This window comes from Triturus cristatus, chromosome 12, assembly GCF_964204655.1.
Source record: "Triturus cristatus chromosome 12, aTriCri1.1, whole genome shotgun sequence".
NCBI lineage: Eukaryota > Metazoa > Chordata > Amphibia > Caudata > Salamandridae > Triturus > Triturus cristatus.
This window is the reverse complement of record NC_140595.1, coordinates 754033099-754176069: the sequence shown is the minus strand read 5'-3', so window position 1 is coordinate 754176069 and position 142971 is coordinate 754033099. Positions and strand designations below refer to the sequence as shown.

The window sequence follows — 142971 nt, the reverse complement described above, 5'->3', positions numbered from 1 at the left end:
CCCCTCTTAATCTCAAAGCCTCTTCCAACCATCCCTAACAACTATCCCTTCCTTTCAACTCTCCTCTATCTTGTTGGCTTCTATAACTGGCATTCCCCTCTTACTTTCCTATCCCTCACTTAGCCTCCCTATGTATTGCTGCCATGCCTAAACTACCCATTCTTGCTTGTGCAGTAGTTAGGCCTGTTTGATGCAGTTCCGAGAACAGATTGAACTGGTATTTTCCTCATAGCACATTTTTATTGGGTTAATAATACATCTCTGCTTTCTCCATGATTTTACTGAACTGATTGTATTTAGTAGGGATGGGGATAACATACATTAAAAAATGCTAAACTGCCCTGCAGAGGACCTCCTCTACATTTGACGACAAGGAACAGAAATATTAATATATATTCTGGCATTATTCACTAAAGTTATATACATTTGTGATTATAAAACATTTTGATTGAAGCAAGATACACCATCTAGACAGCAGGAAACATCATATAAATATATAATCACAGATATCCAATTGTCAGGCATTTTGGGAAAAGTCATCAAAGCAACCCTATACTTTTGAGGTATAGTTACAGGGCCCAGGTCCCCAAGGAAGAGAGAGGTGGGGACAGGGAGAAAGAACTTAGGACATTGAAAACATTCTACACACTAGAACTACATAGTAAGGAGTGAAATGGCTTCAAGATTGATGAGGAATTATACACATGCCTATACTAGCCCCATCCTGATAAACTCTTCTAACACGAAGACGACCATAATCTTGTTTTCTGTAATTGTAGGTTATTTTTGAGAGGGCAGCATTAGTCATTCTGAACACAATAAGACATAAGAAGCCTTACTGAATCCCTTTTATACTGTTATCCGCTTTTTTATCTCTACTCTTTTTGAGTGGATTATCCATGCAATTGGATAACCAAATAGATTATCTGATCTATTATTAGAGGAAATATAGTTTGAATATAGGCAAACAGCCTGACCAATCTAGACCCTCGGGCCACAGTGTTCTTTTAAATAGAATGCTTTAGAGATGCATGTAATTGAACACTTGTAAGCATCCATTAAGGTCACTACTCACAACATAGATAGGTCATGTTAGAGATTTTATTGAGCATGATATTCCTCTATAGATCACTGGAGGAATGTAGAGTATATTTTAAGCCCCACAGTAATAGGTATATTTGGGCAAGGCTGAATATGTATTTTTTAAATAGCATGGAGCACTTTAAATGATGTTTTTTCGTTTCTTTTCTTATTATTGGCACTTGCTAAATGACATTTGTGCACAACACCTTTATTAGAGCACTTTAGACTGTATGACTATATGTAATGTCTCTCCTTATGGAGAATATTTATACATGTATTCCTTGTGTAAGTTGGTCAAATGTAGTGTGATAAGGCATTTAGTATTATTTTTCTAAACTTTTTAGACAAATATTGTCTTTTCTTGTTTGCCATTGGCTGTGAATTACATTTAAATTATTGCTGCATTTGCATGTTTAAAGATGGCGCAAAACGTTACTGTCTCTTTGGTATGCGCTTCCACCTGCTGCTTTTCCCCTTTCTATATCTGTTCTAAATGAAATGTATATAAATAATCTAATTAATGGCACATGTCATCATGAACAAGGCTGTGAAAGGCAGCCAGAATGCGTGGATGATCTATTTATTTCCGTGAAATGTGAAATAAACAAAGGCTTGGTGAAATCTTACCTCAAGTGCCGTCTACGTCCACTCCTCGCGAGGAATTGAGTTGTGAAATATATATATAAATATTCACAACACATGTGCTGTTGTACAAAACTATACGTCAAATCATTCTTTTCATAGACATATAATCTCATTGTAACCATGCTCTATATTTATTTATTGAAACACAGAAACTCAAACAATTTAATTGCAGTTTACTGTCAAATGATCTGATCTTCCTGTAAAAATAAAAGTGAAATGTAATAAGAGCGATCAGGAAGTTTGTTGGAGAACATGGCGGCTGCTAGTCATGCCGGTCGCTAGGTCCATCTGAGCGTACCACCACAGTGGTGAATTAACAACCCCCTCCCCAACTCTCATGTGTCTTCCCGAGTTGTTCTTGGTTGTCCTTGCAGTACCAGAGGCTCTGAGGAGGGGCAGATTGCTGTGGGAAGAGCACGGGGGAAGCTGCTGGTCTTGTGCCACCCTGGAGCTGAGGAAGAGACGTAGGGCGGCAGCGCAAGGTCTTCTCTCCAGGAGCAGTGGGAGCAGCGTCAGCACAAGCAGACAGTTATTTCTGTTTTTATGTTGTAACAAATAAACATAAATGTAGAAACCCAAAGGTTTTCTTAGGAGTCCTCAAGCCAGGCTACCGATTACGCAAGTTGCCGAATGCCAAGGTGTCATAACTTTGATTCCACCTCATCACTCTTTCTTCCATCACCGTGTACTCCATTTTTTTTATTTCACCTTTGTAGGATATTTTCCAGCTGTGCTTTCGCACTTTTGTCACTATTATCCCAACTTTCACATCTTTCTTCCATTTCTGCATTCCTCTTTCTTGCTCTTAGTGAATTTCTGATGAAGCACTGGTTGCTTCCACAATGATTAAAAAAAGAAAGTCAAAATATAATGAGCCAGAGGCCACCATGGCTCTAGCATGGCTTCAGGAGAAAAGTGAACATGGAGCCAGTAAGTCATTGACAGTTAAAAGAAATATTAGAAATATTTAAAAATAGCAAAACATACCAGATGTTCAAGCATTTCATCAATGGTCTATGAAGTTGTATTTACCCTTACACATTATCTAACATATCTGACATCTATCCACAAGCTGCATTTTGTAGTATGTTTAGCAGTACTACAATAATACTCGTAAAGCACTATAAAATGCTACTCACAAATCTATGATTGCAAGTTTCCATCTCCACCTCACGCATCTTTTCTATGGGAGGTCCTCACACGTACGTTTACTACGTAGTACTAAGGGCCAGATGCATTTAGGTTTGGCTTAGCAATTACCAAATAGCGATTTGTTCGCCATTCGCTATTTGGTAATCGCAAATACACATGTACTGATGTGTCTTTGATACATTTTGTGATTCCCACTGTGTCATAAATAGACCTACCTCATTAATATTCATGAGGTAGGTCTTGATTGTGACCCATTGTGAACCACTAAAATCACAGTGATGGTGGCCTCTTGGGGTCAGCTGACCACCATGTCTGTGATTGCTTTTAAATAAAGCATTTTTTGTGTTCTTTTAAATGCAGCCATTTTGCCTAAAGTAAAATGGGACGCGTTCCAAAACGAAAAATGAAAAGCTTTCTTTTAATTTTTTAAGAGTAGGCAGTGGTTCATGGGGAAATTGCCTCCTCTTAAAAACAAGTTTTTACGAACATTCTCAAAGGGGAAGGGGTCCATTGGGGACCCATTCCCATTTGTAAATGGGTTACCACCTACTTGAGGTAGGTGGTAAATCGCCAAATGTTTTGCGACCGCATTTCAGTCTCAAAATACTCACACATACCATTGCAATTCAGTATTAGAAAAGAACGCCCTTAACTCGCCCCTTCCTAATACCGAATTGAAACCCATTTTGTGAATCTGTAATAAGTTACCAAATCGCAAAATAGGACTATTTACATGAAAAAAAGTTTTTTTCTGTCGCAAATGTCCTGAGTCTGTGAATTGGGCCATTTGCGACCTAAAAAAAGCTTCGTACATCTAGCTCCAAATGTGTGAAGGACCAGGGGAGTTGTTAACAAGTGGGGCCTACCTACTACAAAATGGGTAGGATTTGAGGAGAACTAAGGAGAAGTTAAGAAGGTTAAGGAGGGTTTTAAGGTGGCACGGACTCCCACCTGCAAAAGGATTGGCCCATTCCTATTTACAGACTGCACTTTAGACGTTACCACAGCCAAAAAGGACCCTAAACAGTATTAAAGGTACTTCAGCTCATACATGGAGTAAGTCGAGAACCACACATGGCCAAATACTGCAATAGCCTCATATAGAAAATAATGGCAGGAGGGTCCTAAAATAAAACCTCATAGTTAATAACTATTTTATAATTTTATTTGTATTTTTTATTTTAAATAATTAAGGTATTTAGAATAGTTGATAATACTAATACACGTAATTTAACGATAATAACCTTTTATTTAATATATGTTTAATATATCTGTGATCCATTATTGTCTATGGGAGGATGGTGAAGTATCAGTGGTTGACCATGGCACACCATTTGTAAAATATACCTCTGTCAACCAGAAACCTCTCCACCTCTTTAGATGTCAACTGCACTCCAGTATACACCTAGAATTTACCTCTCTAGAAAATACATCAGTCAAAAAATTAATCACCGTTGATGAGGTAATATCCAGAGAAACCCCCACTTCCAGCCATCTAGAGAGCATATCCATCAGTACTAGTGAATACCTTGTTGAGCTCCTCACACCAACAGGTCCCACAATATCAAAGCCTACCTCTTCCCAAACCTCCTCTGTTAGCTTCTTACTAACCATAGGGGATGTCCTTACTTTCAACAATGTATAACTCATCCTATACTCACAAGAGTGACTTGCCATTTTCTCAACTATCACATCCATGCCTGCCCACCAATAATAGCAAAGTAACCTTTCCTTAGTTTTTCAACTTCTTTGGTGACCTTGGTGAGCAAGATTTACTAATCGCTCTCTTACCCCAACAGGAGGAACGAGTCTTCCACCTCAAGAAGCAAATTATTGTTGACAAAAAGTTCATTTGACAATTTCACTTATTCTGCCACTTTCTCATCAGCACTCAACACTTTCTTCCGGTCCCGTATGGCTTTGCTTTCAAAGCAACATATTTCTCAATTTTCAAGGAACCGTTCCTCTCGGACACTCAGCCCAAGGTGACATTACAAACTGTGACTTCATACTTCAACCATTAAGTGTCACTATCTCCATCATTCTCCAGGGCATCCACCACTAATCTTGACAATAACCCCAAGGACCTAATTAAAGGAGGCCGAAGCGCAACCCCATTGAACAGATCCCAGACCCAGCTGCATCGCTCTGCTTTCTCCGTGTTTCTTTGAGTGCTTTCTCCTCCTTTTGCCTAATTTTGTACAGTTTTCTCCTTCATTTCCCCCATTTTCTGAGTGCTTTCTCTTGCTTTTTTCAGTTTTTTACTGCTTTCTCCTTCTTTTCCCCTGTTTTTCTGAGTGCTTTCTCCTGCTTGAGCCTCCTTTGTGACTGCTTTCTCCTTCATTTCCACTCACTTTTGAGTGCTTTCTCCTGTTTTTGCCTTGTTTTTGACTGTTCTCTCCTTCCTTTTCCCCCAATTTTCTGAGTGCTTTTTCCTGCTTTTGTCTCATTTTTTTAACGCTTTCTCCTTCTTCCCCCCATTTTTCTGAGTGCTTGCTCCTGATTTTGTCTCACATTTTTTACTGTTTCTCCTTTCTTTCCCCATGTTTGTGAATGCTTTCTTCTGCCTATTTTTATTACTGCTTTCTCCTTCCGTTACTCCCGTTTTTCTGAGTGCTTTCTACTGCTCTTACCTCGTTTTTCACTACTTCTCCTTGCTTTTTCCTTATTTCTGAGGGACCCAAGACATGGTTGTTCAAATTAAACAGAGCACCGTTAAGCAGTTAGCAATTCCAGTACCTTCAGACCAACACAGGTGATTTGCCACGCTTCATGAATTCCGATTGATTGATTGATTGTAGCTCAGAACAGGAGGTCAATCAGCTGACCCTTGGAGTCACCTCAGCTCAGCCTGAGATGAAGGGTACAGGTCCAGTCTTCCTTCTGAGCAGGCAGAGAAGGCGTCAAGCAGCAGGGCAGCAGGGCATCGTTCTTCTCTAGTATCCACCGATCCAGGAGTGTCTTGAAGAGCTTGGTATGAGGTTGTAATATTTATACTTGTGCCAGCTTTGAAGTAGGAGATGTTTCTAGAGGTTTCCACCCCCAAAGATGATTGTGGTGAAGCAAAACCTTTGTCTCACTATCTGGGAGTAATACACAAAGTCCAACTGCCAGCTACACCTAGTCATATGACCCAGGATACAGTAGGCATCAAATGGTTAGGACAAGAAAATGCCAACTTTCTAAAAAGTGGCATTTTCAGAATTGTGACTTAAAATCAGACTTTATCACTAAAGAGGGTTTTAAATTACAATTCTTTAAACACCAAACTCAACCCCCTCCCTGCTCCCAATAGAATATTAATGCTTAATAAATGTATTAGGGTAACCCAATGTTATCCAATGGGAGAGCTAGGCCTTACAGCGTGAAAAAGATTTTAGAAGTTTGTCACTACCAGGATCTGTAAAACCTAAACATTTAAATACACAGCACTTTTTACACTGCCTTTTATAAATACACTAAATTAGCCCTTTAAAACATCTCAGGTCTGCTACTGCAGCCAGTTTGTGCAGTTTTAAACTGTCATTTCGACCCAACAAAATAAATCTTTTCCCGGGTTGAATTCTTCCTTTTTAATACTTATAGGTCACCTCAATCTTCAAAATTCACAGCAACACGTATTAACAAAAGATGAAACGAAACAGAGTAGGCTTGTCGCTTTTTCTGCCCAATGCATTTCGAGCCTAAAAGGCTCTTCGTTAGGGGTTTCTAGAACAAATGAAAAAACAACTCAGCTAGTTGTTGCCTCTGAACTTCAATACTAAATGATAATCACAAGTGACACACCATCTACCCCAATCTGCTGTAGATGGTGCTGCTGTGAAAAAGCCTTGGGCACTCAGCAAGCATTTGAAGAAGTCATAATAACAATAAAAATGGAAAGTGAAAAGTCGCTGTCTCCGCAGTGTTCTAATAAGTATGGACAAGTGTTGTCAAAATACTGCGCAGCTATTTGTATCCCATGATGACACTGGATAAAACTTGGAAGAACTGGTTCAAAGGTGGGATGTTTTTCCCACATCGCAGTGCGACAGGTGGGGCGCGTCCAAGTGCCCTAAGGTATACTAACTTTCAAAAAGTGGCATTCATAATTATAATTAAAAATCTGACTTTACCATTAGAAGATTTATAATTATGATTCCATAGGTACCAAGCATGATATATCCACCAACTCTTAATTAGGAATTACAGCTTATTACATGTAATATTGAGTCCCCAATGTTATCCAATGGCAGGGGTAGGACTCAGAGTAGTGAAGAACAAATGCAAGTGTTTTTCACTAACATGACATGTAAAAGTTAAAAGTAAATGCCCAACCTTTTAATTACTAAGCACCCTGCCCTTTCAGCTACCTAGGGCCTATCTTAGGGGTGACTTGTATGTAATAAGGGTTGAGTGTAATTCATGGCAAAGGGGTTTACATGCCAAGACAAATTGGCAAGGAAACACTACTTTCAGGCTGCAATGGCCACCCTGGGTCATGTTTAAGAGTGCAACTTAAGTGGGGGCACAATAAGTGCTGTAGGCCCACTGGTAGCATTTAATTTACAGACCCTGGGTATATAGTGTACCACTCTACAAGCGACTTACAAGTAAATTAAAGATGTCAATTAGGTATATGCCAGTCAAATCATTTTAGGGGACTGAGCACAAGCACTTTAGCACTGGTTAGCAGTGGTAAAGTGCACAGAGTCCTAAGGCCAACAAAAATGAATTTAGCAGGAATAGGAGGAGGAAATGCAAAAAGTTTGGGGATGACATTGCAGAGACAACCAGGTGCAGCACATCCCCCCTCCAGCCTAAAGCAAGGAAAAACTAATCAATACCTTGATGGGACTTCCCTGTTCAGATGATAGAACATGGACACAAGCCCTCTACTGCAGTGGCATGTGCCAGTTCTATGCCCCTCTGAATTCAGTTGGATCCCTCAGTCTATTCTCTCCTGAGCCACTGAAATGACCCATGGGGAACCCCCATATATGCAGTATTTAACCTTAATTTGCTCACAGATGCATCCCACTAGGCACACAGTACCACTGTGGCCAAAACGTGATTCCAAACTCCCAGGATTGGTGTGTTGCTCAAATGGGTCCACCTCTCAATCACTCCACCCTCTGATGCTATAACAGCGCATAGGGTAGGAATGATTAAGCGAGAAAGGAAAGGATGGGGACAGTGGGGAAGGAGACATACAACACAAAAAACACAATTAAAGGCCTGTTTCACTTCCTGTAGCAAATGTCTAAAATCACTAAACATATACTAAGCGGTAACTACCTGTAAAGAAAAAAGAACTTGCATTCTTGCGGATCAATCTTTGATGTAGGTATCGTATCAGAGGAAGGCTCTTTATATGCAAAAGGAGGAAAGATACCATTTCATTATACGTTACCCACCACAATGATTGTTCGAACTTGCGTCACAGGGAGAGTTGAAACTTAACTCACACCATATTCCCCTACTAGGAAGAAAGATCACAAGAGCCACATGAAGTCTTCAGTTATACACATCACCATAAACAAAATAAACAGTACCAGCATTAACCTCTCATGCCTTGCACTCTTTGGCTGTTTAATCACAACAAATGTAATGAATGAAGATTCCAATAATGAATCACTTCTTCTGCTTAATCACCATGAACTGGTATTCCGCATACTGTACACGTTGGAGGTATTTAGCTTCCCCGCCCCACCTGATTGTCATAGGCAAAAATAGTAAGCAAAGTGTTCCAAGATCACTTCCACGTGAAGTAATAATACATGTCCATGAGTGGTGACGTCACCCTTACCCCCTACAAGCGAGCGTCCGAATACTAAGGATTACTTATAGCGTGGTTCTCACTCTCTCCAGCATCTTGAAAAGTCAGAATTCGCAGCACCGCATCACTGCCGCCGCATTGAGGCTTCTGGGTAGGCGCGTCATCATTGAACGCGCGCGCCTACCCGGAAGCAGGACTCATGGGAATTGTAGTCTTTGAGGCGCGAACGAGACGCTTCCACTGCGCTCGCCTCGTGCCCGGGAATCAAATGGCGGTTTAGTGTCCGGTAGGTGTGACACACACCTTGGATTAGACTTCTGTCCCAGCCCAAGGAATCTTCTGCCCATAAGAACAGCAACCAACAGAGGCCACTGGCAGCTGTCAGTGTCAAGAGTCAGGTCTCAGTCCACCTCATTATCTCTCAACTCGGAGGTTTCTCAGATTGGGGGCAACAGCCCCCAGTGTTAGGCACCCTATTTCCATGTTCCCTCCCACCAGTCCAGGGGTAGTAGCTTGAGACTGGTCACTCAGCCCAGGATCTGCATCTTGAGGCTGCACAGGAGTCAGGGATGAGTCCTTCCTCCCCCTGCTCCTCCATCTGAGCCTCTCTACCCTCTGTTTGGGAGTGGAATGCCCAGATACCTGAGCTTTTAGGTTGCCCTAGGTGACCACACCTCCTACCTCTTCTCTCACTGGTGGCAACTCCTTCCACATAATACAGTCAATGTGTGTCCAAGGACTAACTATGACCCTTCTCTGGGTCACCTCCCAACCCACTCCATGGATAGCAGGGCCATAGGTGAACAAACACCTGCCCCTGGGCATGAGTTACCCTACATACCTGATCTGTGTATTGTTCTGGACAAACCAGCCTCTCCACTACCATGGTCTGGCTTGCCTCTGTGTCCTTCAGAGCAGTGACAGGGACCCCATTCACCTTGACCTGGTGGAATTGCCGATTTCCACTCTCAAGGATCTCCAGTCTAATCTCTGAGTTCACCCCCAAGTTAGGGAGATTAGGGGATGATCTAACACCTAGCCATAAGGCCATATTGCCCACCCCTGTTTCTTTGGACAGACAGAGTCCCCCTGCTTGTGCTTGGAACAATCAAAGCAGCAATGTTGGAAATGGGAAACCCTGGGCAAAGCCCAATATAACCTCCTTCCTTCTTTTTATAAGGGCCATGGGAACCCTTTCCTTTCCCCTTACCATGAGACCTTTCTACCTCACTCTATTGGGGAGAACCAGATTCACCCTCCTTGTGGGTCACGCACAGGTACCTTTATGGGCACTTTGTTGCTGATCCAGAGGTCCGCGTCCTCAGCAAGCTTCCTGGGGTGAGCAAGCTTCCTATCTACCAGGTGTTGGAGTAGCTACAGGTACTGAGCTTGTGCTCCCTCAAGATTAAATTGTACACCCAGTGAAATGATCTACCCTGCTGTCCCTCACCAAGCCCTTTAGTGCCTTGCTTCAATAGTCAAGGAAGTCCACCCAGGACTGGTTTTGAGTTTGTGGGTGCCCCAAAACTTCTGTTTATGCTTCTCAGGGGTCAGGCCAAATTTGGTAAGAAGAATAGCCTTAATGGGGGTATACTTGGTCTAGTACTCCACCTCTAATTTTAGGACTGTGTCCATCTCTGCCATGGGCATGTACCTCCATAAGCTGCCAACCTTGTTACTCAAGTGCGACCTTTTGTACCATCAGAACTACCTCATACGCTCAGAACCATTTATCTGTATCATCTCCCAGCACATAACTGGGCATCTGGTCTTTGGATAGGCAGACCCTCACCTGCCATGGGGGCACTGCTGGTATGCTGCCACCATTAATTTTAGACTCCACTTGTTTGGCTTTTATGTCCAGCTCCTTGAGTTTGGGTTAATGTGCCATCCTTTTCTCCTCCATCCTTGGCAAGCTCCAGCTCAAGCTTCATCTCTTCCCTCCTGTACTCCAGTTCCTCTGGGGTCAGGCCCCTGTCAAAAACACTGCTCCTAGCTCCAACCTGTGCACTCAGGGCATCATGGTCATCTGCTGGGGCTAATTTTGTCTCTCCTGGCAAGTCAAGACCCTGAGTTTTGTCCTCTCTCTTCTCATCCTCTGTTTGGGCTCCCTCCTCCTCATTGCCATCCACCTCATCCTCCTCTGAAGTGGCCTGCCATCTGTATACCTCCTTGATGGCCTTGAGGGTTTCCTTGATACCCAGCTTAGTAGCCTCCTTGTCTGCGTTCTGTCCCATCTGTTTGCAGAGTTTCAGCAGATCAGCCCTGCTGAGGGTGTAAATGTTTCAAGAATCCATCTCAATGGTGCAAAAGGAAGGTAGGGCACATACATTTAGAAAAGCGATCACTCTGAAATTATTTATATGGGATTTTTTTGTAACACAAATCACAGTGTGCCTCTGCACAAACACAAGTCCTGATCAAGACCACTGAATTCCAATGCGAGAAATTGGGTAGTTGGTTGCCTGGGGTGCAAGCCCTTGTCAAGCAACAGCCACAATTCTTTGTGAATGAATAAGGTAGCTTGGCAGAAAAAGCAGTCAGGCTTAACTTAGAGGCAATTTGTCAAGTATTCATGCAGCTCACAAACGGTAATAACGTGAAAACACATGAAACATCAAATACCAATTCAGAAGAATAGAGTACATTATAATAAATTATTTGACATCAAAACCAAAATAATCAAATCAGTAGAGCCAGAGTAAGAGTTATGAATTTTAAAAGTTTTTGGTGAAATCTAGTGCCGAAAAGATCAAAGTGTCAACTGCAGACAACTGTTTGTGCAAGCCCAGGTCAAAGTCGAAAGTTGAGGTTGACCACGATTGAGCATGGCTCGGATACAAGAAGTGGATTGGGCCCAGTCAGTGCTATCGGACTTAGAAAGTTTTCTGAAGAAAAATGTCTGTGAAGGTAGAATTTCAGTGGATCAAGGCTGCAGGAGGGCCAGAGGAGGGAGCGCCGTTTTTGGATGGCCATGGAGCAAGCCAGGGTGAATATTTATACCTTTGGACTTAGTCGTCAAAATGGAAGTCAAAGCTCTCCAGCAGGGTGAGGCAGAAGGCCCTAGCCAAGCACAGTTCCATGAGGTCAGATACCCCTTTGGGGATGGACCTCTGAAATGGATTTGATGATTTAGAGAAGAACGTAGCGGGAGAAGCCACAAAGCCAATCTGATAGGCGATGCAAATTGGGCAGTTAGATGAGCAGGTTGGTCGCAGTCTTCTCCTGGTTCTCAAAGCACTTTTAGGCCTAATTTTGTCTAAGTCCCCAGTTTTGGAAATTGGCCATCTGAGCACCTCTAGCACCATAACTAAAGCTCCAGGAGAGGAGTGGTGCAGGTTCAAGATGGTGGAGCCTGTTACGTCCCCGTGGCTCTAAACAGGAGATCCTTAAACAGGAACTTGGAGTCACTTCTGGCAATCTTCGGTGCAGGTGAAGAATCAGGGCTCAAAAGCAGGGCTGTTCTCTGAGCAATCAAGTCAGGCTCCAGGCAACATAGCAGTCCTTCTAATTACAGAAGCAGTCTGGCAGAGTGCACAGCAGGTCACAGCAACAAACAGCCCTCTGAGAGCCCTTCCACTTGTCCAATAGTGAACTGAAGAGTGGGTCTGACGGTCCTATTTTATACTCTGGTGCTCTTCTTCTGGAAGGCAGGAGAAATTCCGGGAAAGGTTCTCTGAAGTTCTTAGAGTTTGTGACTCCCCTACCCTGGCTCCAAGCTGGCTGCAGTGACAATACAGGGTTGTTAGGCATATTGTGAGTAGATAGGGACACCGCCTCCTCAGGTGCAAGTGAGGCTGTGCTCCGCTCCGTCCTCCATCCTGCCAGTTATGGCCCATTACGGCACACCTAATCCCCCTATTGTGTGACTCTGGGAGGAATTCACAACGTCTAACTGTCAGCTACACCCAGTCACGTGACCCAAGACAGGCTGCAGGCACAAAGAGATAAGGGAAGGAAAATTACATCTTTCTAAAAGTGGTATTTTCAAAATATTTACCATTATCAAGGGTTTATCATTACAATTCCATAGGTACCAAACGTGACATGTCCACCTCCTCTAAATCAGGAACTACAGCTTAATAAATGTGTTGGACTTGGCCCTTTTTACAAGGTCATCCCTAAACTTTTTGCCTTTCTACTAGACTTTTTTCTGACATGGTGTTGGTGGTTCTAGGACTCTGGGCACTTTAGCACTGCTGTCCAGTGTAAAGTGTGTGTTCTCTCCATGTTAATATGATAAGGATTGGTCTACACTGCTTTTGGGAGTATTGGAAGGCGGGTGCCCACCCTGCATAACCACATCAAAGAAGGAGTCACTGCTGGGCCCGGTTCGGTCCAGGAAGTCAGGCGGCCTTGCCTGACTGTGGGCGGGGCCTCTGAGGCCGGTGGAGCAGAGAGAGGAAGTCCCACCCCGCCCACCGGGGAAGCTGCCCGGAGCCTCGCGGGCTCCCCTGCAAAGTCCCCTGTCCCCGGAGAGGGACCAGGTGAAGGTAAAGTGCAGGGGGAGCCTCGCGGGCCCCTCATTTGAGTGGAGAGAAGCTTGCAAAATCCCGGTGAGTGGGGACTGAACTGGGCAGCACAGTTGGTGCCGAAGATGGCACTGGAGGAGCCCCAGCAAAGGAGGCTCTGAGGGCACGGCGGGTGTCTGTGCTGAAATTCTTCCAGCTGCACCGCGAGAGTGTGGGCAGCTGCAACGGTGGGGGTAATTCCCTCGGCAGCCTCTTTCTTTGGTGTCGGATCATGGCACCCAACCAGTCCCGGTGAAAGGGGGGATCAGGAGGCACAGAGCATGCCAGCGCTTATTTCCTTTTTGGGCACGATCATCTCGAGTCCCAGTGGGGGCTCAGAGGGCACAGTAGTGCCAAAGCATCTCCCCCAGCTGCCCCACCTGACAGTGGGCAGCTGCAACGGTTGGGCGCAATTGTAGGAACCGAGTGAGGGTTCCCAGGTCACCATAGTGCCAAGGCATTTCCCCCAGCTGTCCCACCTGACAGTGGGCAGCTGCAACAATGCGCATAATCATGTAGAGAATCCCAGTGGGGGACCCAGAGGGTGCCGGAGGGCACACTGAGTGCCCGTACCCATTACTTTGCCTGCACAGCTGCACCGCAGTTAGCTGTAGCTGCCACGTTTAGGCCTGCGCAATTGCGCACTTTGGGGATTCTGCTGCATTGGCAGCCAGCCCTGACACTTTGGGAGAGAGGGCATTTGAGCCCCAGCGAAAGGCCAGTTGGCCTGGGGTTCAGTTGTAGGTTGGTAGGGTGCAGGGCCCTACTGTGATTTATGTATGGTGTGCCAAATGTGAATTATGCACCCTGATTTATGCATCTAATGATGTTTATGCTCATGGGGTTATTGTATAATGTGTTTATGCTGGTGAGGCCTTATGTGTAATGTGTTTATGCTTAGGAGGGTGTCTAATGCTAATATGATAATGCTTAGGTCATTATGGTACCAGTAGTTACTGGTTGTGTTTTGCATTTGCTTACCTGAGCTGATGGTTCTGACCATGGCCTGATTGGCCTGGTCCTGTATATAATCCCCTATGAATATTGCCTAGTGCTAGTTGGCACAGTGTAAATGTGTGATTAGGTTTCTAATGTGTTTATGATAATACAAAGGCTATTTTTTTATATAACCTTGTGTGAAGTTTCTTTTGTAGTGTGCCTAGTTTGTTGCTTCTGTGTGTGTGTGTTGCGCAAACGCTTTACACATTGCCTCTGAGATAAGCCTGACTGCTTGTGCCAAGCTACCAAGGGGGTGAGCAGGGGTTATCTTCATCGTGTAACTCCCTTGCCCTGACTAGTGGTGGTTTCTGCCTGGCTTTGGCGCAAGCCGTAGCCAACAAGAAATCCCATTTCTAACAAAATGTAATAAGGAGTCGCAGTTTTCTGGTACCAAGACATGCATAACTTATAGGCACATGTCCAACCTTTTAATTGCACACCACCCTGCCACATTGACTACTTGGGGCCTACCTTAGGGATGACTTAAAAGGAATAAAAGGAGATGTAAGGCTTGGCAAGGGTACTTAAATGCAAAGTCAACATGGCAGTGTGACTCTGCATTCAGGCTGCAATGCCAGGTCTGGGAAATGTTTTAAAGTGCTTTAATACAAAAATGGTATGCAGTTCCTCATAAAAATATATGCAGGTGGAAAGGTATTACAATGCGAAGGTTAGTCGCACATGTTTGGGAGAAGAGACTTCTCCTCTTGGAAAAAGACCCTCACACACCCAGCCAGCTAGGTGTCTTGCTTCATCATCGGGTCTGCTCCTTATCGGGGCGGCGCTGCAATCCCCGATCGGCACCCGAGAAGGGGCCTTCCTGGCGGAGATCTTTATTCCATATGCCGTTGGGTGAAGTGCGTGAGAGGGCCCTAAGACAGTGTAGGTGATAGTGATGTGTAGGAAAACAAAAAGTAAAATAGGGAAGAAGGTCCACTCAAGAAATTTTAATGAACGTGGCCCCTACCCTAATTAAAACTAATAAGACAAAACGCGTATCTCCACTCTAAAGATGTGAAGTCTATGTGTTTGTCAGTAGGTCAACATGTTTCTTGCTCAAAATCAATTAGATGGCAATTCATCAGGACCGGAGGGATCTACCTACACTTTAATGGTGGTGGTCAATAATTGAATAAAGTGGATCAATAACCACCCTTACAGCACCCAAGAAAAGTGTGGTACCTGTAATAAGAAAAATACACAACCCTATTGGGGTCAAGGAAGTATGTCATCAGTACCGGCTGGTGTAGACACTAAGGTTTAGTGTCGGTTCCAAGAGGTCATGGATGGCGGCAATCCTAACCACACGAAGCCGGTCCGGGCAGTACCTACTTAAGTGAGTGGCACAATAATTGCTCCAGGACCACTGGCAGCATTTAATTTACAGGCCCTGGTTATATGGTATACCACCCTACAAGGGACTTACAAGTAGATTAATTATGCCAATTATGTATATGTCAATCAATCCATGTTTAGGGGAGTGAGCACAAGCACTTTAGCACTGGTTAGCAGCGGTAAAGTCCACAGAGTTCTAAGGCAAAAGAAACAAATTGAGCTAAAATATGAGTAGGGAAGGCAAACATTTTTGGGTATGAACCTACAGAGATGGACAGGTCCAACACTTACCCTCAAACTGGCAGTTTGTAGTGGGCTTTGGCATCGTTAGAAGGCTTCTGCATGAACAATCCAAGAGCCAGCATCTTCCAGCAGGCCTCCACACCACCAAAATGGGAGCCATCATCGCTGCATTGCAAGAGTTGATTTTAATTCCTTAACATTTTCATATGTTTTAGAGTAGTGTTGTACACTATAGTAAGTAGATTTTTTAGCATCACTATATTAGTCCATAACTAGGCCTCAGCTCCATCTTGGATTTCAACATATGACTGTGGTTTATTTCTCCTTGTCCTCACACATTCAAAATCTATGCAAGTGAAACAGCTTTTTGTAGCAAAATCGCATTCTCAGTGATATCATCTTTCTATTAAACTGCAACATTCAAGGACATTTCTGGTTACTCAAACTGTGGCTATGTAAACCTAGTCATGAATGAGTCTTCATTGTTTTGTGCTTAGCAAAATTTGTACTGTCACATCTGTTGACCTGATGTCAAAAGTGCATTTAGTACTATATTATTTAGAGAGATGGCGCTGAGCAATGTTACATTTTTTCTGCATTTTGATTGGCTAGTTTTCTAAAACATGTTGCTCCTTTGTGCAGACAATTTGTTTTTTGCTATGAATTTTCCTATAAAAGATGGTACATTTTGGGGGGCGTGGCTGAGCCGGCAGCGAAGATGGCCGCCTGCGAGTGAAGCTCCAGTAATCGGCCGGTCTCATCTGCAATTTCCCCATGGCAATGCAAGAATTCCAGCGTTGAAAGCGGCGTACCTGATGGCGACAGCGATGCGGCGCGGGATGAACTGATTGCCGGGCTCCAGTTTCCTTCCGGAGCGGAGAGTCGTCGTGCTGGAGGAGGTGGGGGGCAGGCTGGCGTGGCCACGTCTGGCGTCCCTGTGAAGTACGAAGAGCGCCCATCCATCGGCAGGAGGAGGGCTCCGCCGGATCGCTGCAGTGACGTACCGGGTAAGTCGAGCCCGTGCGGGGTGCGCTCCCCCCTCCCTTACCGTTTGATCTCACTGCGGCCGCTGGGCCGGCTGCTCCGACCCGCTGCCCTGCCACGCTTTGCTGGGCGTGCGAGGGGTCAGGGTCCTCTGACTTTCACAGCTGGGGGTTGGGCGCTGGCTTGGCGCTGCGGTGGCTGCAGGGGAGGTGGGTGCGCGCTCGGCAGCACCCAATGTGAATAACTGCTCTATTTGCTTGCTGTGACTCCCTGAGGCGCCCCGGGGTTCTTCATGATGCCGCATGATGACTGGAGCCACTTTTCCCACAGTTTTCAGATGCTGCAAGTATGACTATGATTCACAAACAGTGAATGGTTGCACTGCGCGGCCTGCCCATTAAGAACCTGTGCATAGTGCATGCACACCACGTCTGCACTGGTGCCCACAAGTTTGCCACAATATCGCTCATGATACCCTGAAGTTTAGCTGCCATCTTGTTTGCCCTGGCCGACAGGACACAGTCCTTGCTACAATCGCACGTTTGCGCCAGCCTGCTTCCCTCCGTGTCTGGAGAGTCTGGGGCCTATACAAAGCTGACACCTGACCCATTGACTGTGCACAATACGTTGCTGTCCGGACCCCCCTTCTTCTGTTGCCCTACATTCGCGGAATGGGACGCAAGGATCCCAGGCAAAGAACCCGGCCTTTTGAGAAAGTGGCTGAAGGTACACCATCTCACAACACAGTCATGGCTGAAAATGATCCGGCCACGGCGCAACCTGAACCCTTGGGTGCCTCCGTCGCCTCCCTGCTGCTGGAAATGAAGGCAGAATTCAAGGTGCTGGATTCCCGCTTTGACTCCCTGGACCAGACAATTGCATCCTTGGGCACCAAAGTGCAAGGCCACGACAGGCGTCTCGACGTGGCAGAGGCTCGTGTCTCTGATCTGGAGGATGGGACAGCTCAGTCTCTGAAGCGGCTGGAACGGGCGGAATGCCTACTCAAGGAAGTAGCCATAAAAAATGAGGACTTGGAAGTGCGCAGACGACGCAACAACGTCCACATTATGGGGGTCCCGGAGACAACATCTACAGGCCGAATGGACCTCTTCGTGGAGAAATTACTTACAGATCTGTTTGGCAGTGAGGCCTTTAGACATGGCTTTGTGGTAGAGAGAGCCCACAGGTCACTGGGCCCTAGACCTAACCCAGGCCTCCCCCCTAGAGCCATCATAGCGCGCCTCCTGAATTTTAGGGACCGAGACACTACCCTCTGTCTGGCAAGAGAACGCGGCACGGTGGAATGGCAGGGGTCCAAGTTGGCATTCTATCCGGACTTTACTCCAATGGACCAGGAAGCATGCCGCAAATTTCCCAGGGGTTAAGGCTACATTACGCAATCTTGGACTCAAATATGGCATGCTATACCCCGCAAGACTTAAGGTCGATGTGGGCGGCAGATCTCGAATATTTGATACCCCAACAGAGGCCCAGGAATTCTGCCGCACGCACAAGATGCGGAATTCACAGACCTCGTCACAGGGTGCGCTTGCTTCCCCGCCTCACAGCGGCTCTGACGTGAGTGCGGACCTATTTTCGAACACTGGTGCTGGATGAGGGTGTCTTACATGACCTTGTGCGATCTACAGTTTGTATATGGGAAATTGCATTGTTTGTTTTGATTTTTTCTATACAGATACGGCACTAGGCCGGCTCGATTCTGGGTTGCCACCCCCCCTCTGGTGTATCCGCTAAGTTGGTTTATCCCATCTTGGGGCCCACTTATTGGACCACAACTGTCTGCCCGGCGATCCCTATGATTACTGAGTGTGTTAACTTGCTAGGGGTTGGCTACCTAAGGGTTAGTAGGAGGCTGGGTGGGGGAGGGGGGATGGGGGTAAGCTCACAAATTGCGAATGTTGTTGTTTGCACTTTCATTTAGCATTGCTTGCCAAGTTTTCATCACTTTACAGTCCTGACAGGAGTATGTCTCCATTGAGTTTAAAAGTCATGGTTAGGTAACGTGCAGGGGCCCTCAGCCATCACCCTAATGACCTGCAATGTCCGAGGCCTCAACAACACTCGTAAGAGGCGCCAGGTGATTCATTACCTTCTCCGACACAAGGTTGATATAGTTTATTTACAAGAGACACACCTCCCCCCTACTGATTCAGCCTGTTTTGGCGCCAGCTGGGGCACACAAAGATACTTTGCCAACTACGCCAGAGGCACAGCGATACTGATACACAAGAGAGTCCCCTTTACACTTACTGACGTGACCCGTGATCCATTGGGCAGGTACGTGATAGTCGCGGGCACTCTGTACAGCCATAAAGTCGCTCTGATAAATGTGTATGCTCCCAATGTTGATGCCCCTGAGTTTTTCCACGACCTGAATGGCCGAATTGCGAAACATGATCCTCATGCGCTACTGCTAGGGGGGGACCTCAATCTGTTAATGAACACCGCACTGGACAGCACATCTCATGCACCAGACGCTAAACCACGGGCGAGGCATGCCCTGAAAGATCTCTGTGCTCAATATACGCTGATAGACATTTGGTGGCAGCGTAATCCCACCCCCACCAACTACACTCACTATTCTGGCCCACACGGCACCTGGTCAAGGATAGATTATTGGCTGCTCTCCCCCAGCGTAACGGATTGGTTTGGCTCCCTCACTACACTCCCCAGCACATATTCTGACCACTCCCCGGTGGTCTTACATTTGCTGCTTCCACGCCCGGAAGGGTATGAAAGGCAATGGAGGTTCCCAAGTAAGGCCCTCCAGGATGATGTGTTCAAGGCAGAAGTGCGCAAGGCAATAGAGGACTATTTCGAACACAACATGGGCTCAGTAGACACGGCGGCGGTTCTATGGGAAGGGTTCAAGGCAGTCATAAGGGGGGTATGCATCTCCAAGCAGGCTGGTGTGCTCAGGGATCTTCGTCGATTGCTAACCCGCATCGAACAAGATATAGCTAAGCTAGACTCCCAGCTCGCATCCCTCCCGGATCCAAGAGCTCAGGCAGAGAGACTCACCCTTCTGGTGGAGTACAGAGAGACAGCAGATAGGGAGTTATTATATCTGGGGAAATATCAGACGATACGGAGAGGGGGAGCAGCCTGGCAGGGTACTTGCACAAATGCTGAGACCACCTTACAGCAAATCCTACATTACTGAGTTACACTCAGCTTCCGGCACCGTGCTCACCACCACATCGGCTATTAGAGATGAGTTCCTGGAAAATTATACCACATTGTACTTCTCCAGGGCAGACCCTGATGGCGCTGCCCAGACTGCTTATTTGGATGAGATCGCGTTGGTGTTTCTGGAAAAAGATATGCTGGACTTTATGGCGGTGCCCATATCCGTTACTGATGTCACACTGGCTATAGACACCCTGCGACGTTCCTCCGCTCCGGGGCTGGACGGCTTCACGGGGGATTTTCATAAACAATTCAAGGACATCCTGACCCCACAGTTGATTGAGGGTTATGCGGAAGCATTGAAGAAACTAATTCTCCCCCCCACGCTACGGGAAGCTGTAATTATACTTCTTCCGAAACCCAGCAAAAACCACAAGCAATGTGGTTCATACCGACTGCTGTCTTTATTGAATCTAGACTATAAAATCCTAGCAAAAGTGCTTGCAAATAGGCTATCACAGCTGATGGAGTATATCATTTCCCCAATGCAATCCGGCTTCGTACCCCGACGCTCCACATCCCTGAATCTCCTCACGCTGTTTGCTGTGCTGTATAGAATAAAGCTCGACGTCCCAGCGGCTGCGGTATTATTAGACGCAGAGAAAGCGTTAGATTCTTTAGAATGGCCTTTCCTAGTGGAGGTGATGCAACGCATGGGATTGCCCTATGGCTTCATTTCCACGGTCTCCCTGTTGTATAGTTAGCCATCAGCACTCTGTTTGAACGGCACCCTGTCCAGGCCATTTCGGCTATATCGAGGGACCAGGCAGGGCTGACCCTTATCCCCACTCCTATTCATCCTATCCATGGACCCTTTGGTCAGACATTTCCATGAACGGCATTTGCATAGAGGACTGCAGTTCAACACTGGTCCACTTCTAGCTTCTCATTACGCCGACGATACCATCCTTTACGTCCGGGAACCCCACATTAATCTGTCTCCCCTTATCCGGGAAATCGTCCGCTTTGGTAGATTTTCAGGGCTAGGTATAAACTGGCACAAATCGATCATATTCCCGCTTACGGCATGCACAACCCAATGGGAATGCTAATTTCCTCTCGAATGGTGCCATGACTCGGTAAAATATCTGGGTATACATATTCATCTGGACACCACGCAAATCATTCACTTAAATTACGGACAGACTTTTCAAAAGTTGGAGGAACAAGTCGGCAGATGGCTGAGATTGCCGCTGTCTCTGGCTGGCTGGGTGGCTATATAGAAAATGGTGGTCCTTCCTAAATTCTTATACCTCTTTAATAACATCCCGATCCCCCTTTCTGATGGCTTCTTCTGCACTTTGCAAACACTCATGACTCAAATGATATGGGGCGGGAGGAGATCGCGTGTCCGCAGGTCTATAATGACTCTACCGTATGACAGGGGCGGGTTCAATGTGCCGGACTTCCAACTATATTATTTTGTAGCGCAATGCCACCATGCGTTTGCTTGGTTCCATCCCGATGCACGCATACCCTTTCTAAGGCTGGAGGCAGACCTGGTTCTCCCTGACAAATTGTGCGAGGTGCTGCCGGGGGGGTTTCCAAAAGACAGACATGACATACAAACAGTGTCCACAACTGCCTGGGCGTGGGGTAAGTTGAAAAAGCGCACAGGCGCCACACAACTATATTCCTCCTCCCTGCCCATACCCAATGCCAGATGGTTCCCAATCACTGGAGAGAGGCTGGTACAGAACACGCTGTCCACACTAGATTTTACAAAAGTGGTTGATCTCTTCCCGGGGGGCCATATTTTCTCGATAGATGAGGACGCCAGGTTCACCAATTGTAACTTCATGACGAGATTCCTCCTGAGCCGCATGAAATCCTCACTGCGTGCTGCTCTCCCCACTTACCCTGTTGAGCCTGACTCTTTCCCTCCACTCACACTGGTGTTGGAGACCCCTGGCGGCAAAGACCTCATTTCTAAAATGTACAAAGCCTCCGCTGGGATGCTGCCCGTGGATGACTCTAGCCTCAGACAGGCCTGGGAGGCGAACACGGGTTGCACCATCACGGATGAACAATGGGCCAAATTCTGTAAGGCCACCAAGGACATTTCACTTAACAGCCGTCATAAGTTGCTGCGCTTACTTTACACCAGCCTTGGCACATAGGATAGACGCCGAAAGACCACACACCTGTTTGAAATGCACTGCACCACATGCCGATTTTATACATGGCATGGTCCTGTCCCCGCTTGCAGTCCTATTGGTCTGCGGTACATGTGACTCTGGGGAAGATAATCGGCCTTCCAATGGTCCCCATTCCTGAAATAGCTCTTTTAGGGTACACTGTACAGATTCCTAAGAAAGTCAGGAAACTAGCATAATTGGGGCTGCTGTTAGCTAAAAGAGAGGTTGCCATTCACTGGGGCAGGAAGTCCACTCCTAAGCAACAAGATTGGCTGGGGAGTCTAGCACACTGCAACACCAATGCTGAGATATATGCCAGTCTTATGCCACCGACATCACGCCCAAGGGATATTTGGGGACCACTGAGGACCTACTATGATGCCACCAAGCGAGCCTCTACTACACAGACAAATGATGGGATAGTGCCTGAGGGAGTGGGCTAAGAGGATGCTCTCTGAGCCCCGGTTCTCCTTTTCAGCATGGCATGTTTTGCCTGTGTCATGCTCCACTAGCTACACATGGGTGGCACTGCTGATCGGGAAGACCAATCCCTGGGACTGGGAGTGTGGGATGAGGCGGGGGGGTTTTGCTGTGCGGACCTGGGTACTGGGCTGGACCTCCGTGTAGATCGCTTTAATAACTACCGCTGTGTATGTATCCGTCAGGTGCGACTTGATTGGCTTGTAAAGTGACTATCTGCAATGCAATGTGACTATTATTCTTTATCTGAAAAATAAAGTGTGTAAAAAAAAAAGATGGTACATTTTGAAGGTGATCCAGCCGCTACTTTCACAGACTCTAAAGATTGAACATCTGTTGGTTCCAATAATTTTGAGATTTTCCTTAGAGGCTGATCTCATGTCAGACCTCCTGCTGTATTTGACTGAGCTTTATGCTAATTCCCTATTGTACTATTGCCTTCAGTGAAGCTAACTTTAATTTTGCCTTCTGTAATGTCTTCTTAGTATTTTAATAAAGCGTCATGGTCTGCAATTTGCTGCTGACATCAGCGAGCTAATTTTTTTAAAATGTTGATTATTTCTTATTAGTTTGGGTGTTATTTAGGGGCATATTGCCTCATGTACTATTGAGGCTAACACTGCCCTCGATGATGGTAGACACTTCGGGACAGATTATGAAGGGTTTGGAATGAAGTTAAGTCACGTTTGCATTTACTAAGCCATTTGTTTAGGAACAAACACTTCCTGCAGAAAAACGGTCCTTAGAGGTGTATTCCTCTTTTTATGTGTGCTGCAGAATTCAGTATGCTAAGAAAGAGTTATTAACAAGAAAAAATAATCATATTTTTCCTTGCTGCGCCTGCTCCAGCGAGGGGTAGCTTTTTGGCCTAATCTCAAATTTACTGACCTTAGTAAAACTGTCATCAGTTACAAGCTCAAATCAATCAGTTGAGTAACTAATCAATAATCATCTGACTTCAGCATGAACTATTATAATGTAGAGAGCTCAAACAGCAAATGTGAAGTTAAGTTATGACAAAAGATTTTGTTCCACTGAAGGAAAACTCCCTCATGCTAAAGTTTTTGGGTAAATTCAGGGAATGTTTGTGTGCAGCAGGTGTCAGCCAATATAGCCCCTAAGGCAGACCTAAGTGAAAGTTCTAATCAGGAAAAAAAGAAATGTGCTTGCTTGATAAACAAACTTCATGAGCTGACATAAAAGAAGAATAGGATCTCAATAATGTGAGTAGGTTATTCAAGTACAAGGGTGGACAGAAGCAAGTAAACTAAAGTCATTGGTACACACTTAAAACATGAAATTCAACAAATTAGATACTGGGCAAGTTCCAAGAAAGAACAAACCAATCAAAATTACACATTAACAAAGCGCTTGGTGTTTGCCCTCCTCTCATGACTCATATAATATTAGATTTCAGTCCAATGTCCTTCATAGATGTCATACAAGGCAGGATTTTGTTCTCCACAGGCTCCTCTGATGTGCTGAGATTTACTGTTCTAAAGTATACAAAAGTGATGGAAGGAATGCTTGAATCAATCTCAGCCACTGGTAAACTTGGGCTACATCCCAATCCATTGTTATTTTGCACAACACGGGCTGTATTATAAGAAGCGCCGAGGAGACGCAACAGGCATTTGTGTCAGCTTTGTGTGACACCGGGGCTCTTTGGTATTACAGAAGGGGCCACAGACGCTTGTGCGGGCCCTTCTGTAATACAGAATACATTGGTGCACATATAGTACCGGTGCGCTCATCAGAGGTAGTTCCTCATTTGCACGGGGAATCTCTTTGCCTTTGCACCAGGGCCATATTATAGACATGGACACAAAGGTAAAGAAGCTGTCAGGAGGCGTGCTAACAGCGTACCACCTAAAAGGTGGCACAATGTCAGTGCGCCCCCTGATGGCAGCCCACTGGAGGAGGTGACCTAGACACCCCCTTGCAAGTGGGTGCAATTAATCACTGCACCGCCTGCAAAAGGATCTCTCACCACTCTTAAAAGTGAAGGCGGGTTGCCACCTGCCCAGAGAAACACGGAGTGACTGCTTCAAAGCCGTTCTGTATTTCACTTGAATGCACTGACCCCACGGAAGTACAAGTTCATGGCTGCCCTAGGAGCAGTGCAATCAACTAATACAGCGCACTCTCCTTGTTATCACCAAGTGCACCCTTTGAAAGGTGTGGCAGGCGCTAACAAGGAAAATGTGATGTATTGTATAACATGGCCTGTGTCACCTCAGTTTGGATCAAGCAAAATACAAATCGTTCTTGACCCTGCTCCAATCAGAACAGTCCTGCCGAACTGCCAAAACAGGGCCTCCCTGACCCGAAAATCAAGCAACCCTGGTCTGGTTTCGCCCTAGTTATGGGCTCATCAGCCAGGTACAGCTTGGTTCCAGTGACACAGTGTGTGTGGGACCCACGTCTGGGAGAACTTAGGATGGCCTTCATGCAAAACTTAAAAACAAGAATTACCTTTAATAAGTATGGGACTGAAACCTGGCTCCTGAAATGAGAGGATTGTGCACAGCAAGCAAAACCACAGCATTTCATTTAATATCAAGCTTTTGAATTGAGGCCAACAGCGACTATGGCTAACATAATGAGAACATGTTCTGGCTATGTGTAACTATTAGTGTAAAAATCACTCATTGTGGTCAATACATATATGAAATATATGTGAATACGCGTGACATTAAGGCAAATAAAAACTAGTGACCCTGCATCACCAAAGGTTGATGAGGAGGGTGATGTGTTCTGCCTTGATTTACACCGCTTAGTGCTGTTCTCGATTCCTGGAATCCGCCCACCAGTTGCATACAGTTACTGTTCATTTGTTGTGTAGATGCTATGCCTGTTTGACATTTGAAGAAAAAAAACAATTTAAACCTGGAGCACAACTCTGGCAGTAACAGTTGCATCCCCTAGCCCCACCCTCCACCGCTGGGCAGCTGCTGAGGTGGAAGTCGAATGCCCTCCACTCCTCCCCCCCACCTTCTTAACACATCCATCTCAGGAGATACTGCAACCCCTGTGCTTTTAATAAGAGCCTCCCAAAGGGACAATTAGTCTAACTTCTGCACCTCCCCACTGGCCTGCAGCACCCAGGCAGGAGGCCTATAAAGCCACAGCTCTCTGAGCACCAGTGACTGACGTCAAATTGTGATCCATGTGGTAGTTTCACTATCGTGTAAGAGGAGGCAGCTGGTTTTGAATTGTCAGGAGCTCTGCTAGATGTGGGTGAAGAAAGCAGACGGTGTGATCTTTGCACTTTAGTGCAACTCCTTCCATCCAAGCAACTGACGTCGATTCTGAGCTTCTCAATGTGTTTTCTCCTCCACGTGGACCTTTGACGGACTCTCTGAAGCCTGGCTGTCCCCTTTGACAGACCTCTGAAGCCTGGCTGTCCCATTTGACAGACCTTCTGAAGCCTGGCAGTCCCCTTTGACAGACCTCTGAAGCCTGGCTGTTCCATTTGACAGACCCTCTGAAGCCTGGCAGTCCCCTTTGACAGACCCTCTGAAGCCTGGCAGTCCCCTTTGACAGACCTCTGAAGCCTGGCTGTCCCCTATGACAGACCTCTGAAGCCTGGCTGTCCCCTTTGACAGACCTCTGAAGCCTGGCTGTCCCATTTGACAGACCTCTGAAGCCTGGCTATCCCCTTTGACGGACTCTCTGAAGCCTGGCTGTCCCCTTTGACAGACCTCTGAAGCCTGGCTGTCCCCTTTGACAGACCTCTGAAGCCTGGCTGTCCCCTTTGACAGACCTCTGAAGCCTTGCAGTCCCCTTTGACAGACCTCTGAAGCCTGGCTGTCCCCTTTGACAGACCTCTGAAGCCTGGCTGTCCATTTGACAGACCCTCTGAAGCCTGGCAGTCCCCTTTGACAGACCCTCTGAAGCCTGGCAGTCCCCTTTGACAGACCTCTGAAGCCTGGCTGTCCCCTATGACAGACCTCTGAAGCCTGGCAATCCCCTTTGACAGACCTCTGAAGCCTGGCTGTCCCATTTGACAGACCTCTGAAGCCTGGCTGTCCCCTTTGACAGACCTCTGAAGCCTGGCTGTCCCATTTGACAGACCTCTGAAGCCTGGCTGTCCCATTTGACAGACCTCTGAAGCCTGGCTGTCCCCTTTGACAGACCTCTGAAGCCTGGCTGTCCCATTTGACAGACCTCTGAAGCCTGGCAGTCCCCTTTGACAGACCTCTGAAGCCTGGCTGTCCCATTTGACGGGCTCTCTGAAGCCTGGCTATCCCGTTTGACGGGCTCTCTGAAGCCTGGCTGTCCCCTTTGACAGACCTCTGAAGCCTGGCTGTCCCCTTTGACGGACTCTCTGAAGCCTGGCTGTCCCCTTTGACAGACCTCTGAAGCCTGGCTGTCCCCTTTGACAGAACTCTGAAGCCTGGCTGTCCCCTTTGACAGACCTCTGAAGCCTGGCTGTCCCCTTTGACAGACCTCTGAAGTCTTGCAGTCCCCTTTGACAGACCTCTGAAGCCTGGCTGTCCCATTTGACAGACCTCTGAAGCCTGGCTGTCCCCTTTGACAGACCTCTGAAGCCTGGCTGTCCCATTTGACAGACCTCTGAAGCCTGGCTGTCCCATTTGACAGACCTCTGAAGCCTGGCTGTCCCCTTTGACAGACCTCTGAAGCCTGGCTGTCCCATTTGACAGACCTCTGAAGCCTGGCTGTCCCCTTTGACAGACCTCTGAAGCCTTGTCAATCTAATGCTGCTGCGATGCGGTCTTACTCTCTGCTGCCTGGCAGTGTGCGCTGCGCTCACCATGCCGCCGCCGCGCGGCTGCCACCTTCATGCTCCTAAGGCGGCAGGGTACTCAAGGTCAGGGGATCTCCTGATAGGAGCCACCTTCCCTGTCCATGTGCAGAAGGTGTATCCTGAAACCACCTTCCGGGAGCGCCCTGCTGCCATCGCCTGCCACACGTGAGGATAACTTTATTCAAAATATCAGTGTCTGACCCTGGATCTTGCAAACAAACTGCTGTTTTCCAGCAACTCTAGTAAATTAGTATATCTTAGTTTATAAATTGCTCTCTCGTCTTAATTCAATGTTTTGCAAATGATTAAAATGTAATATAAATGAAACTTTTATGAACCCCTAAACAAAGATATATTTCTGGAGGTCAGGGACACTATAATATGGCGCTAGGTTTTCAATGAGAGTAGTATGTGACACTACGTACGCCTTGCTGATTGGACATGTGTTGGGCAATGGCAGCACGGCTAATGCTGGGGAGACATTGGTAGCAGGAGGAACACATCTCAACATATCCCCTCCGCTAAGAGCACAGCAGGCTATGGCGAAGTGTGCAAACGTGCCCACGTTGTGAATTTCACAAACATTTACAAATGAAAATCGCTGAAAACAAACCAAGCAAAACAACAACAAAAACTGTTTTGCTTTGTAATAGAAGTACCTGAAAAACAAAGGTATGCTACAAATTATGTATTTACACGATTTTTTTGTCCGGATATTCATTTTTTTGAGGCCTTTAAATGTGCAGTTTTGCGATCTTGTGTAGTTGATCAGCTCCGCAAAATGTGGTAAAGAAAAAATAATTGTGCACACGTCAACATAATAGACAATCCTAGCAAAAGTGTGTGCATGAACATATCTCTTCTATGTTGGCGTCCAAGCCACCTGTGTATGTGTTATACATGTGTAATTATTTGTGTGTAGCTTATGTGTTTGTTACATGGGTATGTATTTGCATGTGCACGTGTGTTTATGTGCCTTTGTCCGACTGAATGTAAGAGCCTCTGGTACACAGCGGGATTTCACACAGTAACTGAGGACAGACACAAGCCACGTCACTGGTGTTCACTGCACGTGATTGGACGGTGCGTGTGGACAGTGGATGACAATACACCGACAGCCAAGCCTGCTGTGACGTGGCTGACAGAGGTACTTCACCGTTCTCTTATTCAGTACGGGAGCTCTAATGTAAGGCTGCCCGGGGGGGGGGTTGCGCAGCGGCCCGCCCCCTTGAGGGCGGCCGCCTTAGTGCCACAGGAAGGCACAGGGGTGGGAGGTCGTGTCCCTGGGCTTGACCTAGGGAGACCCCAGTCAGGTAGCTGCTTCCGGCGGGGAGGAGCCAAGGGGGGGGGTACTTATTCGGTCCCCGCCCCCTCCTCGCCCTCTTGTCCGCTCGTTTGCCTTTGGAGTCGGTCGTCGCGGATCCGCGTAGTCGTGCTCCCTCCTTCATCTCCTGGTGAGTCCAGCCGGCTACCTTCCTCTCGCCCCGGCCCTGTCCCTGGGGAGCTCCAGGAAACGGGGCCCTGTGGTCGGTGTACCACGGGCGGGGGGGAGGGCCGTGCGCGGAGGGCTGGCTGTGTCCTGCGTTATGGGGGCAGCAGGGGAACTGCGTGGTGGAGACTTGACCCGGTCTCACACGGTTTGGGTGCGTTACTATGTTGCTGGTGGCTTGCCTCATCGTTCGATCGGCATCGGCCCTGTCTCGGGAGGTAGGCATGGTGACCTTTCTATATTAGGCCTCTGGCCGGTTAAAGTCCCTGCCCTCCCATTCCCTTTGGTTCGTCGCGGGCAACGCGCCAGTAGAGAGCATACGGTCACTGTCCGGAGCTCCTAGTATCACGGCCAGGCCTTGCTGGTGGCAGCGGGAGCCAGAGATACCTGCTCCTCCCGCGGATCTGGCCGAAATTTGGCGGTAGGGTTTTAATTATTGTGCGGGTCGCGGTGCACTGGGGAGGAGGGGCCTCGGGGTCGCGTCCACAGTCTGTGATTCTTTGCCTACTCCTTATTCCCCGTGTATGTATGTGCAATGTAATTACGGTGCTCGCAAAGTGCTACAATACCTTAGGGTATCATGTGACCCTCAGGCTGTTACCATGGCCAACTTTGGTGCGCGCAGGACCACGGACAACGCGCGCTGGCCTGCCTCCTCCACGGGCTGTTGTGAGGGGGAGCTTGGGTCGGCGGGGAAGATATGGGTGCGGGCGGAATTCCGGCGTGAGCGGCGGGGGCCTCCCGTGTATGCGGGGCCCGTGCCAGTAGAGAATTGCTTTCGGGAAAACAAATGTCACCTTGTCGATTGTCAGACTGGTATAGGGATCCAAACTTTCTCCAGGGCAGGGAAGCATTTATCACTTTCCAAAGTGGTTAGCCTAACGGAGCTTGGTTTGTGGTCGAAAACTGAAGTTGGAAGTGGCACCGGCCCTGGGACGGGGGCATCCCATCGGGTAGCTTTGTTAGCGAAAGTGCATGGGCGTAATTTTGAAGCTTGCCAACGTATTGGCCAGGTATTTCGGGCAGCTGGGGGGAGAGAACGGGGTCCTCCAGGTGTCCAGCCCTCATTGGCAGAGGGCAGGTTAGAGTCTCACACGCGCTTGACGCTATGCGCGGGCAACATTGATCTGTTGCGGTGGCTGGGTGTGGCAGTGCCCGAGGCATAGGCACTCGGCAACGGGGCTGGCCTGCCCTGGGATCGCCCATAAGATAACCCACCGTGTTTGCATATTTATTATGCTAATAAACCTGCAGCAATATTTCTCCACTTACATTCAGTGTCATGTGTTTTATTATGGTTATGTACTGATGTGTGCTATGATAACGGTTGCCGATATTGGCACTATGTAAGGCTGCCCGGGGGGGGGGTTGCGCAGCGGCCCGCCCCCTTGAGGGCGGCCGCCTTAGTGCCACAGGAAGGCACAGGGGTGGGAGGTCGTGTCCCTGGGCTTGACCTAGGGAGACCCCAGTCAGGTAGCTGCTTCCGGCGGGGAGGAGCCAAGGGGGGGGGTACTTATTCGGTCCCCGCCCCCTCCTCGCCCTCTTGTCCGCTCGTTTGCCTTTCCCGCCCATCCGCTTACCCGGCATCTGGAGGGACAAGAAGGGGGGGAGGTTTTTTCTAACAATTTTCACTTTGTGTTGCAGGAGGAGTTACAGGGCGATCCAGGGTCTGCACATACCAAGGGGTATAGCATGCAGCAGCACCGTGTGGTGCGAAGCCAGGATACCCAGGGATCTTTTAGCGTGTCCACTGGAAGACCTACGGCGCCCCGCTAACCGACAGGCGGTTGTGGGTCTGAGCAACCGGGGGCTGCCATGTATGCTCCGCCCACCCATCACGGGGGGGCGTGGTGAAGCATGTGGACTGGAGGTCCACGGATGGGAGGGGGGGACCCTCCCAACATTTGGTAGACACCAATTGGCGTTGCCATGGTGACTCTAGGCTTATCAGACGGGCAGGCGGCATGGGGCTGGCCTGCCCTGGGATCGCCCGTAAGATAACCCACCGTGTTTGCATATTTATTATGCTAATAAACCTGCAGCAATATTTCTCCACTTACATTCAGTGTCATGTGTTTTATTATGGTTATGTACTGATGTGTGCTATGATAACGGTTGCCGATATTGGCACTATGACTAATGGTGACATTGGTGAAACACGATTGTGCACAGAAGAAGGGCTTGGTTACCAGTGGCCACCCTCAGCCTGCATAGCACACTTTTTCTGTTTTGGCCGTACTCACGCCCTGCTCTTGGTGCCTCGGACCGCTGAATGAACTGATTCTTTATTGCCTGATTAACAAAAATCACTGCGATCACAACTTTAAAAATAAATCAGTATATAAAAGGCACTGGCCCATTTCTTTTAGACAGTAAACACCTATACAAAAGAACATGTCTATGATTGGATGCCATATCGAAACTTTGAAGCCTCTTGTAAACCTCTGATTAGTACAGCAGCGATAATATCCGTAATAAATGACAGTGACATTCAGAAACATACATTAAAACAAGCTACCTTATAAAACATTGTGCAATTAGACTGTAGAATCCATAAAACATAAGCTAGATCATTACATTTCAAAGTGCAAATGTGTGGTAAGGTATCGCAATATATTTGTAAAACCTCTTATCTAGGGCTGAATCACAATTCATGAAATCGACACATAATGCGTTCCATTGTAAAGACAGGCTAGCAGGGTGCATCAGTGTTATCATAGTTTCTATTTCTATTAAATTACCATAGCAGCACAGACAATAAACCTTTCTTAGTGACCGCAATCTGTAAATAAACTGAGTGCATGTATCAGTATTTGCATAATTCCTCTCGGGACCCATTGACATTGCTGTGTACGCACTAAATCGTGTAAATGTCAGCTACCGTAGCTCAACCTTGTGGAATCATGGGGGCATATTATCAAGAAACGGCGTTAAAATTTTCGCCGCTTTAGCGGCAGTTTTCTGCCGCTAAAGCGTCGATAATGGGCTTGATAATATGCCCGTGAGAATTCCCATAGATCCCATGTTCTGGTGTGAACATGGGCTTCTATGGGAATTCTCTGCGGCATATTATCAAGCCCATTATCGACGCTTTAGCAGCAGTTTTCTGCCGCTAAAGCGGCGATAATTTTAACGCCGTGCTTGATAATATGCCCCATGGTTATTTAAAGTAACCATTAATCAGCCGATATCGAGAGCTTTTCCACAATAGCTAGAAACACTGTCAGTTGACACAGCCGTGGAATGGACTTGCCTGCTAAACATAGAATAAGAGCGCGACAAGTCGATCTTAACCCAGCATTAAGAAATAAGGGTTTCAACAGAATGCAGTGTATATTAAGCAGTTTAGGACACACACATACTAGTTGTAATAATGGTGCCTGACATGAATGAACAATTGTTTTTTCGCCATAAACATATATTTCATAGAGATATGTCAATCTCTCTCCAGTCATTCATAGGATTGGGGCAGCGCCACTGCACCAAGCTAGCTCTCTTTTGTACCCCAAGACCAGCGTTTAGTGTGTTCTTGTGAAAAAATAATATTCACATTATTCTTTCAGGCTAACTCATTTCAATGATCAGTTCAAGTTAGGTCAGAAGGCCCAGGTCAGAGGATCCCCATTACAAGTACGAAAGCTTAGGGAACTGTCAAAGCAATTTCTGATGAAAGCGATAAGCTCCCTCTCATCTCTCAGAAACTGTTAATTCCCTTTGACGTAAAGAGAAGGGTCACCTTTAAGACTCAACACACACACAATTGATGGATGGAATGCAGAACAAATCAAAAAATTCACCCCCAGTCAAGAGATCTGGGTTAAATCCATCATTCTTTTGTTCACCATACCACCCCAGTTTAGACCTGGCCATATGCAAATCAGTCCAGCCCGAACTGCCAAACCAGGTCCTCCTTGGACTGGAAACTAGCATCCTAGGACCGGTTTCGGAGTTTCACTCCTCTTCAGCCAGGATAGCTTGATTCCAGTGGCACAGTGAGCCCAGGACCCACGTCTGGGCATACCTGGCGCACTGAGGGCGAGAAAGCAAAAGACACACAATTGATGGACGGAATGCAGAACAAATCAAAACATTCACCCCCAGTCAAGAGGTCTGGGTTAAATCCATAATGTTTTGCTCACCATGCCACCCCAGTTAAGACTCAGGCAGCAGCCTAGCTATCCCCCTTCAGAGAGAAGCTGATGGATTCCCCTTAAAGGGACTCCTCATCCACAAGGTCTTGCTTTTTGATCTGGCACTTTAACCCCTATTTCCGGGAATAGAGGACAATCCAGACAGTTAACGTGAACGATAACTTATTTACATTTTCAGAAATTGTGAGTGATCTCATCCTCATTTTGACCTATCTGTTACTCTCAGTATCAGCTCTAGTTCTGGGCTACATCGGTGTCATGCTGTCTCAGGCTTTAGAATAATTTAACAAAATCAGTAGGTGTTAATGATAATGGCAACATGCATGTTCTTAGAGCACATTACATTTTTGTGGGTGGAGGGAAAGAAAGAGTACTTCGAACTAGTTACTGCTAGAACTTTACCTGAGGCACTAAACAAAAATCTAGGAAGACTGAGCCATTCAGCTAAAATGGGCCTATGTAGCTGGTAGAACCATCAAAAATTGGAGATGGGGGAAGGTTACGGTCCTGAGGATGGTGAATATAAATGGGTTTCCTTTTTGGACTTGATGATAATTCAAGATTGAATACTTATCATCATTCTAATATATTACAAATTGCAATATAATCTATAAATCTAAAAACTAAATGCATTCACCTTCTCCTCCCATGGCGTGTTGCCCATTCAGGGCCAGCAGGACCCCTCTCCTTTGCGTGAGACAAGTGTAACAAGCATTGGAAATGCAATAGGTCTCGCATTTGTTGGAGCTGGAGCTATTGGTATTGTAAATGGCAATGTTTTGTACTTTGAAAAAGGTCTTGTGTTTGTTGGAGCTATTCACATTGTGAATGGCAATGTTTTTTATTTATCCTTAGGGTTCTATATAGCACGAACTTAACAGCCTCAGTTGTGAATTTCGATTCATCAAAGTTTTGTGAGCCATGAAATTTGCACAAGTAAAGTGCTAACAGTTTAAATATGGGCACTGTTTAATAAACGAAGCCACTGCAATACAAGAGCAAAGGTGACCGAGTGACTGCTTCTGGGTTTACGGAGTTGCTTAAACTCACTGCCCGTTAAAGCTAGCTAGCCCGCTACTATGAGTTTATCAAACTTAATGCTATGTTTTCTTATGTTATGTTATGCTATGCTATGCTATGTTTTGTTATGCTATGCTATGTTTTGTGTATGCTATGCTATGTTTTGTTATGCTATGCTTTGTTTTGTTATGCTATGCTATGTTTTGTTATGCTATGTTTTGTTTTGTTATGCTATGTTTTGTTGTGTTTTGCTATGCTATGTGTTGTTTTGTTAGGCTATGCTATGTTTTGTTAGGCTATGCTATGTTTTGTTATGCTATGCTGGGTTTTGTTGTGTTTTGTTATGCTATGCTTTGTTTTGTTTTGCTATGCTATGCTTTGCTATGTTTTGTTATGTTCTGTTATGCTATGCTATGTTGTGTTTTGTTATGCTATGCTTTGTTTTGCTATGCTATGCTTTGCTATGTTTTGTTATGTTCTGTTATGCTATGCTATGTTTTGTTGTGTTTTGTTATGCTATGTTTTGTTATGCTATGTTTTGTTTAGCTATGCTTTGTTATGCTATGCTATGTTTTGTTATGCTATGCTATGTTTTGTTGTGTTTTGTTATGCTATGTTTTGTTATGCTATGTTTTGTTATGCTATGCGTCGTTATGCTATGTTTTGTTATGCTATGCTATGGTTTGTTTTGTTATGCTATGCTATGTTTTGTTTAGTTATGCTACGTTTTGTTGTGTTTTGTTATGCTATGCTTTGTTACGCTATGTTTTATTTTGTTATGTTATTTCTTGTTATGCTATGCTATGTTGTGTTTTGTTATGCTATGCTATGTTTTGTGATGCTATGCTATGTTTTGTTGTGTTTTCTTATGCTATGCTTTGTTTTGTTATACTATGTTTTGTTTTGCTATGCTATGTTTTGTTGTGTTTTGTTATGCTATGCTTTGTTATGCTATGCTGTGATTTGTTGTGTTGTGTTAAGCTATGCTATGTTGTGTTGTGTTTTGCTATGCTATGCTATGTTTTGTTATGCTATGCTATGTTTTGTTATGCTATGCTATGCTTGTTTATGCTATGTTTTGTTTTGATATGCTATGCTATTCCATGTTTTTTATGCTATGCTATGTTTTGCTTAGTTATGCTATGCTATGTTTTGTTGTGTTTTGTTATGCTATGCTATGTTTTGTTGTGTTTTGTTATGCTATGCTATGTTTTGCTATGCTATGCTATGTTTTGTTATGCTATGGTATGTTTTGCGATGCTATGTTTTGTTGTTTTTTGTTATGCTATGCTTTGTTTTGTTATGCTATGTTTTGTTTTGCCAAGCTATGTTTTGTTATGCTATGCTTTGTTATGCTATGCCGTGATTTGTTGTGTTGTCTTATGCTATGCTATGTTTTGTTTTGTTTTGCTATGCTATGCTATGTTTTGTTATGCTATGCTATGCTTTTTTATGCTATGTTTTGTTTGATATGCTATGCTATTCTATGTTTTGTTATGCTATGCTGTGCTTTGTTTTGTTATGCTATGCTTTGTTATGCTATGCTATGTTTTGATATTTTTTGTTATGCTATGCTATTTTTTGTTGTGTTTTTTATGCTATACTATTTTTTGCTATGCTATGTTTTGTTGTGTTTTGCTATGCTAGGCTTTGTTTTGTTATGCTATGCTTTGTGATGCTATGCTATGTTTTGTTATGCTATGCTTTGTTTTGTTATGCTATACTATGTTATGTTATGCTATCAGTGGAAGCAAAGCGTGAAGGCGATACACTGAGGACAAATGAGTGTGTGGCAAAGGAGCAGAGAGTGATGTAAAGTTAACTAAGGACAACATAGGAGGAAGGGAGAGATGGAGAAACATGATGCAAGCGTCGATGTATAGTCATGAGCGAGGAAACATGAAAATCTGCTGCGCGCTGACAAACACACGTGCTGAAGACAAAGTTGAATGGAAGCACAAGCGATTATCCTTACCGTTTGTCTGATCGTGCCTTTACATTTATTTACATGCGTTAGAGGACACGCGCTGTAGATGATATGAAATGAAAGTACAAGCGATAATCCTTCACGCTTGGCTGCATGCTGTTAGTTGAAGATGGGTAAGACTTCCCTTGAAATCGGAACAAGCGCGTATGAATCAAGGCTAAGCAAAATAAAAGAAAATCAAAGGCGGTAAAAGGCTTGAAAAGTTTGTAGCGGCGAAAGTGAAAGTAATCGAGCAGAGCATCAAAGGGCTGGGTGAGAAGGGAGGGGGGAATGCAAGGGTCAAAGCGGCTAAAGTGAAAGAAAGCTATAGAGAAGGGAGGGGGGAGTGGAAAGTTTGTAACGGCGAAAATGAAAGTATGTTGTGTTGTGTTTTGCTATGCTATGCTATGTTTTGTTATGCTATGCTATGTTTTGTTATGCTATGCTATGCTTTTTTTATGCTATGTTTTGTTTTGATATGCTATGCTATTCCATGTTTTTTATGCTATGCTATGTTTTGTTTAGTTATGCTATGCTATGTTTTGTTGTGTTTTGTTATGCTATGCTATGTTTTGCTATGCTATGCTTTGTTATGCTATGCTATGTTTTGCGATGCTATGCTATGTTTTGTTGTTTTTTGTTATGCTATGCTTTGTTTTGTTATGCTATGTTTTGTTTTGCTATGCTATGTTTTGTTATGCTATGCTTTGTTATGCTATGCTGTGATTTGTTGTGTTGTCTTATGCTATGCTATGTTTTGTTGTGTTTTGCTATGCTATGCTATGTTTTGTTATGCTATGCTATGCTTTTTTATGCTATGTTTTGTTTTGATATGCTATGCTATTCTATGTTTTTTATGCTAAGCTATGTTTTGTTTAGCTATGCTATGCTATGTTTTGTTGTGTTTTGTTATGCTATGCTATGTGTTGTTGTGTTATGTTATGCTATGCTATGTTTTGCTATGCTATGTTTTGCTATGCTATGTTTTGTTATGCTATGCTATGTTTTGTTGTGTTTTGCTATGCTATGCTTTGTTTTGTTATGCTATGCTATGTTTTGCGATGCTATGCTATGTTTTGTTGTGTTTTGTTATACTATGCTTTGTTTTGTTATGCTATGTTTTGTTTTGCTATGCTATGTTTTGTTTTGCTATGCTGTGATTTGGTGTGTTGTGTTATGCTATGCTTTGTTGTGTTTTGCTATGCTATGCTTTGTTATGCTATGCTATGTTTGTTATGCTATGCTATGCTTTGTTATGTTATGTTTTGTTTTGATATGCAATGCTATTCTATGTTTTTTTATGCTATGCTGTGTTTAGTTTAGTTATGCTATGCTATGTTTTGTTGTGTTTTGTTGTTTTTTGTTATGCTATGCTATGTTTTGTTATGCTATGTTATGTTTTGTTATGCTATGCTTTGTAATGCTATGCTATGTATTGTTTTGTTATGTCATTTTTTGTTATGCTATGCTGTTTTGTTGTGTTTTATTATGCTATGCTATTTTGTGTTTAGTTATGCTACGTTTTGTTTTGTTATGTTATGCTATGTTTCGTTATGCTATATTTTGTTATGCTATATTTTGTTATGCTATGCTATGTTGTGTTTTGTTATGCTATGCTATGTTTTGTTATGCTATGCTGTTTTGTTGTGTTTTGTTATGCTATGCTTTGTTTTGTTATGCTATGTTTTGTTTTGCTATGCTATGTTTTGTTATGCTATGCTTTGTTATGCTATGCCATGATTTGTTGTGTTGTCTTATGCTATGCTATGTTTTGTTGTGTTTTGCTATGCTATGCTATGTTTTGTTATGCTATGCTATGGTATGCTTTTTTATGCTATGTTTTGTTTTGATATGCTATGCTATTCTATGTTTTGTTATGCTATGCTATGCTTTGTTTTGTTATGCTATGCTTTGTTATGCTATGCTATGTTTTGATATTTTTTTTGTTATGCTATGCTATTTTTTGTTGTGTTTTTTATGCTATACTATTTTTTGCTATGCTATGTTTTGTTGTGTTTTGCTATGCTAGGCTTTGTTTTGTTATGCTATGCTTTGTGATGCTATGCTATGTTTTGTTATGCTATGCTTTGTTTTGTTATGCTATACTATGTTATGTTATGCTATCAGTGGAAGCAAAGCGTGAAGGCGATACACTGAGGACAAATGAGTGTGTGGCAAAGGAGCAGAGAGTGATGTAAAGTTAACTAAGGACAACATAGGAGGAAGGGAGAGATGGAGAAACATGATGCAAGCGTCGATGTATAGTCATGAGCGAGGAAACATGAAAATCTGCTGCGCGCTGACAAACACACGTGTCGAAGACAAAGTTGAATGGAAGCACAAGCGATTATCCTTACCGTTTGTCTGATCGTGCCTTTACATTTATTTACATGCGTTAGAGGACACGCGCTGTAGATGATATGAAATGAAAGTACAAGCGATAATCCTTCACACTTGGCTGCATGCTGTTAGTTGAAGATGGGTAAGACTTCCCTTGAAATCGGAACAAGCGCGTATGAATCAAGGCTAAGCAAAATAAAAGAAAATCAAAGGCGGTAAAAGGCTTGAAAAGTTTGTAGCGGCGAAAGTGAAAGTAATCGAGCAGAGCATCAAAGGGCTGGGTGAGAAGGGAGGGGGGAATGCAAGGGTCAAAGCGGCTAAAGTGAAAGAAAGCTATAGAGAAGGGAGGGGGGAGTGGAAAGTTTGTAGCGGCGAAAATGAAAGTATGTTGTGTTGTGTTTTGCTATGCTATGCTATGTTTTGTTATGCTATGCTATGTTTTGTTGTGCTATGCTATGCTTTTTTTATGCTATGTTTGGTTTGATATGCTATGCTATTCCATGTTTTTTATGCTATGCTATGTTTTGTTTAGTTATGCTATGCTATGTTTTGTTGTGTTTTGTTATGCTATGCTATGCTATGTTTTGTTGTGTTTTGTTATGCTATGCTATGTTTTGCTATGCTATGCTTTGTTATGCTATGCTATGTTTTGCGATGCTATGCTATGTTTTGTTGTTTTTTGTTATGCTATGCTTTGTTTTGTTATGCTATGTTTTGTTTTGCTATGCTATGTTTTGTTATGCTATGCTTTGTTATGCTATGCTGTGATTTGTTGTGTTGTCTTATGCTATGCTATGTTTTGTTGTGTTTTGCTATGCTATGCTATGTTTTGTTATGCTATGCTATGCTTTTTTATGCTATGTTTTGTTTTGATATGCTATGCTATTCTATGTTTTTTATGCTAAGCTATGTTTTGTTTAGCTATGCTATGCTATGTTTTGTTGTGTTTTGTTATGCTATGCTATGTTTTGCTATGCTATGTTTTGCTATGCTATGTTTTGTTATGCTATGCTATGTTTTGTTGTGTTTTGCTATGCTATGCTTTGTTTTGTTATGCTATGCTATGTTTTGTGATGCTATGCTATGTTTTTTTGTGTTTTGTTATACTATGCTTTGTTTTGTTATGCTATGTTTTGTTTTGCTATGCTATGTTTTGTTTTGCTATGCTGTGATTTGTTGTGTTGTGTTATGCTATGCTTTGTTGTGTTTTGCTATGCTATGCTTTGTTATGCTATGCTATGTTTGTTATGCTATGCTATGCTTTGTTATGTTATGTTTTGTTTTGATATGCAATGCTATTCTAAGTTTTTTTTATGCTATGCTGTGTTTTGTTTAGTTATGCTATGCTATGTTTTGTTGTTTTTTGTTATGCTATGCTATGTTTTGTTATGCTATGTTATGTTTTGTTATGCTATGCTTTGTAATGCTATGCTATGAATTGTTTTGTTATGCCATTTTTTGTTATGCTATGCTGTTTTGTTGTGTTTTGTTATGCTATGCTATTTTGTGTTTAGTTATGCTACGTTTTGTTTTGTTATGTTATGCTATGTTTCGTTATGCTATATTTTGTTATGCTATATTTTGTTATGCTATGCTATGTTGTGTTTTGTTATGCTATGCTATGTTTTGTTATGCTATGCTGTTTTGTTGTGTTTTGTTATGCTATGCTTTGTTTTGTTATGCTATGCTATGTTTTGTGATGCTATGCGTTGTTATGCTATGCTTTGTTTTGTTATGCTATGCTATGTTTTGTGATGCTATGCTATGTTTTGTTATGTTTTGTTATGCTATGTTTTGTTTTGCTATGCTATGCTATGTTTTGTTATGCTATGCGTTGTTATGCTATGTTTTGTTTTGTTATGCTATGTTTTATGCTCTGCTATGTTTTGTTTAGTTATGCTATGCTATGTTTTGTTGTATTTTGTTATGCTATGTTTTGTTATGCTATGTTATGTTTTGTTTTGTTATGCTATGCTATGCTTTGTTATGCTATGCTATGTTCTGTTTTGTTATGCCATTTTTTGTTATGCAATGCTGTTTTGTTCTGTTTTGTTATGCTATGCTATTTTGTGTTTAGTTATGCTACGTTTTGTTGTATTTTGTTATGTTATGCTATGTTTTGTTATGCTATATTTTGTTATGCTATGCTATGTTGTGTTTTGTTATGCTATGCTATGTTTTATGCTATGCTGTTTTGTTGTGTTTTGTTATGCTATGCTTTGTTTTGTTATGGTATGTTTTGTTATGCTATGTTTTGTGATGCTATGCTATGTTTTGTTGTGTTTTGTTATACTATGTTTTGTTTTTCTATGCTATGCTATGTTTTGTTATGCTATGCTATGTTTTGTTATGCTACGCTACGTTTTGTTGTGTTTTGTTATGCAATACTTTGCTTTGTTTTGCTATGTTTTGTTATGCTATGTGTTGTTGAGTTTTGTTATGCTATGCTATTTTTTCTTATGCAATGCTATGTTTTGTTATGCTATGCTATGTTTTGTTATGTTATGCTATGCTTTGTTTTGTTATGCTATGCTTTGTTATGCTATGCTATGTTTTGTTTTGATACTTTTGGTATGTTATGCTATTTTTTGTTGTGTTTTTTATGCTATACTGTTTTGTTATGCTATGCTATGTTTTGTTGTGTTTTGCTATGCTAGGCTTTGTTTTGTTATGCTATGCTATGTTTTGTGATGCTATGCTATGTTTTGTTATTTTTTTTTATGCTATACTATGGTATGTTATGCTATACTATGTTATGTTTTGTTATGCTATGTTATGATTTGTTATGTTATGTTATGTTAGGCGAGGCTATTTTTTTATGTTATGTTATGTTTTGTTAAGTTATGATATGCTATGCAATGGTTGTGTTTTGCTCTGCTAGGCTTTGTTTTGTTATGCTATGCTATGTTTTGTGATGCTATGCTATGTTTTGTTATGTTTTATTATGCTATACTATGTTATGTTATGCTATACTATGTTATGTTATGCTATACTATGTTAGGTTTTGTTATGCTATGTTATGATTTGTTATGTTATGTTATGTTATGTTAAGCGAGGCTGTGTTTTTTTATGTTATGTTATGTTTTGTTAAGTTATGGTATGCTATGCAATGGTTGTGTTTTGCTATGCTAGGCTTTGTTTTGTTATGCTATACTATGTTATGTTATGCTATACTATGTTATGGTTTGTTATGCTATGTTATGATTTGATATGTTATGTTATGTTAGGCGAGGCTATGTTTTGTTATGTTATGTTATGTTTTGTTAAGTTATGGTATGCTATGCAATGGTATGCAACGCTAGGCTATGTTTTATTATGTTATGTAATGGTATGTTTTGTTATGTTAGGCTATGTTCTGTTATGTTATGCTGTTATTTTATGTTAGGCTAGGCTATGTTTTGTTATGTTATGCTATGTTATGGTGTATTAAACTACTGTGGATTTTATAACATCCAAAAGCTGATGAATGGAGCGGGCTTGCACGTCTTTGGGCTTGTGCGCGCTCCCCTCCCTCCCCCACCACAGTACTTTGCATTTTGCCCTGTGTCTGTGTTTAGTTATGCTACGTTTTGTTGTGTTTTGTTATGTTATGCTATGTTTTGTTATGCTATATTTTGTTATGCTATGCTATGTTGTGTTATGCTATGCTATGTTTTATGCTATGCTGTTATGTTGTGTTTTGTTATGCTATGCTTTGTTTTGTTATGCTATGTTTTGTTATGCTATGTTTTGTGATGCTATGCTATGTTTTGTTTTTTGTTATGCTATGTTTTGTTTTGCTATGCTATGTTTTGTTATACTATGCTATGTTTTGTTATGCTATGCTACGTTTTGTTGTGTTTTGGTATGCAATGCTTTGCTTTGTTTTGCTATGTTTTGTTATGCTATGTGTTGTTGAGTTTTGTAATGCTGTGTTATTTTTTCTTATGCTATGCTATGTTTTGTTATGCTATGCTATGTTTTGTTATGCTATGCTTTGTTATGCTATGCTATGTTTTGTTTTGATATTTTTTGTTATGCTATGCTATTTTTTGGTGTGTTTTTATGCTATACTATTTTTTGTTATGCTATGCTATGTTTTGTTGTGTTTTGCTATGCTAGGCTTTGTTTTGTTATGCTATGTTTTGTGATGCTATGCTATGTTTTGTTATGCTATGCTTTGTTTTGTTATGCTATACCATGTTATGTTATGCTTTCAGTGGAAGCAAAGCGTGAAGGCGATACACTGAGGACAAATGAGTGTGTGGCAAAGAAGCAGAGACTGATGTAAAGTTAACTAAGGACAACATAGGAGGAAGGGAGAGATGGAGAAACATGATGCAAGCGTCGATGTATAGTCATGAGCGAGGAAACATGAAAATCTGCTGCGCGCTGACAAACACACGTGCTGAAGACAAAGTTGAATGGAAGCACAAGCGATTATCCTTACCGTTTGTCTGATCGTGCCTTTACATTTATTTACATGCGTTAGAGGACACGCGCTGTAGATGATATGAAATGAAAGTACAAGCGATAATCCTTCACGCTTGGCTGCATGCTGTTAGTTGAAGATGGGTAAGACTTCCCTTGAAATCACAAGCTGTATGAATCAAGGCTCAGCAAAATAAAAGAAAATCAAAGGCGGTAAAAGGCTTGAAAAGTTTGTAGCGGCGAAAGTGAAAGTAATCGAGCAGAGCATCAAAGGGCTGGGTGAGAAGGGAGGGGGAAATGCAAGGGTCAAAGCAGCTAAAGTGAAAGAAAGCTATAGAGAAGGGAGGGGGGAGCGGAAAGTTTGTAACGGCGAAAGTGAAAGTAATCGAGCAGAGCATCAAAGGGCTGGGTGAGAAGGGAGGGGGGAATGCAAGGGTCAAAGCGGCTAAAGTGAAAGAAAGCTATAGAGAAGGGAGGGGGGAGGGGGAGCAGCTGTGCACGTGCATGTGATCGTGCACTCAAGGTTTAGGCCAGCCAAAACTGTGGGTAGCACTTTGAAAATCCCACATACAAAATGTCTCTTCGAGCCTTTGGCTCGCGAGACCTAAAAATATCAAAAAAGAAGTCTAAGCAAAAAAACGAAAAAAAACACAGCAACAATGAACCGGACATTAAGTAAAACAAGCATTTGCAATGCAATAGGTCTCTCATTTACGCTAGTTTGAGCTATTGGCATTGTAAATGACATTGCCTTTTATTTTTGTTTTACTTTTTAGAACATAAATAAAATGCACTGTTATTTACAATGCCAATAGGTAAAACTCACGGAAATGCGAGACCTATTGCAATGCAAGTGCTTTTTTATTCTGCAAAGCTTTTCCACATCTTGGCAAGTGTGTAATGGTAGACGCTGCACACTTATTTGTGTAGACGTGAAGCTTCGTTATAGAATATATACACTGAACTCCATTGTGCCTTTCTAATCTCTATAAACTTTGAAACGTTCCAAGGTGATAAACTGCTTCCATGCACATGGGGTGATTGTCCCAGCAACAGTATTAAAAACAGTTGTGTTACAAAAAGTCACACACTGTTGGTTTTTTAGGTCTCGCTGAGCCCAGCACATGCGCTGGCTCGGAGAGACATTTTGTAAGGGACTTTTCAAAGTGCTACCGCTGGCATAGAGCTACAGTGCACGAGGCGTGCATGCGCGCAAAGCAGCCATATGGCTTTACGTCACTCTCCCTCATAGCCTCCTCTCCGCCCCCTTCCCTGCTGCTATTTCACCAGAACTCCCCCCACCCCTCCCCCCCACACATCACGTCTCAAAGCAGATCGCGTCTCGCGGCCGCTGCAAGAAGCACACAACTTGCGCGCGCATTCCTTGCGTGTCATCGCGATCACTTTTGCTTTCACAGCGATCGTGATCGCAATGACTTCCGTGGCCAATGCTTGTTAAGAGTGTTGGCAGTGAGGTGCTCTAGTGCTGCGCTCTCTGCAGACCATGCTGCATATTTGATTTCCCGAGTTTACAGGCATGGTCAATGTTTAAATCCCTAATGGGACTGACCCTCACTGTTCATGCTAATCTTGGGTTGCTTTCTCTCAGCGCTTTAGTACCAGTAACTGCAGGCTTTAACTGATTTTCTTCGTCAAGTACTGCCCGTTCCCTTGCCAGAGCTCTGTTGCTCTGATCGTTATGGCCCAGGCTTCTCGTTCATTAGATTCTCTGCCTTCTGCCTATTCTGAGCATCATTCAGGACCTCAGCAGACGGAACACCGGACTCTTGCTCGCCCGCTGAGGGTGGGTGGCTCCTGGGCCCTCTAGTAACCAACGATGGTACTGTATCCTTCACTGGGATGGCAAACACAATAGCTGTAACGTAATAGAAAATGAAATGTTCTCCCTTGAAGACCTTTGCAGCCCTCATTCGTGTTCTGATGGATTTCACTATTCCTAGAGGAGCCACATTTCTCTCAGCTCCATAAAAACAATGATAAAGTTCTTAAAAGCAAATCACCTCAGAAAAAAACAGTAAAAGAGGCTCCACTTTAGACATGTTAAACTCCAAAGACGCAAACAAACAATTAAAAACAAGCATTGGCATAGCCAATAGGTCTCGCTTTTGGGACCTTATAAGTGTTTAGTTATGCAGCACAATATCCTTGGTGCAATAACATCAACTGTTGCATGGCGAAAAACTTATAAGGTCCCAAAGGTGAGACCTATTGGCTATGCCAATGCTTGTTGTATATTTGAAATTAGTGAAAACATAGAAACTGAAAAGGCCCAGTCGCCCTTTTCGTCTTTAGCCTTGCTCAGGGCAGATTAATTACAGAAATGCAGAGATTGGAATGGAGCTAATGTCAGCCATAACAACAAAATCTTTAAAACTAAATATATCTCCCATTATATTAAACTATAGAGATGTCTCTGTTTGCAAAATACACAATGCTTTGTAAATTGTATTAAAAAAAACTTCAAATGAAGGTTTACTGGCCCAGCTTTAACGAGACAGCGCGGAGAAGAGAACGCGGGGCTAGAGTGCAAAAATGTGTTATCCCCATGCAGTCTTCGAAGTCCAACGAATTCCTCCAACAACTCGCATGCAAACCAACACTTTCCCAAGCGACTTACTTAGCAATGCAGTCAAAGATAAATTACTCTGATTTTGCGTGCACATTTCCGAAATTGAACTCACCCTTATTTTGTAACTCTCCTAAAACTGCTGTGCATTTAAAACTGATAAAAGCACGTAGAGATGACAATTGTAATAAAAATGCATGAAGCAAGGAAAAGGTGCAGTAACACAGGCTGTTACTAGGTGTCCCTGTGGGTGTAATGCCTTCTGTTGATAATAGAGGTTTGTTTATAACTCCACAGGGACACCTAGTAACAGCCTGTGGTAATGCATCCTTTCCTTGCTTTGTGCTGTGTGAAGGAGGGCAGCAAAAGTAGATGCCGCCTGGAAGCCAGCGCTGCAGCTCTCGGAGTTTGCGCTTGGCGCTGCATTTTAAAATAATACGGGGACAGCGGACGGGTTAGAGAGGCTGAATGCAGGAGGGCAGCGAAAGTGGATGCCGCCTAGAAGCCAAATGAAAACTTTGCAAGCAAAATTTAAATAACACCCTCCTTCAATTGATATGGTGTAATGCTATTTCAAAAATGACAAAAAGAACACTATTATTAATAAACGTCATTTGTATTTTTCATTCAGGTAATTTTTCAGTCAATGCCACCCTAAGATTGTCTGCCCTGACTGGGTGAATGAGGAATGTGTGCAGGGCAGCATCTTGGGCATTATAGCCAGCCTGCCCAGGCTTACACTGAAAAATATATCTTTGTGGGCAAGAGTTAGGATGAATTCCTGTGCCTACTATTGGCAGGGGAAGGCAGAAAGTTACGAATGGTAGGCATTAAATGTAGTGGCTTTGGGTATTTCATCACAAAGGTAAGTGGCTGTATTAGGCATGTCCCATTCCTAACTATAGATGCCTCAAAGTGGAGACAGCGCTCTCCTCGGACCACACCGCTGCTATTTGCAACCTCTAACCTTCACCTTGGAGGGCGGGATGTGCGGTTAGTCAAACCTTTCCCTTGAACTTAATTTCACTAAGTTGTCAGAGTTTTGCTGAGTTTCCACCTTTGGCCAAATTGATGTTTCCTACATAAAAAACATATGCAAGAGAATTTAATCACAAAAACTTTTTTGGTTGGAGCAATATATTGCCTTCACAATCATTACAACATATTTCTTAATATTTCACAAAAGTGCAGAGGAAAAACCCTAGACATCTCTGCATAGCCCTATGAGCAGGCTACTTTTTGCACCTTTGCTCACATCCGCACAGGCTCTCACCAGCCCTCTTCCAGCTGCTCTCCTAGCACTGCAAGGGACTTGTGCAATGTTGTTACTTGTGCTGCACCTGTTCTTTGATGGAAGGTACCTTGCACTGCTGCTGTCTTTATTCTGCCTGGTTTGAAGGAATCTCACACTACTGCTGCTGCCCCACAAAAGCAGCATCTGCTCTGTGGGTGAATGAAGGTTTAGAAAAGAGTTTCACTATGGAAATATCAAATGTCTTGCTGGGCAAGATGGCCGCCGTGAGGTTGTGGTGAGAAGACGCTCCAGCTCTCTCCCCCCCGATACACCTAATGGCCAGTGGATGAAGATTGTATAATCTAACCTATACCTAACCTATGGATTTCGTTGTTTGGATACAAGCAGGACTAACCAGCCTTAGGTTAAAATATCCCAAGTCTAAAACTCAGCTCGTGCAGTTCGCTTTAAGACTAAGTGACTGGGAAACCTCGGTGCGGGCCCAATTGACGAGAATGCCAGCGCGATTGGTAAAAGCCCTTAAAGATAAAGAGAAAGCAAATCCTTCAAACTCCGATTCAGCGAAGATTCAGCGAGAAGATGAGAAATGCAGTGGCGATCCACCCTCGGGAATACAGCAGCGAGGGTCAGGCGCAATACGGAAAACGATATTACCCCAAAGGATGAAGAAAAATGAAAAGGTGTTCAAACCTCGGGCAACGGAGAAAACGGAGTGTGCCGAGGAGGTTAGGGGGGGACTGCTCCATTAGGAGCTTTTATGCCAATCTCCTAGCAGGTAAACCAGACGACTTGGATAAGCAGATGACGAAGTGGGCAGACAAGCTGACAGGGGAGCCCAGTTGGTTTAACGATTCATTGGATCGAGGGCGTACTCTCCTCTGCTCAGCGCCGCTGCAATCGCAGCATTATAAAACTCTTTATTCGTTATATTTTACTCCGGCAAAAATAGCAAAGTGGGGGGGCACCGCCGGCACTACATGCCCAAGGTGTAGTTCCCCTGAGGCAGATCAAATCCATATTTTTGCGGTTTGTCCACAATTACAAACGGTGTTAAAAGATATTGAAAAATTTCTTGATGCCTCCCTGGATATTCAAGTTATCTTAAATCCCCCGGAAATACTGCTAGGAATTGCAACGGATACTAACATTATCCAGAGGGATTTTATTTTTGTTGCAATGGCAGTTTTTAGACTCTGCATAGCCAGGGCCTGACTGGATAAAAACCCTCCTACAATGCAAGTTTGGCTTTCTAATTTATTGTCCACTTATAATATGGAGAAAAATATATATGCACGGAAAGGTAAAACAGGAAGGAAATTGGGGCTAAGGATATGGGACCCTATAATAAAATGGAAGGAGGGTATTGGTTAAAAGGGTTAAGCTGGAAAAGTCCGGATAATTCTGTTGTATGTGGCATTGGAATTCTGTATTGATGTTATCTTACTGTATGAAAAATCTTTTTTTGTATGAGAATCTAATCTACTATTGGAGATTATCTGATATATTGTGCTAACTGTGTAATGGTGAAACTAATAAATATATTTAAAAAAAAAAAAAAAAAAAAGGAAATATCAAATGTCTTGACTTTGTCAATACATATTAAAAGGTTATGCTAATTTATGATATATTCATTTGTATATCATGCATTTTACCATAATATGGTTTCCCAGTTGTACGGGATACATTCCCAACCTTAGTTTTGAAAATTACTTCACAGACTGGAGTCATATTTTGTAACTCTCCTAAAACTGCTCTGCATTTAAAACTGATCAAAGCGCGTAGAGATGACAATTGTCGTAATAAAAAATGCATAAAGCAAGGAAAAGTTGCAGTAACACAGGCTGTTACTAGGTGTCCCTGTGGGTGTAATGCTTTCTGTTGATAATAGAGGTTTCTTTATAAACCCACAGGGACACCTAGAAACAGCCTGTGGTAATGCACCCTTTCCTTGCTTTGTGCTGTGTGAAGGAGGACAGCGAAAGTGGATGCCGCCTGGAAGCCAGCGCTGCAGCTCCCGGTGTTTGTGCTTAGTGCCGTATTTTAAAATAATAGGGGGACAGCGGGCGGGTTAGAGAGGTTGTATGCAGGAGGGCAGCGAAAGTGGATGCCGCCTGGAAGCCAGCGCTGCAGCTCCCGGTGTTTGTGCTCGGCGCTGCATTTTAAAATAATACGGGGACAGCGGGCGGGTTTAGAGAGGCTGTGTGAAGGAGGGCAGCTAAAGTGGATGCCGCCTGGAAGCCAGCGCTACAGTTAAAACACTCACTCACAATACAACAGAGTGTGTATAAAATTGCATCATGACGAGCACTGTGCTGATTATGTAGAATTAACAGCACAGCGGTTGTGACAGCTCTGAGCTGATTATGTATGCAAGTGAGCATGCTGGGCTGCAAAAATCCTAAAAAAAGGTTCCCCTCAGACACAATTGAAACACAAAAGCAGACGAAAAGAGAAGTTAGGTGGTTCTGCTTCCGAATTAAACGTAAGTGACTTATCACATCCACAGCCAACCATAAGCCTGCTAAGAAGAGCAATGCCACAGTTAACAAATGGCAAGCGGCAAGAGAAAGTACCCGGGAGTTTCACCCCTGTTACAGATTACTTGAAGTCTCGGAGGGACAGCGCATGCGCTGCCTAGGCGAGACCTAAAAAGGACAGAAGCCAGGAAAATGGGGAAAGCTAGAGTAAAATGAAAGTGATGGTAATCAGCAGGCAGGACCAAACAGGACTGGTGCCTGGCCATTGCCCTAAAATGACTGATCATGCATGCCACATTACATGCTGATCTCAAGAAGTTTTATGAGTGGGAAGTGTGTCCCTGCTTCTACTGCTTTTTGCATAATTACACACATTCTTGTGTAGTAATCATGATATATGTATCGCAAAAGCCACTGATTGGACAAACTGTTGATTATTATGTGAGTTTAGGAAAACAGTATAAGATAATAGTGCACAGAATATTAAATGAGTTTGACAGAAACCGAGAGAAGTTTTGTAGTTGTTGCAAAAACGTTAAACGCTTCACCTCTCTTACACCTGTCACTTGAAGTTTGACTTAAGATGATGACAGCAGATTTAGCCCTTAACAAAGTGGACTGAAACTAAGATTTTGAAATTGATGAAAAAAAATGACTTAAACAGTCTTTAAGACAGCAATATTTTAATAGATGCATGTTCGTGTCGCAGTCGTATAGTTGTTTTAAAAAAAGGTTCTTTCCTGATTTTGCTGGACAAAACAATGTACCATTCGGATGGAGAAATTGTTCTTCCAAGATGCCCGCTTAAATAGCTCGGTGACAATATTTCCCACTTGTTGCGATACAACATGTGTGGATGTGTTTATGAGTCTTGAATCTAAAGACAGTGCTACGCTATGAGCAGAGTCCATGCTATAGTCAGGCAGATTTCTCGTATGGGTATCAGTTCTCTGGGATCGATAACTCAGAATAAAAGAAGGCGCTTTGCCTGGCTTCAACATGGTCATCGCGCAGGACATATTCCCGGGTTTGGTAGATAAAGCAAGTGCAGTCTAGTATTTTAAGTGAAATGGAAAGCAGAAACATTTGCTGTAGTATTTGAGGGATCAGACAATTATGTCTTCAAGCAAGAAAAAGAATAAAGCACTGGTTGCAGCTGCTGGGACCATGGCAGTGTCCCCGCGTGGAGTCCCGCAGTGTCATCCTCACTGTTTTATTTTCACAGCCCTTTGTCAGCCAAAATGATTATATGTTACAAATTTTGCAGGAAGTTTTTTTGAAAATCGCTGCATTTTGCATAACTGCAGATTTTACAGGTTCTTGGAATCCTTGTGTACGATGATTGTTCCTTCCTATTCCTTTTCTATCTAACTATCTCTGTCAGGTACCCTGGGTCAGAATAGAGGTATATTGAGAGAGCCATCAGTGAGTCTCAATGCCCATATTAAACATGTAGCTGAGCATAAGTAAGCTGCATTGCAAAGCTGTGATCATAGGTCATAGGATCATAGGTCCCAGCACAGGCAGTGCTCTTGGTCAGGATTCTAGTGCATTCACAAAGCTGAGGGTGGGTCTCAAAAGAGGCATCTCAAGGACTTAGTTGTACTTTAGAGGATAATCTTAGCCTAGCATCTTGCACAGGAGCCATCTGCCCTTTTCTCTGACATGTGTATGCTTATTTATTGCCTAGGTTTGGGTTGCTGGATTATCAGTGGCTCCAGGGCTTCACTTTTGCCATTGAGGAGATCAACGTCGACCCCTACCTCCTGCCCAACATCACCCTAGGCTTCTGGATTTATGACTCCTGCAGGGCGCAGCAGAGGGCGCTTCAAGGCACACTGTGGATGCTGACAGGGCAAGAGGAGACCATTGCAAATTACAGGTGCCAGGAGAAGCCGCCCCTGGCGGGTGTTGTGGGTGACTCTGGGTCCACGAACTCGATACTCATGGCTCGAATGTTGGGGCTGTACCGGATACCACTAGTGAGTATCTGACTGCACAGTGAAAAAGAGACCAAAGGTGATGAGATGAGTCTCTTTCTAAGGACATGGTTGCACCTGTACCTCAGAAAAGACATCACCCCAGAATCTCATGGTCTGCAGTTGAAGTTCATGTCGTTTTTGTTGTATTCACCGTGAATGATCTGCATCTGATGCCTGTCCATGGAGCGTGAGGATGTCTATGTGGTGAGGGTCTGGTGGACAAAGGAGTCCAAAAAGTGTAAAAATGAGCAGTAAGACTGTGAATGTACTTAAGTACTTATGGAGTGGTTCTAGTTGCAACATTTGCCAACATTCCCATTTGAGCAGGAATACCGATGCCGTATTCCCACTTTTGAAATTACAGATACCGCAGATAATGCAGGAAAACCATGGTCTTTCATGTTGTCCCCAGAGGGAACTACCATGGGACTCAGGATCAATTCCTACATATTCCCAAAGGTAATGTCCCATAATCAGCTGCTTTTCCACCCAGAGATGTCACCAGGATGTTCATGATGACATGTCCATTATGGGGGAAGGTCCTGCTTTTTGGCTAGGTTTGTGCTATAGAAATGCCATGTACATACATACTATATTGGGAATGCTGGGATTCTAATTTTCATTTTATTTCCAAGCTGCAATGACTAGCATTCGAGCACTGGCCAGGAGATCTATTATAGGGACAGACGTCACTTGCAGTTACAGCAGGCTATGATGTTTCCCATGATCTGGCTACAAAGACACAAGGAATGAGTAGTTGGAGCTCTGAAAGGGATGTTGATATCTTGCTACTCTCAAACATTGGAGGTCATGATTGTGAATAAAGGAGGGTGCTATCTAGGTTGAGCTCTTGAGCTTGATTGTGACACTTGCTCTTATTAACAAAACATGTACTGAATATCTCTATATCCAGTTTCATGTAGGCTGGATCTGTAGATTGCACAATGAGGAGTGATAATGAATTTTGATGGATGTTAATCTGCTTCAGTTGTAAACATTGGTGGGAATTCAGAGAATGTAATGTGAATAACATTGAAATAAGGAACAACTAGGATTTCCTAATTAATGATCAGAAAATTTAGTATCCAGCTGCTCCAACTGTTTAGCCACATTTTGGTAATTAGAAATTTCTTGACATGTACATTTATTTCCTTTCACAGATCAGTTATTTCTCTACAAATCCTCTCCTAAGTGATCGGAACCAGTTCCCTTCTTTTTTCCGGACTATCCCTAGTGATGACGTGCAATCTCAAGGGCTGGCCCAGCTGGTAATGTACTTTGGGTGGACTTGGGTGGGACTACTAGCTGAAGACACTGCTTATGGTCAACAAGGAATTCAAATAGTGAAGCAAGAGATCATGAGAGCTGGTGCATGTGTTGCCTTTTCTGAAAACATCATCTTGAGCAAAACTGACAGGAATGCCTTTCACATCACCCAGGTGATTAAAGGATCAAGCGCTAGTGCTATAGTGGTCTTTTGCCTTGATGCAGACTTTGCACCGGTTCTGGATGAGATGGTGAGGCAAAATGTCACTGGGAAGGTTTTGATCGCCAGCGAGGCCTGGTCGACATCTACCCTCCTATCGGTACGGAAGTACTCAGACATTCTGGCTGGCACAATTGGATTTGCCATCCATAGTGGAGAAATGCCAGGATTTGAAGAGTATCTTAGCAGTGTCCACCCTTCAAAATATCCAGAGGACATGTTCACTCGAGAGTTCTGGGAGGAAGCCTTTGACTGTGCATTGCCAAACCAGCAGAATCAATTTAATATGACCATTAAACCATGCCCAGGAACTGAGAAGATAAACAACCTGTCCAATTACTACGATGCTAGTAACCTGAGAGTCACCTTCAACACTTACATGGCAGTATATGCCATCGCCATGGCCTTAAAAGATCTGATTTCCTGCAAACAGGGTAAAGGCCCTTTCAGTTATGGGACCTGTGCAGATTTAGTGGATTGCAAATCTTGGCAAGTAAGAACATGTACCATGACTAAATCAAGATAGCTCACTAGATCTTAGTACGCAATTTTACGTATAACTTTCTGGTCCAATTTCAAGAGTTGCAATGCTATTCCAAGCCTGAGGGTGGGCATTGAACAAACTAAAATAAGTCTGTACCAAAAGTAGGCAACCCCTTTGCTTGCCACGTGTTACCATCATATCAACATTTTCCTCGTACTTTGAAGTGTTGAACATCCAGGTCCTTTTCAAGCATTAAAGAAAAGGCCTGTCAATATTTGGATATACTTATAAAAATGGCAGCTGGGATTTTCATTCTATTCAGACATGTAACTAACAGGGGCTCAGCTTAGTCAGTAAGACTCTGGTTGTGAATCTCAAATTTCTAAGCTAAAAAAGCAGTGGGCTTCAGGGTAAATGGGTGAGATAACGAAGGCTTGGTTTGGACGGTTCCCATGACGAGCAGGGTCAATGCAGATATGCATTAGGAAGGCCTCTGTCTAGACTGCTACAGTGGGCATAAAATGATGGGTTGGCATGCTATTGCAAGAGATAGTCAGAGGTTAGACTGTAAGGATTTGACCCAGCCCTTTTGGGTGTTTGAGTGCCAGTAAAATGCCTGTAAATCCTACTACTGCCAATGTTAATGATTTACAAAAACGAGTAAATCTGCATCCATTCAAGGAGAACATCTGTGGGTGCAGAATTACTATTTTGTCGGTGAAATAGTCACTAAATATATTTTAGTTCACATTCCAAAAAATTAGGACGTTGAAACCTTTAGTGAAATGAATACAATGAGAAAAAACAACACGAACATAGCAGGCCTGACTCAGGCCTCCCAGACCCAACAACCCAGTTAAGAATACATTTATTTGGGGGGTGTCTCACCTCAACCACCTCCCTGAAGCTATGCCCATTTTCCAACCACACAACATAGTTTAAGTCAGCCTGAAGTGTAGTCCTGCACTACACATTTTCTAAGGCACTTATCTCTTTCTGTGGCTCTCTCTGAAATGGACATTTGCAGTGCTTAATTTGTTTGTATGCAGCACCAAACCTTTGGGGCAGATTTGTCTTGTGTGTGAGCTTTATAGATTGTAGTCATAATCCATATTGTAAAGATCAAAACTGAAAAGTGATTGAAGTGGTAGTGGTGCAGGAGGGGCTAGTGGTATACAGCTGAATAGGTGCAGCCAACTTCCTTATCGAAATCTGTCCACAAAAGAGAAGAAAATGCTTTGTTCTGCTCCCAACAGGGATCTTGTTATGGTAAAATGACCTGAAAGAGTTTGCATAAAATATAACCACAATGGGGTGACCTTGTGTCCCTCAGAACCTGGGTATGTATATGAAAAACTACAGTGGTTCTGTCGGGGAGAACACAATTGCTTTGTACGGATTGGAGTAAAACAAAGACGGTTGCTTAATACATAATAAATAAATTCAACAATGAAAATATTTGCATTGATTGTGTAATGGCACATATATTCAATACAGTTGGAACACAGAGACGAAACACACTGACTTTATGTATGCTTGCAAATAATTATTATTTTATACGAGTCAATATTTTATATACTAACAGAAATTCAATTCAACAGGGTATCAATATAAAACACACTGGAAAAGTGACATGGACTAAAGTGACACTGAGTGCTCAGTGCTTGTGCTGCAGAGATTATATACAACAGTGACATTTATATACAAATATGTACACAGGAGGAAAGGATTGTAATGTTGGTCAGAACAAACATTATTTATACGATTGCCTATTGATTTAGAACCAGAGACTTGGAAGCGCTGAACCATATGTGATCGTCGACGTTTTGACCCTGACAAGGTGTTATTAATGAGTCATGGCGGGTCTTCCTCAGGACAGAAAATAGGGGGGTTTGGACAGCCCAACGAGTGGGAGGTCTCACATAGGCGTCCCTCGATGAGTGGAGGCCGTGGGAAGATCTGCACGTGTCAGGAAAACCCAAGGAGTACGAAGCACTTTGTATGTTAGGGGCTGGGAGATCTAAATATATGAGGTCGCGGGCTGTTGAAAATCAATCAACCATTGGAGGGCAGTAAATTAATGAGGTCCAACTTGATGGCCAGGTGGCAATCCTAGGTTCGAACGTACACTGACTCGCAGTCCTCTGTATTGAATATGGTTGCCATTACACAATCAATGCAAGTGTTTTCATTGTTGAATTTATTTATTTCGTATTAAGCAACCATCTTTGTTTTACTCCAATCCATGCAAAGCAATTGTGTTCTCCCCGACAGAACCAGTGTAGTTTTTCACATACAGAAAGAGTTTGCAGCAGCCACTTACAAGCATTTTCTCCTGCTCAAATCTGTGCAGATACGCTGACAGTTCTATATATGTAGTGTAGTATGGGGGTACATTGTGATTTACATTCATCCCTCTAATGGTTGTTTAAATATGCAGAGAAAAAACACAAATAGTAGTTATATATCAAGTGTTTAATTCAGTATTATTGTAATTGGTGCCTACATGCATGCATGTTTTTCTTCATATTAGCAAAATGGTGAAACAGAGTGTTACATCTGTCAGCCTTGGGCTGGTCTTTCCCCAAACATTTTACCTGTTTACTCCCTCTTTTTGATGAATCATTTTATTTTGCTGGCTTTAGGGCTTTGAGCATTTTACCACTGCTGACCAGTGCTAAAGTGCATGTCCTTCTCCCCTTAACATGGTAACATTGGTGTTTACACAACTGAAGTATTTCACTTACATATAAGTAAGTCCCTTGTAAAGTGGTATACCATATACCCAGGGCCTGTAAATTAAATGCTACTATTGGGCCTGCTGACCTTATTCTGTCACCCACACAAGTGGCCTTTGAAACCTGTCTCAGGCCTGCCACTGCAGTGCTTATCAGTGCAGTCTACTGCCACTTCAACCTGTCATTTCGAACCCTTTGTCAAGCCGTAAACCCCCCTTTTATTACACATGTCATCTCCATGGTAGGTCCAAGGTAGCCCATAGGGCAGAGTGCTGTATGCGAAAAAGTTAGGACAAGTACTTTTAGGTTTTGCATGTCCTGGTAGTGACCAACGGTCTAATTCTTTTTTTTCTATTTCGAGTCCAATTCCTCCCATAGGCTAACATTGGGATTTCCTTAATACACTTAAGTGGCTTTCTCATGTTTTATGTCTTTGAAATGGTAACAGAGTGCTGCAGACTGACTCCAATACAAGTGTGAGGTGGGTGACAGCTTCACTTTGTGCATTCCCTCTAGACAGCCACAAACACTGGAAGGTTATGTGTGCCTGAGCACTCATCTGCATTCTGATATCCATTCCTGGGCAGGAAGGAAGGAGGGAGATGATCCTTGTGCCTGAATAGAGAGTGCACTGTCCCCACACAAAGAGCTCATTACCCCTATTGATAGTCTGAAGGCACAGCGAGGAAGAAAGGGCTTTTGTGCACTTCAAAGACTCTTCTTTGAAGTCACTCCCACTTCAAAGACACAACTGGGTATAAGTTCTGCTGCTCTGACCCCACCAAATCAGACACTTCTGAACCTACAATTGGACTCTGTCAGAAGAACTGCTTTGCTGCATCGAGGTCTGACACTCTGTTGAACTGCTGACATGGAAAGCTTACTTTTCTAATGTGCTGCCCTGCTGCATGCTGCTCTCTGACCCTGCTTAGGAGAGCTGGACTCATCATTTGCACCAAAGTGATCTCCCAGGGCTCATTGCCTTGCCTCCTGTTGCTTGAGGCTAAGGGCTATCAACATGTCTACCCATGCTCCTTTTGGTTCACTGGAAGTATGGTGTCTGACATAATGCTAGCTTTTATACATTTAAGAATGCAGCAGATATTTAAAACTGACTATGCTGTACTTTTTGGAGGAAAACCCTTAATAGTCTTTGGAGGCCTGCTACAACTATCTCCCGTAAAAGGACCACCTGTATTCAAGAAACTACTACATAATGAAACAAGTAATTCACTAGGAAGTATTAGAAATGTAAATATTTGGGAAAACTTTCAATACAAAGAGTTAATCCAAAATATGCACCACACATCAGATATGCATTTTGCAGATATACTAAAGGATATAAAGAGGGAAAGACAGTATTAGAAACCCATCTCATCAACAATTTGTTTCCAAGTAATGTTTCTGTTGCTGAAGTAATGTATAATTTTGTTAAGGAAGAGAAGTCTATTGTTTGTTTGATGCCATCTCTTGAGGATTGTAGTAAATTCAATGAACAATTATTGCAATTGGAAAAAGAAGAGATCTAAGAAATTAGAACAAATGATAAAATGGAACAACCAGGAGGTACAGTGCTACAAACAGAAAAACTGCAATCAAAATTGGATGGTTTAGAAAATTCTGTGCCGAAAACTGCAGGATTACAAAAACGATTATATATATGTACAAATTGTCATGTAATCTTGCTTGTAATTTAAATGTTGAAGAAGGGCTAGTGAATGGTGCAATGGGTAAAGTTAAGAAATGTATTAATTATCCAAACAGAAATGATGTGGAATACTTAGCCATAAAAGTTGATGATACTACTGAAGTTAGGCAGATTGGTAGATGTGTTGTACATTTCTTAATTGTTAAAAACTTGTATGCCCAGTGGAAGCAGTTCCCAGTTTCTTTAGTGAATGCAGTAACTGTTCAGAATACGCCAGGTTTAAGTTAAGAAAATGGTCTTGTTAATATTGTTAGTAGTGTATTCAAAGAATGAATGTCATATGTTGCTTTGTCACAAATTAGAAAACTGTCTGGTTTATTTCTGATTGATTTTGATGAGAAGAAATTAAGTGCTGAAGTGAGCGGTGTAACGGAATATAATCAGTTAAGAGCTCAATATGCTCCTCATTTAGGCCAGTATCCTGTGGTTCAAAAAGTAATACTGTGTCCAAAGTGGAAAATATAAAACCAGTCTATCAGAGTTAAACAGAAAGATGAACAAAAGGAAAATCAGCAAGAAGGAAAGAAAAGAAAACTACAGCACAATGAGGAAATGCAAGGCTATCCCTTTGATAAAAAATCTGGAAGTAACTGTTATGCAAATGTAGTTTTCAATGGACTTTATCATTTGCCTCATTTTACAAATTCTATTAAAGAAAAGGTAGATAAAGTAAGTCTTCACAACTATGTAGTTTACATGAAGAATTAAGAAATGATAGAAGTATTATACATTCTGCTACTGGAATAAGAAAACTCACTGATGACTGTACTAGATCAGTAGTGTTCTCTCGAAATCTTCAGAAAGATGCTAAAGAATGTCTAATGGTAATGCTAGGACTATTAGATGGGAAGATGTGAATATCTATGAATTATTTGGTTTAACTTATAACTGTGCCCATAACTGTAAAGATTGTGAATTTATGTCTAGCACTCAAATCAATTCAGAGCGATTCCTTTACTTGACATTACCATTTTGTAAAGCTGAAACCTTGAAAGATTTAACTACAAACGGCCATCAAGATATGACCTATGCAAACTCCAGATCAGAACTTAGGTCAATATTGTTTCAACAAAGGTAGGGAAAACATGTCATAATCATGCTACAATGATGTAGAGTGGATGGTACTAAATCCGGAACTAAAATTACAAACTTTAAAGCTGCACAAGAAATTTTACAACTATGGCAATCATAATTCAATAAGGGGTTAATATAAACTCTGAACACTATACAATATATTTAGGATGTCAAACTGGATGGACAGAGTGCAATGACATACAAGTGACATTCAAATCGAGACTACCCAAAAAGTTACCAAACACATATTTGCTATTTCTAGAACCAAAGTTCTAAGGAGAATCTAGGTTAAACATGTGATATTGTGTTTACATATATATGGATTTTGTGTTTCTGAAACATTATTCAGCCTATTGGGAGTATTGTCTATAGCAAGCTGTTAGAAATAAAGTACTCTTGATAATCTGCAGGAAAGGAATTTATAAAACATTTGAGGACTTCATTGTGTTACTACAGATAAAACGTGAATGGAGGTACTATAGTACCAGTGGCTTTAAGTTTCATGTGAAAAGTATAGTCACCACTAAAAAAAGTCCCCTTTTGTTTCTGCTACAGCAACTTCTACATACTACTATGAGTTATGTTTTTCATACATGGACTAAGAACATTTTATGCATCATTTGACCTAACAGAGATGATGTTTACAAAAGGATATGCAAAAATGAGGACTGCTTCATTATTGCTGGATATTTTGTACCATTTATAAAAAAAATCAAGTACAGTTTTAACATATAGTTGCTTTCATTAAGGTAGTAGCCTATCAGAAAGCCAGTATTAGAAAAATGTGTATTGAGTGCAGTGAAGTGTATGACATAGTTGTAATGATGCACTGTGCACATTTAATGATGATGATGCATCATACAAACCACTGTTGAAAGAGAAGAAGTATGAAAGCTGAAAACAGTCAAAAAACTGTAAAACACTTGTATATGTTGAAAGTTTTGGTTAAAACATATTGTATGTTGTTTGGTTGCCTAAAGTTCATAATGAAATTCTAATACATTTTTGTCTTTTTATATTTTTTCACAATGGTTGGAGGTTGAGATATATTACATGCGTCATATCACTAATCTTGTGATGGATCATGTCACTACTCATATACTCATCCCATTTCACAGATAGTACAGTTCCACTCATCTAATCATCCAGTAACTACTGAGGCAGTCATCCATTCACTTAGGTGATGCACTTGCATTCATCCAATCTCCATCCACTACTCAGGCAATCATCCAATCACCCAGATGCTACGTATAGAGTAATGTGTTCACTTAGTCACTACTAATACAGTTATTAAATCACCTAGGGACTACACTTACAGTCTTTCATTCAAGCAGGCACTCCACTTGCAGTCATCCTTGATATCAAGGTGTAGTGAGTGCAGTTAAGAGTATGACATAGTTGTAATGATCTACTTTGCACATTTACTCTTTTTTCCAATCCATTGATTGATTTGTTCTACTGTTTGATGATGAGTCTTCATACAAAGCCCTGTTGACAGTGAACACATATGAATGCTGAAAACAGGAAAAACAGTAAAACATGTGTCTATGTTAAATTAAAGATTTGGTTAAAAAATATTGTATGTTGTTTGGTTGCCTTAAGTTCAAAATGAAATTCTAACAAATGTTTGTCTGTTTCTCTTTTTTCACAGTGTTTGGAGGTTGAGATATATTACGTGCATCAAATCACTGATCTAGTGATAAATACATTGAGTTACTACTCATGTACTCATCCCATCTTCCAGGTGCAACAGTTGCACTCATCCAATCATCTAGCTAACACCCAAACAGTCATCCAATGACACAGGTACTGCATTTAAATTCATCTAATTTCCCAGACACTACTTAGGTGCTCATCCAATCACCCAGGTGCTACCCACACACGATGCAATCACCCAGACACTATTCAATCACTCATCCATTCACTGAGTCACTGCCCATGCACTCATCCACTCACCCAGGCCCAATCTTGCACTCATCCAATCACTCAGGCTTTAGCCTTCCACTCATTCATTTATTCAGGTACTACCCTTGCATTAATACATTCACTCACACACTACCCATGCACTCATCCATTCACCAAGGCACTACCCCTGCACTCATCCATTCACTTAGGCACAAAGCATCACTCATCCATTCACTCGGGCACCACCCAGGCACTCACCCAATGACTCAGACACTACATATGCACTCATCCATTCACTCAGGCACTACACATGTAGTCACCCAATGACCCAAGCACTACCCTTGCACTCATCAAATCACCTAGGTACTACTCTTGCACTCATCAAGTTACCTATACACTACCCACATACTCAGAGAATTAACAAGGCACTTCCCATGCACTAATCCAATCACTCAAACAGTATCCAGGCACACAACCATTCACTCAGACACTATCTATGCACACTCCCAATCACCTAGGCACTATCCATGCACACATCTGATCACCCAAACAGTAGCCTTGCACTCGCCCATTCACTGAAGCACTACCAATGTACTCATTTGCTTACCCAGGCACTACTCATGCACTCATCCATTTGACCAGACAGTACACATGCACTCACTCATCCAATCACCCAGGACTTATAAATGCACTCACCCAATCACCCAGACACTATCCATGCACTAATCAAATCTCCCAGGCAGTATCCTTGAACTCATCAACTCAATGAGGTGGTACGCATGCACTCAGCCATTCACTCAGGCTCCACCCATACACTCATCCAATGACCCAGGCACTATGCTTGCACTCATCCATTCACATAGTCACTACCCATGCACCATGCGTTCACCCAGACACTAACAATGCACATATACAATCACACAGGCACTACTCATAGACTCATCCATTCACACAGCCACTACCAATGCACAATGCAATCAGCAAGACACTAACCATCCACATATCCAATCACTCAGGAACTATCCTTGCACTCCTTCATTAACTCAGAAACTATCCATGCTTTCATCCATTCAATCAGGCACTACCCATGCACCCATCCATTCACCCAGGCAATACCCATGCACACATCCAAACACCCAGGTATTACCCTTGCACTCATCCATTCACTCAGGCACTATGCACACACTCATCCCTTTTCTCAAGCACTAACCATGCACTCATCAAATGACACACGCACCACCCTTGCACTCATCCAATCACTCACACACTAACCATGCATGCATCCATTTACTCAGGCACTACCTGTGTACTCATCATTCCCCCTAGGTACTACCCTTGCACACATCCAATCACCCAGGCACTGGCCTTCTACTCATCCATTCACCCAGGCTCTACCCATGCACTTATCTATTCACCCAGGCCCTCATTCAATCACCCAGGCACTATCCATGCACTCACCCAATCACCCAGGCACTATGAATACATTCACCCAATCACCCAGGCACTATCCATGCACTCACCTAGGCACAAACCTTGCACTCATGCAATTACTCAGGCACTACCATTCACTCATCCAATCCCTCAGGCATTACCCTGCCACTCATTCATTTACTCAGGCACTACCCTTGCACTAATCCTTTCACTCATGCACTACCCATGCACTCATCCATTTACCCAGATACTAACAATTCACATATACAATCAACCAGGCACTACCTTTTCACTCATCCATTCACACAGCCACTACCCATGCATGCATCCATCCACACAAGCAGCACCCATGTACTCATCCAGTCACCCAGGCACTATCCTTGCACTCATCCATTTAATAAGGCACTGTTTTGCACTCATACAATCAACCAGGCACTACCCATGCACTAATCCAATCACCCAAGCAATACTCATACACTCATCAATTCACTCAGGCACTACCCATGCACTCATGCAATCTACAAGGCACTACCCATACACTCATTCATTCAATAAGGTTTATCCATGAACTCCTCCAATCACCTAGGTGCTACTCTTCCACTCATCCAGTCACCCAGGTGCTACTCTTACACTCATCCAGTCACGCTGGCACTACCCATGCACTCATCCAATCACTCGGGAACAACACATGCTCTAATCCAATTGCCCAGCCACTATCCATGTACTCATGAAATCACCCAGGCATTACTCTTGCACTCATACAATCACACAGGCACTATCCATGCACTCATCCAATGACCCAGGCACTACCAATGCACACATCCATTCATCTAGGCGCTGCTCTTTCACTCATCCAGTCACATATGCACTACCCAATCACTAATAAAATTATCCAGGCACTACCCATGCACTAATCCAATCACCCAAGCAGTAACCACGTACTCATCTATTCACTCAGGCACTATCTATGCACTTTCCCAATGACCTAGGTACTATCCATTGACTCATCCAATCACGCAAACACTACCCTTGCACTTATCCATTTACTCAGGCACTCCCCGTGAACTCATCCAATCACCCAGGCACTACCCTTTCATTCATCCATTCACTCAGCCCCTACCCATACATTATGTAATCACCAAGACCCTAACCAGGCTTGTTGTATTGGGGACTCTGCCGCGGTATACGACGTCTGCACCAGGATTAGATGGGCATATTACAGCCCTGGCGTGTATACATCACTGAGAAGACCATCTCTTGACTATTGAACTGTGCAATACCGACTATATGGAATAGGACATATATACTATTTTTAGGTGGCAAAAACTTACTGTGAGAAGGACAAATGTTGAAACTACCCTTTCGCTTTTTATGTTGCACGTATTATTCAACTGGCTGGTAAACGACGTCAAATAGATGGTCCAACATTTCTACTATGCTAATTACTGGATTTTGGTGTGCATGGAACAACTCGGGATTCAAATTGAAATACCCGTCATTGGAAGTATAAGCCTTGAAAAAGTTACCATCGTAACGAAACAAGTGTCGGCTGTTTCCATCGTTGACATCACACGAATAGGACCACTGTGGGACTTTCAGTATAATCGTACACCTTTGTGATATAACATGTGACTTTGCCTTGCACTTTGATAATTAGGTCTCATTATTATTTGGACTGTAATGGTGTTAGCTGATATTAAATTGATTCTTGTAAATATTTTTCTGTTGGACTATTTTTCCTGGAAGGAGCTACAGTGGTGAACCATAAACTGACTACAGTTTGTAAAATTGTGTTTACAAGAATACATACAGAATGCCGAGGTATAGTAGTTTTCTTAACGTTCAGCACAGAAGTTCTCTGGTACTTCTGTGCAGTTGACACCCTTGGTAGTGGGGTGTCTTTTGTAGTGATTACCTTGAGTTGCACCTATACTAATTGCTGTTAATAGACCAATTGGGATATCAAACTGTTTGAAAATTGATGTGCGACTCTATGTACCACCACTACCTTTTCTTGTGCTTTGCTAACCATGCACATATCCAATCACTCAGGTACTACCCATGCTCACATCCATTCACTCAGGTACCATCTATCCTTTCATCCATTTACTCTGGCACTACCCATGCACTCATCGATTCACCCAGGCACTACCCATGCACACATCCAATCAACCAGGCACTACCCTTGCACTCACCCATTTACTCAGGCATTATGCATGCACTCATCCATTCACTCTGGTACTACCCTTGCACTCATCCATTTACTCACACACTACCCATGCACTCGTCCATTTATTCAAGCACTACCAATGCACTCATCCATTCACTCTGGTACTACCCTTGCACTCATCCATTTACTCACACACTACCCATGCACTCATCCATTTACTCAGGCACTACCAATGCACTCATCCATTCACCCAGCACTACCCATGCGCTCAACTATTCACCCAGGCACTACCCATGCACTCATCCAATCACCCATGTACTATCTATGCATTCACCCAATCACGCAGGCACTATGCATGCATTCAGCTAGTCACCCAAGCACTATCCATGTTCTCACTGAAACACCCAGGCACTACCCTTGCACTCATCCAATCACTCAGGCATTACCTTTCTACTCATTCATTTTTCAGGCACTACCCTTGTACTAATCCATTCACTCATGCACTACCCATGTGCTCATAAATTCACCCAAGTACTCACCATGCACATATACAATTACCCAGGCACTACCTTTGCACTCATCCATTAACATAGCCACTACCCATGCACTCATCATTTCAAACCAGCAGTACCCATGCACTCATCAATTACCCAGGCACTATCCATGCACTCATCCAATCAGCCACAAACTATGCCTGCACTGATCTGATCACCCAGGCACTATCCTTGCACTCATCCATTCAATGAGGCACTATGTATCCTTCATCCTATCACCCAGGTGGTACTTTTGCCCTCATCCAGTCACCCAGGTGCTACCCTTTCACTCATACAATCAACCAGGGACTACCCATACACTAATCCGAGCACCTAAGCAGTACCTATACACTCATCCATTCACTCAGGCACTACCCATGCAGTCATGCAATCTACCAGGCACTACCCATGCACTCATCCATTCAATGAGGTGATATTCATGCACTCATCTAACTATCCAGGCTCTACCCTTCCACTCATCCAGTCACCCAGGTGCTATTCTTCCACTCATCCAGGCACCAACCATGCACTCATCGAATCACTCAGGCACTACCTATACTCATGTAATGGCCCAGGCACTATCCATGCACTCATGCAATCAACCAGGCACTACCCTTGCACTCATTCAATCACTCTGGTGCTACCCATGCACTCATCCATTCTCCCAGGCACTACCCATGCACATATCCAGTCACCCAGGCACTACCCTTGTACTCATCCATTCAATCAGGCACTACACATGTGCTTATCCATTCACTCAGGCACTACCCATGCACTCATCCAATGACCCAGGCACTACCCATGCACTCATCCAATCACCTAGGTGCTACTCTTGCACTCATCCAGTCAACTATGAGCTATCCACGCAGTCATACTGTTATATTTCATAAACTAGGCCTTAATAGTATAGCAACCTTTTACCTAAATTCACCCTACCGTTCTCCACATAACGGTTCTAGTGCTGAACGTTTATCCAGTTATGTGCTTTATAAAAGTTGTGTGGTTTTCTTTAAAAATGTGCCTCATTTATTATGCATGAGGATTCTTATTATCTTTTCTCAATCCCCTGCACAATACGTACATAATAGGATTAATATACTCAGGATACTAACTCTATACAAAAGTCACAGCTATCATCATCCTTGGATCACAGGGCTTCTGTGCATAATTCCAACTATTGATGCAGACTGATTTTCATAATTGCAACCATAACATATCAATCAAGGAAGAGACCCTGAGGGTTCGCTTTGGGTATAAAAGAACACACCTCCACAGGGTAACCAGAGGAGATGTTTCTACGCTGACACTGGGTCCTGCATGCTGAAACTTCAACATACAGCTGTCTGACATCACTTGTGGGGTGTCCAACTCAAGACCAAGACTGGGTCCTTCATTCTCTCTCATCAGGCATTGAAGTCAGCTTTTTTCCTAGGGAATTCTTGGCTTTACATCCACATACATGCTTTACACCTACATACAGGTTAGGTTCATTTAGGTACACTTAGATAGGGTCTGCATCATAGGAGTATGTAAAGATTACTGTTTTATATAAATGCCGGCATATATTAATTGCTTTAGCTCCATGGTAGAAATATATCCACTTATAGTGCTTGTAATCACTTATGCTTGCTTCTGTCCACTGATTGTCACAGCACATATGTTTTAGACTAGAATGACACTAGTTCAATAAATGAATTTTGAAAATGTCCCCAACGTTTATTTTGTGTATCTCTCTGAGACTAAGTGAGCAGGAGTGACTGAGCGAAAAGTACTGTAGTGTTTACATGATCCCTAAGGGGTCGGGGTTGTCATGTTCAGTGGGTGCCAGAAACTATTTGCGCCTTGGTAAGGTTCTGGGGCATATGGTTGCACTGTGAGCTAGCTGGTCTATAGGCCAACATATCCTGTTGGGGTGCCCAGAATCAGTCTAGATACCAATCCCTTAGTTTATGTTGTTCAACAAACGTGCAGATTGTCCTATGTATTTAAAGGAACCACAGGACAATACAATAAACTAGGCAATATCCATGCACTATTCCAATCACCCAAACAGTACCCATGCACTCATCCATTCACTCAGGCCCTATCTATGCACTTCTTAATCACCTAGGCACTGTCCATGCACTCATCAAATCATGCATACACTTCCCTTGCACTCCATCTATTCACTGAGGCACTACCCATGTACTTATCCACTCACCTAGGTACTACTCAAGCACTAATCGAATCACCTAGGCAATGCACATGCACTCATCCAATTTCCCAGGCAATATTCATGCACTCACCCAATCACTCAGACACTATCCATGCACTTATTCAATCACCCAGGCAGTACCCTTGCACTCATCCATTCAAAGCAGCGGTACCCATGCACTTATCCAATCACTCAGGCAGTACTCTAGCAATGATCCAGTTACTCAGGCAGTACCCATGCACTCATCCAATCACTCAGGCACTACTCATACATTCTTCCAATCATCCAGGTAGTATCCATGCACTCACATGATTACCCAGGCATCATTATCCTTGCAATCATACATTAACTCAGGCACTTTCCATGCACTCATCCATTCACTGAGGCATTATCCATGCACTCAACCATTTACCCAGGCACCACATGTGCACTCATCCTTTTGCTGAGGCATTATCCATGCACTCATCCATTCATTCAGGCACTACCCATGCATAAATCAAATCACCCAGGCATTACCCTTGCACTCATCCATATACTCAGGCAGAATGCATGCACTCATCCACTCACTCAGGCACTACCCATGCACACATCCAATCACCCAAGCACAACCCTTGCACTCATCCATTCACTCAGGCAGAATTTATGCTCTCATCCGTTCACTCAGGCACCACCCATACACTCATCAAATGATCCAGACACTACCCATGCACTCATCCATTCACTTAAGCACTACCCATGCAGTCATACAATCGACCAGGCTCTACCCATGCACTCATCCAATTACCCAGGCAGTATCCCTTCACTCATTCAATCAACCAGGCAATATACTATCACTCATCCATTCACTTAGACACTACTCACGCACTCATCCAATCACCCAGGAACTACCCTTGCACTCGTCCATTCACTCAGGCACTACCCATACACTCATCCAATGAATTAAGCACTACACTCGCACTCATTCATTTACTCATGCACTACCCGTGCACTCATCCATTCACCCAGGCACTAACCATGCACATATCAAATCACTCAGGCCCTACCCATGCACTCATCCAATCACCCAGGCACTGCCCTTGCACTCATCCATTCACTTAGACACTACTCATGCACTCATCCAATCACCCAGGAACTACCCTTGCACTCATCCATTCACACAGGCACTACCCATACACTCATCCAATGAATTAGGCACTACACTTGCACTCATTCATTCACTCATGCACTACCCGTGCACTCATCCATTCACCCAGGCACTAACCATGCACATATAAAATCACTCATGCCCTACCCATGCACTCAACCAATCATCCAATCACCCAGGCACTGCCCTTGCACTCATCTATTCTCTCAGCCACTTCTCATGCACTATGCAATCACCCAGACACTAACCATGCACATATATATTCACTCAGGCATTACCCTTGCACTCATCCATTCTCTCAGCCACTTCTCATGCACTTTGCAATCACCCAGACACTAACCAAGCACATATATATTCACTCAGGCATTACCCATGCACTAATCTACATACCCTGGCACTACCCATGCACACATCCAATCACCTAGGCACTACCCTTCTACTCATCCTTTCACACAGGCACCACCCATGCACTCATCTAATCACCCAGGCACTACCCATGCACTCATTCTTTGACCTAGTCATTATCCATGCACTCATCCATTCACCCAGGCGCTACCCATTCACACATCAACTCACTCAATCTCTACCTCTGCACTCATCCATTCACTCAGGCAGTACCCATGAACTCACCCACTCACTCAGGAATTACCTATGCAGTCATCTAATGACCCAGGCCCTACTGTTGCACTCATCCATTCACTCATGCAGTACCCATGCGTTTAACCAATCACTCAGGCAGCACCCTTCCCCTCATCCAATTACCCTGGCACTACCCATGAAATCATACAATCACTCAGTCACTACTTATGCAATCATATATTCACTCAGGCAGCACTGTTGCACTCATTGTAACATCCATACACCAGTTATGCACTCATTCAATCATCCATACACCAGTCATACACTCATTCCAACATATATACATACTTTATCTTTTTTTACTGTAAAATACGCTTCCAACAGGAACCTATGGTTTTGTTCTTGATTTTAAACATTTTCATAATGAGAAAAATGGGGACACGTCGAATTGAAAAAACATGCACTGAAAAATGTGCAAAACATATAAAAGGGGAAGAAAATGAGCATGTATGATATTTTGCAGCATAGAGAATAGCTGCAAAACACTGCTCACCAGCACAAATAACAAAACTACAGTCCATGCTGTATGTGACCATTCTTGAAAACCCTGGAGCCATATCTGTTGCAGTAGTCTGCACCTCTGAATTGACTTTCTGTCTGTGAATTGCCACTGAAGTAGATGGCCCTTCAGCTTCCCTCTGCTTGATCGCCAGTTGGAGAAATTTTATATGATAGGTTTTTACATGATACAACATGGATGTTGTCCCACATAAATATTTCTTGTTCGTCCCTCTAGACAGGGTCTTGTCTCACATTGTGCATTGCACTTGTTTTGCAGCAGTTTTTAATTCCCCTGATGGGATTTTGAGAAAAACCCATGCCACACTGGCTCTCTTTTGTGGAGGTCCCTCTTCTTTATACTCTTCAATCTTCACCTCCTCCACATCCTGGTCCAGCTGTTGTACCTGCTGACCCCCATTTCCTTCCTATGTTGCCTTTTTTGATAGAAAAAAGGGCAAAACTTTGCACATTAAGATGAATCCACCAGCTCAGAATGACGTTCTATGAAAGAACATTCAAGAAGGATGAGTGGGTGTGTACTTCCTACTGATTTTTCTGAAAAGTATAGTATCCAATGATTTTCCTTGCTTTCGCATTCATGTGATATTCACGGGACCGATATATTTGCGGTTACTGCAGTGAAACGGAAATTCAAATTCAAAATACAAGTTTAAAGGAGTTTTCTTTAAAAATGGAAAGGAAAGCAGAACTTTCAATACTAAGATAGTGAACAACTATACCAAAACTTGTTCACAATACCTCTACATATATGTTTCCGAGTTGTTGAAAAAGATTCGGTATCCACGATTAGCTACGTCATTGCGGCTTCCTCTGTCTTCGCAGGACAGAATATAGTGTTTGAAGACAGTCATTCTGGAATCTCACTACAAAAATATATGTTTGAAAAGTACACTAATAAAGCTCTACTGTTAAATATACTGTAGAATATGTATTTATATATATATATATTCACTGAAAAAACCAAAGGTTTCAGGGGCGTTATAGTTAGGAATTGGCATTTAAAAAACCTTAGAAATTCACTGAAAAAACCATAGGTTTCAGGGGCGTTATAGTTAGCTGGACATTTCCCTCATACAAAACCCTAGAAATTCCCCCGTTATAGTTAGTTCAGCTAACTATAACTCGCGCCTCCGCAATGCACTGCTGATGACGTCACATATTACATCACTCATGACATGGTCAGTGACATCACTGATGAAATCACTGATGACATCTGAAATGACATCACTGATGACATCACTGATGACGTCATCCATGTGATAAATTAGTGCATCTTCTCACACCCTTTGATATACTCAATCAAAATTTCAGACGTCCATTCACAAAACCATAGATACTCCAATACCAATAACTACATACCCACTCATTGACTCTTAGATCTACACACACAACCACTCACTCACCTGTACAGTCATGCATACTTACAGTCACTCAGTACAGGACTATCATATGCATTTATACACCTACATGGACACTCGCACACCCCCAATCATCCATAGAGGTACTCTCACACCTAGTCAGTCATGCAAATAATTAATCACACTCCCATTTACTCACCTATGCAGTTATACACACACAAGTTCACTTACTCCTAAAACTAGTACCACATTCTTACGTTCTTATACAATCACTGATACAAGCACACACTCATCCATACAGCCACTCTCACAATCACACACTCTCACATATACCCACTTATATACTCTTACACACATATATACTGCCTTTCACATATGTAGTTACTCACACATGTACCACTGAGATATACATTCAATCACTAACACACCTATACATACACTCACCCAACCATACAGTCCATCACAGATGCACTCTTAAAACCATGCACCCATAGGATCACCCACTTTCACATGTATGCACAGAGTCACACACACCCCACCCACACAAACACTCAGGCACCCATACAGATACTCAGACAACCAATCAATAACCCATAGAGACACTCATTTAGCTATTCACAAAATCATGCAGCCGCTTATACACCAACAGACAGACAGATACAGACATTCACACAGTTTAGTCACTAGTCTGCAGTAAGATACATTTAATGACTCACTTATAGAGTCAGTCGCGCACCTACTAAATCATCCATTCACACACTTATACACCCACTCATTCTTCCATAGGTTTTTCCCTATATATATATTAAACATATTTAAAATTTACAGAAACACACACTCACTGGATGACATCATCAGTGATGTCATCAGTGATGTCATTTCAGATGTCATCGGTGATGTCATCAGTGATGTCACTGACCATGTCTTGAGTGATGTAATATGTGACGTCATCAGCAGTGCATTGCGGGGGCGCGAGTTATAGTTAGCTGAACTAACTGTAACGGGGGAATTTCTAGGGTTTTGTATGAGGGAAATGTCCAGCTAACTATAACACCCCTGAAACCTATGTTTTTTTCAGTGAATTTCATAGGTTTTTTAAATGCCAATTCCTAACTATAACGCCCCTGAAACCTTTGGTTTTTTCAGTGAATTTCAAAGGTTTTTTAAATGCTAATTCCTAACTATATCAGGCCTGAAACCTATGGTTTTTTCAGTGAATTTCAAAGGTTTTTTAAATGCTAATTCCTAACTATATCAGGCCTGACATCTTTGTTTTTTTCAGTGAATTTCAAAGGTTTTGTAAATGACAATTTTTAATGTATTAATTGTTATACTGATTTTTTTTATACTGATTTACTACATTTTTTAAACTATTTATTTTTAGATATTTTTTTTAATTACATTATACATTACAAAACAAAATATACTTTCTCAGAATGAATTACTTTAGTTTAAATACTTGGCAAATAGGCAACAGACTTTTAAGTACAGTAGTTACAGTTGTTGCAATGGCCAACACAATTTCAAACACAAAGCAACATTGAGCTCAATGTGAATTTCTAGTTAAATGCAATTAGTTACTTTATGGATTACTTTTCTAACCAAAGGACTGGATCCTAGATTCAGTCCTTGGACATCTCCTGTAAACAGTTGAGTAAAAGCGTTTTGGTTACAGTAGTTATTTTTAAGGAATATTATTGTATTTTAAAAGTTGACACTTCGAAATTTTTTCACATAGAATCACCAATGTTATCCTATGGCAGAAAATTCACTTAGCAAATAAGTAGTGTTATTGTTACTTTTTCTTACTCAGTGGTGAATCCTGGATCCAGCACTGGCCAACCTCCTGTAAACAGTTGAAAGAATGTGTTTAAGTCATACAGATGATGTTTTAGGAATATTTTTAGTTTGTGAAAATAGACACTTGAAAACTTTTCTGCTGAAAACTAGGCCTGGGCGAAAATTCCGTTCCATTCGCGGAAATTGCGATAATTTGGCATTTTCGCGTTCCGCGGAAAGTGCGAAAATGTCAAAATTTCCCCATTCCGCAGCTTAGCGATAATTTGTTTCTTGCTCGCGCTGTAAAATAATACATTCTCGTGTGCAATCGCCTTACCTGAATCCCCGCGTGCGAGGACAAGTTTTCCCAATCCAGTCGCGTTCTCCACGAGATGTTGGATTGTTGGTAGCCATTTGCGCTGTCTTGTGACAGTTCACGCCCGCTGTAACGTCATGCGTCGCACGATCACGTCTTTCTTCTCGCGATCATGCACCGCGAGACAAGTGAAAACAAGATGGCCGCGCCCACGAGCAACTGCATGGGTAAGTTGGCGAGCCGCGACCACGCAGAAAATACCGCGAACGGGCGGGAAAAAAACTTCTGCATCTTCGCGATATTTCCGCGTGTTTGCGGAGATTTTTAACATTTTCGCGATAATTTGCGAAAGTGAATTCCGCAAATTTCGCCCACCCCTACTGAAAACCACACAATGGATTCTTATGGAAGGAAAAGTTACTGGTAAGTACGCTTAGAATTACTTTTTAGGGTCAGTGCTGGGCTAAAAGATGCAGCACTGGATTCTCTCCTGATTACAAGTGAGTAAATCGGAATTCGTAGTTCGGCTGATTTTAGAGGAATATTTGTACCTTTAAAAAATGGACACTTAGAAAATTTTCTGGTGAAAACCACACAATGGATTCCTATGGAAGGAAATACAAGTTACTGGTAAGTACGCTTAGAATTACTTTTCAGAGTCAGTGCCGGGCTAAAAGATGCAGCTCAGGGTTCTCTCCTGATTATAGGTGAGTAAATCGGAATTCGTAGTTCGGCTGATTTTATAGGAATATTTATACTTTTCAAAAATGGACACTTAGAAAATTTTATGGTGAAAACCACACAATGGATTCCTATGGAAGGAAATACAAGTTACTGGTAAGTACGCTTAAAATTACTTTTCAGGGTCAGTGCTGGGCTAAAAGATGCAGCACTGGGTTCTCTCCTGATTACAGGTGAGTAAATCGGAATTTGTAGTTCGGCTGATTTTAGACGAATATTTGTACGTTTCATAAATGGACACTTAGAAAGTTTTCTGCTGAAAACCACACAATGGATTCCTATGGAAGGAAATACAAGTTACTGGTAAGTACGCTTAGAATTACTTTTCAGAGTCAGTGCTGGGCTAAAAGATGCAGCACTGGGTTCTCTCCTGATTACAGGTGAGTAAATCGGAATTCGTAGTTCGGCTGATTTTAGAGGAATATTTGTACGTTTCAAAAATGGACACAAAATTTTCTGGTGAAAACCACACAATGGATTCCTATGGAAGGAAATACAAGTTACTGGCAAGTACCCTTACAATTACTTTTCAGAGTCAGTGCTGGGCTAAAAGATGCAGCCCTGGGTTCTCTCCTGATAACAGGTGAGTAAATCGGAATTAGTAGTTCGGCTGATTTTAGAGGAATATTTGTACTAAGGGTGGGCGTAGTGGGCGTAGTGGGGCTACGTGAAGCAGCACGTAGTGTGCCCAAATCTACGCACACTACGCGCTTCGCGTAGCCCCACTACGTGCCACCCACCTCCCACCCGCCATTCTTTTAAATATTATAAGCAATGAAAAATAAAGTAAAGTAAGTCGACTTACCCGTAAGCGCGGCGTCTCCGGGGCTCCCTCTTTCAGTTTCTAATTTCTTCTGGCAAATGCGCATGCGCGGGTGTCCGCGCATGCGCATTTGCCAGAAGAAATTAGAAACAGAAAGAGGGAGCCCCGGAGACGCCGCGCTTACGGGTAAGTCGACTTACTTTACTTTATTTTTCATTGCTCATATATTTAAAAGAAGGGCGGGCGGGAGGTGGGTGGCGGGTGGCAAGCAGCTACGCTTCGCCCTCGGCGTGTGCGTAGCGCTGCCCTGCTTCGCCTACTTCGGAAAGTGCGAAGCAGGCAGCGCTACGTACACTACGTGGGCGAAGCGTAGTGCTACGCCCGGGGTTAATTTGTACAATGGTGAAGGAAGGGGGCGGGGCCTGAAGTGACGTGTACAAACACGCCCTGTGGCGCGTTTTAATTTGGGGAATTAATTCCTCTTCAATCCTGAGGTCCCCTGGCGGCCAACTAGCCCACCAGGTACCTCCAGTAAGTGCCACGGAGCTGCATTGCAGAGAGGTGTAAAAAGGGGAGTGGCCTCATTACACCTCTCTGCAACGCAGCCCCCTGGCGCATACTGGAGGTTCCTGGTGGGCTAGTTCGCCCCCAGGGACCCCCAGTATTGAAGGGGAATTCGTTCCCCCTCTGCAAACGCGCCAGGGGGCGCATTTGCAGAGTGAAGAAAGGAGGGGGCGAGGCCTCCTCTCGATCCCTTTTTTTTTTTTTTTTAAGAAGGGGGGCTGTGTAGCTCCCCTTCTTTTTCTTATTTTTTGGCCCTGGGGACCCCATCCCCCAGGGCCTGCCCCCTATTTTATTTTTTTTAAACTGTGGAGGGGGGCCGCGTGGCCCCGCTCCTGAGGCCTTAATTTGCCCCGGGGACCCCATCCCCCGGGGCATGGCCTTTTTTTGTTTTGTTATTTTTTTCTTTGTAGGGGGGCTGCCTTGCCCCCCTCCTGTGTCCTCTTTTGGGCCCGGAGATCCCATCCCCCGGCGCCGTTTTTTTTATTATTTTGGGGAGGGGGCCACTACCCCCACGGCCCCGCCGGCTTCCCGCCTCCTGCGGGAGCCGGCATTGCTTTTCCACATGGGAAGCAGCTAACATGCTGCTCCCCATGTGGAAAAGCAATCTGCTTTGCTATTTGGAAGAGAGAGCAGGTTTCCCTGCTCTCCCTTCCAAATAGCAAAGCAGTTTGCAATGGCAGGGTGGGAGCCGCGAGGATCCCGCCCTGCCATTGCAAACAGCAGTGTCCCGGGGGTGAGCATCCTGGGACACTGCAGAAGCCGGCCCTGGGAGGTGGCGGTCCCCAGGGCCACGACAAGGCTCCAGGAGGGGGGCCGCGTGGCCCCCCTCCCACTTAAGTGAAAGCCCCGGGGGTGGTGGTCCCCGGGGCTTGGGGGTCCATAATGGACCCCCTACTTTAAATATGTAGTGCCCCAGGGAGGTGGCGGTCCCCAAGCACGTGTGGGGGGCTCGAGCCCCCCACACAGGGTTTAAAAAAAAAAAAAACAAGCCCCGGGGGGTGGCGGTCCCCAGGGCTGGGGGGCCCCTCTGGGCCCCCCCATAACTATTAAAAATTTCCCACGTGACTTGGCCCCTCCCGGGGGCTAATTGCAAGCGAAGCGCGAAAGCCCGCGCTTTTTTTTTTTTTCTCAGCGGGATGCGCGGACCCTACGCGCATCCCGTGATTTTTTTTAACAAAAAAAATGTTTTTTTGGGCCTTGGGGTCCTTGTGGGATTCCCTGAGCAGGCCTAGGGGGTCAGGGTGGCTGCCAACACTTCTTGATCTGGAGTGTTGACAGCCAATTAGCATTCAGCTCGTGCACGGCAGGGTGCGCGCTGGGTGCGGGGAGGGTGCGTGGATCCTCCTCGGCCATAGATATGACTAACTTTTAACTCTAATTTTCTCAGGAACTGCTGAACGTATTTACACCATTTAAGCAAAAGGCACGAGTCTGAACCAAATTTGGTGTAATTCCGTTCAGCAGTGCGGGCTGTAGCTGCGACAACAGGTCCTATGGGAAATTGCATGGGGAAAACGCATTTTGGGGCCCCCCTTTTTTCTCGGCCCCCGCTTGACGAATCACCGCAAAACTTTCGGGGTAGGAGCGGAGCGGGGCTGGCTAAATTTCACGAGGAATCGTCAACCGGCGCCAAACTTATTGGGAATAGAATGTTGCGGGTTTCCTATGGAAAATAGGTCCTAACTATAACTATCTACTGGCGACCGCCAGTAGATAATAAATATATATGTTTTACACTTTGTACAAACCACGCACTCTTTGCGACTACCAATGTCACCACAACGAGGTCGGTAGTCGCAAATATTTTATTTTTTTGTATAGGTGGTTTTCTCCTAAATTGATCACAGAAAAACAGTTACCACAATATTTGAGACTTTATTTAAAAAAAATCTAAGTTTATTTTTCAGTATGTGAAATACATTTACTGATCACAGATTCTCCACAGTAAATGTGGCAATGTTGTGCCGACTCACGAAATCATTAAAAATAAAAACAGTTATTAATGTTCTCTCTGATAAACACATATAAAACCAAAAAATGAGTGGTATATGATATAAATAAAATACACAATATCCAACTATAGAAAGAAAATACGAATGATAAGCAAGATGGGATCTGAGTGAGGCCAGCACTTACCTCTCTACCCTCATGTTTGGACTCACAGCATTATGGAACAGATGCACTCATGAATATGTGGCGCCTGGACCACCGGATCTCAAGGACTAAGGAAGCAGAACGCCAAGGCCACTACTGTCACGGAAAGGCTGGTATCATTTGCGGTTACTGGGAAGCTCTAAGTTGGCTCATACTGTCTGCGGTGGCAGCGACCACGGCCGCGCAGAACCTCTACGGCATCGGAAAATAGTCAGGAGACCGCAGGAGTGATGACTATGGCCACCTGCGGCACAGGTGGAAAACAACGAGTGAGGCTCCCTGCTGCTATGATCCCCTACCAACCTATTGACAGCAAATCCAGCAGCAAGAAGGGAGAGCCACGGTCTAGTAAGGGGAAAAAAGTGGAGAAAATGGAACAGGGAAAAAAATCTTCAGTATGGGTTACTCGGGAGACCGGGGGGTCGCAACCATCTATCATAAATATATTTTTCCCCTTGGGAGCTGGGGGTGAACACAAAGTTGGCAAACAAAGTCAAGATGAAACTATCAGTCAAACAGCAATGAGGCTGGGGGAGGTAATCCAATACCTACGAATTAAGGGGAAGAACCAGAGAACCTGGCAGCAAGGATTGATAGCCCCTGGTTATTACACAACATGGTTACCATTTTAAGGCACCACTGGCTACAGCAAGCACTAGCTTGTTAGTGGAAGCAACAAGTATTGAACACTCCACAATTTTGGCTATGGAAAAATGAAAGGGTTGTGAGGAAGAGGATGCAACAAGTGAGAATAAATTCTGTTTGGCCAAAAAAGAGAACATTAAAGGAAACCCATTGAGGGGGTTTGCCAGTACACAGACTCAATAGAAAAATTATTCTCCCTAACGGAGGAATCAGATATATCTAACACAAATATGTCAGTAATAAGCAAAAGAGGGGTCTCTCAATCAAGTAGTAGCAGCTTGCAGGAAGAGGTTTCTTTCTCCAAGAAACAGAATTGGTCATCAGTGACAAGGGGTTAAAAGAAGAACCCGGGGACATTTGAAATATATGAGAAAGAGACCTCAGAGGAACTTGGTTGGGATGCCACAGTTTCGCAATTATTATCCCCAGGATTTGAGGTAAAAGAAAAAGAATGACCTTATTCCGATATTAGGGGCATGGAGGGTGAACCGCCGGAGCTGATAAGCAATGAGAAACTAGTTGAACCCTCGCTATCATTAATTCTGCCATCACTGAAACTATTCCAAGAAGGCATAAAGAATGATCACCGACAGGCACGAGTAGCTGCAAAAAAGGTTCAAGGATCCGCAAGAAAAATTGGTAACATTTGCTCCAACATCTCTGAGAGGCTATGTATGGTGGAGACCTGGACAGAAGCCCTGGAAAATGGCATGGCAACACTGAAGACCCAGACTACATCACAGAAGGGAGTTCTGACAGATGTAATGTGGAAGTTCTAGGATTATGAAAATCAACGGTGCCAAAATAATCTAAGGCTATTAGGGGTTCCTGCAAACAGAGAAGGTAGCGATATAAGAAAGCATGTAATAAACTTGTTGAAAGGTTTCCTCGCTGAACTATCCTCCTGGGACTGTGACAAGGAGGTTAAACACATTCATTGGTTTCCCCTGACTCTGTCAAGACAAATGTCCAATGGCCTGGCTCGCCCCATGCAATACTGGTTTATTTTGGAAACTTTCTTTTAGCCAAGTGGTTTATGATTTAGCATGACCCAACTCCAAAAGAATCTTTGGGAGTATTTTATTTTTCTCCAAATCTGACATTGCTCATGCTATTGTTATTACCCCCTTTCAAGGAGCAGGAGCAATGGTTTTCCTACAGAATCAATCTAGGCTGCAAGTAGTGTTACGGGGCCAGAACCATAGTTTTAATTCAGAAATTCAGGCCCAGAAAGTTTTGGATGATATTTTAGCTTGGGGGCCCAGTAGTAAAAAAGAAGATTGAATGAAAGTGAATATATGATAGAATATTAATATTTGCAATGTGTTTATTGGTTGAGTACATTGGGCATGGAGGTGGGGAAGAAGGGAGGGAGGTGGAGGGCTGGGGTGGAGTGGCCACAGATGTCCTCATCTAGGCTCATGGCTGAGCCTAATTACATAGGTTTTGGTGATGGGAGGGGATGGTAAGAGGGCAAGAGGGGGGTTCACAGGCTGGTGATAAGAAGAAATGCTTTACACTAGCTATTTGGATCTGAATTGGGGATTCCTTATTTGGGTCGGTTTTGAATATGTGAAATCTGTGATTTATGATGTGGGGTTTAATAGCAATCATCTATAGTTAATCTCCGAGTGACTACCATTAATATTTGTGGACTTAACGCTGCCAAGAAAAGGCAGAAAGTTTCCGTTGGGCTACAAATGTTTATAGCGAATATTATATGTCTGTAAGAAACACACATTGTAGGGACACAACAGCGCTTATTGAAATTGTTGGAGTCTAAGCTGATTGGTGCCACAACCCAAGGTGCAAGGGTGCAGGGTATAGCCATTCTGGCTCAAGGAAGCAGGGTTCAATGTATATGGACATGATCACAGAGTGTCAGTAGAGATCAGGGGGGAAATTGACACTATGCACACTGTATGGGAGTAATAGTGACGCCTCCTGTGTGATTGATGTAGTTTCCAAGGAACTCGCTCTATGGCCTATCCCTATCATTCTATGTGGAGATTGTAATATTAATTTGCAAAGTGAGTGGTCTTGGAGGAGGGGTGGGTTTATTCTGGTAGCAAACCAAAGTTGTTCCAGGCATTGAAGGGTTGGTGTCAAGTTCACGGTTTGGTCAACTGCTGGCATTCTCTAAAACCTGTAGAACCTTGGTTTCCTTTTTTTTCTAATACTCATATGTCGCTTGATAGACTAGATTACATGTTTGTAACTAATGCACTAATTTTGGGTTGTTGCGTAGAGAAACTACCACCGATATTATCGAATCATAATCCACTCATCCTAATATTAGAGGTAGCCAATTTTAAAGTCAAACCGAGCTCATGGATCTTTGATAGAATGGTATTATCGAATGAAGACTATTGTGAAAATATGAGGCAAGGGATGCCCTAATTCTTTGGAGATAATTTAGAGAGCACATCAATTGAGATGGTCTGGGACGCTATGAAGGCGGCTATTAGGGGGGAAGCACTGAGATTTTCACCGAATTATAATAAATGTGCCAGTCAAATAATTAAGAATTTACACGATAATCTGGCAGTTGCTGAAGGGAACTTGTAATGGCTGTTCAGGGGAGAGGGGATGTTGAGGCTGAGCAATGGTGGGTGGCTTTTGCCAGGTCCTCTATTGTCGAAGTCCTGGTGAACAAAGCTACGGATAATCTAACAGCCTAGAGGGAAGCCACCTATGAACTCAATGAACTGATTGGCCATCGTCTAGCAATCTGCACTAGCTAACAAATAATGTCCAACCTAATCCAGGAGATTAAAGATCCTATCCTAGGTCAAAATATGGACACAGATTTGATCAGGAAAGCGTTTAAGCGGCACTATCAAATTCTGTATACGGAAGGTAGTGGGATAAAACAGAGCAACGTGGGATCTTGATTCAATTCCATATTTGAAGTTTTCTATTGAGGATTAGGAGAAATTAGATAATCCCCCCCAAGGGGTTGAGATCTTACTGCCCATAAATAGTTTTGCAAGGGGGAAAGCCGCGGGGACAGACTGTATTCCAACTTAATTTTACCACTTATTTTCCTCTCAATTAAAGGAGATTATTAGCAAATTATTTACACTTTTCTAATGGTGGGAGAGCCCTGAGCTCATGGTCTTCTGTTAAAATACATTTTTTCTTGAAAGTCACGAATCCCCTCTTGATTTGGGCTTATATCGCCCGATAACGCTGATAAATGGTGACTCCAAAATGTATTTAAAAGTCTTGGCCTTGCAATTTGCACCCATAATTCATAAGATCATCTTGGTGCAGCAACATGGGTTTATCCCAGGTTGATCTAGGACTGATCATATCCGGAGAGTTATATCACTGCTCGATATTACTAATTCAACAGGAGACCCTATTGCTCTTATTCTGCTTGATGCAGAGAAAGCCTTTTATGGAGTCTCCTGGCAGTATCTCTAGATTGCAATGTCAAGAATTGAACTTGGCGATGGTTTTATTCAGGCAGCTAAAATGTTGTATGTTGAATGAACAGCCAAAATCTGAAAGATTCTCAATCTCACGAGGAACTAGGCAAGGTTGCCATTGCTCTCCTCTGCTATTTGCGATCTTTATTGATCCTCTCATCCGTAGATTGGAATGTAATCAAATTCTAGCAATATGGTTGCAAAATTGGGCAACTAAGACTGTTGCCTATGCGAATGATATTGCTCTTGTTAGAGTTGATCCAATCTCTGCCATTAAGGCAATTAAAGAAGAAGCCGGATGCTAAGGGTGTATCTCCAGCTATGCCTTGCATAAAGATAAGACTCAGATTATTATTAATAAAAAAAAATGATGGCAGATAGCCGGGTGGTGGAGAGGGCAATATACCCGGATATTAGCTTATGCAATTGTTTAGACAATGTGGTTAACGATAACCTGGAACCCATTTAGGGTAAAACCAAAGAAGATCTGGTCAGGTAAAATATTTTACATCTATCCATAGGCGGTAGACGCAATACAATTAAGATGCTTTTTCCTAAAATGTTAGACCTCTTTCAGGCTATTTCTCTAGAGTTTTCTCCACCATGGTTTAAAATAATGGAAAACCTATTCTCTCGATTCATCTGGGCGTCCTCTAGACCTAGACAAGCCTTTAAGTCTAGTCGCTGCAAAGGGTTTTGGAAAACAGGATATATGGCGCTCAGGCAGGTAAACCGTAAGGTACAGTGAGCAAAGGAAGAACAAAATCTTTACGGTGCAAACAGGTCAGGGGAACACCCAAAACCCCTGTATAAGGAGTGGGCAAAGACCCATGACAAAACAATTGTAAACAATTCCTGTGCACACGTTTACGATAAATAAGACATTCATAGTAAAGTAAAAGTAGTTCAACACTTGTCGTTCTGTGAATGTTGTTTTAATTCAAGTTGAGTGCATCAAAACAAAGAGCGCCAGCCGACACGTGTTTCGTCAATAGGTGGAGACCTGTGACTCTTCAGGGCTGGCAACAATACAATGACAAAAATCAAATATGTGACAAGGAAAAAGGTGACATGATATCAATACGATAAGTGAGGCGAAAACAAATCAACTTCAATGTTTAGTGAAGAACAAACCTAACAAACACCAAATTAAAGGTGGTGTTGATAGAAAATTGAAGAAAACATATAATGAGAAAAGAGCAAGGAGTTTTAAGAAGGATGGGATCAAGGTTCACAGAGAAAGAAATGGCAATGAGCCAGGAGCTGTGACAAAACGTGACATGGCACTAAAATGGAGGACGTTGAAAACACTCAAAACTAAGGTGGGTGTGTGACAAAAGTCAATCTAAGTGGGTAGTTGTACCGCAATGTAAAAAAACAAAGCCAACAAATGGTCCAAATATGGTTAGAAGGGTTGAAACAATGCAAGCAAAACAATCCTTAAAAGCAAAGTAATTGGGAAAACTCAAGTAAATGGACGAAAAAGTAAATATTTGTCATTCAAAGTAATAGTCAAACAATGGTATCATGATTAAACAGAGCGCAAATGTGAGTTTAACGTGTCCTCCGAAGAGAGCTTCGAACCGAATGATTCAGGGAAAAAAAGGTAAACAACACTAAACATAGTACTGATACATAATGTATATGAGAAACGTCGAAAAGCTGATAAAAAACTGATAAAAATCCATGAAACAGGCCGAAATTGGGCCACGGGAGAGGTGAATGAGACCGTGTAACCAGAGCATGCAACTGAAAGACAGCGGCTGAATGCCAATCTCCAACACGGATTTATTCCCGCTGCACTTTTACGAATCTTACTATCTTAGTAGGATTTTGCCACTGTTACATTTGTATCTCCGTTCTTTCCCGGCCCCCCCTTTTCAAACCGCCCCCTACTATATATTTTTCTTTTTCTCTTCCTGTTACCACAGACTTCCATCCCTAACTTCCTCAAATCAGGTAATACTCTTTTCTTCTTATCCGGCATTCAGCCGCTGTCTTTCAGTTGCATTTACTTGAGTTTTTCCAATTACTTTTCTTTTAAGGATTGTTTTGCTTGCATTGTTTGGACCCTTCTAACCATATTTGGACCATTTTTTGTCTTTGTTTTTTTAAATTGCGGTACAACTACCCTGTTTGATTGACTTTTGTCACACACCCACCTTAGTTTTGAGTGTATTTCAACGTCCTCCATTTTAGTGCCATGTCACTGTTTGTCTCAGCTCCTGACTCATTGCCATTTCTTTCTCTGTGAACCTTGATCCCATTCTTCTTAAAACTCCTTTTCTCATTATATGTTTTCTCCAATTTTCTATCAACACCACCTTTAATTTGGCGTTTGTTAGGTTTGTTCTTCACTAAACATTGAAGTTGATTTGTTTTCGCCTCACTTATCGTATTGATATCATGTCACCTTTTTCCTTGTCACATATTTGATTTTTGTCATTGTATTGTTCCCAGCCCTGAAGAGTCACAGGTCTCCACCTGTTGACGAAACACGTGTCGGCTGGTGCTCTTTGTTTTGATGCACTCAACTTGAATTAAAACAACATTCACAGAACGACAAGTGTTGAACTACTTTTACTTTACTGATAGCCTTTAAGTCTTTCTCCTTAGCTAGGGAGTGAGGGAGATGGGCGTTACCAAATTTGAAACGTTATTACTGGTCTACTACACTGATTTACAGTCGAAGGCTGCTATGTGAGTATGATCACAGTAGAGGAAAGGTAGTGGTGCCTTCGCCATTCAAGCTTATGATGGAGAAAGAGGCTTGGGGGTGTCTTTGGCGACAATTGAATGACAGCTATTACAAAAAACATACGCTTTAAGACTGTTTATAGTGTATTCAAGGAATTCATTGCAACACACAGAGTGTTAGGAATTGGCAGATTATCTTTTTATTCAACTCTAATAATTTTAACCTGCCGGATCTTTTTAGAGATTTTCATATGCAAAAATGGATTAGTGATGGCATTGTTTAGGTGGGTTGTTTTTTCCCCCATCCGGGTTTCATTCTTTTGATGAGATGAAAAATGAATTTAATCTTGAAATGTCTTCAAGTAAGCAATTTTCCCTTATGGAAAGGGGATGGATGGACTGGGTCTAAGAGAATAAAAGCCATCAAAAGAATTTTGAAAGGAATAGCACTTTCAATCGGTGGAATCTATGGCTATTTAATTTTGCCATGCCTGAATATATTCATATATGCTCCCAAAAATGTCAAACAAAGGTAAAAATAACAGATAACACATTTATCCATGCGTGTAACAAGGCTCAATCCATTTTAATGTCATCTTGTCTACAGGCACAGTTTTAAAAGCAGTGCATTGCATAGGAAAAAGTTGTAGTTAGCACAGCTAACTATAACTGCTGAATTTCTCTGGTTTTGTATGAGTGAAATTTCAGCCTAACCATAACCTCCCTGTAACCTTTGTTCTTTTTCAGTCTATATATATATATATATATATATATATATATATATATATATATATATATATATATATATATATATATATTATCTACTGGCGGTCGCCAATAGATAGTTATAGTTAGGACCGTGTTTCCATAGGAAATCCGCAACATTCTATTTGGAATAACTTTGGCGCCGGTTGACGAATCCTCGCGAATTTTTCAAAACTAATGGGGCGCTACGCTCCGCTCCTACCCTGAAAGTCTCGGGGGGATTTGTCAAGTGGGGGCTGAGAAAAAAGGGGGTCCCAAAACGCGTTTTCCCCATGCATTTTCCCATAGGACCTTTAGTCCGAGCTACAGCCCGAACGGCTGAACAGAATTACTTGAAATTGGGCAGAGAGGTAGTCCTCAGGTCAGGGATGTGCCTTTTGCAGGTCTGGTGTAAATCTGTTCAGTAGGTCCTGAGAAAATAGCATTTAAATCAATATATATATCTGTAAGCGCGCTCCGTGCGCTTACGGTAAGCTTACCGTACGCGTACGGTGCCGTGCGCGAGCTCAATTCTGATTGGTGGTTACATGACTGTAAACATTCGAATCGGTCGAAATCAGAAAGTATCGGCCGCCATTTTCTGTCTCTCGCACTGAAAAACAAAGGTTGATAACATGAAAAGGGGGCAACGAAGAGAGTTGCAGACCCCCTAGCATTCGTCAGGGGGTTCACGAAGGACCAAAAAGTATGAAAAATAAATTTAATAATTTAAAAAAAAAATCGCGGAGTGCGCGTACGGTAAGCTTACCGTACGCGTACGGTAAGCTTACCGTACGCGTACGGTAAAAAAAAATAAAAAAAATAAAAAAGAATTAACAATCACATTTAATATATAAATCTAAGGACCCCCAAGGGAGAAAAAAACAATTGATATTTTGTAAAAAATGGCGAGGCGTGCACGGTACGAAATGCGCAACGTGGGCGCTCGGTGCGCGAAGCGCACCGAGTGCCCACAGCGCGCGCCTGGTGCGCGAAGCGCACCGTGCGCGCAAAAATTAAAAATAAATACATAACTTAGCATTCAAAAAACCGTACAAATTCACTGAAAAAAACATAGGTTTCACACACGTTATAGTTAGGAATTAGCATTTAAAAAACCTTGCAAATTCACTTAAAAAACCATAGGTTTCACACAAGTTATAGTTAGCTGTACATTTCACTCGTAAAAAACCAATGAAATTCCACGTTATAGTTAGATCAGGTAACTATAACTTGCGCGACCGCCACTCTATCAAAAGGATGATGTCATCAGTGATCTCATGAGTGATGCCACTGACCATGTCATGAGTGATGTAATATGTGACGTCATGAGCAGTGGATTGCGGGCGCGCGAGTTATAGTTACCTGATCTAACTATAACGTGGAATTTCATTGGTTTTTTACGAGTGAAATGTACAGCTAACTATAACTTGTGTGAAACCTATGGTTTTTTAAGTGAATATATATATATATATAAATATCAACAAGCACTCTTCTTTTCCGCGCTTCTCCACAGCCACGACAAAAAGAGCACGGAGCACAGGATTCTTTTTCAAATACCGGTTGGTTTATTTCAGGATGGCTCTCACCAACAAACGGCAGCCATTACGCATTTCATCCCTTCATGGGGACTTGATCACATGACGCTGTTCTACCAATGGTATCTCGTTTTAAAGGTTACACACTTTCTTTCTTTTTTTCTCAATTTTGTATAACTCATTCTGATTGGACCATATTATTTCTGTATAAATACATTGGGTTGCATATTGGTAAGGGCAATGTTTTTAGCCAATTATCACTTCATAATTGATATTCGATGTGGACATACATTGAATAAATAAATAAATAAATAGATAAATAAATCCATATATAAATATACTAAAATAGATATATAAATATATACAAATAAATGTAGATATAAATACAGACATAAATAGATAAATAAATGTCAGTATAAAACCCATATTATTATAGTCATAAAATCTCCATCAGTATACAAAATAATAAAAATAACTGTACATTCCAGTATAGAGTGTAGTGTTGTGTTGGGTAAAATTACCATCAACATATCAATATGAACACATCAACACATTACAAAATACAAGCCCTTATTGCTTTGTTTAACCCCTTCTGTGCCCATGACGAGCTGGACTCGTCATGGGCCCTGGTTGCGCTGTGCCCATGACGAGTCCAGCTCGTCATGAACCCCGCCCGCTAATGCAACGGCCGGCACAGGGCGGGGAAAGGGCGTGGCACACAAGGGGTTAAAGAATGACAGGATAAATCCATTCTTTATAGCTTTTCAATCATTTCCAGCTGTCAGCTCTTCTTATTTGTACCACTGGGGTTACTTTATTATCATTATTTTATCTTATTCATTAATTGCCCATTTATTAGATCTATTACTCTTTTGTCTCCAGTCCAACCCAATTAGTATCTATGTTGCCATAAATCCTGAGCAACATAAGATAACTTCTCCATTGATGAATGTTTATGTGCAAAAAAGTGCTGGTATAAAACCTTAAAACCCGCAAACGAAAAAAATATATATGTGTATATCTATATATGCAAAATGTGCCAACTTAAAAATGGTAGTTAAAAAAAGAGAGAATATAGAGGGAATCTATTATGTACAGTATGTTTCTTTCTATTATCAGCGGCTTTTAGATACAATCATGTTTGTGTTTTTGGCTTGTGTCTAGCATATTTTACTTTAACCAGATTGATTACATGGATCTGGTTGTCAGTAGGGGGAGACCTTACAGACCCATTTTAAGCCATCGCACACTTCCTAACTCTTAGAGACTTGCATGGAGTTCCTCTGAACTATTCAGTCCATTGGGGTGCTTACTGTCTACATTTAGGATGTAGTACATCTCCAACATTCTAAGGGATTTTTCCCTGTCACCTCCTCTTTTGTTTTTCGGGACCAAATCAATGAGGAAATAACTGAGATCGTTGGGGTTACCCTCATGCTTCTCCTGAAAGTGGCGTGCTACCGGGTATGATTGGTCATGGTTCTTAATGGCACGTATGTGTTGGAGCACCCGTTTGTGCCCCGGTAAGATGGTGCTCCCAATGTATCTTAATTTACACGGGCACTCCAACACATATACCACATGATCCGTCTTCCAGTTCAAAGCTTTGGTAATCTCATTATTTGGTCCACCAAACGGTGTAGAGTAATTGGTAGTAGAGACCCCATGTTGACAGGCTTTACATACCTTGCATTTGAAAAATCCCTGTCTTTGCGCCAGCCAAGATCCCTTGGTTGGCATACCACATGGATCATTGTCTACCAACATATCCTTCATGGATACACCTCTCCTATATGTTATAGCTGGGAGTTTGGGGACTGTTTTTCCTATTATGGGGTCCTGTTTAATGAGATACCAGTTGTTATTGATAATTTTTCTCACAGCTCCCTCCAAACGATTATAGTCAAAAATTAATCTAAAATTATCTGAAGTTTTATCAGGGGCAGCTTGTTTGAGTTTTTTGTCTATCAACATTCCCCTGTCAACCAGATTACATTTAGTTAAAGCTTTTTGTAGACATTTGTTACTGTAACCTTGTTCCTTAAATCTGCCAATAAATTCCTGATGTGCTGTCTTTAGGATTTCGCTATTGCTGCAAATTAGTTTTATGCGCAGTAGCTCACCATAAGGAATGTTTTGTATTAGGTGATTAGGGTGGGCACTACTGGCATGTAAAATTGAATTCCCTGCCGTAGGTTTTCTATGTAGTTTGGTTTCCACATTTCCCTGATCTATATACACCTTAACATCCAAAAACACTACCTTAGTACTACTTATACTGGCAGTAAATTTTAGGTTTAAATCATTTACGTTGAGTGCATCAATGAATTCCACTGGTTCCTTTTCCGTACCTCGCCACACCAGAAACAGGTCATCAATGAACCTCCACCAACATTTAACATTGTTTTCAAATGTTTCCGTATATTTGGTCATGAGAACCAGCTCCTCCCACCAGCCCATGTGTAAACACGCGTAGCTGGGAGAGAAGCTGGCCCCCATCGCCACCCCACGCAGTTGTTGATACAATACATCTTGAAACATAAATATATTGTTTGTCAGACACAGTTCAACCATGTTAATTATCATTTTGTTATGTTCTGCATATGGGGGTCCCCTTCTTGCCAGGTAGTATTTCAAGGCACGTAGCCGGTCTTTGTGTTTGATTGATGTATAGAGTGAGGTTACATCTAAAGCAATTAAAAGATAGTCCACATGCCATTGGAGATTTTTTATTTTGGTTAGAAAGTCACCTGTATCCTTGATATAAGAGGCCAGTTTCTGAGCGTGTTCTTGTAAAAAGAAATCCACATATATGGAGGTTTTTTCAAATATGCTATTTTTGGCTGATATAATCGGCCTACCCGGTGGATTTATTTTATCCTTCGATATATATTTTTTTGTTTTCTTTTTTTTCTGCAATGTGGTACCTGCCGGAGCGCGCAACAGCGGGTGTAGGCGTTGGGCCGAACCAATGGCCAACATCCATTTTTAAACAAAGGACGCCACACTCTGGAATCTTGTAAAGTGTGATTTATTACAGAGCCAGTCTGTCATACCGACGCGTTTCTGCCAGCACGGCCTTTCTCACGGAGAAAGGCTGTGCTGGACGAAACGCGTCGGTGTGACAGACTGGCTCTGTAATAAATCACACTTTACAAGCAAGTGAAACATGACATGTTGACTAGTCTATTTGCAGCAGACAACATCCAGTATAGTGCCAGGCTGAGCAGAACCAGCATAGTGATAGGTGGAGCTCCTCCCAGCATCTATCACCAAATCCTGATATAGCTCATAGGATATGGTATATTGATGGCAACCCTATCTGAAGCATGACCTTTCACCTAGGAGTCCAATGACTGTGTTGCACCGCCCTTTGTGGAACTTATTAAAATGTCTGTGTAGGCCCCACACATCTTTGGGTCTCAAAGTTGGATATCAGCATAAGTCCTTCTCCTCTCATTATATATTGCCAAATCTGTATGCTAGTCTTTCTTGCTGTGCATACATGGCATTGCCAATGCATGGCAATCCATCTTTCAGCCATCAGAATTATCTTTGTAGGCATTCAACGCACACCAGATTTCTTTTCACATAAGGCATTGCCACAGTTAAAACGCTGTGGATCAATTGTACCTCCAATCATTATAGGAGAAGTTTCTATTACCTCTTCCCAGAGCTGCCTGATTAGTGGGTATTACTAGGCAAAATGGTAAAACCTGACATGACCAATCTTACATTTAGGACTGTAGTGTGACCTATTGGTATGTATCCTGGCCCGCCTATCAGGTATAAAGTATATACATTTAAAATGGGTCCATTTGTATTAGCACTTCATGGGCACTATTTTGTTTGTGTGCAAATTACTGCCAGTGCTTATCAGTGATGATGGTGCCTAAATTCTTCTTGCATGTGAGCCTGCTTCGTGTAGTTTGTTGTTCCCTGTGACCTAGCGATCGCAATGGCAGGCCTTAGACAAGTTTAAGAGGTGGCACAATAAGTGCTGCAGGTCCACCAGCAGCATTTAATTTACAGGCCCTAGGTGCATGCAGTACCACTTTCCTAAGAACTTACAAGTAAACTAAATACACCAATTGGGTGTAAGCCAATGTGACCTTGTTTAAAGTAGAGGGCCCAAGTACTTTAGCACTGTTTAGCAGTGATAAAGTGCAAAGAGTCTTAAAAGCCAAAACGAATAGGATTAGAAAACAGGAGGGATAAACTCAAATATTTGGGGATGACCCAGCAGAGAGGGCTGGGCCCAACATCCTTGAATTGTTATGCATAAATAATATAGCCAGGACATCCATCACTGCCATCAGGGAAATGGATAAGTTGGATCAGAGGAGAAAATCCTTTGGGTTGACCAGGAACCCCATTATGTGTTCATGGACCATACACTTTAATTGTATGTATGTATAACAGTCAAATGTACTGAGACTAGGGGTGGGCGAAGTTTGCGGGGTTATATTCTGTGGAATCCCTGCAGAAGGAGCTAAAGCTTCAGCAGAGTTCCGTCAGTGGTGGAGTTTTGCCAGCCTGCTGTGTACACTCATCGTTCGTGACCATAAGTTAATTAATGCAGAATTTGGAAATGGAACTGGCAATACTTTTAAATGTAACCATTCAATGATGTGCTCTTGACATGTAATTCAATTGAAAATGAAAGTCAGGCAGAGGAGCAAACTAAGCTGACATGGAGTAACACTTACTCATAAACGTTGCAACACCAACGCCCGTTTCATGAGGTATGTTCTTGCTCATTTGAAACTGTAAATGGAGAATCTTCATGGGATTGCTCGCCCAGGAGGAAGTGCATGTTGCAGTCTGTCCCCCCTTCTCTCCTGCGTGGGAGGTGAGGGGACTGGGGTTGCATGCACGGGACTTATCCCGCCATCTGCCTGACAGCAATAGTGGACACAGGGATAAGGTATGGGCAGCCGCTGCAGCACCACAGCTCTGCAAGTGCCTAGGGGGTCTATAACATTTATTGATGGCACCACATGCCAACAGCACCACAACAGCATACCAAAGTGTTTAAAACACAGCCTACTGCCCACAGCATACCAAGTACATTGCAGCTTCCTGAGCAACAAACTCCTTAGCTCACTGCAGCGCTTCCCAACGGACAGCCCCTGGCTTACCTCTCCTGACATCCTCCTCTTAGCCTAGTAGGTGAGAAACCCTATGCAAGGCTCCTTGGTGCCCATGGCTCCTCACTCCATGATGTCAGGAGCACTTTCCGTATATCTAAGCTGCCGCTGAATGTCTGCCACCTCGTGAGTCCCCTGGCCCCTGCCTGGGACGCTGCTCACTCTGCTTGCATTCTCACCCTGCTGATGCCTCCTTCCATATAATAGGTTACGTGACAGAGCTTGAAGCAGTTTCTTTTTTTGCTCCTACCCTTGCACAAAGGAGTGAGTAGTGGTATGCTCCACTACCCGGTGTAGGTGGAGTGTTTGCAGAACTCGGAGCTCCAAGCAGAGCGTGGAGTGACAAAAACTTAATTAACTCCACCAGTGGAGCAGAGTGTACCGCACAGGACTAATTGAGACTAGTTCTTCCATCCATCTCATCAAACTATGCAAATGTTCCATGTGTCTAGAGGTATCCTAGTTGTTCAAACCCTATCTTTACCATTACATCCTTCACTGATTGTTCTGTTATTAAGGAGAATAAGGGATGCCATGCCAAAGTAATTGATGGCGAGTACACTAGTGGGAAATCTATCCTATTACCAAGCTCTTCCCGGCCCAATTTGTGGTCGCACCAGTCTTAATTTTTGTAGGGTTTCTGGAAATATCTTTAGGTAAAAGTTCTTGCAATGGTATGTCATGTCTTTGATCACACTCTGCCTGCAGGTATGGGAGTCTGGCATCTGGATGGCACCAGTATCTAGAGAAGTGGCACTGTCCAGCAAGGGGAAATACCTTGATGTGTGAACCTTCAAAGCTACCCTTTTTAAGAGGCAATGTGAGTGTGTCCCACCTCAACCGGGGCTGATGCCCTGCCCCAAGTAGTCTGATTAACAGCCCTCTTAATGTGGAAAAAAAGCTTTTTATAAAACATATATGTGTGTTAACGAAAAGTAGGGAAGCCTCAGAAGCCCCAGATTTGATTAAAGCAGCCCTTCCAGCATAACAAAAATATAGTACATTTTATCCAACCCTCTACTTGTGTAGACAGTCTGTCCATAATTGAACCATAATTCAGCTGGATAATTGTACCCTTATCTCTATGCAGTATGATAACCAGATATTTGACTTCATTCGGCACCCACTGAACTGGTTATTCCAGATTGACTTGTTCAGAAGCAGATCTGGTTCTCTCTGTGCGTCAGATCTGTGCAAGTAGGAGTCCACCCAAGCACAGTTGTCTAGGGGGGATTTGGAAGCATTTGTATTGGAAAATGGCCCTCTCTGAAGAGCCACCCTGAACTTTTTGCCTTCCTCCTCTACTTTTTCTGACTTCATTTTTCTGGCCTTAGAACTCTATGTACTTTACCACTGCTAACCATACCCAATTGGCATATTTAAGTTACTTATAGGTGCCTAATAAACTGCACTACATGGGCACAGGGCCTGTAAATTAAATGCTACTACTAGGCCTGCAGCACTCATTGTGCTACCCACTTCAGTGGCTTTGTAACCATCGCTCAGGCCTGTCATTGCAGAGCCCCTATGTACAGTTTAAAATTCCATTTCTACTTGGCAAAATAAACCTCATGCCAGACCTAAACGTTCCCTATCCCAACAAATACGTCGCCTCTGAAGGTAGTCCCTGCATGACCAACAGAGCTGGGTGCAATGTATTTAAAAGGCAGTACTTTTAAGTTTTACATGTCTTGGTAGTCAGCAACTCCCAATTTTGTTTTTCACTACTGTAAGGCCTAGCTCTCCCATAGGATAACATGGGGGTTACATTATTACATCTTTTAATTGCAATTCCCAAATGTGGAGCGATAGACTATTCAAGTTTGGTATCACTGGACTCACAATTTAAAATCACAACTTCTGGTGAAGTTGGAATTTAAGTTACAGATTAGCAAATGCCACTTTTAGACATTTTCCATATTTTTACTTCAGCTATTTTGTGCCTGCTGCCTGTCTCTAAATACACATCTGAGGTGGGTGACAGCTGGGCTTCCCTCTCGACAGCCACACACAAAGGGAGCTTAGATGTGAAATGATGAGCCATCCACATACAGATGGGCCATCCTGGGCAGCATGGGAGGGAGAGACTGGCACATGTGAATAGGCTGTGCTGTGTCCCCCACACAAAGGGCTGCCTACCCCCCTCTAGTGAGTATGGATCCAGGTTAGGACGGAAGGACCTCTGCGCACTTGAAAGCTTTTTTTGTAGTCCCCCCACTTCAAAGGCACAATTGGGTACAGATGCTGAACATCTGACACCATGACTTTAGTACACTCCAGGACCTGTGAAGACTCCCAGGAAGAAGAACTGCTGTGCTTCTGAAGGACTGCCACTCTGCTGGGATGCTGTTTTACTGGACTCCTGCCTTGCTTCCTGCTGTTCCCTTGTGTGGGTGGGAATAACTGGACCTGTCTCACTTGAACCGAGAGTGACTCCAAGGGTTTGCTGGCTGGCCTCCTAATTTGAAGTCTCAGGGACATAAAAAACATCCTCTTAACTGCATCTAAAGCCGGACTTTGTGAGTTTGCCCTCCCAACTGGTGCCACCCTAAGCCTAGACCTTTTGAAGTAAGGCCTAGGATGCTTCTTCAGCCTATACATGTATCCTCATCAGAACTGGTGCATCTTTGATGTTACGGGGATCAGAACTGCCAAATCTTCACCTTTGCGTGGATCAGAACCGGTGCATCCTTGTCATTACGCAGAACGGACCTGGCGCTTTGCCTTCAAAACCAGTGCATCACCCTCTAAGTCATCACATTCTTTAGTATAAGAGCAGAACAATGCACTGCATTCTGGACTAGTTCATTGCCCTCTCTGTAGCACCTTGAGGTGAGGTGAGATTTGTATCGAGCATGGAAAGTTGAGTGTGAGACTGTCCACTGGTGATGTCAGATTCATCAGCAGCCTCTTCATGAGTTGCTTGTTGATCCTGTATAAAGGGTGTTCCAGTAGTTCAGCTTGCTTGTGACTAGGTCATATGGTCAGAAGTCCTCTAGAGTAGGAGTAGTGTGGGCAGGGGTCAAATGGGGTCCCTGACTGGATAGACCTCATGGTGGTGGCGGTATGTTCCAGGGTGATCGTGTGTCATGTGAATTTCTTGGATGAGAGTGGGAGTTGATTTGCAAGCACTATCGGGTACCATTAGGTATTGATGTTGCTATAAATGGTGTGATTTTCTTGCTGAAGAAGATAGAGAGATAATTGCAGCGGTCTTGTAATAGGGGAGTGAAGTGGGGAGTGCTGCTGGAGAGGCGATGACTTTCACTATGACAAAGATTGCCTTGCTACCGTTGGAGTTGGTGTTGATGAAGTACATCAAAGCAATGCATTTGGGGGTCAAGATCGATTGGGGGAAGCAGTTCAGACTGACTTGAAAGTTCTCCTGTCTGTGTCTTCCTTGCTCATTCTCCATTTACACTTCAGTTGTTTGCAATGGAGCTTCAACAGCCTGTGTTCTTCTGTTTACTAACTGGCTCGGTGTATTTTTGTGTGTTTGAGTTTGAGGAGGGCCAAGGTGTTGTAACAGCATGTGTGTTCCTTGTCCCAGATGCTGTTTCAGTTGTGATGGGCTGCTCTGGCGGTGGTGCTCTGCATTGGAAAGGGATGGGTATGTTGAATTTGATGAGGTCATGGTTTGTCCAGATTATCCTGGTGGGTTCTTCGACTCAGACTTTGTCAACTAAGTTGGAAATGGGGTCCAGGAGGTGTCTTGCAGCATGGGTTGGTTCTTTCACCAATTGGGTGATCTCAAGGCTTCAAAGGTTTTTGAGAAATGAACATGAGATGGGGGTCATTAAAGTCTTCCAGGTGGAAGTTCAGTTCACTAAACAGGATGTAGTTGCTAAGGCAGAGGATGAGTGATGTAATGAAATCTGTGATGAAGTTGGAGAATTATGCATGGTCTCAGTGGTCAGTGGACGAGAGTGCTGCTCAGGGTTAAGTTGACAGTGATGTAAATGTTGAAAGACAGGTGTTCCACATTAGTAGATGGCATGCCCATGGAGATGGTACAGCTGATGGTGGCCTTGTGGATGACGCTGATTCCACCTCCGGACATGTGCAGTAGATCTTACCTGAAGATCTTGTATCGGGGTGGGATGGCTGTGGCAATGTCAGTAGCTGAGCAGGTTCAGCCAGGTTTCAGTGAGGAAGACCCTACTCTTGCTCAAACCCACCCTTCAGGCTACCTGATCCACAGGGTGGACCGTAGGAGTGACAGAGGTGGAGGAATAGCTATTGTTGTTAACAATACTTTCAACTGTAGCATCATAGCAGACCCTTTGTCGGACTGCAAAAGTCTTATCTTCTCAATTGATGTCTCCCCGAGTAGTACTTTCTCGGGTCTCGTAATCTATCGCCCTCCAGGCGCTCCCAGGCAATTCCTTGATACCTTCCCCACTACTGTTGCCAATCTAGCCCTTGCCCCCGCCAACTTCACGGTACTTGGTAATCTTAATCTCCACCTAGGTGACCCATCTGATTAGATGGCCAACGAGCTGATCGGGAATCTCCTGGCTCTTCAGATTAGTGAGAAAGTACTGAAACCCACCCATTCTAAAGGTCATCTACTGGACCCAGTTTTTAGCAATTGTAATGAACTTAGCGTAGGAACTCCAGTCCTGCTTCCGTGGTCCGATCACTTTTTGATCCCTTTAATTTGGGAAAGGCCCGGACCCGCCCCCTCCCCGAATATTATCTCTGTTCAGGAACGGAACTGGTCTAATCTCCCCACTGATCAGTGGAAACATGTCCTGGAAGTCACTCGACCATTGAATGACTCTAATCTCTGCCTGGCTATTGAAAACTTCATTGGATGTAGTACTTCCAAAAAAAAAATCACAAAATCAGCAGGCAGAACAACGCTTCATCGTTCTAATCTAAGCTGAGAGAATTTAAACAATCCTGCATAAGGCTTGAGAGGAAATGGAGACAGGATTAATCAAACCTCACCAGATCCAAATACCAGGAGGCAATTAGATCATATAAACTTGAAATTAAAGCTGCCCAAGCAGCTTTTTATGAAGATAAGATCAACCTATCCGCCAACTCCCCCAAGTAAATTTTTCGTATTGCTAAGACCCTTACCAAACTACCTGTGAAGCAGCCCTCGACGCTCTCACACACTGCAAAAGATTGGCGGAATTCTTGTCACAGAAAATTCAAAACATTTATCTGTCCTTTCCAACTGTACAGACCCATCAGTCTATGTCACCCATGCCTGAAAATCAAACCTCATTAGAACAATTCCTCCCCCTTGATTTTGTTCTGTTGGGCCCAATTATGACGAAACTTAAGTCTGGCTCTCCAACAGGCCCGGCCCCTCCTCAGATCCTCACGTTAGCCACTGACCTCATTTGCCCTGCTATCCTTGACCTCGTGAACTCCTCTATTTCATCTGGCATAGTTCCCATGGCCTGGATATGTGCTATGGTCAAAGCCCTCCTAAAGAAACCCAATCTAAACCAGGACGATTTTTCTAACTACTGCCCCATTTCTCTTCTTCTTTGGGTGAGCAAGATTCTTGAGAAACACATAAACAATATTATGGTGGACTTTCTGGAATCTAACGATTTCCTCCATCCCTCTCAGACTGGCTTTTGCCCCCAATTTGGGACAGAAACCGCCCTCCTCTCAGCAAATGAGGAGGCTAGGAGAATCTTGGATCAAGGGGGTAATGCTTTGTTTATCCTCCTTGATCTCAGTGTCGCTTTCGACACTGTAAACCATAATACTCTGAGTCTCAGACTCAAAAATCTAGGAATATCCGGCACCGCTCTTACTTGGCTACAATCCTTTTTGAGTGAGCAATCATTTAAGGTCTTTGAAGGAGACGTTGTCTCCAAGCAGTTGCCTCTTAGCAGTGGGGTTACCCAGGGCTCCTCCTGAGCCCCACACTATTCAACGTCTGCATGAGATCCCTGGCGGAGCTCGTCCATCCATTTGGCATAAAAATCATCACCTATGCAGATGATACCCAGCTCGTGGTGGCATTAAACCACCCCGAGCGGGCATCTAGCACCCTAGGCTTGTGCCTAGAGGAGGTTGCCAAGTGGATGAAGCTCTCATGCCTGAAACTTATTGGGGACAAGACGGAGCTCATGCTCCTGGGCAACTCTCCCTCATTCAACTCTGCCTTGCTTTGGCCCAACTGTCTTGGGCCCGCACCTGCCCCGAAAGACCAGATTAAAAGTCTGGGCATATGGCTTGACCGCTCCCTCACTTTTAACCATCAAGCCACGAAACTCTCAGCCACTTCTTTTGGCTTACTTAGGATGCTCCGTAAGATCCTTCCCCTCCTCCCTTTCCAGGCCAGAAGGATCATGGTCCAGGCCCTTATCCTTTCCCGCCTGGATTATGGGAACGTCCTTTATTTGGGTGCACCACAATATACCATCAGCAAGCTCCAGATCATCCAAAATTGTGCTGCCTGCATGCTCCTACAGATTCGCCCTACAGTCTGCAAAACCAGCCCGCAAGACTTTGCATTGGCTGCCGATCAGGGAAAGGATTCAGTTTAAGGCCATGTGTTTGGCCCATAAATCCTTCTGGAAGAACGGCCCATCTGTCATCCAATCCCTGATCACCCCATACCAACCCAGGAGGAACCTCCGCTGCACGACCGCCCTCCTCTCATTGCCCCCCAAAATAATAAAAGCTAGATGGGGTGGACGGTCTTCCGCCTACAAAGCTCCCACTCTCTGGAATACGCTTCCACTTCCTCTTCGTCAGGTGCCCAATCTACTGGCCTTTAGAAGGCTTTTAAAAACATGGCTCTTTAGAAACTGCACTTAACTTTCATCTGCTCGGCAATCAGCTGCACCGTCTGTAGCGCTCGGAGGCCTCAGGGTAGCCATCGCACTTTATAAATTCCATTTCATTATAAATTTAATTTCATTCAAAGCATGTCTGAGGCATGGTCATGGTCATGCAGCAGGTTCTAGATCTGTGTGGTGTTTTTTGTGACTGAGCATTTGTTTCGTAGCATGCTTGAGTGTGTGTGGTGCCGTGAGGTTGGTGATTAACTGGGCTGAGTGTGGGAGAGTGAAGTGTTACGTACAAATAGTGATTAAGTGGGGTGAGAAGAAATGTATGTGAGCTTGCAGGAGGCACAAACATATAGGCCTTGGCTGTCATGTGTTGTGGTGCAACAGCTGCTGGGGTTTAGGACATGGAGGAGCATGGTAGGGTAGTAACGGAAGGGAATAGACCCAGGGTTTCTGTTCTGGGAGCAGTCCAAGCTTTGGCAGATACAGATGTGGTTGCCTTTGACATAACTGCCATGCAAAAACAGCCCATCCATGGTGCAGTTGCCATTAAGTAGGTTCTGAGCAGGGGTTAGTAGGCAGAACTGTGCGGGCAATTGGGGGCTGGTAGAAGGAGAGCAGGAGAGCAGGAAAAAGGTAAGGGATGCTTGGGGGGAGAAAAGAGAGGGAAGATGAAATGAACTGGCATAGAGAAAATGGAGAAAACGGAGGTCATAGGCAATGTGAAATGGGACACAGACTAGAGGCACAGAAGAGGCACAAAATAGCGAGGTTCAAAACGGCATAAAAATAAGGTTTAGAATAAAGCAAAGAGGCACCAATGTACGGGTGAAAACAAGGCAATGAGGCTGATAGATAAGCATTAAAAAAGAGCAAACAAAGCATGTAACAATGTCAAAAGGGAGTAAACAGCTCAAAACAGAGGTTGAAACAGAGCATAGAGGGACACAGCAAAGTCAAGGCAGAGAGAAGGCACAACACTGAAAGCAGAGAAATAGAAGAGATGACAAGGATGCCAGAGCAGGAATAACCAAAAGAGGAGTGATATATATATATATATATATATATATATTCAAGCTCTGATTGCCCCCACAATTGAGTTGCACTCGGACACCGTGTCAAGTAGCATTGAATAAGAAGCAACATGGTTCGGTGAGCACAAATCTTACCTGCAACATCTCATAGCCTCAGAAGAAGGAAGCAAATTTCCGAAACGCGTCAGGCATGCTGTGGGAGAGACTGGATTGAAAAGCAGCAGGCACTTGTCAGCACGTACTGTAAATAAAGGCTTGCCACCTTTCGCCGGTGTCCGAGTGTAACTCAATCGTGGGGGCAATCAGAGCTTGAATATAAGCGGCGGCCCAGTCGCCGAGTTTGCACCACCCCTAGAACGGAGGGGGCCACGCGTACGGCTATACGCCGAATCGCCTTGTGGGACATTGGCTTGGGATTAGCGCTGACACTGCTGGTTGGGGGCCCATTTGAGGGCGCGGACTGTGTTTTCCCCAGTAACAAGTGCGTCCATCTATGGATTTTAATTCAGGACCATGTAGACCACAATGCCATGCTCTGGTTATGGAACCCGCCCATCTGGGGGCGTGTCAAGTAGCATTGAATAAGAAGCAACATGGTTCGGTGAGCACAAATCTTACCTGCAACATCTCATAGCCTCAGAAGAAGGAAGCAAATTTCCGAAACGCGTCAGGCATGCTGCGGGAGAGACTGGATTAAAAAGCAGCAGGCAGTTGTCAGCACGTACTGTAAATAAAGGCTTGCCACCTTTCGCCGGTGTCCGAGTGCAACTCAATCGTGGGGGCAATCAGAGCTTGAATATTAGGCGGCGGCCCAGTCGCCGAGTTTGCACCACCCCTAGAACAGAGGGGGCCACGCGTACGGACATACGACGATTCGCCTTGTGGGACATTGGCTTGGGATTAGCGCTGACACTGCTGGTTGGGGGCCCATTTGAGGGCGCGGACTGTGTTTTCCCCAGTAACAAGTGCGTCCATCTATGGATTTTAATTCAGGACCATGTAGACCACAATGCCATGCTCTGGTTATGGAACCCGCCCATCTGGGGGCGTGTCAAGTAGCATTGAATAAGAAGCAACATGGTTCGGTGAGCACAAATCTTACCTGCAACATCTCATAGCCTCAGAAGAAGGAAGCAAATTTCCGAAACGCGTCAGGCATGCTGCGGGAGAGACTGGATTGAAAAGCAGCAGGCAGTTGTCAGCACGTACTGTAAATAAAGGCTTGCCACCTTTCGCTGGTGTCCGAGTGCAACTCAATCGTGGGGGCAATCAGAGCTTGAATATTAGGCGGCGGCCCAGTCGCCGAGTTTGCACCACCCCTAGAACGGAGGGGGCCACGCATACGGATATACGCCGAATCGCCTTGTGGGACATTGGCTTGGGATTAGCGCTGACACTGCTGGTTGGGGGCCCATTTGAGGGCGCGGACTGTGTTTTCCCCAGTAACAAGTGAGTCCATCTATGGATTTTAATTCAGGACCATGTAGACCACAATGCCATGCTCTGGTTATGGAACCCGCCCATCTGGGGGCGTGTCAAGTAGCATTGAATAAGAAGCAACATGGTTCGGTGAGCACAAATCTTACCTGCAACATCTCATAGCCTCAGAAGAAGGAAGCAAATTTCCGAAACGCGTCAGGCATGCTGCGGGAGAGACTGGATTGAAAAGCAGCAGGCAGTTGTCAGCACGTACTGTAAATAAAGGCTTGCCATCTTTCGCCGGTGTCCGAGTGCAACTCAATCGTGGGGGCAATCAGAGCTTGAATATTAGGCGACGGCCCAGTCGCCGAGTTTGCACCACCCCTAGAACGGAGGGGGCCACGCGTACGGATATACGCCGAATCGCCTTGTGGGACATTGGCTTGGGATTAGCGCTGACACTGCTGGTTGGGGGCCCATTTGAGGGCGCGGACTGTGTTTTCCCCAGTAACAAGTGCGTCCATCTATGGATTTTAATTCAGGACCATGTAGACCACAATGCCATGCTCTGGTTATGGAACCCGCCCATCTGGGGGTGTGTCAAGTAGCATTGAATAAGAAGCAACATGGTTCGGTGAGCACAAATCTTACCTGCAACATCTCATAGCCTCAGAAGAAGGAAGCAAATTTCCGAAACGCGTCAGGCATGCTGCGGGAGAGACTGGATTGAAAAGCAGCAGGCAGTTGTCAGCACGTACTGTAAATAAAGGCTTGCCACCTTTCGCCGGTGTCCGAGTGCAACTCAATCGTGGGGGCAATCAGAGCTTAAATATTAGGCGGCGGCCCAGTCGCCGAGTTTGCACCACCCCTAGAACGGAGGGGGCCACGCGTACGGATATACGCCGAATCGCCTTGTGGGACATTGGCTTGGGATTAGCGCTGACACTGCTGGTTGGGGGCCCATTTGAGGGCGCGGACTGTGTTTTCCCCAGTAACAAGTGCGTCCATCTATGGATTTTAATTCAGGACCATGTAGACCACAATGCCATGCTCTGGTTATGGAACCCGCCCATCTGGGGGCGTGTCAAGTAGCATTGAATAAGAAGCAACATGGTTCGGTGAGCACAAATCTTACCTGCAACATCTCATAGCCTCAGAAGAAGGAAGCAAATTTCCGAAACGCGTCAGGCATGCTACGGGAGAGACTGGATTGAAAAGCAGCAGGCAGTTGTCAGCACGTACTGTAAATAAAGGCTTGCCACCTTTCGCCGGTGTCCGAGTGCAACTCAATCGTGGGGGCAATCAGAGCTTGAATATTAGGCGGCGGCCCAGTCGCCGAGTTTGCACCACCCCTAGAACGGAGGGGGCCACGCGTACGGATATACGCCGAATCGCCTTGTGGGACATTGGCTTGGGATTAGCGCTGACACTGCTGGTTGGGGGCCCATTTGAGGGCGCGGACTGTGTTTTCCCCAGTAACAAGTGCGTCCATCTATGGATTTTAATTCAGGACCATGTAGACCACAATGCCATGCTCTGGTTATGGAACCCGCCCATCTGGGGGAGTGTCAAGTAGCATTGAATAAGAAGCAACATGGTTCGGTGAGCACAAATCTTACCTGCAACATCTCATAGCCTCAGAAGAAGGAAGCAAATTTCCGAAACGCGTCAGGCATGCTGCGGGAGAGACTGGATTGAAAAGCAGCAGGCAGTTGTCAGCACGTACTGTAAATAAAGGCTTGCCACCTTTCGCCGGTGTCCGAGTGCAACTCAATCGTGGGGGCAATCAGAGCTTAAATATTAGGCGGCGGCCCAGTTGCCGAGTTTGCACCACCCCTAGAACGGAGGGGGCCACCCGTACGGATATACGCCGAATCGTCTTGTGGGACATTGGCTTGGGATTAGCGCTGACACTGCTGATTGGGGGCCCATTTGAGGGCGCGGACTGTGTTTTCCCCAGTAACAAGTGCGTCCATCTATGGATTTTAATTCAGGACCATGTAGACCACAATGCCATGCTCTGGTTATGGAACCCGCCCATCTGGGGGCGTGTCAAGTAGCATTGAATAAGAAGCAACATGGTTCGGTGAGCACAAATCTTACCTGCAACATCTCATAGCCTCAGAAGAAGGAAGCAAATTTCCGAAACGCGTCAGGCATGCTGCGGGAGAGACTGGATTGAAAAGCAGCAGGCAGTTGTCAGCACGTACTGTAAATAAAGGCTTGCCACCTTTCGCCGGTGTCCGAGTGCAACTCAATCGTGGGGGCAATCAGAGCTTGAATATTAGGCGGCGGCCCAGTTGCCGAGTTTGCACCACCCCTAGAACGGAGGGGGCCACCCGTACGGATATACGCCGAATCGCCTTGTGGGACATTGGCTTGGGATTAGCGCTGACACTGCTGATTGGGGGCCCATTTGAGGGCGCGGACTGTGTTTTCCCCAGTAACAAGTGCGTCCATCTATGGATTTTAATTCAGGACCATGTAGACCACAATGCCATGCTCTGGTTATGGAACCCGCCCATCTGGGGGCGTGTCAAGTAGCATTGAATAAGAAGCAACATGGTTCGGTGAGCACAAATCTTACCTGCAACATCTCATAGCCTCAGAAGAAGGAAGCAAATTTCCGAAACGCGTCTGGCATGCTGCGGGAGAGACTGGATTGAAAAGCAGCAGGCAGTTGTCAGCACGTACTGTAAATAAAGGCTTGCCACCTTTCGCCGGTGTCCGAGTGCAACTCAATCGTGGGGGCAATCAGAGCTTGAATATTAGGCGGCGGCCCAGTCGCCGAGTTTGCACCACCCCTAGAATGGAGGGGGCCACGCGTACGGATATACGCCGAATCGCCTTGTGGGACATTGGCTTGGGATTAGCGCTGACACTGCTGGTTGGGGGCCCATTTGAGGGCGCGGACTGTGTTTTCCCCAGTAACAAGTGCGTCCATCTATGGATTTTAATTCAGGACCATGTAGACCACAATGCCATGCTCTGGTTATGGAACCCGCCCATCTGGGGGCGTGTCAAGTAGCATTGAATAAGAAGCAACATGGTTCGGTGAGCACAAATCTTACCAGCAACATCTCATAGCCTCAGAAGAAGGAAGCAAATTTCCGAAACGCGTCAGGCATGCTGCGGGAGAGACTGGATTGAAAAGCAGCAGGCAGTTGTCAGCACGTACTGTAAATAAAGGCTTGCCATCTTTCGCCGGTGTCCGAGTGCAACTCAATCGTGGGGGCAATCAGAGCTTGAATATTAGGCGACGGCCCAGTCGCCGAGTTTGCACCACCCCTAGAACGGAGGGGGCCACGCGTACGGATATACACCGAATCGCCTTGTGGGACATTGGCTTGGGATTAGCGCTGACACTGCTGGTTGGGGGCCCATTTGAGGGCGCGGACTGTGTTTTCCCCAGTAACAAGTGCGTCCATCTATGGATTTTAATTCAGGACCATGTAGACCACAATGCCATGCTCTGGTTATGGAACCCGCCCATCTGGGGGCGTGTCAAGTAGCATTGAATAAGAAGCAACATGGTTCGGTGAGCACAAATCTTACCTGCAACATCTCATAGCCTCAGAAGAAGGAAGCAAATTTCCGAAACGCGTCAGGCATGCTGCGGGAGAGACTGGATTGAAAAGCAGCATGCAGTTGTCAGCACGTACTGTAAATAAAGGCTTGCCACCTTTCGCCGGTGTCCGAGTGCAACTCAATCGTGGGGGCAATCAGAGCTTGAATATTAGGCGGCGGCCCAGTCGCCGAGTTTGCACCACCCCTAGAACGGAGGGGGCCACGCGTACGGATATACGCCGAATCGCCTTGTGGGACATTGGCTTGGGATTAGCGCTGACACTGCTGGTTGGGGGCCCATTTGAGGGCGCGGACTGTGTTTTCGCCAGTAACAAGTGCGTCCATCTATGGATTTTAATTCAGGACCATGTAGACCACAATGCCATGCTCTGGTTATGGAACCCGCCCATCTGGGGGCGTGTCAAGTAGCATTGAATAAGAAGCAACATGGTTCGGAGAGCACAAATCTTACCTGCAACATCTCATAGCCTCAGAAGAAGGAAGCAAATTTCCGAAACGCGTCAGGCATGCTGCGGGAGAGATTGGATTGAAAAGCAGCAGCCAGTTGTCAGCACGTACTGTAAATAAAGGCTTGCCACCTCTCGCCGGTGTCCGAGTGCAACTCAATCGTGGGGGCAATCAGAGCTTGAATATATATATATATATATATATATATATATATATATATATATATATATATATATATATATATATATATATATATATATATATATATATATAGAGAGAGAAAGAGAGAGAGAGAGAGAGAGAGAGAGAGAGAGCGAGAGAGACAGAGAGAGAGGGAGAGAGAGAGAGAGAGATAGATACAGAGTGCAACCAGGAGAGGAGTGAGGTGGGGGCCCCATGACTATGGAGACAGCTCCAAAAGGGCCTTGCCTGGAAGGAGGTCTATATACAGGGAAGCACTAAGGGGATAGGAAAGCTACCTGCTCTGTGGCTGACACCAAAGAGGTCCTCAGAGGGAGGGAGGAGCATGGAGGGTGGTGCGTAGGGGAGTGATGGGCACAGGCTGTGGGAGAGCAGGAGAGTGAGAATAGGGTAGCGAGCAATGGGGAGAGGAAAGGATGAGAAAATGAAGGGCAGCATTGAGGAGAAAATGGCAGAAACAGAGGCAAACAGCAATGAACAGAGAAATGGGTCAAAATAGGAAAAAAACAGCCAAGAGACACAAAACATGGGGTCAAAAACAGCACAAATCGAAGGGTCAAAACTGAGCTAAGAGTAAACAGGCACAAAAGCAAACGAAACAGGGTAATCAAGCAGAAAGATATGGGTTAAAACAGAACTATGCCATGCCTTTTCTGTAAAACAGAGCAACAAGGAGACACAAACAAAACAAAAGTCAGAACGAAGCAAGTGGCACAAAACAAAGGTTGAACATAGCAAAGAGGCACAGAGCAAGCTTTAAGCAGAGAGAAGGCATAAAATAGAGAGAAGAGAGATATGTAAGATGGCAAACATGACAAAGCTGGAATAACCCAAGGAGGAGTGATCAAGAGAGAAAAAGAGAGATAGAGAGAGAGAGAGCAACTAGAAGAGGAGCAAGGTGGGAGCCTCAAGGTGCTGGAGCCGGGTCCCAAAGATTCTTTTTTGGACTGACGTCTGGGCACAGGTAAGTCCTCGGAGGCTAAAATTGGTACTTGCATAATAGTTGGTCCATTCAACAGCCATCATTAAGTTGATCCTGAGAGAGAGGGTGTACCAGAGGGGGCAGTTTATTGTACCACCTATCCACAAGTGCAATTCAATGCCTCATCATGAGTATGAACTGCTGTATAAAAGCATCTATGTTATAATTCATTGAAACTGTGAAAAGAATGTGCTCATTCTCCCTACTATCTGCACATCTTTGTTCTATGCAGATTTGTATCTTCTGTTATGTATGTTTCTATTGTTTTTCTGCAACAGATTCTCCACTACATAAAGAATGTTCATTTCCAGTCTAAAGCTGCTAGTGAATTGAATTTTGACGATGGTGGCAATCCTCAAGCTCAGTATGATATTGTAAACTGGCATAAAAGCTCTATTGGCATCATCACTCATGTGAAGGTGGGGAGCTATGAGTTATCTTCCCATTCCCATTCAGGAGAATCCCTCAACATTAACGCCACTGCAATCCAATGGGCAGCTGGACACACTCAGGTACAATTGTGTTAAAAGGATCTGCTAAAATTAAAAATAGCATTTTGAGTAGCATGATTCGAATCAGAAGGGCTTTGTCATACTTTAAAGTGATTTAAATGGAACTGCATATCTAGATAGATACACAAGTTATATAGTGGATTGTGTAGCCTGGTTTGCATTGGTTTGAAGTAGGTACGTCTCTGCAGTCTCTGTTTCTGACTATATTTCATGTATTTGTTTCGTAGAGAATATATGCTTTAGTATTACTTAAGTTCCAAATCAAGGCCGCAAGACTTCTTGCTGTGCTGCCCTACTACATTCATAAGGACAGAAATTGATTCAATTTACATGATACTGTGCATTTCTGACCCCACAGTCGTGCCGGCGGACATTTTGCAGCCCTGTCCCAGCGCAGGCACCCTTGCACTATGGTGCAAGGGTGTCTGTTTTGTTGGCAAGAATGATTTTGGACAGGAAGTGGTACCTTCCTGCAAACAAACAATCGCGAAAGGTGATTTTCTTCTTCCTATGTGTGCTGCAGAATGCAGTGCACATGGAAAGAGGAAAAAACGAGAAGAAATGACAAAAGGTCGCTTTGTTATGCCTGCACTAGGGATGCCCAAGGTTTTGGCACTGACCCAGGTTTACCTGATGTTGTAAGTCTGGGGCAGCGTCAAATTCTATGTGGGTTGAGTAGGAGCCCCCACATCAACACCCAGGGAATGCCTCTTTCAAGCAGAGTATGGCAGGGCAGCAACTTGCGCTGCCTTGTCTTACTGCATATCTACAAGGCCATGAGAAGCCAGGCAGGATGGCTTTATATGACCTTGTAGATATGGGCTTGCACTATGAGCCACTGGAGTTTAAAAAAAAGTGACGCTTTGGTGGTGCAAGGGTCTTGTAAATATGCCCCTATATTTTTAGTCACTGAGTTAACTGGCATTTTAAATTAATACATGAGTTCATTGTTGTTAGACCTGTCATCCTTGATGTGGTTTTTCCCCACACGTTTTGCTGTGACCCCTCCTGTTTTTATTTTGTTGGCATTTGGAGTTTGTGCACTTTACCACTTCTAACCAGGAGTAAAGTGCTTGGCTCTCTCCTTAAAAACATGGTACAATTATCTAACACCTTATTTGCATTTTAATTTACTTATAAGTCCATAGTACATGGTACTACATGTAATCAGAGCCTGTCAATTGAATGCTACTAGTGGGCCTGCAGCACTTACTGAGTCATCCACTTAAGTAGCAGGGTGCATTGTATTTAAAAGGTAGGGCATGTAGTATTGAGTTTTACATGCTCTGGTAGTGAAAACGACTACATTTGTTTTTCACTACTGTATGACCTATCTCTCCCATTAGATAACATTGGGTCACCATAAAACATTTAATAAATGCTAACTTTTAATTGGAAACAAATAGGAATGTCAAGTTTGGACTCAAATGAATTGCAATTTTACACACTTTTGATAGTAAAATTTGATTTTAAGTCAGTCAGTCAGTCAGTCAAGAAAGCTTTATTCGATTTTCAGAGCAAAATCATAAAAGCATACATTTAAAAAATACAATACACAGATAAAAACAGATAAAAAGATTAAAATAATCAAAGACATAAAATGCATTTTAGGATGATTGCATTGAGTTCCGAAATTTGATGGCCAATTTTAGAAAGCTAGTTACTGCAGAGATAATACGTTCATTTTCTAGATGTAATAGCCTAGTCATGGCTAGTCTGCAAGTGCGGATTCCCCAAGCCTATAAAATTGGTTTCAGAAAAGCTCCCCTAGGGAACTGGTAAAATTTACAAAATAAAATACAATGAATATTTGATTGAGCAGAAATGTCATCACAGGGACATGGTAAAATGTCATTAGACCAAATGTTACAGGCAGGAAATGTGATCATACGAAAAAAGTTACCAAATCTGAGACGGGTCAGTAACATTCGAGCATAACAATTTGGCTGAATTAAAATGTACCTTTGAAGCCCTTCATGCGTAGTTATTTTTGGGAAATCAGTGACTGTTGTTTTAGTTTTTTCCAGATTCCATCTGTTAGTTGTTAGATGGTTGAGAGCCAACTCTCTTAGCGTTTTTCTGGACACCATTTCCATACTTAATGGCCTCGCAAAGAACTCGGGGTGACCAAGATCAGTCAGCATGTTTTTTACATAGGTAAGCCATTTAATGTTAGTTAATCCGTCGAGACTAAGACAGTCTGTGATTAAGTCTCTGTTTAATGAGGTCTCAGACGTGACCCAAATTTTATGCCACAATAGTATAGGCGCAATTTTAATAACATCTGAGATATACAGCATGCCCAGCTCAATATGTATAAAATAAGTTGCTGTTGTTTTGGAAACTCCTAATAAATAGCGTAAGAACTGATTTTCTGTTTTTTGTATCAGATGTGAATTTTCAATGCCCCAAAGACCAGCTCCATAAGTGGCAGTAGAGATGCATTTAGCTTTATAAATTTCAATCAACTCTTTCACTGGTCTGCCACCTAGTTTAGCTGAGAACTTTTTCAGGGCGCCTATTGCTCGAATGAAGGCTACATTTCTGGCATTAATAGCTACATGCCAGTTTCCCTTCCTATCAAAGTTTATTCCAAGATAGGAAAATTGATCTGTGGTCTCGATCCTCTTGTCGTCTAAAAAAATTGAGCAAGGCGCTTTCTTTGTTCCGGGACCACAGGCCATCGTGTATGTTTTTGAGATGTTAATTTTTAGCCCTCGTTCTTTCATATAATTTGCAAATTTCAGGACAGCCCTCTGGAGGCCAATCTTAGTTCGAGACATAATGGCAGCATCATCAGCATAGAGGAGTAGTGGGGCCAGAATTCCCTGGATCGTTGGGTAGTCATACTGTGATTCCATTAGGTGTTTACTGATAGAGTTTATGTATAGGGTGAAAAGCAGGGGCGCTAAAATGCACCCCTGCCGCACCCCTCTCTTAATGGAAAATTTGTCAGAGCACTCACCTTTGTTTCCAAAGCGTACCCTGGCGCCTGCATCCCTATACAATGCTTTTATAAATTGGAGGATGTTAGAATCTATACCCATCTCACATAAAATGGACCATAATATCTCATGGTTCACGCAATCAAAAGCGGAGCTCACGTCCACAAAAGTAACGAAGAGTTTTCCCTTTTTTGCCTGGGTATATTTTGATAAAACTAAGGCCAAATTTAGACTCTGTTCTATGGTGCCTTTACCAGAGCTAAATCCATACTGTAAATGTGATACTACCTTATTTTCTTCTGCCCAAAGTTGTATTCTATTTAAAATTACCCGAGCTGCTACCTTCATTAGTGCATCTAAAAGTGATATTGGCCGGTAGCAAGTGGGGTCGTTTCTGTCTCCTTTTTTAAAAATTGGAATGACTATGGCTTCAGACCAGGACGGTAGAAACCCGTGTCGATTAGAGTGATTTAAAACATTTGTTAGCAAGGGAGCCCAAAGATCAATCTCAGCTTTATATACATCTGTCGGAACACCATCCGGGCCAGGTGCTTTGCCTGAGGGACTGTCTTTGATTGCCTTTGTGATCTCCGGGCAAGAAAAAGTTATGCCTAACGGGAATGTATTCAATAAAGTTGTAGGTTGTTGAATAAATATCCCATCCATCAAAGGGTTGCCATAATTAAGATTTTCAACTTTATCATATAGATGTTTAAAATGCTTCACCCAGGTTTCCCCATTTATGGCTATGTCTATAATGTCTGTCTGATTATTCTGTAAATAAGGGGCATTAACCGCTTTCCAGAAGGCTGTGTTGTCCTTAGATTTGGAAGCTTCGGTTAGGGCCAGCCAGGCCTCTTTCCTTAATGCTTGTTTCCTCATTTTTACAGCCAAATTATATGATTTTCTGGATTTGCGAATCTCAGCTGGGGATTTTATAGTTTCATGCAATGCCCTTTTGAGAGCTTGAAGTGCTTTAGTGCAACTTTTATCGAACCAACCATGACTATTTTTGGAGTTAGGTCGGTGCTCTCTAGTTAACAGTTTTTTAAGATCAAGTTGAATTTTTAAAAAGGAAGTCATGATTTCTGATGACTCCTCTGTTTCTGTTAGACAGACAAGTATATCAGGTTGGGAGATTTCCATTAAGTTGTGTAGGAAGTCTACGGGATTTACCCTGTCCCATTTTATAGAGTAGCCATTTTTTGTAGCTAAATTAATGTTAGGTTGATAGTTGAACTTATCTATGGAAGTCTGATGAGTGCTTTTAATTTTTAGATTGAAAGAGATTGGGTAATGATCACTGAAAGGAACATCATGCGTTTCCCAATCGAAAACTAACCCTGCATTGGTTGAGGATATGAGGGTAAAATCAATGATTGAGCTGCATCCCCGCCCATGAAAAGTTGGCTGAAAGGGGATATTTGGGATGCATAGTTCATTAATATAAGACAAGTTAAAATGAAAAAGCATATTGTTAAAAGAGTTTCCCAGTTTAGAATGGACAAAGTGGGTTGGGTTATCATCCTTATGTTCGCCAAGGCCACAAATGCCTTTGGAACCATGTGGACAAACTGTGCAATTAAAATCGCCCAACCAAATCAGAACCAACTCATCTTCTTTCTGGGTCTTAGAAATATTAACACTCTGCATAAGTTTATCGATCTGGCTTTCTAGGCTGTTAATTGGAATATTGTTGTAAAAATTAATGAGGGTCAAAAATTTTACGTGACCCCAACTAGTTGCTAAAATCTGATAATCCTCAGTAAATACGTGTCTAATAACTTTTATGCCCTGTGTTATAGAGACATATATAGTCAAGCCTCCTTTATTTCTCCCCTGTGGACTTATTTGTGCAGGTGCATGAAAGGTCTGATATCCTGGTATATGCAGTTCATCTACAGCCCACGTTTCCTGGAGGCAGATGATACTATGGTTAGTCACTATATCTAGCCAAGGTTGATGCGATATTTTGTTAAGAAGACCTGCAACATTCCATGATATAATGTTTTGGGCAGCCAATGTCTTCCTCATTGGGGGATCATTTATGATTTTATCTCTGCATGAGGAGTTTAAGATGGAAAGGGAACTAAGATCGATAAAGGAATCAAATTGGGAGATGAGTCCAGTATGTGATTTATCAGGATTAGTATGAACCTGATCATTGATTACCTTATTGGTTGAAATTCCCTGATCACAATGGTTATAAGCATCGATGCCAGGACTTACAGTTTGAAGGTAAAAATTAGGTGCCACAGTAGGGGCTTCATAAGGATAAGCTTCCGGGTTAATTTCCATCTGTCAATCCGGATCATCTAGGTCTGTCAATACCTCGAAGTGATTTGTAACAGGAACAGACCATTGTGAGTACTGAGGTATATTATATGTACGTTGCTGTTGATAAAGGTGAGGCCTGTCTAGAGGGGGTGGAAGAGGGAGGAAGTCCATCCGACTGCTGAATATTCTGGGATGTTGAGGCAATGGAGGATGTCTGACATTTCTAGATGTTTTACGAGGGGGTCTATTGTTACATGGGGTAAGGAGAGATTGGGGGTAGAAATAGCTCAAAACGCGAGTTGATATTCCTTCCCCTCCTCTCTCAAGAAACCAATCCGCTATATGAGTAACTGCTCTTCGGTCTTTAAAATTAATAGTTACGATATCACCCTCTATATCTTTAGGTCTACACCCTAGCCAGGTCAGCCTTCTCACGAATAGAATCTCGCCATTAATATTGGGGGGCAAAGGTCTATTCTTACTTAGCCAATAGATTACTTTATTTTTAAGTTCTGTAAACCCCTCTTTCTTTCCTGATGTCAATTCTGGTACTCCTGTGAGTATAACAACGTAGGGTGCCGCCACAGGTGGTAAATCAATGTGCTCATCCATTCCTTTTAAGAGCTTATTCGGGGAGGGTGCCCTGATGTTATTTGTAGTTTTACGTCCTAGGATGTTAGGGGGGGCTAATTTTTTCCCCTCTCCTGTGGGAGTTAGCGCGCTTACGGGTTTAACCGGAAGCTGTATATTGACTTTAGATGGCGGTAAAGGATCCCCTAGGGAGGTAGTGCCAGAAGGTTTCTGGCTTTCAGTAGTTTGAAAGATGACCAAATCTTTCAGTAGTGTGGTGTTCGAAGAAGATACTGCTACTAGGGTATCTAATTGTTCACTTAGCCTTTTAATTCTCTCAGAGAACGGCAATAATAGGGATTTAACAAGATGTTCAATCCTCTGTATTAAACCGTCAGTTGGGTCAGGCACAGAAGATGATTGGGCATTTTTATCTTGTACGGGGCTGGAATGTAATCTAGGTGTTTTTGGGCGGCTGCCTTTCATACCCTCACCCCCCGCTTTCTCTTTACTGTGACCCCAGGTCTTGAATTTTTTTGAAGGTTACTATTTTTCTTAGACCTTGATTTTACTTTAGATGACATATTTGGTGGAACCTCTTCCAAGATGGAATGTAGAGAAGGGTCCACATTAATGTTGGTAATCAGAAGTTCCATTGGGGTATCCACTATCAACGACTGATCTTGTAGAAGTAGAGGGATGCCCGGGTCACTGATTTGAGTAGACATATTGGCCATAGGTTGTGGTGTAGGGGAGGGGATCGTTTGAATAAGGCCCAAAGATGAACGTTTGTTGGGAAGTAGACCAGAAGACAGGCGGCGTTCCGCGTCCGCTATTTGATGATCTAACTTCGAAACAGCTTTAGCCAGGAAGTGATCTAATGTCCCTTTGCGTGGACCTCCCATTGATGTATTCTTGCCTTTAGTTGATTGTACGGGCGATGTGACAGACATTTTTTGGCACACGACTAATAGGGAGGCAGTAATATACAAAATATGTAAGCAAGACAGTAACGATAGTAAGTAGAATTAACGAAGCAGGAAGATATATGTCTTACACTTAGTCTTGCTTTCATGAACCACGGGGGGTGGCCCGGCCCGGCCTCCCTCAGCCCCGGAAGGCCACAGACGGTCCCGCCCTTGTCCCGGGCTTCTCCCGGCGCCGCGGGGGGCAGGATCCGGGCGCGCTGAAAGCGTATTTCCTGGTTCCGGTTCCCAGGGGATCCTGGGTGATGTGGTTCCTTCGGGCGCTCCCCCCACACAGCGGTCGCGGCGGCAGGCGACGGCGGGAGGGAGGCGCTGCAGCCAGCGAGGAGTCGAAAGCACCAGGGGACTCAGGGCCACTCAGGTACGTTGCAAAAAATCGCCCAAGCGTTGTCAGGATTTCAGCACTCGGCCCCCGCTCTGCCGGGGGCAGGATCCGTTAAGTAGCGCCTCCGGGCGCGCTGAAAGCGTATTTCCTGGTTCTGATTCCCAGGGGATCCTGGGTGATGTGGTTCCTTCGGGCGCTCCCCCCACACAGCGGTCGCGGCGGCAGGCGACGGCGGGAGGGAGGTGCTGCAGCCAGCGAGGAGTCGAAAGCACCAGGGGACTCAGGGCCACTCAGGTACGTTGCAAAAAATCGCACAAGCGTTGTCAGGATTTCAGCACTCGGCCCAATTCTGAAAATGTCACCTTTAGAAAGTTGTCATTTTCTTTTTCTAAACAATTTGGTGATGTCTGTGTCCTGGGTCATATGACTGTAAAAAGCTTGGGAGTTGGCCTTTGTGTATTCCTACCAGATATTGAGGCAAAGGGGGACAAGATGTCAACAGCTTGCATTGACTGCCAATGTGAAGCTCCAGCAACGACCGGCTGTGATGCCTGACTGGATCTTCGCATGACACTGACAACCATCTGTGACACCAGACCTGTTCTTCGCGATACTGTGATGATTATCCACAGCACTCCTCCTGCTCCTCCTAGCCTACTCCACTGGGAAGTGGACTCTTCTCACTAGACATTTCAGTGAGACTAACCTGGCCCCTAAATCTGGATGGATTTTGTGGATGACTTTTGCAAGGCACTAAATGGATGGATGAAAGGCAGAGATGTAGGTGATTAAAAGAGGCTGCACAATTTGATTGCCAGAAACCACATGTTCCGCTATTAACTTACAGAACTGCACCAACACCTACTGGTTAGTAAGATAACTGACTCCAGCAAGCTTGCTAAGGAGGCGTACCATTGACTAAGCACCAGGGTCTACAAGAAGGTATCTGTGGTGGTCACCCAAGGGGTGGACAGGGTACCCAAGATAAGACATGTGTTTAGCCAAAAAAAAACAAGGATTTCTCTAAAAGTACCCAAAACAGCTTTCATGGGAAGGATCCCCAGTCCCAACTTGATCTTCGGGAGAGTGGGTTTCCAAAAGAGAAGACAAGGAATTTTGACCACAAATGTTATCCGTGCCTCAAGTATGGGCACATGAAGGGATATGCTAAAGACTCCAAGTGGGTGTAGCCCCCCTACCTGTGGGCAGACACCTGGTTTGGCTAGTATAGAGCTTGTGGATGAGGTTGTCCCAATTAGCACGTGGGCAAGAGAAGAGGTTAACTAAGTGCCCCTGGGTAAGAAGGAGATGGGGCCCAAAGTCCACATGCCTTCTAAAACTTCCAAGTACAGGCAGTGGGCCTCCATTAGTGGGCAGGGTTAGGAGGCTCTGAGGGACACAGGAGCCAGCATTACTACTGTCTACTTACAGCAGGAGTACCGTTAATATTCTTCTGGTGTTCTCAAAGCATGTAATCCAATATACATTCTACCAGGTTGTGGCAGAAGCCAACCATGAGGGTCACTACCCTGTGGATCTGGTTCCATTTGAGTGGGGGGGTTGTGGTTCCTTTAATATAGCTGTGAGTCATGCCATACCTATAGATTGTCTGCTTGGAAATGACTTGTAGCACACCATCTGAATGAGGTAGAGCTCCAATCTCACCTGAAGATGCTAGGGTTCTCTGAGTGGGTGTGTCGACCACAAGGTCCATGGCCGCCTGAGAGAGTAGTTAAAAAGTCCTGGAGCCTAGGAAAATGGTGCATGTAGCTCCAAAAATGGACAAAGGGCAACTCGTGTGGGAAACCTGTCCCTGAAACTCCCAAGGGCCTCAAAACTTACAGGGGGAGGACATGCCTGAGGGACTTACCTGACTCAGAAGGAGTGTCCTACCCATGAGGACTTCATGCCGCAGGCCAAAGCTCAGGAAACTGGTGGGATGTCTGGAGATTACCTGACGTATTGGGTGAATGATCTCCTGTATAGTGAGCCTAAGGTTCCTGGCAACCTGTTTGTTGGATATGCCTCAGTACTACAGAGCCTTCATAATAGGTCTTGCTCATGACATACCCTTAGCAGGAAATCTGTGGCATGACAAATCCTGTGCCAGGCTTGTCACCCACTTCTCAGGCTCCCGATTAAGGTAACTTCAGAAGCATTCTGCAGGTCATTCCCTACCTGACAGGCCAGTGGGCAGTCAGGGAGAAATTTAAAAGCTCCCCTGGTTCCCTTACCTGTCATTGGTACCCCAAATGATGGGTATCAACATTGTTGGGCCCCTGGGCCTCAAGACTGCCCTAGAAAATAGGTTTACCCTGGGGTTGTACCATACCACTAGATACCCAGAGGCCATAACTCTGAGGACTTTGACTGTTCTTGCAGTGGCCAGGGCACTGATGGGGATTTTTACCTGTGTGGTCTTCCCCAAAAGAAGTAGTTTCTGAAAGCAGTACAAACTTCATCTCAGACTACATAAGGTCAATGTGGGATGAGAGTGGAGTAACCTACAAGTTCTCCAAACGCTATCACCCCCAGATCAATGGGTTTGTTTAGAGGTTCAAAAAGACCCTGAAAGGAAGAAGTCGGATGTCCTCTTACCATACCTTTTTTCTACCTACATGGAGGTGCCACAGAAAGGAGTTGGGTTCAGTCCTTTTGAGCTTCTGTACTGCCAACCTATAATGGAACCTCTCAGTCTTGTGAAGGAGGGGTGGACGAAAGCTCCCAATAGGCTCTCCCAGAATTTATTTAATTGGATGTTCACACACTGGACTCAGATGCAGTGCTTCTGGAAGAAGGCCTTTGAGAAACTGGAATCCAGCCAGGAGATGATGAAGCTTTTGAATAATCAGAAGGCCACTCTGGTCAAGCTTCAGCCTGGCCAAAAGATGTGGATGATGGAGCCCACAGCCCTACAAAACCTCTGGTCAGGGCCTTACAAGGTGAATGAGGGTAATGGAGATTTCACCTACCTGGTTGACCTCAAGACCCTGAGGAACCCTTGAGGGTCCTGCATGATAATCGCCTCATGCCCCACTAAGAGATGTCCGAGGTCACCATTCTCATGGTGACAGATGATGTGCTGGAGGAGGAGAGTTAACCTTTCCCAATCTTCTATCTTCTAAGGAACAGGATGTGTCAGTGGAACATATCACCCTCTCCCCTAATTTGACCATAAAACAAACGAGGGATTGTCCCAACTTGCTGGGGGCGTTTGCCTCTTTATTCTCACTGGCCCCTGGCTCCCACATCTGTGTACTCATTAAAATGGTATTGAGGGCAGCATGCATTTGAAAAATAAAAGTTACAGGTTGTCTGACAAGGTGAGAGTCAGTATCAAAGTGAACGTGTCTAAGATGCTGGAGTTAGGGGTGATTGAGCACTCCAATAAATCATAGAATAGCCCAGTGATGCTGGCACCCAAATCTGCCCCATTGAGTGTTGTCCCAGAACTCAGGTTCTGTGTGCACTATACAGGGCTCAGCTTAGTTACAAAAACTGAGGATCACACCATCCCTCAAACTGATGAGCTCACAGATCAGTTTGGGGCTGTCAAGTTCCTGATACCTTTGATTTAACATCAGGGCATACTTGTAGATTGACTTAACTGAAGGGGCTAAACAGAGGTCTGCATTCGTCACCCTAGAGAACCACTTCTAATTCAGAGTTTTATCCTTTGGGTTAAAGATTGTCCCTCCTACTTTACAGAGGTTGAGTAACAGAGTTTTGGCTGGGATGCATGTTTTCAGTGGAGATTACCTGAATGATATTTTAGTCTTCAGTTCCAACTTTAAAGACCACCTGTTTCATCTCCACATAGTTCTTGACAGAAATAAGTGATGTATCTGGGCCACCTAGTGGGCGGGGGCAAGGTGCAGCCTCTCCAACCAAGTGTAGGACTAATACCACCCAAAACTCTGACTGAAGTGAGGGCCTTTCTAGGCCTTACTAGTTTTTACAGGGGGTTTGTTAAGAAGCAGCCCAAGAATTTGATCTGGACGGTGGCCTATCAGAAAACATTTGATACTATGAAGCACCAATAGTCAGGCATTGACTTCTCCAATGAATTTGCAGTCCAGACATGCTTCAGAGCATGGCATATGAGTTGTTCTCTCACAGCTGAAGGAAGAGAGCTTAGACCCAGCCAGTAGCCTTCATCACTAGGAGATCAACGCCCAGGAAATATAGATGGAAGGCTATTGACCGAGAAGCTTTTGTATTCTGGGCACTGATAAAGCTCAGACCATTCTTGTTTGGAAATCAGTTCCAGGTTCAGACAGACCACAGGCCCATCAGATGGAAAATGCAAATGTGGGGTGAGAATCCCACATTTTTTAGGTGGTCCACCTCCCTACAGGGATTGGAATTTATGGTGGAACTCTGTCCTGGGATTGCCCACACTAATGAGGATGACCTGTACTGGTTCTTCTGTCTTAGTGATGAGAACCTCCATGAGAGTGGGGAGGTCTCCCTACTTTCACCCAGGGGCACACATGTTAGACCTAACATCCTTGATGTGGTCTTCCATCAAACTATTTCCCTTCACTCTTCTTTTATTCTGAACTTCGTTTTTGTTGGCATTAGGACTCTGTGCATTTTACCACTGCCAACCAGTACAAAAGTCCTTGTGCTCTCTCGCTAAAAACATGGTACATTTGGCTTACACCTGATTGAAATATTTGACTTACTTATTAGTCCCTAATATATGGTACTACATGTACCCAGTGCCCATAAATGAAATGCTACTAGTGGGCCTGCAACACTCGTTGTGCCACCTGCTAATATAACACCTTAAAACGTGTCTTAGGCCTGCCACTGGAGCTGGTAGTACAGTTTTACAACTGCCAATTTTACCTGGCAAAATGGACCATTTGCCATACCTAAACATTCCTTTTTAAAACACATAAGATATCCCTAAGGTAGACCATAAACATTGAACACCCATAGGGCAGGGTGCCTTCTATTTAAAATGTTGTCCATGTAGCTTTAAGTTTTGTATGTTCTGGTAGTGAAAAACCTATTAATTAATTTTTCATTAATAAATGCCTTTTTCTTCCATTGGATAACATTGGGTCACCATATGACATTTAATATGTGCTAACCTTTGATTGGAAACAGATCGGAATGCCAAGATTTGACTCAAATGAATTGAAATTTAAAACCATCTTTAATGGTAAAGTCAGGATTTAGTCACAATTGTGAAAATGCTATTGGCATTTTCTTGTGCTAATCATTTTGTGTCTGCTGCTTGTATAATGGGTCTCCTGACTATGAATATCTTGGCAGTTGATCTTTGTGTATTCCTCCCAGACAGTAAGACATAGGAGTGCTAAGCGTTGGGCTATTCTGCCGGGATGGGTGCGGTGGCGCTGTTCCCTGCCCCACTTAGATTTCAAAGGACTATCTCAATCAAACCAAGAGATCTGAAACCAGTCTTTTGTCACCCCAGTATACTTGGAGCCTTGGCAGGGGAAGGGAAGAAATATCTCTTGTTATATTGATTGGATTGTTATTATTCTGGTATCAATTTTGTTCATGTACTAAATAGGTCTAGGTGGAGTTCGTGGAGTTCTACTCCGTGGAACTCCTCAAACTGACAGAAAAACTCTGTTGCGCCCTTTGGATTTCCACCAGCGGTGGAGTAGGTTAAATCGTGCTTGAGTTGACATTCTACTCGAGTGGCAGCTTCCTCAACTTGAGTAGTCGCAACCACCCGTGACTATCTGCATTGAGAAATCTCGCCAAGAGGAGGTCTCGCACATAATTTTTCTCTCATGAGGGCTCACCATCTTACTATTTTAGAGCCGCATGAGAGAAAAAAGTCTGCTCCGCATCGCTTCATGGAGTTTTGCGGGACTCTGCACTAGTATTAAAATTTACAATTTCTTTCCAAATCGGTTTGAGATTTTTCTTGGGCTTTGTTTTCACTTTATTACTTTTTGAGTGCTGTTTGAGTGCTGCATAAATGCTTAATACAGTGCCTGTAATATAAGACTGTCTACATTTGTGCCAAGCTATCAGTGGTTTAAGCACAAGTTAATTTATTGACGTGTGTGGTTCACCCTGACAAGCATTGGGGTTGTTGTCTGAGAAGGAGCCCTCTATCTTAACCAATAACCCAATTCCATACAATTGTGTGCCTTTAAATGTTGTTTTGTACCTTTAGGTCCCTCTTTCTATTTGCAGTAAAAGTTGCTTACCTGGATTTCGGAAAGTTACCAAGCAGGGAAAGCCTGTCTGCTGTTTCCTATGTGTGCCATGTTCTGCCAGGGAGATTTCCAACCAAACAGGTATAATAAGTGCATCTAAAAATACAGATTACATTTCTTCAGTAGCAATATTCGATCATTTGAAAACAACGATACATTTTTTCTTGTTCCTTCAGATTCCATTGAATGTATTAAATGCCCATCAGATTTTTGGCCTGATGGGACAAATCAACATTGCATCCTAAAGACCATGGAGTTCCTGTCCTCTGAAGACAATTTAGGGACCATACTGTCAGTTAATGGCATTGTATTCTCATTGATACCTTCTGCCATTTTGGGACTCTTCCTTCGCTACCGCAATACGCCCGTTGTCAAAGCCAACAACAGAACCATCAGCTACCTACTTCTCTTGTCCCTTTCCTTCTGTTTTCTCACCTCATTGACATTCATTGGTTATCCCATACGTGAGAAGTGCCTCCTTCGCCAGGTGGCCTTTGGCATCATATTTGCTTTGTGTGTCTCTTGCATCTTGGCCAAAACTATGATGGTCCTTATCGCTTTTAGTGCAACCAAACCCAACAGTACCTTAAAGAAAGTTGCTGGACCCAAATTGTCTTACATGGTCATCAGTGTCTGTACACTCATTCAGGTTCTGCTATGTGTCTTTTGGGTAGCTATTGCTCCCCCTTTCACAGAACGCAACAATTACTCTCAGCCTGGAACAATAATAGTTGAATGTAATGAGGGATCACCTGTTGCATTCTGGTGCATGCTAGCATATCTTGGACTACTGGCAAGTATCAGTTTATTAGTGGCATTCCTGGCTAGAAAACTGCCTGATAGCTTCAACGAGGCCAAGTTCATCACCTTCAGTATGGTTGCTTTTCTCAGTGTCTGGCTCTCTTTTATTCCTGCCTATCTCAGCACCCGGGGCCAGTATATGGTGGCCATGGAGATATTCGCAATCCAGTCCTCTACTTCTGCTCTGCTTTTGTGCATATTTTTTCCAAAGTGTTACATCATCCTTATAAGACCTGACATGAACACAAAACAAAATTTAATGGGGAGAGCTGTAGACAAATAGAGTCACCTTGATTGTGTTTGAGTCATTTTCCAATCGTGATAAACCCATAATCTCTTTTGAGGGTAGGACTGTTTCTAATATCTTTCGGCTAAAAGAAGTGATCCCTGCAATTCAATGCAGCAGTGGTTTATTTAATTTTTTTAATTCAATAAAAACTTTTCAATATTTCAATAAACATCTGTTCTTCAGCTCCAAAATACCCTTGGGTGTACATGCGCTTTACAAATACACATGTTATATTATGTTTTATTTATTTAGGATTCTCTTTGGCATGGACCAGGCACAAAGGCTGAGAAATGCTTCATTTTGATTATGCACACTACTAAAATTATGAGATACATGCAAGGGATGAAGTCACCAAGAAAAGTGACCAGCAGGGTCCATTTCAGTCCCTTCCAAACTGCTGAGATTGTTCTTTCACACAGAGGAGCCCTTTGTAAGCCTTTATTGCCTTCAGACTGAAGAGAAGGCCAGCTAAGTGACCCTTGGAGATAATGTCCTACTCCCAGGTACAGGTGAAAAGAAAGTCTCACCTCATTTCTCTTCACAGGCATATCCAGACACACCACCCTTCTGTCAGACTCAATTTATCCTTTCTACTGGAATGAATTGGAAAACACACTCTCCTTTCTGGTTGAAAGTACAGAACATATACAAGTCTGTGTTTGGCGTGAATGGTGAAGAGGGGGAGGGCAAGAGGGATATGAAGGAAGATACACAAAAGACATTGTTGGTTTGTTGTCACTCATCCCTTCTCATCCAATGGAGGTTCTCCTTGATTTTCTGCAGTCTTTCATGAGTCATTTTTTTATATAAACATCATGTCTACTGTCACTCTCTACTCTTTCATCCGTTCATTTACATGGTTTCACATAAATGGTAACATTCTATATGAATTGAGACACACGCTTTATTTTCTATAGTAACTGATACAGTCTGGTAAATATTTAACATATCTACACAGTAGTAAATATTCAACATATCTTTTTAGAGCCTAAAGAATTGCTGTGACACTAGTCTTGTTCAGATGTACTATAGCAGTTGTTATTGTGCCACAACTTGAGACACCAAGCAGAAACAAACGTTTCAGCACTGCAGAGGCCCAAGAGACAGATTTCACAGCACAATATATAGAGCATGGGAGAAACCCTTAACTTAGTGCAGGGTACAGTACAGGGGCTTAACAGGAGTTTGGCAGTTCAAACAAGTAATATGTAAGCGCTGCAAGCAGAAACATTCTGTGAAGATGCTCTCCACATTTGGCTTTGAGATGATCTTGAGTAGATAGCCAGTAACACAAGTGTGAACTGATTCTGAGCAAAGGCTTCCTTGCATCAAAAGTAAGGAAAGCGCAGCACCTGACACCACCCTGGTGTATAGTGTATGGACAGCCGCATGCTTGAAGCCTGCAGTATAATCTCAAACCACAGAATCCTCAAATCTTGCAACTGATCCTCGAATCCTGAAATCCTCAAATACTGCTTTAGATCCTCACATCTAGCTGTAGCCTGACATTCAATTAGGACATGCAGTCACAGATTTTGGTTTGCCCTCATGGGGACATAATTTACTATGGTGGTAATGGAGGGGGACACCTGGGCAGCAAACATGTGATAGCTACAATCCTGGGTGGCATGACTCATGCCACAGAGTACAGATGACATCCTGGTTGGCAATGCCCTGAGCAAGTAGGCGGAGGGGCGGTCAAAGCCTCGGTGCATAAGTGGATGGGTAGGCAATTGTGACAAGCCATGACAACATTTATTTATTGTTTTATATATTTCTATTCCACAGCTGAACTAAACTTCTTTGGACTGCTTTACATAGAATATATGAGGACATATGTGCACATAAGCAACACTGAAGGAGGGGTAGATCACAGCAATGAGGTTAAAGTTAACAGAAAAGATGATCAAGGCTGGGAAATGAGGGGAATTTGGGGGTCAGTGAAACAAAACTTGTCCTGATTTAGTACTTAACAACTAGCATTGATTTGGTGTGAGGGGTAGCAATAGCAAAACACACTGGTTTGGGAGCAACTGTCTCACATGACAGTACTTATTGAGTTGAATTCATCCTCTAAGGTACATCTTAAAAGGGTGAATCCTTACAGCTTTTTGGAACAATAGGATGTTAGAGGATGTCCTTTCAGGGTCAGAAGGGTGTTCCAGGTAGTCACCGCTTCTTTAGAAAAAGATGTCCCTAATGCGAGTGTTCAAATTTCAGATGGTCCAACTGGATAGAGACCCTGCTCTTGGACTCTCTTCTTTCGCAGTTCATTATTGAGAAATCAGAGCAAGGTAAAAGGAAGGGCATGGGAATCATGAGATCCCATTTGTGAGACATTATTACAACACAAAAGAATATAATACAAAATGAAACAAAATACTGGCCACTTGATATGCTGAGTTCCTATGGAACAGGGACCCTTGAAGGGCGAGGAAGGGAATCATGAAGAAGAGCTTGTGGATCCACAATTTCATACAAAATAATCAATGGTATATGGGGGAGGGGCGAAAGGAAGATAATAACATGACATAGGAGAATGAAGGGGGGAGCAGGGAGTCCATACTTGCATCCACACCCACATGTTCTGGGGGAGGGGCATGGGGAGGGGAAGAATGGAAGTGAAAGTGAAGTGTGACAGAGGAAGAAAAAAGATGGATATGGAAAAATACAGGAAATAAGAAGGAAGAGAAAATTGGAGAAGGCAAAAATAATAGGGAAAAAAGAGCAAGTATTATAGGTACGCATCTGCACAGGGCATGACCAGGTGGGATCCCAAGAGCAATGAAAATGTGGTGCAATTTAGCAACCAACAAATCCTTTAGGGATGGGTGTGCATGCAGTTATTGCATTTTGGATTCTCTTAACTCAATTGAAATTGCCAGGAGGACTACTATGTGGCTCAATCTACCTGGGTGTGGAGTTCTTCAAAAGTCAAGCGCCTGATTTCGAACTTAATCTGAGATTCTAAAGAGGGCCAGTGAAGAGCAGTCAGATTTGGGGTGATGTGATCGTATTTCTTTTTCTCAGTGGTCAGACACACAATAGAAGAAAGAATTGCCTTGAGAGGCATTTGGGCACTTACGTGGAGGCACATCAGCATGGTATTGACAGCATCAATCTTGGAGATGATTGACTCATGAATTATTGTCTTCATTTTCCCTTTAAAGACCATATACTTTGTACCAAATATACAAAAAATAGAAATACTGATTTCCTAATTATGATTCTTACTGAATCACAAATAGGAAATCGTAATTCCTGTCATAACTTCCGTCTTTAAAACAGCAATTCTTGTGGGTCTCAAATTGACCTACTTCATGAATATTGATGAAGCAGGTTTCAGTTTGTGACCCGTTCGGAATGATCAGCTTCACAGGGATGAAGGCTTGCTGGGGTCAGAAGACCACTATCTCTGGGATTGCTTTCTAATATTGCAATATTTTCTTTAATGCACCCTATTTTCCTTAAAGAAAAACAGGATGTGGTTAAAAAAAGAAAATAATTTTTTCTATTTCATTTTTTAAGAAGAGGCAGTCATCCCTGAGACCCATTCCTAATCTTAAAAAATATATTTTTTCCATTCTCAAATGTAAAGGGGACCTTCTGGGACCCCTTCCCATTTGCGAATGGGTTACCATGTACTTCAAGAGTTGGTAAAGTATTCATTTTTTGCAACCGGAATTCAATCACAAAACATTATAGGGCATGTTCCAGCACAAAAACAGTCCTCTGATACTTGTTCATCTTAATATCTAAATATATGTATTGTAGTACATATAGAAACAGGAAACAATTTATTTAAATAAACATATTTCTCCTCGTTAAGCCTCCCCTGGCAAGGCATGGAATTTAGCCTCATTCCCAGGTCTACCACTCTTGGTAAATAGGGGAATGTGCCGAAGTCCATAGGTGGATGTGTGGGAACAACCACGCCCTACCAATGGAATGTCTTCCAGGGAATAGAAACGCGAGGCATAGACTTGCACTGTTGTGCGTTACACCAGATTCACCAAGCCCTACAGGGCACACAAGATGACCTTGCATTGCTTGGTAAAGTTTACTTTAGTGAAGCGTTGCCCCTGCATTGCCTTTATGGTGCAAGGGCAACACAACACTATAAGTCTGCCTCCTTGTCACAGTGAGGCACTGATTAAGGTAAGCCAATACAGAGCTAGTAGGTGAAAATTGACTTTTATTGTTTTTTGGTAAAATATCCATAAAGTAATAACATAGGTGCATTTAGTTTATAATGTTGGTGTGCTCATCCTATTCCAGTACAGTGAAGGAGACATGTGTTATAGGTTTATGGACTTTATTAAGATGTGGTTGAGTGACATTCATTCAGATTTTTGAGAGTTTATCAAAGAAGGATAAGAAATCATTGCAATTCGCTTTCGTCAGTGTGATCAGGTCAATCTAAGGTTGTAATTTTCTTTTTTATTACCTTGAAGACTGCCATGACTGGGCTGTGTGAGTGGGGTGGGGCAGCAGTCCATTATAGAATCTGCATGGGCAGCACTGTTCTTGGTGGCATAAATGTGTCTGACAGTGGTGTAATCAGTGCTTACACAAAAAGAAGTTCACAATCAGCTAAAAGTAACAGTAAGAACAAGTTTTCATACGTTTGTGATGATTACGCTGTTTACAAATGTGCTAATGATTTCAAATCCATTCATTCACTAAAAACAGCAAAGGTGTCCCTGTTAACACAAATGAATAGCCTTTGTTGAAAGGGCTGGGTCAGTAGGCATAACCGACACAAGCAAAAGATATACTGCTAACAGCCAGGACCTCATGTAAGTGGAGGTCACATGGGGGAAGCACTTTGATAATATGAGTGAGGGGAGGTAAGGGTCTGTTCTCTTCTAGAGGTCACAAAAAGAACCTATAGGTCACACCAGATTTAGGGTTTTGGGGTATCATAGATGAGAGAATCTCAAAAAGAAAAATAATACTACATGGAGAGCTTTAATGGACAAAGGAACAATTGTGTGTTGTAACAGTTTATGCATTCAACTGCAAACTGTCACCCTCACATCATGAAACGCTCTAGCAAAGTGCGCAACACCTGTTCTTTAAAACATGGTAGGGATAGCACATTTTGTCATTTGTTCATGTGGACTCTTCAGGAAGCCTCGGGACTGGCAAACAAAATCAGAGGTTCCCAAGTTCCCAACAAACAGTATCCAATTATTTCATATCTCATCCAAGACAAATCCCGGCCAGTCTGCATGTGGCCCTTAGCTTGCTGCTTGTACACCAACACCACACTCCCCACCACAAAGGACTGGTGTGGCCTCCCTTCCTTGAATTGTACTGTGAGCCTGATTACACTCACTGTATAACCTGCTCTCACCCTTGGGTAGCTTGGCACTGAGTAGTCAGGCTTATCATAGAGGCATTGTGTAAACCACTGGCACAGTACTCCCCCACAATAAATACACTGAGTGTCACCACCGAGACTTCATATGATGTGTATGTGAATAAAGATTGCAATCAACACACACAGTAATTAACTGAACATGAACTTTATGTATTTCTGGACATATATCACACTTGGAACTATTACTAGTAGTTCTAAGCCCAACAGTGTTAAAATGACATCAGTAATAGGTACCCTTGGGAAAAATCCTATCTTACCCCAGAACCCTTATGCGATTCAATACATTGTCAGAACTGCTCCCACCCTGGCAAGTATCATAATTCACATCTAGGGTGTGCCCCAGATCACAATGATATCACGAATATGTACACAAAGGAATTTATAACACTTTTCAGCAGCATCGTGGGCCAAGGCCTCATGGGTTTAACCAATGTCTAAACTGAGTACTTGTTAGGTAGTGAAACAGACAAGCAAAACAACACCACCGCACAGTGCAACTATTAACAGGCTGCTCTCATGCAGCACACTCTCCTACACTCATGCAGTACCACCAGGCAGTGCAAAGGATATCCACAAGCCAGTATGAAGCACACTTGCACAGACACGCACGCAACACCGTAACGCGGTGCCAATAATATCTGGCAGGTCAGTTGATACTAGAAATGCGGACCCTGTGTCACAATCCTTCCCTCGCCTCCCAGTTCTCCTCCCCTACTGTGCCCTCAGGTTAGAGTCATACAAATCCCCACCCTAAACTAGAATGGTTTAAGGCCAGAATCACACTTAGTCAGAGGCCCAAGGGAGAAGGCTGGAGTCACTATCAGGGTAACTACGCAACAATTGACATATGGGGGGTTGGCCATCACTCAGGAAGTTCCCCCAGTTTAGGCAAAGAAGAAATGCTAGAAGCTTTCCCAGTTCAATCAAGTGGTCCCTCAATTCGCCTTCCAGCACTAGCCCAGTTCTGTGAAGCATAGGAGGCCACGTAGTTTCTCAACCTGCTTCATCAGCCCTGTCACTAAGTCTCACCACCCAGTCCTGATGTGGGCGATACTACATGGCAACATAAAGTCATTGAGCAGTTGATTTGCCACATTGAGGGCAAGATGGAACACTTGGTGAATTGGAGGTGCAGTTGTCTCCATACCCCACAGGAAGTGATACGTAATGTCTGGTGCACGTTGATCAGAGTTGCACCTGACAATCTGGTCACAATGAACACCAAGTTGGGTTCTTCGTACCACCTTGGAAATGAGTTACAACGTTTGGTGCCTGATAATTCGAGTCGCACCAGATAATCCAATCACAATGAACCAAAAGTTGGGTTTGCCATACCTCCCTGGAAATGAGGTCCAACCGGGTGCACAATGGTCCGAGTTGCACCAGACAATCTAGTCTCAAACAACCCAAAGTCGGGTTTGCCATACTTCCCTGGAATGAGGCACAATGACTGGTGCTGGATGATCCGAGTCGCACTAGTCTATCCGATTACAATTAGCTCATAGTCGGGCTTGCCGTACCTCCCTAGAATGAGGCACAATGTCTGGTGCATGATGATCTGAGTTGCACCAGACAATGAGGTTGCACTCAACCAACAATCGGGTTTGCCAAACCTCCCTGGAATGAGGCACAATGTCTAATGCACAATGATATGAGTCACACCAGACAATCTAGTTCCACACACACAATTGCAAGTTCAGTAGTACTGCATGAGGTAGAATGAGGCACTACTACAGAAAGACCCGCTCTCCGAAGGTTGCAACCTGTGACTTGGACACTGTAGGCAATGAGCATGCAGTTGGCATGTCGAACAAGCGAGATGTGGCACGGACGACGAAGCGGGCCACTCTGGGTCCCGCTACTGATGAATCCTCTCCCCACCAACAAGATGTTTGAGCATGCTGACGCCCCACAGTGCAGGTGGCAGACTCTTTAGATGCGGGCATGGTTAGGGAGCTCCACACAAGGCACGTAGACTGTGTAGGCCCCTCATGGGAGGCCTTTGATGCTCCTGAGCCTCCACAAAGAACAGGGGGGAAGCCAACGAGCCCCTGGAGAGCACACTTCAGTGTGCCACACAGCAGCAGATAGAAGGACCTGGCCAGCTACTGTCAGGTAGGGTGCACTGTCCCTGCCAATGGACGTCTCATCCTTGTGCACAACAGATTTCTCTAGCAGTGTGCACCATGCAGCCCAGGATCTCTGGTCCTACGTCCCCACAAATGTATCTCTGCCCTGCTGCAGTATGGCCCCAGTTGTTATACTGTATTGTGCCTTTAAAGTCGGGGTGGTTCAGAGGGTTCCTCTTTGAATCGGAGATGTCTTCCCTAACTTTCAGTCCAGTCTGCCATGAGGTCTTGGAATGCAGGTCTTAATCTTTAGTGGGGCCATGATCTGCCTTCGCTGAGGCCAAGTGTCAAAACCTCTTCCCCCAATATATCGAGCCAGGTCCTAAAATGTCAGAGGTCTGTCCTTCCAGGTGCATACCCAATGTTTAAGGCTGTCTATGGGGAATGCACAGATGTGCTCCACTAGCCTCCACTGTGGACTGGAATCAAACTAAAAGGGACAAAAAGTCTGGTGCAGAGAAATGCCTATTTTCTAGAAGTGGCATTTCTAAGTTATCAGTAGGAAATCCACCTTTACCACAGGGAGGATTTGTTATTGTGAATCCAATGGTAGTAAACAGCATGTGGTAGTTCCACTGTAAGCCAGCACTGCCGTTTACACAATGCAGCCATTCCCCCATGTTAACTTATGGGAAGAGCAAACCTCATAGGTAAGGAAAACACACATGGGTATTCTGCACTACCTGGGCGGGGAACACACATGTGCACCTGTCCTACCTTCCATTTGTTTACCTGCATCACCCCTAAGGGCTTACCCTAGGGGTGCTCTAGTTGTAGTGAATGGTACCCTCAGGATTGGACAGTAGTTTAGCAAGTCCAACCTGACTCTTTAGATGCGGGCATGGTTAGGGAGCTCCACACAAGGCACGTAGACTGTGTAGGCCCCTCATGGGAGGCCTTTGTTGCTCCTGAGCCTCCACAAAGAACAGGGGGGAAGCCAACAAGCCCCTGGAGAGCACACTTCAGGGTGCCACACAGCAGCAGATAGAAGGACCTGGCCAGCTACTGTCAGGTAGGGTGCACTGTCCCTGCCAATGGAAGTCTCATCCTTGTGCACAACAGATTTCTCTAGCAGTGTGCACCATGCAGCCCAGGATCTCTGGTCCTACGTCCCCACAAATGTATCTCTGCCCTGCTGCAGTATGGCCCCCAGTTGTTATACTGTGTTGTGCCTTTAAAGTCGGGGTGGTTCAGAGGGTTCCTCTTTGAATCGGAGATGTCTTCCCTAACTTTCAGTCCGGTCTGCTGTGAGGCCTTGGAATGCAGGTCTTAATTTTTAGTGGGGCCATGATCTGCCTTCGCTGAGGCCAAGTGTCAAAACCTCTTCCCCCAATATATCCAGCCAGGTCCTAAAATGGCAGAGGTCTGTCCTTCCAGGTGCATACCCAATGTTTAAGGCTGTCTATGGGGAATGCACAGATGTGCTCCCCTAGCCTCCACTGTGGACTGGAATCAAACTAAAAGGTACAAAAAGTCTGGCGCAGAGAAATGCCTATTTTCTAGAAGTGGCATTTCTAAGTTATCAGAAGGAAATCCACCTTTACCACAGGGAGGATTTGTTATTGTGAATCCAATGGTAGTAGGTCTTCAAAGACTATTCAGTGTTTTCCTCCAAAATGAACATCTTAGTCAGTTTTTTTTGCTGCAGTCTCAAACGTATAAAAGCTAACATTAGGTTAGACACCATGCTGACTTCATAAATAATTAGTAGCTTTAATTTCTTTAATACTCTTGCCACTTCATGACAAGCATCACACAAAATGTTGTTGTATCGTTCTTTGTTGTCATGTTGAATAGGCAGCATTAATAATTGATGAAGGGTAACTCCTTTAAAATTATGAGCAGACAAGCCTGATGGTGCAGTAACTACACACAGTAAATTAGAATCTCTTGTCTTCTATGGGTATCTTGTCAATACTTTAATCGAGAAGGTCTTTCTAGTTCCAGCTTGACCACTTATATACAATAGAACTGGTTTATATGTACAACATGTACACTTTTTTCCTCTTGGAGAAGTCCATGTTCTACTTTACATTTTCCCTCTTCAAACATGCCTCACTGATTGGAATTCAATTGCTGTATTAGTAGTTCTAGATCCACAGTTCCTGTCTTGATTGCTGCATTGCATTATCCACCTCATTCATAGCAATTACAGCTTCATTTTCAATGATTGGCTGTCCAAGAGGATCTTGACTACTAGGTGCTAAACTTTGACTGCTCTGTGAACTCTCTCTTGCTATCTGAGCAGCAATTGTTTCTTCTTGTTCAATCTCTTCTTTCAACATTTGAAGATACACTGGAAACACAGAACTCTCAATGCTGTCTTTCACAGCATTGAATGAGTCTTCATAACAGTCAAATTTGCCAAGCAGCTCACTTTCAGTTCGCCATGGTTTAAACAACTGCAACAAGTCTGAATAAAAAACTCTCTTTTGTCTGGAGTTTGGCAACTTAGCTTTTGATGGTTGATTACATTTCCTTTGCTATGTCTCACCAAACATCCTTCACATCCAGACAATGCAAATTTACCTTCATGTATGTTTTCACTGATATCACTTCTGAAAGTATAATGTTGAAGTACTCCCTAGAGACACATCCTTTTCAGAGGAAGATTTTTTCTTGGATAGTACGTGTCCAGCAATTTACTCTTCATAATATCTGTACTGTCTGGCTCAAATTCTGCAAGATATTGCATTTCAGGAAAGGACTTCAGTACTCTGTTACAAGTATTAGCAAGCCCTAAACTCACCCATCGAACTCTTCTAGATTTAGAAAACAAACTATCTGAGCTTAATCAGTCTACGCATTCATAGGAGCCTATCTCTCTGTGAGAAAGCATTTTCAAACTATAACCGTACAATTTCTTCATAATACTCTATTCTGCTGAAATCTCCTCCCACATCGCCTTCATCTCAGTTTTCACTGACTTTGTTATATAAAATGTACCGTACTGAGTAACAGTAATTGAGTTGTCTGCAAGAAACTGTACATTCATGTTTGCATTCCATTTTTTAGGATCACATGGTTGTAGTCATGAATGTACTTGGAGGCGTTTGTTCATCTCAGATTGTACGTCTTTGTCGGTGATTTCATTGTAAGTGTATGTCTGACTGCAGACAACAAGCTGTTGACTCTTCCTTGTGAGATGACAGGTTGTGGAAATCCAAAACGACATCTTGTATAAAATTTCCCTTTTGCTGTGTATTTTCACTGGCAGTATTTTCTGCATCTATGATTTTGGAATTGTAGAACTTGTAGTCTTATCATGTTGTCACTACTCTACGTTGAGATGGAGCAGGTTACACACTGCTCAATAAAAGACAACACAGACTCATCATTGTCTGTTCTAAACTTTGGGGCATCTTTTATCCACAAAAGCATGTGAATATGGGGAACACCTCTTGCTTGGTACTCTTTATGCAAAAAGAAATCAGTCACTTATAAATGCAGGACACGCAAGCGCGCAGCACCATAGAGACGAAATTGTTTTAACCTAACTGCGATCGTAGAACGCTTCTGCTGAAGAGTCGGAAGTATGTTGCACTATTTTTAACATAGGGTGGTTGTGGTTGGGTTGGGCTATCTTTTAAGAAATTGTGAAATTGTGATATTCCTGTATTTCTGCAAAGCCCACTCACCCGCACTATAAAATATAAAGTTCAAGCACTCGCCATTTGCGAGATTCGCTCACCTTAGAGACACCGTTGGACGCCATTGTTGTTAGCGTTCTAGTAGCCTGCACTATATAAATGCAGGACACGCAAGCGCACAGCACCATAGAGACGAAATTGTTTTAACCTAACTGCGATCGTAGAACGCTTCTGCTGAAGAGTCGGAAGTATGTTGCACTATTTTTAACATAGGGTGGTTGTGGTTGGGTTGGGCTATCTTTTAAGAAATTGTGAAATTGTGATATTCCTGTATTTCTGCAAAGCCCACTCACCCGCACTATAAAATATAAAGTTCAAGCACTCGCCATTTGCGAGATTCACTCACCTTAGAGACACCGTTGGACGCCATTGTTGTTAGCGTTCTAGTAGCCTGCACTATATAAATGCAGGACACGCAAGCGCGCAGAGGCAAGCCCGTCTGCGCCCGTCCGCGCCTCGGTCGCGCCTTGCGCCAGAAACGCTGCTCAAAATTGCACCGACAGACTATGCTACTCCAAAGATACCCTTCTTAAACTAGGGAACAGGTCACGGGAGGGACAGCGACAGGCATTGTCTTGTGGCTTAATCAACAGCAGGTCACTTATCAAACACCATCAAGATATCTACAACCTGCTGGAAGATTTAGACCTTGACTTGCTGTTCGTTACTGAGACTTGGATTCATGCTGACTCCTCAGTAGAACTCGGGCTAGCTTGCCCCACTGGATATAAGATCATCCAAAAACCTAGTGTATCAGGGAGAGGGGGAGGGGTAGGGTTAATCTTTAAGGAACAGTGGGACTGTGCTATGCTACCGATTGAAGCCATAGCAGGCTATGAAATCATGGGCTTCTCTATACAGGAGGCTAAGGGGAGAGTGCTATCGGGTATGGTTTGCTACAGACCTCCGGGTTTGGACGCTAACCACCAGGCACTATTGGACACTATTGTCGCCTTGGCTTCCACACACTCCAGAATGCTGCTCTTGGGAGACTTCAATCTCTGGGAAACAGGGAGCTCTGGAAATCATCTACAAGCCCTGATTTACACCGGTGAGAACTGTGGCCTCCATCAGTTGGTCCAACAACCTACACACGTGGGAGGCCACATACTCGATCTAGTCTTCGCCAAACCCTCTGAAACTGAAGTAATCAGTATTACTCCACTAAACTGGACTGACCACTATTTAATACAGTTCAGGATTAGCATACAAGAGGATAAACTGGCTGTGAACAAACAAGCACATTTTAGGTGGGGAAGGGACTGGGCTAAACTCTTCAGGAGAGGAGCATCCTCTTTATTCCCACATTCCAACCTGTTTGACCCAAAGGCTACACCGGAAGAAAACTATACTAGTTATAGTACTTCCATCAACTTAGTATTAGAAGGCCATATAGCTAAAAAAAAACTGAGAATGCGTTGTACTCCTTCGGCCCCCTGGTTCAGTGAGGAGCTAAAAGCGTTACGCTTCGTACGCAGACAGACGGAAAGAAGCTGGCGTAGACAGTACCTGGAAGCAGACAGAACAGCCTTAAAAATTATACAACTCCAATATAAGGCAGCTATTAGGGAAGCTAAGGCGAAATTTTATGCCAATTCCATTCTGCAGGCACCCAATGGAACTAGGGCACTTTTCAACATCGTTAGAGACCTTAGTAACCCGGGCTGTATGGCCAGTACTATCCAGCCATCACAAAACTTGTGCAACAAAATTGCTACTTTTTTTGTTGAGAAGGTCAACAATATCGTGGGTGGGTTCGATCAGAATGCTATAGAGCCCTCCACGATTAGCGTAGACACCGGAAGAGAAACTATTCTGAGCCATTTTATCCCCCCTACGGAGGATTCCTTTCATGAGATAGCGCGGGAGATTTCATCAGGATCACCCTTGGACCCCCTTCCTCACAAGATCTGGAAGGAGCTCGGGCCCGCCCTATTCTCAGATCTGTGGCAAATTTGTTGCCAATCCCTGAGTGAAGGCACTGTACCAAGCAGGTGGAAACAGGCAATGGTCACCCCATTACTGAAAAAACCCTCTCTTGATCCCTCATTGCCAGCTAATTTCCGCCCAATTTCCCTGTTGCCATTTCCAATTAAAATCTTGGAAAAATTAGTCAGCAAATCCCTGTCCAATTTTTTGGAAGAACATCTGATCTTGGACAGGGACCAGTTTGGCTTCCGGCCTGGGCATGGGACGGAAACTGCATTGATTACCGTTCTGGACAAACTTCGAATGCGTGCCGACAGTGGATGTTCCTCTGTGCTGGTACTGTTGGACATGTCGGCAGCATTCGAAACGGTTAATCACTCAGTGTTGCTGGCAAGGTTAGAAGATATGGGGGTGACAGGTTGCGCCTTGGAATGGCTACGGTCATATCTGACGGATCGTCAACAGGCAGTGACATTAACGCCTTTTGTTTCCTCCTGCACCCCGGTTCGCCATGGAGTACCCCAGGGCTCAGCTATCAGCCCTATACTCTTCAATGCCTATCTGAGACCCCTGATCCCTCTAATAAAATCTTACGGGATTGAGGTGGTTAACTATGCTGATGACATCCAGCTAATGTTCTCCCTGGAGGGAGAGCATGCAGTGCCCATGAATTCCTTCCAGGCCTGCATGCAGAAAGTCTCAGACTGGCTGAGAGCCAATTCATTGCAGCTGAATGCCGGGAAAACTGAGTTACTGCACTGCTGCGCAGCGAGACTGCCTAAACATCTCTCGGGTGAGTTCCGACTTTTGCCGGAAGACGCCCCGATACTGCCAGTAAAAACAGTCCGTAACCTGGGGGTTATGATGGATGAAGATCTCCAGCTGCAATCCCAGGCGAACAAGACCATAGGCACCTGTATTGCCCTACTAAGAGCTTTGCGTCAAATCCTCCCGCTCCTCCCTATTGAGACCAGATCTCTGGTGGTTCAGAGCGTGATCCTGGGTGCCCCTCGGTACACTGTACAGGGACTGCAAAGAATACAGTCCGCCGCAGCCAAACTGGCCTTGGGAAGACAACGTGACTCCTCAACAACACTGGCATTGAGGGACCTTCACTGGCTCCCGATCAATAAAAGGATCGAGTTTAAATCACTGGTCATGGTGTATAGAGCCCTCCATAACATTGGTCCTCCTCCTCTGTGTGACAGATTCTCATGATACGAACCAAAGAGACTTCTTCGGTCCACCAGCCAAAGTTTGGCAGTGGTTACCAGAGTTAAACACACCAAGACGGGAGGCAGGGCCTTCAGTACGGCGGCAGCCCGCCTTTGGAATCAAATCCCCCAAGATCTACGCCAAGCCAAATCATTGCTGAATTTTAGGAAGAATCTTAAAACATGGCTCTTTGGCAGAGATTAGAGTGTAACATTCTTGGCACAACGGCAAACGTTCCTACTGTCTCAGGTTTTTTCTATAGTCTCTTAGCGCCAGGATACCCGTAGGGTGACAGAAAGCGCTATAGAAGAACTTTATACAATACAATACAATACTTCACCAAGAAGAGGTTTTGTTTTATTCAATATGAAAGATATCATTGCTTGAAATCTGTGATTAAAATATATGCAAACATTTGAAGGGCTAGTGAGCACAGTTCTTCTGGTGTTTCAGATGAGTGTCTTTTATATTTGAAATTGCCTCCTGCAAGAATTCTAGCAGGTCATTCCATTCATATTCAGCACAACTCAGCGTCAGGAGCCAAGTAGGTACTCCAAGGTTCCCCAGCATGCACTTCAGCTCACTATGACGCCAATACCAATATTCATTAGTCTCACGCTGACATGCCATTAGGTTTATTCAATTGTATTCCAAGAGCTCATCTTTTCCTTGAACTTTTCCAAAGGTTCTCTTGCTGGTAAATTATGTAAATTAACTTCTGTTTTAAGAATATGATTCACTGCATATGAGAGGTCAACAGGTCCCTCTCAAATAATAGGTGAAATGTATTTGGAATACACTGAGAAAACCTACGGTCTTCTGAGTAACGTCTACTACAGCTATACTTAGCTGCAGGTATTCACACAGGCCGCTCGTCAAATCTGCTACTTACTCCAGTAGGAAAAAAAATTGAGAAACACCGAGCTTGTAAACCTTTTTCCCACACACTTAATGGAGCTCCTTTTGCCTTCTTCATTTGAAACAGCTCAATGGCATCACTAATAACCTCTTTAGGATGCAAAGGGTGGATGCCATAATGTTCATACATTTTCTATTAGGTGGACTGATCCATCTTCTCAATCTGACCTGTTGATAGAAATATATGATCCTTCATATGTGTGATATCTTAAAGGCGTTCCACATTTCTATAGTAAACAGTGTTTTGTACCAGATATAACGTTGCTTTTTAAACTTTAGTAACATCTACTAACTCCTGCCATACATTCTTGTTCATAGTAGGCTAACGGCAAATACACTACTCTACCTTTTACACCTTCCTGTAGTTCTGTTGGGCGTAACTTCTCTGTCTTTGGCTCCATATGTACTATAGCCTGAAATGGATGTATAGTTAGGGTAAGAATGGACTCATAAATATTTAACCCTTGAAGTGCTTCTGGAAGGGAACCTGTTCTAACATGTTATGCACAGCTCTAGAAGGCATTTTATCATCCTCTGATTTATTGTAGCAGTACTTACATATAATTTGTCATGTGGACAATTCAAAGCCATTATTCTCTTTTTCACTTTTTAAATATAAGTTAATAGTCCACTTTTGATTCTTCTAGTGAGTGCATCGACAACATATACAAACATATTCTGGTTTTTCATAACATACTGTCTTAAATTTTATAATCTCTTCTTCAAAACTATCAACTGTGGTACCTGTGTCCTGTTCTGCAACTCCTCCTGTTACCAACTCTTCAATTTCCCTAAAGTCTTGTTCTGGACCAAAGAAACAAAACTGCACATTATCACAAACCTTTTCCACCTCTGCCACAGTGCCAAGCAAAAGTGCCCTATTCATTTCTCCTAAACATAAACCAGGAGTTTTCACACAGTACAGCCTCCTGACTGAAGTGCGCGTTCTTTGATACACAAGCAAGTGAGTGTCCCTGCAAATTGGTATGCTTTCTCAGCTTGCAAGGATCCAATCCTTGTAAATTACTTATTTGTGTTTTCAACTGTGCCTTGGAAATATACGGAGGAATTTTCTTAATATGTCAATGGATTGCTGTCTAATACTAAAACACCACTAAAATTCCATTTGAATACAGGGGCCTGACTACACCTTCCTTGTACCTCTTCTACAATAATGTCTTCTACATTTCTAGGTACCATCACCTCTTTTGCTATAGGGCTGCTAATCTTCATTTCATAACATTGTCCTATTTCTTCAATAGCATGCAAAAATCTGTTATTCTGGAGATAGCTTTCTTCACTAAATAAAGGCTCTGAACTAGAAGTATGTATCCAATCTCCACTAAAAACTGTACAAAAGTTACTTCTTTTCACTTATCTTTTATTCTAGTTTTGTCTCCTCATGCACAACACTATTTAGTCAAGAGTTTTCATTCTATTTAGAATGAAAATGAAAAGCTTCCTCTTCAAAGTAATGACCTTATCAACTACTCTCTCAACTAATTCTTTCTGTTTCAGAGCATTACCACTATCACCCTCTACAATACTGGTATCATCTTAATACAAGCCTCTAATGATAACCTAGCTAAGATGGCCACTGTGTACCCCAAATTCAGGAAAGCTGTCTACGGCAACCCCACTGACCCCTACCCAACCACTACCTCTTCGCTGGGTTTATCCAGTACTCCCCCCTTAACAGTTTTGAGTTCTCCACTCTCCCCAAACCTCTCCCTGACAAATGACCCCAGGGTTGCCTCATCCCAGTTTGATTTATGTCAACCCCCGAGAACTCCAAGCCAGACGGCTGACGTTCAGTTTGGTTCAATCTCCTCACCGATCGAATCTTGGCAACGTTCCTCCTTGGCCCCTATTCTAACCAACCCTCAGCTCATTGACCTCTCCCCCCAGGCTAAGGTTCCTTCCTCACCATTACAAGACCCTATAATACTTACTGCTCATCTTCCTCCTCATGAATTACCCACCACCATCACGGACCTCTCAGGCTTTCCCCGCTGCCGCTTTGGTTCCTGTGCTCTGGGCCTGACTCTGGGGGCATATCTGGCAGCATCCTGGTGGGATCGTAGTCCCAGGAAGTACCTTCTGCCGCTGCACGAATCTTTTGCCCCGCACCTCACCCTGGTGGGGCCACAAGTCCCAGGGTGCATCGGCCTCATTCTCCCGCCGCCGCTCACGAGGGGGAGGTGCCACCACCGCGCTCAAAGCGCTTCCTCGCTCCCCGCGGTGCAGGACACTGCTGCTTTGATTCCTGTGCTCTGGGGCTGACTCTGGGGGCATATCTGGCAGCATCCTGGTGGGATCGTTGTCCCAGGAAGAACCTTCTGCCGCCGCATGCATCTTTTGCCCCGCACCACACCCTGGTGGGACCACAAGTCCCAGGGTGCATCGGCCTCATTCTCCCGCCGCCGCTCATGATCGGGAGGCGCCACCACCGCGCTCAAAGTACTGACTCGCTCCACGCGGCGCGGGACGCTGCTTCTTTGGTTCCCGTGCTCTGGGGCTGACTCTGGGGGCATATCTGGCAGCATCCTGGTGGGATCGCAGTCCCAGTAAGTACCTTCTGCCGCCGCACGCATCTTTTGCCCCGCACCTCACCCTGGTGGGACCACAAGTCCCAGGGTGCATCGGCCTCATTCTCCCGCCACCGCTCATGAGGGCAAGGCGCCACCACCGTGCTCAAAGCGCTGCCTCGCTCCCCGCAGCGTGGGGCGCTGCTGCTTTGGTTCCTGTGCTCTGTGGCTGACTCTGGGGGCATATCTGGCAGCATCCTGGTGGGATCGTAGTCCCAGTAAGTACCCTATGCCGCCGCACGCATCTTTTGCCCCGCACCTCACCTTGGTGGGACCACAAGTCCCAGGGTGCATCGGCCTCATTCTCCCGCCGCTGCTCACAATGGGGAGGCGCCACAACCACGCTCAAAGCGCTGCCTCGCTCCCCGTGGCGCGGGATGCATGTGGGCTATGCCTGGGCGAAGCCCGGGCCAAGGGCGAGCCCATCTGCACCAGGACGAGGCAGGGCTGGGCCACCCCCCTGATATCTTAGCACCAGGAGATCTCAGTGATTTTTAGAACGGACCCTAGAGTGGCTAACTAAGGACTCAAAAAGTACTGTTCTCTTTTTCTAACCTCAAAGTGCATCTAGCCCTGTAGAATGAGCAAGCATAAGGCAATTGGCTCTTTGGTGGGTGGTGGGGTCACGGGGTCTCTTGATGCTTTCTTAATTAGAGCAGAATCATTATTGGTCCATGTCAAAATCACCTAATGACGGGGGTCTTCCATGCCCAGAAAGAGGGGAGGTAACAACCAAAAAAGCCCAATTCCCGTTGTTTTGTCCCCGCAGGTATCTCCCCCGCTACCCCTACCTGTTGAGCCGCAATCTGTGGAAAGTGGCTCCTTGGAGAAAGCTGCAAGAGATATTGGGGGGATACTGATTCGGACGCATTGTCATGGCAGGGGGAAGGGACCATCACACTGTTTGCACCAAGCACAAGTGCTGAAACCACATCACACTCAGGCGGGGAGGTTATTACTCGCTCCAAAAGGGCCACCAAATGAAATAGCACTATAAAGTCATTGGACAACGACATTGTTCCAGCAAAGTGAACGAGGGGTGGGGGGCCCTCTAATTCAGTTCAGTGACTTAATATCGAGAGACAAAATATCGACTACACAAAATATCGATGCCAAAATATAGAAGGACAGAATATCGACTCCCTATCTACAAACAGGTAAGAACTAAAATATTGATTCCAAAATATAGAATGTTAAAATATAGTTAGCTAAAATATCGAATTTTTTAAATGTATTAAAAATTATATAAAAGTAATTAAATATTAAAAACAATTAAATAAAACATACATATTATAATATAAAAAAGCTTAAAATGTAAACATAATAAAAGTAATGTAAAAAAGTAGAGATTTTGTTGGATAGTGAAAGCATAAAAATTACTATTCCCACTCCAGTGAGTGCAACAGTAGGGAAAGCGTTGGATAGCGTAGGGGTAAAAATTACTATTCCCACTCCAGTGAGCGCAACAGTAGGGAAAACATTGGATAGCGTAGGGGTAAAAATTACTATTCCCACTCCAAAGCGTGCAACAGTAGGGAAAGCGTTGGATAGCGGGAGGATAAAATTTACTATTCCCACTCCAGAGAGTGCAACAGTAGGGAAAGTGTTGGATAGCAAGAAGGGAAAAATTACTATTCCCACTCCAGTGAGTTCAACAGTAGGGAAAGCGTTGGATAGCGTAGGGGTACAAATTACTATTCCCACTCCAATGAATGCAACAGTAGGGAAAACGCTGGATAGTGTAGGGGTAAAAATTACTATTCGCACTCCAAAGAGTGTAACAGTAGGGAAAGCGTTGGATAGCAGGAGGGTAAAAATTACTATTCCCACTCCAGTGAGTGCAACAGTAGGGAAAGAGTTGGATAGCGGGAGGGTAAAAAATACTATTCCCACTCCTGAGAGTGCAAAAGTAGGGAAAGTAATGATTTATTTTTAAAATAAGATTACATTAATTATCAATACCAATAAAAAGTTAATAACAATTAATTACCAATTAATAACAATTAATTACCATTGAAAAAAATGAATTAGGAATTAATAAAAGTTAATTACCTATTTTTTTTTATTTTGTTTATTTTTTGTCCTCATTTGCCTTACCCTCAATATTGGAAAAGCCGACCACCCTACACCACGCATAGGCACGGTATGTTATGATGGTAGCATATATAACCCAACACCAGAGGGACTTTGCCAACTCCATCTAGGTATATTACAACCTGCAGGACCATTCGTAGACCTAGACAAGAACCCGGTCCAGGGAGTATTCGAAGGCATAATCATAGGACCCGGGAAAAAAAAAAAAATCCCCGGACTCTATCGCCATTTGATCAGCAGATTCCAAAAAGCCAAATTGTGTTTGCTACATGATCTATTTAGGTCCGCTTTAGATGTTTCATATAAAGACAAAAGCCACCCAGAATGTAATGGGGCTGTTTTCTCTGTCCAATGAATACAGATTTGCCTTCTAGCCAATAGAATTGCATAGAAGAGGAAGGACCTCGCTTTGACAATGATGTTATCCTCCAAACCAAAGATGACAAGTGGTAGAGTTATTGACAAGGATACATTTAAGATGGAGTTCAAGGTATTCTTCACTTCTTCCCAGAAACCAGCGATGACTGGACATTCCAAAAACATCTGAACGTCACAAGCTTCAATGCAGTTACATTTGTTGCACTTTTTATCTGGGAGAAATTTGGACAGTCTCAGCGGTGTTATATATGCACGGTGTGCTGAGAATAGGTGATTTCGTTTTAGCCATGATGGTTTCACAATTCTGTGGAGTAGGCCAAAGGAGTTTAGCCAAAGATCTTCACACTGAAGGCAGGTCACCCCCCCCCATAGCTGGTCTGGAAGGAGAAACTCCCCGTCACTTTCCTCCAACAGCTGCCAGTACCATATGGCTACTTCTTTCCCGCCCACTGTAAGATCTACTAACCATTGTTCCAGGATGCTAACCCTCCCTAAGTAGGGGTCTCTACGTTTTTGGGATCTAGCCCAACTTTCCATTTGGATGAATTTAAACCTGGAAAGCCCTAACCCAACATGGTCATATAACTCATTCCAGGCTATTAATGCCCCATCCTTAAATAGCTGACCCCATCTAATGATACCAGCTTGTTGTATTATAGATGACAGACTATCATTCAGGCATGGAGGAAGACCCTGCGAGTCCCAGATTGGGGAGAAATTAGAATAGTAGGACAGCCCCAGTCTCTTCCTAATACTGGACCAAGTCTTGGTCCATGACTGCAAAATCTTTAATTTAATTTTTTTGAAAAATTTCTGACTCCCAAATTTGAACATAAATCCGTCTGCTGCTAGATCCGCCCCCATTAGCATTGCTTTATATATTGACCCTGGGTGAAGAATAGATGGCATTTTTAAAATCATCCTGGAGTGCGACAACAGGAATGCCCATGCATAGTACAATAAATCCGGCAAGGCGAGCCCACCCTTCTCCCTTCTTCTCCTCAACTTCTTCCATGCTATTCTGGTCGGTTTGTTATTCCATATGAAGGTATTGATGTCTTGCTGACATTTTTCAATTAATTTAGGTTCAAATGCCAAGGGAGTTGCGTTAAAGATAAACGTAAACTTAGGGAGAATGCACATTTTTACGAGGTTTACCCTACCCGTTATGGAGAGTGGCAAGTGAGTCCAAGATTTTAAAAGTTTTTTACTCTCAGGATATATTCTGTTCAAATTAGTTTGCCCAATGCTATCCAATTCTTGGGTTACTCTTATGCCGAGATATCGCATGGATGTGGAGATATTTACCCCCAGCTGTATATCGGGTAGATTCCAGACCATTATTTCGCTCTTACTCGAATTAATATCATACCCAGAGATAAGACCGAACTCTTCTGCCCTTTTGATAACCACGGGAAATGCCTTAACTGGGTCAGAAGTAAGAATCAAAATATCGTCCGCATAGAGTGCTACCCGCCTTTCCCATTCTCCAAAGCTAAAAGATGGAATATTAGCCTCCTCCCGCAAAAGCTGGGCAAATGGTTCTATATATAAGTTGAAAAGGAGGGGGGAAAGCGGGCAGCCCTGCCTCGTACCTCTGGTTATATCAAAGGCTTCTGTCAAGACCCCATTAATCAGCAATCTGGCCGAAGGGGCAGCATAAAGCTGCTTAATCATTCTACAAAAGCCAGTCCCACAGTTGAATTTTTTAAGTACATCAGAAAGATAGAGCCGGTTGACTCTATCAAAAGCCTTAGTTGCGTCTAAATTTAGAGTGGCCAAAGGTAGAGAGAAAGCAGAAGCGATGTCTATGGCTCCTATCAGTTGGTGTGTTAAATCGGATAGTTGTCGGCCTTTGATAAAACCTTTTTGATCCTGATGAATTATAGCACCCATAACACTGGCCAATCTAGCCGACATAATTGTTGCAAAGATTTTATAGTCATTATTTAATAATGATATTGGTCTGTATGACCCGCAGTCAAGGGGAGATTTTCCTGGCTTTGGAATAAGTACGATTGTAGCCTCCCCCCAAGATTTAGGCGGCAACTCACCCTCTATTAGGATGGCATTAAATAGGGTCGTCAGCAAAGGGGCTATGACATTTTCCAAAGATCTATAAATCTCCCCCGGGAGACCATCTGGCCCAGCCGCCTTCCCTTTTTTTTGTTGTCTGATAGCTTTGGTCACCTCAGCCTCTGTGATCTCAGACTCCAAGGCCTTACTTTGTGTTGTCGACAGGGTTGGGAGCGTGATGGTTTCCAGCCAACTGTCTCTTGCCTGCTGGTCATTAGGGAGAACCCCCCTATATATATCTTCCAAAAAGTCAAAGAAGGCTCTACCTATGTCTAGTTTGGTAGATCTTGTCGATGCCTCACCTTCTATCCTAATTTCCTTAATGAATTTGAGAGCTTGGTCGGATTTTATTTTCCAAG

General features: G+C 43.7%; 2 protein-coding genes across 2 annotated transcripts; both read left to right on the top strand.

Moving 5' to 3' along the window:
• Window positions 1-27316: 27316 nt before the first annotated feature.
• Window positions 27317-108660, top strand: LOC146782710 (extracellular calcium-sensing receptor-like). The gene is made up of 5 exons (XM_085637198.1): window positions 27317-27474; window positions 50695-50970; window positions 86236-86251; window positions 105614-105847; window positions 108595-108660. The coding sequence occupies exons 1-5, from the start codon at window positions 27317-27319 to the stop codon at window positions 108658-108660; spliced, it is 750 nt and encodes a 249-aa protein (XP_085493324.1).
• A 7574-nt stretch (window positions 108661-116234) lies between these two features.
• Window positions 116235-120243, top strand: LOC146782709 (vomeronasal type-2 receptor 26-like). The gene is made up of 3 exons (XM_085637197.1): window positions 116235-116273; window positions 119117-119240; window positions 119336-120243. Exons 1-3 carry the CDS (start codon window positions 116235-116237, stop codon window positions 120241-120243), a joined length of 1071 nt encoding a protein of 356 aa, XP_085493323.1.
• Window positions 120244-142971: the final 22728 nt, after the last annotated feature.

Excerpts from the sequence above, each read along its gene's own strand:
- LOC146782710 (XM_085637198.1), top strand. The coding sequence starts at position 27,317 with ATGCCGCCGCCGCGCGGCTGCCACCTTCATGCTCCTAAGGCGGCAGGG. Across the intron at positions 27,475-50,694 it reads GCTGCCATCGCCTGCCACAC|GTTTGGGTTGCTGGATTATC; the intron begins GTGAGGATAACT and ends TTTATTGCCTAG. Across the intron at positions 105,848-108,594 it reads GGGCAGCTGGACACACTCAG|GACAGCCCTCTGGAGGCCAA; the intron begins GTACAATTGTGT and ends TGCAAATTTCAG.
- LOC146782709 (XM_085637197.1), top strand. The coding sequence starts at position 116,235 with ATGCATTTGAAAAATAAAAGTTACAGGTTGTCTGACAAG. Across the intron at positions 116,274-119,116 it reads GTTACAGGTTGTCTGACAAG|GTCCCTCTTTCTATTTGCAG; the intron begins GTGAGAGTCAGT and ends TTGTACCTTTAG. Across the intron at positions 119,241-119,335 it reads GGAGATTTCCAACCAAACAG|ATTCCATTGAATGTATTAAA; the intron begins GTATAATAAGTG and ends TTGTTCCTTCAG.